This window comes from Cyprinodon tularosa, unplaced genomic scaffold, assembly GCF_016077235.1.
Source record: "Cyprinodon tularosa strain WSP-4 unplaced genomic scaffold, ASM1607723v1 ctg795, whole genome shotgun sequence".
In the NCBI taxonomy this organism is placed as follows: Eukaryota; Metazoa; Chordata; class Actinopteri; order Cyprinodontiformes; family Cyprinodontidae; genus Cyprinodon; species Cyprinodon tularosa.
Genome location: NW_024039557.1, coordinates 205,000 through 349,178, shown reverse-complemented (window position 1 = coordinate 349,178; position 144,179 = coordinate 205,000). Strand labels below are relative to the sequence as shown.

Genomic DNA, 144,179 nt, shown 5'->3' with positions numbered 1-144,179 from the left:
AGTCATTCGTCAAACTGATAAAATAAAATTTCATAACCTTTATCATCTCATTGCAAGCCTGAACTGGAAAGGCCCAAAGGCAGAGATCCGATGTCGACACACTGTTATTCTTTTAGACTTTATGCAAATAACCTCATGATCCGACCTACAGAGGTCCAAGGTTGACTCTTGAGCAACCTCACTAATGATTTCCATTCCTCTGTCTTCCAAGGCTCAGAAACAGGATTCCAATCCTCTTGGTAAAAGAGTCTCCTGCATTGCAGAAGCGGTTTTAGTTTGTCCGTCTGGCTTTTTCCGTTTGGTTTTGTTTCGTCTTGTTTCTATATGACTGGATTAGCGACGCAGAATCAAACATACTAGATACATAAGAGCAGCAAGCAGCTACATCTCCTCCATTTCTTCATTATCAGTAATACTGGGAACTCAGAGAGAACATAGATGCCAAATGAAACACAAAACCCTCAATATTCAGTCAGTTTTTAACTCATCATTTTACATTTTTATGCCTCACTGGAACAATTTGATGAAATGTAGTAAAATCGTCTATTTGTGCTGCTTAGATGTCATCCCAGCTCAGTTCTGCAACGGAAGAGGATTTGGGGCCCCCCAAAAAAAAAAAAGTTTACTAATTTTTTTAATTTTATTTCAGTTTAGTATTGGAAAAAAGTCAGAATTCTGACTTTAATCTCAGAATTCTGACTTTTTCTCAGAATTCCAACTTTAATCTCAGAATTCTGACCTTAATCTCAGAATTCCAACTTTTTTCGCAGAATTCTGACTTTTTTTCCCCAGAATTCCAACTTTAATCTCAGAATTCTGACTTTAATCTCAGAATTCTGACCTTAATCTCAGAATTCCAACTTTTTTTCCCAGAATTCTGACTTTAATCTCAGAATTCCAACTTTTTTCCCAGAATTCTGACTTTATTCTCAGATTTCTAACTTTAATCTCAGAATTCTGACTTTAATCTCAGAATTCTGACTTTTTTTCCCAGAATTCTGACTTTAATCTCAGAATTCTGACTTTTTCCCCAGAATTCTGACTTTTTCTCAGAATTCCAACTTTTTTCCAAGAATTCTGACTTTTTTCCCCAGAATTCCAACTTTAATCTCAGAATTCTGACTTTAATCTCAGAATTCTGACCTTAATCTCAGAATTCTGACTTTAATCTCAGAATTCTGACCTTAATCTCAGAATTCTGACTTTTTTCCCAGAATTCTGACTTTTTCCCCCCAGAATTCTAACTTTAATCTCAGAATTCTGACTTTTTTACCAGAATTCTGACTTTAATCTCAGAATTCTGACTTTAATCTCAGAATTCTGACTTTAATCTCAGAATTCTGACCTTAATCTCAGAATTCTGACTTTTTTCCCAGAATCCTGACTTTAATCTCAGAATTCTGACTTTTTCCCCAGAATTCTGACTTTAATCTCAGAATTCTAACTTTAATCTCAGAATTCTGACTTTAAGCTCAGAATTCTGACTTTAATCTCAGAATTCTGACTTTAATCTCAGAATTCTGACCTTAATCTCAGAATTCTGACTTTAATCTCAGAATTCTGACTTTTTTCCCAGAATTCTGACTTTAATCTCAGAATTCTGACTTTTATCCCAGAATTCTAACTTTAATCTCAGAATTCTGACTTTAATCTCAGAATTCTGACTTTTTCTCAGAATTCTGACTTTAATCTCAGAATTCTGACTTTTTTCCCAGAATTCTGACGGCTAACAAACATGTTAGCATCGAGCCATAGCCATGTCTGTTTTAGAGACTAGCTCTCTTGTTTTAATGATCTTCTGCTCCTCCATTAATGAGGGGACCCCTCAGGGACGTAAATAATTTCTGAGAAAAAAGTCAGAATTTTAAGATTGAAGTCCGAATTCTGAGAAAAAAGTCAGAATTCTGAGAAAAAAGTCACAATTCGGACTTTTTTCCCATGTTAAACTGAAATAAAATTTAAAAATCAGTTAACTTTTTAATTTTTTCAGTGGCCCTAATCCTCTTCAGTATTTCCACTGTGGAGCTGTGCTGCTCAAAAAGAGAAAAAACGTTTTAATCTACATGGTTTTACCCACCAACACTAAAGGCTGCAGCAATTAAAATATGAGTAAATTGAAATTTCTTGAAATTTTATTTTACACCGACTTTAAAAAAGTAAGCAATTTGAAATAGAATAAAATGATAAACCATTCCAAAATTGAAATTATTTTAACTGATTTCACCGACAGATTGTTTTAATTACCTGTTTAAATGAGTGGAAAACAGGTTGTTTTTCTTTTATTTTTCCTTTTCTTTCACTGTCATACGTGTATGTACTAATAATTTTATTTGTAACGCACTTTACATTTGAATTCAAATCTCAAAGTGCTACAGTTCAAAAAGGGAAAATTAAAACAAAGGTTAAAAGACCATAACATTAAAAACAGAGTAAAAGGCAATCATTAAAAGCAATACATTTGCAGGCATAAGTAGCCTATAAAAAAAAAAATCTAAAAATCAGCAATTGTAAGCATTTCTAAAAAGGAAAGTTTTCAATCCTTTACTGTATATAAGGTATATATTCTAATGCACCTTTTTCTTCCTTTGGCTCATTCTTCTTTGTTTATTTGAGCCGATGTAAAGAGTAAATTTCTCTACCGTCAGATCAATTCATTTTGGGACAGTTTTACTTATTTAGATCAATGAATGAATCAGTAAAATCGTTCTTTTTGCGCCAACAAACTCTTATTTTTATTAGCGTGAATTTAATGGGTCAGATAATTCCTCTTCAAATTTTACAGAGTTTCAAACACATTATTACAATTTATATGAAACTGTACAGTACAAAAAACAAATAATAAATTAAAGCATCCGGGCTTAAAAAAAAGTCTCTAACTGGAAGAGAAACTTCTTTAAAAAAAACAAAATACACATTATAAAGTTGGAAAAGAAATTCATGCAGCAACTTTAAAAAGAGCCTGAGGTTTAGATGCATACTGATGTGAAAAAAAAGGCCAAAATAAACAACCAAATAAACGTTTTGTACTCTGAGGGATTACAGATCCAGTTCCCTGCAGACGTACGGTTGGTTTGTTATATTTAACAGCATCAAGGCTGAATGTCTTTACTCAACATTTCCACGTGGTAAAAACCAAACGCTGCCCGACAACCTGCCTTCTGCAGAGGTAAAACACAACATGTGTCAGAGGAGAAGAACAGAGGTAACAGAGCAGCACGTTGTCCAGAACCGGACCTCCGGGTCACAGCAAGCAATAACTAATAGTATTTACATCATGGCCGCCCCGTCCTGAAGCTTTCAGATGCATCCTGCTCCAAACGGCTGAACTAGATTCACCCAGCTCTGCAGAGTCCCGGTCTGTTGGTTTGATTCAGGTGGTTGGAGGGATCCATCTGGAAGAAGATCTAAGGGACTGGACTCTGGGAGCCCTGCTTTACAATATTTATCAGAAAGGCTTTTCAGGCTTTAATGTCTGACAGTTTCTGGAGGATCTGAAACAAAGGCTCATCGTGGATCCTCACATCTGAGACGTTCCCAGTTGACATGATCTCCACGGTCTGCAGCCAAAGGGGGGACTTAGGTCCATACGAGTCTTTGGATTCATGCTCTCACTACAGGAAGGCCGTTTCTCAATTCACAAGAATGCGAGTACGGACTTGAGTCCTCGCCAAGTATGTTCTTCAGAAAAACACAGGACAGTGTGGACTCAGGGAGCACGCAGCATAAATATTGGTCGATTGGAACAGAAGCGTACTGATGACATCACCACACGCTCTGCTCGTCTGGAGCTGCATTTCATCTCATTATTAAGTCTCTAGATTATAGTAAATTATGACTTTTTTGATTTAGTAGGGGAATAATAATGAAGACAGTCAGATGAACACAAATACAAATTAATATTTTGCAAAATAAAACAAAAGAATTGCCATGACAGGCAGCGGTACTTCACACACGGCTATGCAGGGAGAGGGCTGCTGCAACGGGCTAACATTAGCCCTGGCTGCTGCAGACGGGCTAACATTAGCCCTGGCTGCTGCAGATGGGCTAACATTAGCCCTGGTTGCTGCAGACGGGCTAACATTAGCCCTGGCTGCTGCAGATGGGCTAACATTAGCCCTGGTTGCTGCAGACGGGCTAACATTAGCCCTGGCTGCTGCAACGGGCTAACGTTAGCCCTGGCTGCTTCAGACGGGCTAACGTTAGTCCTGGCTGCTGCAGCCGGGCTAACGTTAGCCCTGGCTTCTGCAGATGGGCTAACGTTAGCCCTGGCTGCTGCAGATGGGCTAACGTTAGCCCTGGCTTCTGCAGATGGGCTAACGTTAGCCCTGGTTGCTGCAGACGGGCTAACATTAGCCCTGGTTTGCTGCAGACGGGCTAACGTTAGCCCTGGTTGCTGCAGACGGGCTAACGTTAGCCCTGGTTGCTGCAGACGGGCTAACGTTAGCCCTGGCTGCTGCAGACGGGCTAACATTAGCCCTGGCTGCTGCAGACGGGCTAACATTAGCCCTGGCTGCTGCAGATGGGCTAACATTAGCCCTGGTTGCTGCAGACGGGCTAACATTAGCCCTGGCTGCTGCAGATGGGCTAACATTAGCCCTGGTTGCTGCAGACGGGCTAACATTAGCCCTGGCTGCTGCAACGGGCTAACGTTAGCCCTGGCTTCTGCAGATGGGCTAACGTTAGCCCTGGCTGCTGCAGATGGGCTAACGTTAGCCCTGGCTTCTGCAGATGGGCTAACGTTAGCCCTGGCTGCTGCAGACGGGCTAACGTTAGCCCTGGTTGCTGCAGACGGGCTAACATTAGCCCTGGTTTGCTGCAGACGGGCTAACGTTAGCCCTGGTTGCTGCAGACGGGCTAACGTTAGCCCTGGTTGCTGCAGACGGGCTAACGTTAGCCCTGGTTTGCTGCAGACGGGCTAACGTTAGCCCTGGTTTGCTGCAGACGGGCTAACGTTAGCCCTGGTTTGCTGCAGACGGGCTAACGTTAGCCCTGGTTGCTGCAGACGGGCTAACTTTTGCCCTGGCTGCTGCAGACGGGCTAACGTTAGCCCTGGCTGCTGCAGATGGGCTAACTTTAGCCCTGGTTTGCTGAAGACGGGCTAACGTTAGCCCTGGTTTGCTGCAGATGGGCTAACGTTAGCCCTGGTTTGCTGCAGACGGGCTAACGTTTGCCCTGGTTGCTGCAGACGGGCTAACGTTTGCCCTGGCTGCTGCAGACGGGCTAACGTTAGCCCTGGCTGCTGCAGATGGGCTAACTTTAGCCCTGGTTTGCTGCAGACGGGCTAACGTGAGCCCTGGTTTGCTGCAGACAGGCTAACATTAGCCCTGGCTGCTGCAGACAGGCTAACGTTAGCCCTGATTTGCTGGAGACGGGCAACGTCTTCATTAGCCCTTGCTAATGCAGACAGGCCAATGTTAGCCCTGGCTAATGCAGACGGGCTAACGTTAGCCTAACCTAGGGTTAGCCTCGGAGCTCCGCTGGTTGCCGCCGTCGTCTCAACATCGGATCTTTTTTCTAACTTATGCACTAAATCAGTTAATGGGCCATATAGTGACGCTTAAAGGATAATTTTATCACCTTAAATGATCTAAAAATGTATTTTTATTTAACAACGGCAACAGAAAAGATAACTTTTACCTTTATACTCTAAGCTCTGTAAGGGCTAACCTGAAAGCTGCTGCTGCCGCAGTGCATGCTGGGACAGCTGTCGGACAAGTCTGCTCTGATGCATGCTGGGTAAAGAGGGAGGGGCAAGAACAACATCCAGGGATTTTGTCCGTTCTCGGTCTTCTTGTTCTTTTGAATTGGAACAGGATGATGACGTTTCACGAGTACACGAGAACGCACAAGCACACATAGTGAGAAACGGCCTGAGTCATTCCTGAACAGCCTCCGCCTGACAGAACCAACAACGACACCAGTTTCCTTTCTTTATCATTACAGAAACTCAAATCTGAGCTCAGCTGACATTTTTCTATTTTCTACCTAAACTCTGGTTTTATTTTATAAAAAAGTCAGATATTTTCTACATTATGTTGCATAAAAATATTCCTGCACCATTAACAACCAAATAAATAAATAAAAAAGATAAATAGGGAATCGGTAAATTAAATAATCAAATTGAAATGAATAATAAATAAAAAGGCACTTCCAAAGCTTTCATCCTTCTGCGCTGATCCAGGATCAGCAGAATGTCAGAAGAACCACCATCCGCTCCGTCATTTAGAAGATCTCGTCTCCATGGCGGTGCTGCAGCACCTACACCCTGCGGTGGCCATCCTGCATCGCCGCGGCGGCGCTAGCTGCTGTCGTCGTGGTGATGCTGATGTCGAAGCAGGTCTCCATCATGACACGCGACTTGCAGAGGTTGACGCAGTATTCCAGATCTGCTGTTGCCTGTGCCAGAGCCTCCAGGTACTCCTGCGACTCCCGGTCCAGGTCCTGGTCTAAGTCAACTGTAGGGAGGATGTTTGGGTTGAAAAAAAAAACACAAGAGATATCATTAAATATGAAAACCATGGAAATAAAACGTGATCCTCATCGTGGGTCAACTTCTGCTCCTTAAAAGGGAGGAAATAGTTTATAAAACACTGATTTTAATGCAACAAAGGAAATAAGAAGGAATCTTAAAGAGACAGTGTAACTTATGGAAGCCTGTTTCTGCCACATGAAAGTAAAAAATGCCAAATAGGAAGTCATAATTATGAGATTTAAAGTTTGAAATTTAAATATCTCATAATTTAATGAGAGTTTAAATAATGACTTTGTATCTCAAAATTTGTATTTGGTATTTTTTTTTATTTTCATTTGGCGGAAACAGGCTTCCATAGTAACTAGTTGTTTTATTAGGAAAAACAATAGCATTTCTTTCTTAACTTCAAATTCTGCCAAACTCAAGCAACTAGTGTTTTATAGATACATGGGTGGCGGTGCACCCAGAAGACGCCATGTTGCGTCGCCATCTTTGATTGTGGTAACGGAGAGGGGACAGATTTGTTAGCTTTTTTTTTTACCTGCATAGGAAAAATGTTGATAGTCATTCTGTTTCTGTGAAAACAGATGATCTTCTCAGTCCTTGTTATTCTGAATAACATTCAGATGCTCTTGGATGTAATTTCTTTTTTTTTGTCTTAAGATAACAACCTTGCAAAAAAAGTTGTACACATTTCCATAAGTGGCTAAAATCATGTTAGCATCATGACATTGAACAAGAAAGTCTGGATGTCCTGCAAAAGAAACAATTAGAGCAGAAGTTTCAAAACAGCTCCCTCTGGTGGTCCTTTCAGATAAGATTCACCGCTGACCCTCTGAGAACCATAATCTTTACTCCAGGGTGGCTTATCAATAAGCAGAGCAAGGGCGGAGCTTAATGAGTGATGAATACGTGTGTCACCATTAAAAAGGCGCCTTTCAGCCAAAACCGGAAAGCGAAATGAAAATAAGAACAAAATGACAGAAATCAGAATTCTACTATAAGTGCTTACGAGGTATAAATACTGATCAGAGAATTCCAAAGAAGTTAAAAAACAATCCACTGGACTTTTATTTCCAAGTTTGACGACGTTTCTCTTTCCATCCAAGAAGCTTTTTCAATTCATCATAGTCGTCTGTTACAAAGTGCAGCTTATAGAATTATTTAGCTCCAACACTTGGCTAACTGCATGCAGCGAGGCTAACTGCACACAGGGAGGCTAACTGCACGCAGCGAGGCTAACTGCACACAGCAAGGCTATCTGAACACAGCAAGGCTAACTGCATGCAGAGAGGCTAACTAAACGCAGCAAGGCTAACTAAATGCAGTGAGGCTAACTGCATGCAGTGAGGCTAACTAAACGCAGCGAGACTAACTGCATGCAGCGAGGCTAACTAAACGCAGCGAGGCTAACTGCATGCAGCAAGGCTAACTAAACGCAGCGAGGCTAACTAAATGCAGCGAGGCTAACTGCATGCAGCGAGGTTAACTAAACGCAGCGAGACTAACTGCATGCAGCGAGGCTAATTAAACGCAGCGAGGCTAACTAATCCCAGCGAGGCTAACTAAACCCAGCGAGGCTAACTAAACGCAGCGAGACTAACTGCATGCAGTGAGGCTAACTAAACGCAGCGAGACTAACTGCATGCAGCGAGGCTAACTGCATGCAGCGAGGCTAACTAAACGCAGCGAGGCTAACTGCACGCAGCGAGGCTAACTGCACGCAGCGAGGCTAACTGCATGCAGCGAGGCTAACTGCATGCAGCGAGGCTAAGGCTTTATCCTGCTTTCCCTGCCTCCTTTTTCAAACGTCACGATCTAACCCAGCATGGATAAAGACAGCTATGACTGATTTAAAGCACTTTGCAGAACACTCCAGAATATTTTTTTGTTGTTGTTGGCATTAATATAAATATAATATTGTGATACCTTAGCATACATTTCATTGGTTTTTGGCATAAGTCTATTTTGAAGTTACAGATTGGAGAAAAGTCTACCAGCCGTCACCGAAAAGGATGCTGTGCTAACATTACTAGCATCAAGCAGGAAGAAAACAAAAGGTGGGATTTCCTGAAAGTTAGCCAATCACAAGGAGTCTATTTTCTCATGTTGGTTCCTCCATAAAAGTGGCAGAAGTTGATTTGAGCCACAGATACTGGTCCACAGAGGAGGAGATAGGACTCATGCTGTGATATGTTAGGAGCATCATGGTATTTATTCTGCATGTAGAATAAAAACACATGTAGTGTATTAGTGTGTTGTTGTTTTTGTTATGCTTGTATCATTATCTATTGGGTGTCTGGACTCTTGGAGGAATTTCGACTTCATATAAATGTCCCAATCTGCTCTCTGGACCCGAGGGTTTCATGCAGCCACAGGCTGTTGTTCCTACATGGCTAATGATAGCTCTCTGCTCCGGACGCCAAACCAACCCAGAGCATAATGTGCTGATCGAAGAGACAAGAGAGTACAACTCAAATCACATCCCGTTCTAAAGCAGGGATAGGGTTCATCTAGGGCAGAGGTTTCACACTAAAACTGGGCAGAGTCACCTAAAGTTATACTTGGGTAACAGCAGCAATACTTCATCCTATTTTACTCAAATAAAAGCAAAAAGTAGCCTTCAGAGAAAGTGCTCAAGTAAAAGTAAAAAAGTATTTCATAAACGGCTACATGATTAACTGATCTACTGTCTAGCAGTGGTCACAACTGATTTCATATTTTACAAAACGAAGAAAAATGGAACAAAATATAAAGTGATATTCAAATCATGGTGTTTCAATGAATAAGATAGAAACATTTCACAAAATAAAAAATCAGGTAGACTGAACATTATTCAAAATATACTTTTTAAGTCATAAAATCGATAGTAAGAAGAGGTTAAATTATGGTATAATGTTTGCTGCACTTTAACTCAACCTCCAAACGACAAAATCAGCAGATGGAAAAATAACATTTATCTTTATCTAAGCCTTCAACTTGTATGTTAGATCCAGTTCCAACCAAGTTGTTTAAGGAAGTATTTCCTCCCTTACAGTTAAAAATAGAGTGATGTGTGCTTAGACGCCGGGTAATTAGAGAAGAATGTGGAGGTAGAGCATTAAAAGCCCAGCAGGGGAGAATTTTAGTCCAGATGGACGTTTCTCCTTGGTTCTACCTTTCTTATACCTCATCCAAAATACTCAGGTTATCCTGAGCTATCTCTATAGTTCTGCTGCTAAAGGCTTAGACTGCTGGAGGACATAGGGACCCCTTTTTCATCATTCTGTTTCATTCTATCTCTATTCTCCCACTCTGCACAATCTGTTAGTTCAATCTCCAACGTTCTGCTCTCTCTGCTTTTTCTCATAGTAGCTTCATCTGGTCTGTTCCTGTTTGGCTGTGACTCCATCCTGGAGAGAAATATCAGCTGTGCTGCTGCCATCAACACCTTTGTTTCTAGATGTTGGAGCTTGGCCTGTTTTCCAGTGTAGTCCTGTTTCTCTGACTGTGACTAACTGGATGTGCTCTCTTCATCCTCTGACATGGGAGCTGGCTCGGAGCTCGTCTGCCTGGCTGTGTGTTTCCTGGACGGGGCCGCCTGTGGAGCTGGTTGACAGTTGCCTTTTGTATCTATAATTCTTTTTCTATGTCTGCTTCTGTCTCCTTGAACCCCAGTGGGCCTCAGCAGATGGCCGCTCACACTGAGCCTGGTTCTGCTGGAGGTTTCTTCGTGTTCAAAGGGAGTTTTTCCTCTCCACTGTCGCTACATGCATGCTTAGTGTGAGGGATTGCTGAAGAGTCAATTAATCGATGTGATCAACTGGTTTTCCTTCAATAGAAATGTCTGATCTGGTTGAATTAATTTAAATGAACCAAAACAAAGAAAGTGTCTCTCAATGGTGTATTTGGTGCTTTTTTTCTTTCATTGAAGTTAATTTTTATGTTTTGGTTCTTCCCATTTGTTGTGACTCTGAGTTTTGTTTTTATTTTCCATCATATTCAAGCATTCTTTAGGTACTCTCTGCTGCCCCCTTGTGTTTGTTTTCTTTCCCCTTGGATTCCCTCTTTCCAGTTCCACCCACACCTGCTCCATATTCAGCCCATTAGTCCATCCTTTGTTCTGTTCTCCTTAAATACTCCACCTCTGCAGTCACTCAGTGCTGGTTCCTTGTCATTGCTGTACTTGTCTACTCAGCTCGTTTCCCCCGATGTCTCCATGGTTTTAGGTTTGTTTAACATTTTATTTGGATTTCTGGATTTGTACCTCTGTTTCCTGTGTTATTCGATTAAATCTGTCAGAACTCATCTCTGTTTCACTCATCTCTGCATCTGGGTCCTCAAGCAACCTCACCACCCATTGCTGACACTCTAAAGATGGAGGCTAACATGTAGAGTAGCAGCACTTTATAATATTAACACTCAAGTAAAAGTAAAAAGTATGCTGCTGTAAAACTACTCCTAGAAGTAAATTGTTTTTAAAAGGTTACCATGGTAACATCCCTGTAGATCTTCCCCTTCATCATATCCTGCAGAGTCGGTCTTTCACCGATTATCAGTGAATCTTTAACGATGGGTTCACTTCTGAAACATTTACTAAACAGATTCAACCTCTAATTTGATTTATTCAGTAAAATCATCCATTTTTTTTAAAGAAAAGAGTTTTATATGAAGACAATAACAAAAGAGCAGCTGCCCTTCAAACAAAGGACTGATTCTAGAAGAACCTCCTTTATGTCTGGTGGAAGTAGAATAATGAAATCATAAACTCTGCATCAGAAAACACTGAACAGCCAACAGCTGCCTGTCAGATTGAAACGTCCGCCTGAAAGTGAAGAATATTTCTCTGAACTCTGAGGAGCTGCTGCACTTTTCTGGTTCTGAGATCAAAGCGCTTTTTCACTCAGTAGAAACTCCAATCTGGAGAGATGGATAAATGAAGTCTAACCGTCCTCCATCCAGTATGCAACTATTACAAACCCTGCCGTCATCTCCTCAAGGCTCCTCTGATCCCTTTGGTTCCTGGAGTCAATGAGGGGTCAGCCATCTGTCCCCGGGTGTCCCTCAGCTCTTCTTTAAAGGACAGAGGATTGGAATTCTGCAGAGTTTTGTGACTCTCTGTCCCCGGATGATGCTTAAAAGGCTGGTTATCCTCCTGCAGCAGTGAGCTTGATGCAGGTATTTCTGATTTATGTCCAATATCTACGGAGCCCCTCTGATGACATGGTCAAAAAAAATGTTTAATTGTGGCCACGAAGTAGTATTTCGCGGCAACGCAATAAGTTTACCGTGCGCACGAAATACTACTTTGTGGCCACGCAATAAGTTTAACGTGCGCACGAAATACTTATTAATAATATCAATAAATCCGCCCCTGTTTTCATGCTTATGTTAACTGTAATGACTTATCTTGGGCAGGCTGCTATGTAAACGGGCCTTTAGTCCTTCGTTTAGCTATGCTGCGGTTGATAACACTACGCCTTTTCCACCTAAAATAGCGTCTTAGCAACAAATGTCACGTGACTGGCGGAGACCGACTGGGTAAGCAAATCGAGCGCGCCTTAGACCTTAGAGAAGGCGCGCTTGATTTGCTTACCCAGTTGTCCAGGAATGATTTTAATATTATTAATAAGTATTTCGCACGCACGTAAAACTTATTGCGTGGCCACGAACTAGTATTTCGTGCGCACGTTATACTTATTGCATGGCCACGAACTAGTATTTCGTGCGCACGTTATACTTATTGCGTGGCCACGAAATAGTATTTCGTGCGTACGTTATACTTATTGCGTGGCCACGAAATAGTATTTCGTGCGTACGTTATACTTATTGCGTGGCCACGAACTAGTATTTCGTGCGTACGTTATACTTATTGCGTGGCCACGAAATAGTATTTCGTGCGTACGTTATACTTATTGCGTGGCCACGAACTAGTATTTCGTGCGCACGTTATACTTATTGCATGGCCACGAACTAGTATTTCGTGCGCACGTTATACTTATTGCGTGGCCACAAAATATATATATAATATATATATATAATATATATACATGCTTATTTTTCCTTCTTATCTTTTTTATTTATTTAACTCATTTTCCAATTGTGGGTTTTCTCCTGAGTACTTTACTTGTCTTTTATTCTTATTTGATTTCTGCTTAGTGTTCTATATATATAGATACATATATTTTCTATTTGTTTGTTTACCTGCATAAATATATTTGTGTAGAGATGTTGGACTGTTTAGCTTGTAGTGATGAAGAGCTTTGGTATGCATGTGTGACTGTGTGTATTGTTTGTCTCTGTTGTTCTTGGGACCCCCTCGAAAACGAGATGGATCATCTCAAGGGGCTATCCCTTAATAAAAGAATTGAATTGAATTGAAATAGTATTTCGTGCGTACGTTATACTTATTGCGTGGCCACGAAATAGTATTTCGTGCGCACGTTATACTTATTGCGTGGCCACGAAATAGTATTTCGTGCGTACGTTATACTTATTGCGTGGCCACGAAGTAGTATTTCGTGCACACGTTATACTTATTGCGTGGCCACGAACTAGTATTTCGTGCGCACGTTATACTTATTGCGTGGCCACGAACTAGTATTTCGTGCGCACATTATACTTATTGCATGGCCACGAACTAGTATTTCGTGCGCACGTTATACTTATTGCGTGGCCACGAAATAGTATTTCGTGCGTACGTTATACTTATTGCGTGGCCACGAAATAGTATTTCGTGCGTACGTTATACTTATTGCGTGGCCACGAACTAGTATTTCGTGCGTACGTTATACTTATTGCGTGGCCACGAAATAGTATTTCGTGCGTACGTTATACTTATTGCGTGGCCACGAACTAGTATTTCGTGCGCACGTTATACTTATTGCATGGCCACGAACTAGTATTTCGTGCGCACGTTATACTTATTGCGTGGCCACAAAATATATATATAATATATATATATAATATATATACATGCTTATTTTTCCTTCTTATCTTTTTTATTTATTTAACTCATTTTCCAATTGTGGGTTTTCTCCTGAGTACTTTACTTGTCTTTTATTCTTATTTGATTTCTGCTTAGTGTTCTATATATATAGATACATATATTTTCTATTTGTTTGTTTACCTGCATAAATATATTTGTGTAGAGATGTTGGACTGTTTAGCTTGTAGTGATGAAGAGCTTTGGTATGCATGTGTGACTGTGTGTATTGTTTGTCTCTGTTGTTCTTGGGACCCCCTCGAAAACGAGATGGATCATCTCAAGGGGCTATCCCTTAATAAAAGAATTGAATTGAATTGAAATAGTATTTCGTGCGTACGTTATACTTATTGCGTGGCCACGAAATAGTATTTCGTGCGCACGTTATACTTATTGCGTGGCCACGAAATAGTATTTCGTGCGTACGTTATACTTATTGCGTGGCCACGAAGTAGTATTTCGTGCACACGTTATACTTATTGCGTGGCCACGAACTAGTATTTCGTGCGCACATTATACTTATTGCGTGGCCACGAAATAGTATTTCGTGCGCACGTTATACTTATTGCGTGGCCACGAACTAGTATTTCGTGCGCACGTTATACTTATTGCGTGGCCACAATTAAACATTTTTTTGACCATGTCATCAGAGGGGCTCCGTAAATATCTAAGCGTGGACTGCGTTATGTTATTCCACGCCACAACGCATGAGCAGGGCTCGATGTTAACCATCGCCCGCTCTCCCGGGGCAATTAGTTTTTATTGTCGGGAGAGCACAAATTTCATTGCATTTGCCTGCCAGGCAAGTGCAATGATCGCAAAAAAAAAATTATTTATCACTGAAAATTACTTTAAAATCACCGACATTCGATGAAAACGACCCAGAAGCGTTGCCGGCGGCATTTTTGCTGTTTTGTACACATTCTCACGTGATTTGAAAAAGCCGCGTGATTTTCCGCCAGATGGCGCGATTTTTGTCCGGGAATTGGCGCGAATCAGACACATTTTTTTTGACTTGGCAGGCTAAAAAACAACAACAAGGCAAAAAAATGTAAGTACAGTAACACACCCACCACCCAGATAACCCTAGATTAAAAATTATCGGTCAGGGATTAGCTCGTGTTGCTGCATTTATTTAGTCAGGGAAAACTAATCCTGAGTCTGTTAAAAGTCAGGGAATTCTGAAATGATGTCAGACTGTGGAAACCCTGTAGAAAATAAAGCATCTTAAACAAGTGAAAGTTGTTTCGCTTAAACAGAAATCCAACCATAAATTAATGAGCGATTTAAAAAGAAACGAAGTTTAAAAAGTGAAACTGAAAAGCATTTAATGAGTAAATAAAGTATCGTCTGCATATAAGCGTTTTTTCCCGGTTTCTCTACTCACACTCTCCGCTCCACTTGCTGGGATGAAGCATCAGGCGGCTCTTGGCCTCCTCCAGCTCCACCTTCAGCCGCTCATGTTTGCTCCTCAGCTCTCGAATTTGCTGCTGTCGCCTCTCCAGCATCCTCAGCCGGGCGTTAAAGTAGAGCAGGCCCTTAGGAGCAAACAGAACCCGGGTCAGAACCAGAACCCTGCAGAGGCTCTACATACAGGAACAGAGGCAGCGGAGGGATGGAGCGGCAGGAGAGAACGAGGAGCCCCTAACCTGCTCCCTGAGCTCAATCTGTGCCCACAGATGGATTTAATTAGAAGTCAGTGAGAGATAAAATTAGCATTAATCTGCAGTTAATCTGCAGGACGGAGGCTGAGAGGAGGATTAAGGCCAGCTGAGGAGAGCAGGCGACACAGAGGTGGATCACATGCAGACTCTCTGAATCACAGCTGTTTAAAAAAATCACCACATTTTAGGAAGCTCCGTATTCTTCATGTTTTCCTCTAAACACTATTTCTGTTGAAATAGAAAAATTTAGATATCTAAAAAGTGTACTCAAGTACAGTAATGAACTTCTGCCATTATCTGAAAATAGATGTGAGCCTCTTCCTGTCTGCCATCCCTTCCCTGGATGTTCTCTCCCATCAGGACCACTCACAGCCAGTGAAATCATGACCTCAGTCATGAAAGGATGGATTATTTCAAACTAACCTTTTCCACGTCCTGGAAGGGTTGCTGAGGAAGGAAAGACAAACAAACAGTTCAGTATCATTGTCCATTATCTACGGAAGAGGATTAGGGCCACCGAAAAAAAAGAGGTGAAGTTAAATGATTTTTAAATTTTATTTCAGTTCAGTGTGGGAAAAAAGTCAGAATTCTGAGATTAAAAGTCAGATTTCTGAGATTAAAGTCAGAATTCTGAGATTAAAGTCAGAATTCTGAGGAAAAAAAGTCAGAATTTCAATTCAATTCAATTCAGTTTATTTATATAGCGCCATATTCACAACACATGTCATCTCAAGGCACTTTACAGTTCAACCAGATCACCCAGTCAAATTGATACAAAGTTTTCTATCTAAGGAAAACCAGTTGATTGCATTGACTCATTGACTCAAATACAATCCCCCACACTAAGCATGCTTGTAGCGACAGTGGAGAGGAAAAACTCCCTTTTAACAGGAAGAAACCTCCAGCAGAACCAGGCTCAGTGTGAGCGGCCATCTGCCGAGGCCGACTGGGGTTCAAGGAGACAGAAACAGAGATACAAAAAGCAGCTGTAAAAGGCGGCCCCGTCCAGGAAAACACACAGCCAGGCAGAGATTAAAGTCAGAATTCTGAGATTAAAGTCAGAATTCTGATAAAAAAGTCAGAATTCTGAGATTAAAGTCAAAATTCTGATAAAAAAGTCAGAATTCTGAGATTAAAAGTCAGATTTCTGAGAAAAAAGGTCAGAATTCTGAGATTAAAGTCAGAATTCTGAGATTAAAAGTCAGAATTCTGAGAAAAAAGGTAAGAATTCTGAGATTAAAGTCAGAATTCTGAGAAAAAAAGTCAGAATTCCGAGAAAAAAAAGTCAGAATTCTGAAATTAAAGTCAGAATTCTGAGATTAAAGTCAGAATTCTGATAAAAAAGTCAGAATTCTGAGATTAAAGTCAGAATTCTGAGAAAAAAGTCAGAATTCCGAGAAAAAAAAGTCAGAATTCTGAAATTAAAGTCAGAATTCTGAGATTAAAGTCAAAATTCTGATAAAAAAGTCAGAATTCTGAGATTAAAAGTCAGATTTCTGAGATTAAAAGTCAGAATTCTGAGAAAAAAGGTAAGAATTCTGAGATTAAAGTCAGAATTCTGAGATTAAAGTCAGAATTCTGAGAAAAAAGGTAAGAATTCTGAGATTAAAGTCAGAATTCTGATAAAAAAGTCAGAATTCCGAGAAAAAAAAGTCAGAATTCTGAAATTAAAGTCAGAATTCTGAGATTAAAGTCAAAATTCTGATAAAAAAGTCAGAATTCTGAGATTAAAAGTCAGATTTCTGAGATTAAAAGTCAGAATTCTGAGAAAAAAGGTAAGAATTCTGAGATTAAAGTCAGAATTCTGAGAAAAAAAGTCAGAATTCTGAGAAAAAAGGTCAGAATTCTGAGATTAAAGTCAGAATTCTGAGATTAAAGTCAGAATTCTGATAAAAAAAAGTCATAATTGTGATAAAATTAAAGTCAGAATTCTGAGATTAAAGTCAGAATTCTGAGATTAAAGTCAGAATTCTGATAAAAAAGTCAGAATTCTGAGATTAAAGTCAAAATTCTGATAAAAAAGTCAGAATTCTGCAGTGGCACGGGAAGGGGGGTGCTGCGGGGGCTGCAGCCTCCCTCGTCATAGCATCAGCCCCCCATGGTGGGGGGCTGTGGAGTAACATAATATTGTACTTAAAAACATGAAATTATTTATGTATTTATTTTTTAAAAGACTGTGTTTGATATGGGATTAAAATGATGGGCTGTGTATAAGATATAAACTAATGATTCATTATTTTAATATTTCATAAAAAACTAGGCTACTCCCCTGGAAGCTTCCGCCACCTCACATTCGTTTAGGCATGGCCAGCAATAGGCAGCAGAAACGTATTTCTGACTATTTCGAGGTAAGAAATGGTTTTAATTTCCCTATACTGCCGCCGAGCATTTATTTAGCGTTATTTATTTCTTATTTATTTATATATGCTGTGCCTATTCGTCGTAGTCCTGTGGCTGAAGAAGTCTACGCTAGAATAAGGCTGCATATCACTAAATATTATGTCTGTATTAAGCTATTTAGTGATAAAATTTGAAATTAGTAAATTTTTTTTGTGTGTGTTTTTTGTTTCAGAAATGAAATCATTTCCCATATCCATAGTCGAATGGACTTTCAAGACGTTCAATGCTCAGTTTAGGCGATATTTAGGCCATGTTTTATTCAAGTATTCCTGATCCTGTTGATTGGGAGCTGTTGTTTGTTTTGAATGATTAAAAGAGAAGAAATAAAGTTTAAAATGTTCATGCTTTGTTCCGATGCATTTTAAATGGCAGTTTTTTGCGAAAAATGTAGGCCTACAATATTCTGTTAAAAATGTCAGCAACAGCCCTCAACATAATGACGTCATGTGTTTTCCAACCCAGCCATCAGCCCCCCTCGCTTGAAACAGCTTCCAGCGCGCCTGGAATTCTGAGATTAAAAGTCAGATTTCTGAGAAAAAAGGTCAGAATTCTGAGATTAAAGTCAGAATTCTGAGATAAAAAGTCAGAATTCTGAGAAAAAAGGTAAGAATTCTGAGATTAAAGTCAGAATTCTGAGATTAAAGTCAGAATTCTGAGATTAAAGTCAGAATTCTGATAAAAAAGTCAGAATTCTGAGATTAAAGTCAAAATTCTGATAAAAAAGTCAGAATTCTGAGATTAAAAGTCAGATTTCTGAGATTAAAGTCAGAATTCTGATAAAAAAGTCAGAATTCTGAGATTAAAGTCAAAATTCTGATAAAAAAGTCAGAATTCTGAGATTAAAAGTCAGAATTCTGAGATTAAAGTCAGAATTCTGATAAAAAAAAGTCATAATTGTGATAAAATTAAAGTCAGAATTCTGAGATTAAAGGTAAGAATTCTGAGATTAAAGTCAGAATTCTGAGAAAAAAAGTCAGAATTCTGAGAAAAAAGGTCAGAATTCTGAGATTAAAGTCAGAATTCTGAGATTAAAGTCAGAATTCTGATAAAAAAGTCAGAATTCTGAGATTAAAGTCAGAATTCTGAGATTAAAGTCAGAATTCTGATAAAAAAGTCAGAATTCTGAGATTAAAGTCAAAATTCTGATAAAGTCAGAATTCTGAGATTAAAGTCAGAATTCTGATAAAAAAGTCAGAATTCTGAGATTAAAAGTCAGAATTCTGAGATTAAAGTCAGAATTCTGATAAAAAAGTCAGAATTCTGAGATTAAAGTCAAAATTCTGATAAAAAAGTCAGAATTCTGAGATTAAAGTCAAAATTCTGATAAAAAAGTCAGAATTCTGAGATTAAAAGTCAGATTTCTGAGAAAAAAGGTCAGAATTCTGAGATTAAAGTCAGAATTCTGAGATTAAAAGTCAGAATTCTGAGAAAAAAGGTAAGAATTCTGAGATTAAAGTCAGAATTCTGAGATTAAAGTCAGAATTCTGATAAAAAAGTCAGAATTCTGAGATTAAAGTCAAAATTCTGATAAAAAAGTCAGAATTCTGAGATTAAAAGTCAGATTTCTGAGAAAAAAGGTCAGAATTCTGAGATTAAAGTCAGAATTCTGAGATTAAAAGTCAGAATTCTGAGAAAAAAGGTAAGAATTCTGAGATTAAAGTCAGAATTCTGAGAAAAAAAGTCAGAATTCTGAGAAAAAAGGTCAGAATTCTGAGATTAAAGTCAGAATTCTGAGATTAAAGTCAGAATTCTGATAAAAAAAAGTCATAATTGTGATAAAATTAAAGTCAGAATTCTGAGATTAAAGGTAAGAATTCTGAGATTAAAGTCAGAATTCTGAGAAAAAAAGTCAGAATTCTGAGATTAAAGTCAGAATTCCAACTTTTTTCCCACACTGAACTGAAATAAAATTTAAATATCAGTTAACGTTTTTTTTTTTCAGAGGCCCTATTCCTCTTCTGTAATTATCAGTGGTGTCAAAAGTTCACACATTTGTTACTTAAGTAGAAGTATAAATGCTGCAGTTTAAAAACACTCTGGTAAAAGTTGAAGTATCAACTTGACCTCTTTACTCAAGTAAAAGTGAAAAAATATGTGCTCCAAAAACTACTTAAAGTATAAAAAACAAACAGATGCCACTATATGAACTGAAAGCTCAGTTTTTCTATAAATTCTGTGAGATAGGGCCAAGGATGAGGGAGGTCTTGTTGGTCTCCGTCTCCCGATACGCTCTCGCCTGTGTCCACCTTTCAGACATTTCAACATCTTTTTCTGAATCCCACATTGTAGCATGGCATAGACAATTCACGTTAGCAGTTTGAAGAACACCTGCTTGCTTCTGCTGATTTCCTTTAGCTAACCAATGAGTGTTTGCGTTCTATGACTCATCCAATCACACTAGTTTTCACTAGATGTGGGTGGAGCCAATGATCTGCATTGGATGGAGCACATGACGGGAAATAAATATTTAGAAACATTAAACCGAAGCCAAGAGTAAGGAATAACATTTGTTTTACAAATGTAAGGAATATAAAGTACAGATGAAAATGTAATGAGTAGAAGTCAGAAGTAGGAAGAAAAATAAGTAATGGAGTAAAGTATAGATATCTAAAAAGTGTACTCAAGTACAGTAATGAACTTCTGCCATTATCTGAAAATAGATGTGAGCCTCTTCCTGTCTGCCATCCCTTCCCTGGATGTTCTCTCCCATCAGGACCACTCACAGCCAGGAATAATCTGACAGGTTTAAGGGAACGTCCAGGTGGAGGCTCCATCAGCACCATGATGGAAGAGCTGGAGTTTCTCACCTCCGCTCCCCCCGCCGCCTCCTTCTTCCTCTGCAGGCGCTCCACATCATCGATCTCATACACCTTTATCTCAAACGGCTCCTTCAGCGGGGGCCGGTCCACCCACTGACCCCCGGCCTTCCGGCCCAGGGTGGAGGCGTCTGGCAGAGGAGCTGGGATCAGCCTCCGCCTCAGGAAACCTCCTGTAAGGAAGGAAAGGTAAGGGTTAAAGATGAGAACGGTGAAACTTGATTATTATTTTCCTGAAACAAATTCAAAACATTCAACTCTAATGAAATATTGATTCATTTAGTGATGGATTTTAGTGATAGATTTAATCATGATTGATTTAGTTTAAAACAGGATGAGATCTATCATAGAGAGAAGTGAGAAGATTGGTGAGAAACACAGAGAAGATTGTTGGAGCCCTTCTTCCCTCCAAACTGAAGAAAACATCTAGATATAAGTAAAAATGTCTTAAATTAATTGGATTTGCTCCGCATATCCATCTGGAAACCTTCCGTTTAAGTAATTTTGGGAAGGGGTGAAAATACTGTTTAGCTGATTGGCCTATGTTGGTGATAGACGGGCCAAATAAACCAATCAGATCAACGAAGCATATGACGTACTAACAGAGCGACGACGAAGAGGAGCCAATTGATAGATCAAACTCTTGCTGAAACCAGTCGGGAGAAGAGCAAAAACATCTTTTCCTCTGAGAAAAGCCTCCAGATCAGTGTTTTGCTCTTCTTTCAGTGAAGAAATACTCTGTAATTCCGATAAAACTTGCTCGATAGCCACGCTAACGCTAGTTTCATCGGCTGAAGCCGCCATGTTCTTTAGAGTGAACTGTCGCGCTTCTCGTTGCGTCACACCTCAACCCGCCTCAAAGCCAACGCTGATTGGATGTTCGTTTGGTGAACGGCTCCAAATTTTCTTTAACGGAGAGTCTCCAGACTGATTAGCGAGTGAAACCTTGAAAGCTCGCGAGATCAGGATGGTCTCACGAGGCTAGATCCTGGATGTGTTTTATGAGAAACTTGACAACAGAAAACTAAGGTTTTATAAAAATATTTCTCTTTTTCAAAAGGTAAACAGAAGCGTGAGACTTTAAACACACCAAATCCTTAAAACCCATCAGCTGTAATTCCAAAAACGTGAAAGAAAAACGATCCACTGGAGTTCGAGGCTATTGCAGAAGCCCAATAAAGCCTTATTTTTGTTTAGAAAACACGCAAACTGAAACGGACGAACGGGTACACCCCTTTGGAACGGGGGTCGTTTGGCTTTTTGGTTCGTTTGGTTCGTCCGTTTCAATTTGCTTATTTTCTAAACAAAAAGAAGGTTTTGTTGGTCCACTCTATAAATGCCTGGAACTAAACGCTATTTCTGACATTTTGAATTGAAAAATCTTCCTGGATGGGAAGAGAAACGTCATCAAACTTGGAAACTAAGTCCAGTGGATTGTTTTATTTTTTTTATTTTTTGGAATGACTGTGACCTGGATGGCTGAGAATCTTCACCATCATCTGTACTCTTATTCTCTCGTTCACCACTGTCTTCCTGCAGTTATTAGCTGATTGAAAGATGCCGACCCCCTGAAGACCTCAGTTATCATTTTAACTATTTAAAACAAGCAGCTGTCGCTTTGCTGCTGCATAAAAATTAGTTATAAGTGAATCCAAGGCAGCTTCTGTTACTGCTGATCATCTGCCTGCCTGTGAAAGACGACTGAGCCGGCGTCAGGATGAGGGGGTGAGTGTGAGGGTGAGGAAGGAGGGTGGGGGAGTGATAATGACTTTGAAGTGTACGCTGGGAATCCTCATGAAACCTTCATGATGCAGAACTGCTGCGATTCCCAGGCTGGCGCAGGTCAAGCATGCAGCCTTCTGCATGAATCACAATCACCTGCAGGAAGGTGAACGGCTGCGAGCTCCGACGCCGATAACAGGCGTGGATCTGTGCAACAGAGGATTCCACGCGCTCAAACGGCAGAGATGGATTTTACAGAAGCCGCAGCAGCAATCACACCTGTGCTGCTCATTGTGCTCGGCTGTCATCACAATGCTTTAAGCGAGCGGTGACTTTCATCGCCATCTTAACGCCCCGACGGATAGAAAAATCCATAAATATGGTAATTTCTCCATATTTCCTCAGAAGGAGATGAGTTTTATGGCTCTGTTACTTTCTGAGCCAACAAATGGAGTTTCTAAAAGAGGGATCTGACTCTGGCTGAGCATCAAACCTCATCGAAAAATAATTGCCTTATACAGAAATGTGAAATAGCTGCATTAAGGTTCAGTTTCATATCTTTTCCTTTAGAGCATAAAGATTTTCAGAAACATTTTAAATGTCAGTCAGGATTTAAACATTTCAATGAAACCAGTGAGATGCTGATATCTACTGGTTCCCAACTCTAGATATTTCAGAAATTTGAATAAATTATATTTCCATTTTTTTTTGTCCTCACATCCCAGAAATGCACACTAAAGATTCAGACACTATAATCACTTTTTATTATGAATTTCTACACTGGAAAAAAAAAAATCAAAATCTTTTTAAGTCATTTTTTCTAAAAATAAGTGCATTTGTTCTTGAATTGAGGAGATAAAAGAGACATTTTGCCAATGGAACAAGACAATTTAGATTTAAAATAAGAAAACCCAATTGCATTGTCTTATTTCAAACGCATATTATCTAATTATCTTATTTTAAGAGTAAAAATGCTCATTCCATTAGCAAACTATCTAATTTACCTACTCAGATTAAGGGTAAAAACACTTAATTTAAGACATTTTTCCATATTTCTAGATCGTTTTTCTAGTGTAGCATTTCTCTAATTCAGATTAGGTCAAATATTAAAGATATTTGTTTTAGATACAGATCCATAATCTAAACTAGTGTGAAAAAAAAAAAAAAATAATAAAAATAACTAACATTGAGGATGTGGAATGGTCTACTCAAGCCCTGACCAAATCCAGGTATGGAAAACCTGAATTCAGTTCAGTTTATTTCTAAACTGCAATAAATCAAAATCTAGATAAGTCATTTTGTCTTGAAATAAGTGATTTTTTTTCTTGAATTGAGGAAGTAAAAGATACATTTTTCCAATGGAACAAGACAATTTACATTTAAAATAAGAAAAAAACTATTTCATTGTCTTTTTTTCAAGTGTATATTATCTAATCATCTTATTTTAAGAGTAAAAATACTGATTCCATTGGCAATTTAACTTATTTACCTACCCAAATTAAGGGTAAATACACTTAATTGAAGACATTTTCACTCATTTCTAGATTGTTTTTGCAGTGTATTGCGCCAATTCACACCACATGTTATCTCAAGTGAATTTAGAGGTAATTCAATCAAATCATCCAGAGAGATTGGTTAAAAGTTTACTATGGAAAACCAGCTGATTGCATCCATTCGTTGACCTTCCAGGATTCGCTCCTAATACGTTTGCGGGGATTTAATGAATTTAGGGTTAATTATTAAAAAAGTAAAAACAGTAAAGGCCAAATAACCAATTTACTGGTTATCTTAATCATGCAAGAACGTTACTATAGCACAATGACCAAATCCTGGCGTTATCCAAGTCCAACTACAGAGCTGCTTTGCTCTGAAAATGTTCCCAGTGAAATAAGGTTCCTGGCAGGAAGCATGGATCAGCCGGACTATGCTGCAGCTGTACCATGATGCTTCTGCACTGCTTCCACATCAGTGGAACCCTACAATAATCAACCCAAAATCTGTTTCTAAGTCAACTTCAATGTTGCCTAACTCTAATTTTTAAGATTTTAATTTGGAGACACTCCATACAGTATCTCAGTGTCATAACAGACAGTGATAAGCCAGCAAAGGTGATCTCTCAACCAGCACACTGCAAAGAGTGATTTTTTTCTATGATATTGATGGAAAAGTGAATCATTCTTTATTGTAAAACATTGACACAGCTGGTTCTCTCATAGCTGGTTCTCCTCCTAAGTACTTAAAGGTATAGTGGAGGATTTAGCAAATTTTTGAAAAGACCCGCCTTCTCCACAAAAACAATGCACATGCACAACCCTGTACCTGCTCCCAAGAGGGAACGCCTATTAAATGCGTGCAAGGGCGTGCACAAGTTAAAAGTTGCTGTTTACGTCGCTTATACAAGCTTGCTTTCCAAAAGATTTGCAATTTTTCCTCTATGTCAGACTCACCATGGGTAAGTGAAAATGGGGACGAGCACATAGGACGGCCTTACGTAAACATATCACCAGAATGATTGACGATTAGGAGGACCACTTATTTTGATGATCCACGCTGAAAAGTAACATCCTCCACTATACATTTAAGACTGCTTATTTAAGGGTCGTTATATTTTTAGTTCATACTCACCGTTTCCTCTCTTTTTGGGAGATTTGGACACTTTGCCTCGGTTGGACAATGACACTCCACTCTCACTCATGGAGTCATGCGCTGACGAAGTGCTGCCGGTTGTCTCGCTGTCGCGGATCATGCTCTCATATCCACTGCTGCCCCCGCTGTGGTAAAACAAGGCGGTGCGGCCCATGGCAGGAGGAAGCTCTCCACTGAGGATGCTGCTGTTGTCACTGCCGTGTCCACTGCTGTAACGCTGTGGTCTCCGGGGCGGTGTAATCTTGCTATAAGGTGAGGGCAGAGGCTTGTTGACGCTACTCATCCCGCAGTCCGAACTTTCACTTTCTCCAGCCCCCCTGCTGAGCTGCTTTTGACCAGCAGCGAGTTCACTGACCCGGGAGTTAGCTGCCCTGCTGATGACCTGCTTTGTGCCCATGATGGTTCCTCTTCCTGTCTTAGCTCCATATCCAGCTCGGGCAAGAGACTTGCCAGTAGGAGGTAGGTTGGCATTGTGTACAGATGGATTTGGAGAAGAACTCAGACTTTTCGAGCTGCTCGTTGACAACGTTCGGACTTTCAATCCACCAGCACCACGAGAGTTACCATTGCCACGTAACTGCCCTAGTTTGCTGGCAGTTGAAGTGAAAGTAGAAGAAGCTTGCGGGCAGGTGGGGATATTTAAAGGTGGAAGGCCTAGTTTTGGCACAGATCTGTTGGATTTGCAGCTGATCCCATTACCAGCACCATTACTATCTCTGAACACCTCAGGTTTCAGAAGAGTGGACGTTGGACTGTCACACCTCTCAAGAGATCTCAAGCTGCCAGAGTAACTGTGAGGATCTGCTTTGGCCCCTCTTGTCTTCAGACTGGATGTTCTGGCAGAATCATGATCAACTTTTAAAGCAGACATTTTGTGACTGAATGAATCAGCTCTGCGTCTGACAGTGAATTCCTCTTCTGAGGCTGAGCTTTTAGGGAAAGGAAACTTTCCATTTTTGCTTGTTTTTAAGGCACTTGGAGACCTTGTTTTTTGTTCTTGGCTTGACTGTCTGGCAAATAGAGGAGCTGAAGAGATGCTTCCAGATCCAGACTTGGATATCATGCTGCTTTTCTGTCCATTTGCCTTTTTTCCTAGTGATGAATACCTTAACGTCCCTGTCACACCGGCAGATTCTAGATCCCATTGTACTTCAGAGCTCTGAGGAGTGGAAACAGTTCCCAAGGTTGTTGCACCTCTAGTAAGCTTTGGCAGCTTAACAAGAGTATCTCCCCTTCTGCTTGTAGACTTCTCGCAGCCATCAACAACTCTCTGAGCCGTGGAAGACCCTTGTACCTTTGGAGGGCGAGGGACACTGTTGCTGTTTCCTCCGGACCTCTTTGGGGAGATTGCAGCTATGCCACTTCTTGTTTGCTTACCTCCAGAGATGAATTCAACCTCTCTCTGATCTATAAAGTCACTTCCCTGAAACCAAAAGTCTTCCCGTCTGCTGCTGCCTAGAGCTGCAGATGAGGTAGGCTTGGTTTTCCTGGGAAGACTGGAGTGATGGCTGTGTTGGGATATTTGCGCTGAAGTTGAAGTGTTTAAGATATTAGCTCTTACCTTAGAGGGTCCTTTAGGTGTGGCTTTGGGATCAGAGAAAGGAGAAGCCTTAGTAAATGATGGTTTGTTTGGTGTGTTAGGGTCACTGTCCAGCTCTGAGAAACAGATACCGCTGTCATTCAATGAGCTCTTCAGGCCATGCTGCAGAAATGGCTGTCGATGGAATATGTTCGGTGACGTCAGAACAGACGCTCTATCCTCTGCTGTTCTCTCATCTCTCAAGAGAAGCCTGCTGACTGAATTGCTGTCTTGACTTGTTTGTTGTGACCCAGCAGATGAATGGCATTCTTGTCTGGTAACGTCATGCTGAGTTGTGTAAGCATCATACTCATCATTGATGCTACTGATGATGCTGACTGGACGAGAACCTGTAGCTAAGGACTGCAGGGAAGCCTCGGGATTGAAGCTGAGGAGGTTTGAAGGGCGGCCGTTGTCTGGGACAAGGCCAAGTGGAAGCTCCTCTATGACCGTGAACACAAGCTCGTCCTCTCCGTTCAGTTCCACAGGTTGCTGAAGTGTGATTGTGGTCCTGAGAAAGTCCCTATCCAGGCATCTACCTAACAAAGCTGCTCGAATGCCGCTGACCTCCATGGGGTAACTGGTGGTGTGATGGGGCCTCCCCATGTCCGGTAATTCCACAGGTTGACTTTGTTCTGGTGCTTGATAGCTCATACCCACAGGGGGAGTCCTGCTGAGAGCTTCCCCAGAGTCAGATTCTCTCATGGGTCTCTGGGGTAAGGACTGGGGTGACAGGGACTTGCTTACTCCTCCTCTAACTTTCTCTCTTACCACAGGCTCTGGATCAGAAGTATAAGGCTCGCTGGACGCCAACAAACATGGCTGAATGAGGGCACCAAGGAGTTTTTCCCCATCAGCACTTGTCCTTTTGGACGATTCCAATGGGGTTCCAGGTGACGAAAGTCCGCTCTCTCTGTGATCCGTTCCAGTTAAGTTCAGGAAGGAGTTCTTGTCAGGTCTGAGTCCAGTTTGATACTTCACTGCTTGTGTTGCTCTGCTCTCTGTGCTTTGTGGGTTTGGTGCTTCACTTCCATCAATGCAGTCCAGTCTCTCCTGCAGCTCTGCAAACGTGTTGCACTTAAAGTGATCTCCATCTGAACGGGGTGAATCTTTGGTTCGCTTCTTGTTCAATGAGGGAATGATGGGGACGAAAGAAGGCGGGCCCTCGTTGTCGCTCAATTCCCGGTCAGATATTGCTATTCCACCGGGTCCGACGTAAATAACAGTGTCGCATGACTGTTCACTGCTGGAGGAATAGTCAGGATCGTTGGAAAGCAGCAGCGGTGTTTCAGGGTCCAGAGCCACAATCCTGGGGTACAAAGGTTGAACATGTGGAGGTCGATGGGATGTGCCTTCCTCACACGAACTGTCACCCCCAGAGGAACTGGAGGCATACTGCAAATAATAAAACAAATGGTCAAAACAAAAGAATTGCAACCCGTGTTTAAAACAACTGGTTTGTACTCAGGTCAGCGTCCTGCACTGGGTCTGGTACCCATGGTTGTCCGGCGGGTACTCATGTACAGTTATACATAAACAAAATGCAGATACCATAGAGTTACAGCATGAATGGAACTTATTTGTATTTTCTTATTTAGTAAGTCTACATCTTGAAAAATTAGTCGATTCAAAAATATCCAGATAACAGTGGTTTTCAAGCAGCAAGGCAAACCTTCATATTTCAACCAATTTACAGCTCTTAATTTGTGAGCGCAGTGCACACTGGATGTGAGCTTTACTGCCTCTGTTATTGCAAATGGCTGTGTGTACACTTTATGATCACGGCTCAGGTCCTACTTTCCTATTGACGGGTCCATGTGGTCCTGGCTGGGTTTTAAATGGGGATAATGGCGGATACAGTTTTGAAAAATTAGATGAGTGCCAGACTCTGAAAGTATGGCTTGATAACAGAAGTTGGACCTGAGTGTTTCTGGATCTCACAGAAACACAGTTCTCATATTTTTGTGTCTCATATTGGGATGCATGAAGTTATAATACATATACAGAGGAGTCCCTCCAATGAAGAATTAATAACATTAATTAAAGCCAGGTACACACAGTGCGATATCTTTTATTGGTGCACGCAGCTACAGCTCAAACTGTGCGAAACCTCAGGGTTTAAAAGTTCACAGCTCACGATGTTTGTTCTCACACTGTGCGACCCGACACTCTGATGCGATCTACCTGCTCACACTGCACATCCAAAAACCACACGTCGCACTCAACACCGAGAGATGGCGCTGGTCAGACTCGTCAATTTGTAGGAAGAAGAACTCCCTTGTTTAAACATGCACAATGCTCGAGGTTCTGGTAAATCGGCTCGTAGCTCTGCTTCAACAGCAGGATTTGGCCATGAACACCTCAAGAGGGCCGACTGAATTTTAAACATTCTCCCGAACTTACGATTCCTGATCGGGAGGTGGACGAGGCTGAAGGTGATCACGGTTTCATTGCACAGTTTTACTCCGGGTATACTACACAGTGCGGGACACACGAGGAGGCTGAAACTCGGCCCGATCAAAAACATTCTTGCACGACTTGAGAATCGGCCCAAAAAGGGCAAAAAATCGTACAGTGTAAGCCCGGCTTAAGGCACACCTGGGTGTGTTTAGTCCTCTTCTACATTTTTTAAAGCAAACGCGAATAAATTAATGTGTTCCATTTAAATATGGAGGATATCTATTTGAAAAACAGTGATGATATCACGAAAATTATTTTTTAAAAGACCTTTTTACTTTAAACTGGACTTTCACCCCCCCCCCAACGTTTCATTATCACTTCACTGTCACAAGTACAGAGCACCGAAATGAACTCTCCGCATTCAACCCATCCCCTTGGGGATGCAGTGGGCTGCCATTTTCAGCGTCTGGGGAGCAGTGAGGGGTTAAGGGTCTTGCTCAGAGACCCAGAGTGGCAGTCTGTGGGAGTGGGGCTCAAACTCAGAACCTCAGTATTCCAAGCTCTATGCCCTAACCACTAGGCTGCCACTCCCTATTGTTCATGCTGTTGCTTTTCCTGATGAAAAGCTTTGGAAAAGATAAAAAATGTTGGTTAATACCCTGAAAAATAAAGATTTCTGCTTAGAGCTGCAGTCGCAGATTATTTATCTGAGTTAGAACATGTAATAAAGCACAGAGCTCCTAACCACATGATGACACCCATTATAAAGTAGATGAGATAAACATCCATGGCTAATTTCTGAGTAAAAAAAAAAGGACACAATACATTTTGACGAATAACTAAAATGAAGGTTATGTTGATTTTTATCAGCTATATTCTTAAAAGTACATTTAAAATGCTACTGGTTGCCTACAGAAGAATCGTCCTCTAAAACCTGAGTTCTGTCCTGTTGGGAAAATGGGGATTATAAAAAGCATTACAGCAGTGGGCGGGGCACCTCGCAATTTGACTATGGGTACCAACAAATTTGGTTGTTGATTAAACTCCCATGGGAGAAATTAGTATAGTTATTAGCGATTTATATACAAGTACAATTTAGGAAAGGATGTTTTTCCAAAGAGGGACTAAAAACAGGTCTTTAATTTGGGTAAGAGCTGGAAATTGGATTCAGTCTAAAAAATGTATTTTGTACAGGAGAGAAATAATTTCTATCTGCTTATTTAAAAGAAAAACAACATAATAATAATCAATATTAAACCAGGAGAAGGCACAGTAATAATAATTGAACGTTATTGATCACATTGGAGAAATTTTTCTCTGCATTTAACCCATCCCCTTGGGGAGTGGGCTGCCATTGTACGGCGCCCAGGGGCAACCACTTGGCCGCCACTCCCAAAGCGTGGTGTCACTGTGTTTATTAATATATAAGAGAATCAATTTCTCGTTATTGGTTGTCTTTTTTTAAATAAACCGACAGAAGAAAAGAAGCTGAATAAAAAATGAAGTACTTTGGATTTCTTCTTTCTCATGCGGTGGATGCGGGACGCCAGCTGCACCGTGGTCAGCGTCTCCATGTAGTTTGCCGGTAAGTCGGAGATGTGGGCGATCATGGTGGTTCTACAGTTGATGTTGCCCAGAGACTCGCTGAGCAGCATGGTGAGCTTGCTGTCCCTGAATAATAGATCAAGAAAAGCCTCGTTAGACCCAGGGAAAGGGGAAAAGACGCTTCGTGGGCCCCAGAAAACCCCACAGGACCCCAGAGACCGTTCATTACTCTGTGCAACGTTTGGAGTCAGTCGGGCAAAAAGAAGAACTCTCATCTGACATTCATAAAGCGCACTTTGAACTAAACGCCACATGCAATCTCTTACATGACATACAGTATGAAGCTCTGCCTTTGAAGAGACCTGGAGTAAAGCTGGATGAGATTTACATTCTACAGTCGATGCTTTTTATTTAACCCAGAGAACAAAGCTGGAAATGTCATGATTTTAGACGTATATATCTATTATTCTGTGCTATGATCAAATATTCACTTATTTCAGCTACAGGTACACTATATTACCACAATCCCATTTGAATTCTAGGAATCAGCGGTTCCAATCACTCCATGGTGTAAAAAATCAATCCCCTAAGCATGGAGACTGTGGGAAGGAATGGGTCGCTATCAGGAGCTCAGTCAATTCCAGCATAGAACTGTGATAGGAGCCAACTTAAATTAAATACTCCACAGTCAGCTGGTTCATTAGAAAATGGAAATGTTTGTGAACGACAGCAACTCTGCCAGGAAGTGACAGAGCAGGGTCAGCAATGCAATGGCTACAGACTTCCAAACTTCATGCACTGATTGCACACTTTGACAAGTAAAAAGTTTGGTGGAGGGGACGTCATGGTGTGGGGTTCTAATTAAGACATGTACAATCCCATGATCTCAGCCCCCCCCCCCCTTTAATGTGACTATGAAACACAGAATAAAGCGTTGTCCACAAATACGTAGATTTTGGTTCGAATGAACTGCACTGCGTCCTGACCTCAACCTGATAGAACACATTTGGAATTATGATGATGATGGATGGATTGATGGACGTTTATGTTTATGCATTATGTAGATATTTTTATTCAAAGCAACTTACAAAGTAGACATAATCTTACAATGAGATAGGCATTACGGTGAAGGATCTTGCATAAGGGCCAACACGGGCAGCTCTTCCCCTCACAGCGGGGATTCAAACCCGGGCTTTCTGTGTGGAAGTCAGAGGATGGATGGATGGATGGATGGATGGATGGATGGATGGATGGATGGACGGGTGATGGATGGATGGATGGATGGATGGATGGACGGGTGATGGATGGATGGTTGGATGGATGAGGGGTGGATGGATGGATGATGGATGGATGATGGATGGTTGGATGATGGATGGATGGATGGATGGATGGATGGATGGATGAATGGATGGATGGATGGATGGATGGATGGATGGATGGATGGATGGACGGGTGATGGATGGATGAATGGATGGATGGATGGATGGATGAGGGGTGGATGGATGGATGGATGGATGGATGAGGGGTGGATGGATGGATGGATGGATGGATGGATGGATGAATGGATGGATGGATGGATGGATGGATGGATGGATGAGGGGTGGATGGATGGATGATGGATGGATGATGGATGGTTGGATGATGGATGGATGGATGGATGGATGATGGATGGATGGATGATGGATGGTTGGATGATGGATGGATGGATGGATGATGGATGGATGGATGGATGGATGGATGATGGATGGATGGATGGATGATGGATGGATGATGGATGGATGGATGGATGGATGGATGATGGATGGATGGATGGATGGATGATGGATGGATGATGGATGGATGGATGGATGGATGGCTGATGGATGGAGGGATGGATAGATGGATGATGGATGGATGGATGATGGATGGATGGATGGATGGATGATGGATGGATGGATGGGTGGATGATGGATGGATGATGGATGGATGGATGGATGATGGATGGATGGATGGATGGATGGATGATGGATGGATGGATGGATGGATGATGGATGGAGGGATGGATGGATAGATGATGGATGGATGATGGATGGATGGATGATGGATGGATGGATGGATGATGGATGGATGGATGGATGGATGGATGATGGATGGATGGATGGATGGATGGATGGATGGATGGATGGATGATGGATGGATGGATGATGGATGGATGGATGATGGATGGATGATGGATGGATGGATGGATGATGGATGGATAAATGGATGGATGGATGGATGGATGATGGATGGAGGGATGGATGGATGGATGGATGATGGATGGATAAATGGATGGATGATGGATGGATAAATGGATGGGTGGATGGATGGATGGATGGATGGATGATGGATGGAGGGATGGATGGATGGATGGATGATGGATGGATGATGGATGGATGCTTGCATAATAATCCATAAATTAAAGTGTTTAAACATTTCTAAGTCTGTTCAGTAATTCAGTCACTGACTCCTTATAGATGCTCGTCCTTCAGTAACATGGAAGTGACTCTTTAATCAAGCTGAGACCCACATCGTCTTTAAAGCTTCATTATTTCATTCTCACCATTCAGGGAAATCTTCACCATGATTGAAAAAAAGAGACAAAATAAAAAAATGAATCAGCTTAAAAAAACCTCCATGATGGTGAAACAGAGAGAGAGAACAGTGAATCATTCAGCCAATGAGAGCGGAGCGATGAAGACGGAGCGGAACAACAAACACCCAGAGGACCGAAGTCACTTAGTTGAACAAAGTAATTAATTCTTCAGCTTAAAGCTCACCCCTCATTAAAAATACATGGGCTCCCACTGGTTCTGCCCCCCACTGCTCCGCAGGGGACAATCTGTTACTGGGTTTACTGGGACGCTCAGAGTGCGGCTGGTACCTGTAGGGAACGTGCTTTGCCCCGTTGGACAGCGCCAGGATGACGTTCCCCAGCGCAGACAGGGACAGACACTGACCCCCGCCCCCCTCCCTGGTCCTGCTGATGTCCGTCTCACAGCTGCCCAGGTCCAGGAGGTGAAGACGACTCCTGCCCGACACTGAGGAGCAGAAACAGCAACGTTTCTATGCGGTTAGCAGGCTAAGGCCAACATTTATTACCCAGTCAGCTGTAAGGAATTGTTCTGATTAATCAATGCCCACAATTAGATCTAATACCTGCTAACGGCTGCTAATCACATGGAAACACAAAGTTAGTCAGTTGTTTTATAAATTATATCGAATCACACTTTTAAAGCAGATTTCTAACAATAGAAACTGTTAGGGTATTTAAGTTATACTATAAAGAATGAAACAAAGACAGTGTAAGATTTTTCCTGACCCTGCTTTGCAAAGCGGAAGAGCAGTATCTTCCTCTGCATCTTCGTCTTGCTCAACACTTGCAGGCTTATTTATTGAGCAGTCAACATATTGCGATTACGCAATCTCTTAGACATAGCATGAACTTTTAAGATAGGGAACATGTCTGGTTTCAGTATACGCTTTTAAAAAAGGGGTAGGGGTCATGAACTTTTAACTTCTGTGATTCTTAAATGAAAAACAGGAAAGCATTCCTGCAAAACATTCGACCGTCTTATGACCTACACATTGATGACAGTAACATAGAAAAACACAAATGATTAAAAGCAATATAAAAGATATAAATGAATAAAATGATAAAAACAACAGAAATCATAAAACAACAGAAATCATAATAACTCCAACAGAAACAAGAAGGCTTAGATCAATATAGAAGCGAGATAGTATGTAGTAAAAGGTAAAAAAAATAAAAATAAATATGATCAATAATTATATGTATATAAGTTTACACTGTAAAAAATAAAATAAAAGTCATTTTTTTCTAATAATCTGTATTTTTCTCTTGTTCTGAGCCAAAGATCATAAGATCATTTAAAATTTAACACAAAAAATTAATTGTTTATTATTTCAAATGCATATCTTATTCTAATGGCAAAATACTCTTTCCATTGGCAGATCCGAGGGCAAACGCTTTTATTTCAATTTAATTTAGTTTATTTCTATAGTGCCAATTCATAACTCAAAGTTTTCTATCTAAGGAAAACCAGTTGATTGCATCGACTCTTCAGCAATCCCTCACACTAAGCATGCTTGTAGCGACAGTGGAGAGGAAAAACTTCCCTTAGGAAAAAAAAAGGAAAATTTCAATCAATCTTTGCTTATTTTTATATCAGCTTTTTGCATTTTAACCATACTAGTGCAACAAAATAACAGTAAAAACATTTTTAAACTTGAAAAAGCTGCATTTAAAAGGTGAAATACCTTAAAGGTAGCTTGTAGGCAACAAAAACATGTTTTGGATCAAATCATGTGTGATGAGTGCTGCCTTCTCTGAGCTAGAAGTGCTTCCAAACTAAGACGTATTTCTGCAGCTCTAATGTGGCATTAATGGATAGTTAATATTTCTAGCATTTCTTTTGGAACGTTGAAATATGTTGACATGAACACAGACCCTCTATTTTGTCATTAGTGCCTCCTTTTCTCCACGATGACGTCAAACATTTCTGCACAACAGTTTAAACCTAAATTTTCAATGTGCTCCATTTAGAAGCAGAACCTGTAGCAGCAATCTGTTTAAGTTGGGTAAAGCCGGGGATACACTGACCGTATGATTATTTCAATCGTAGCACAAAGATGAAGTTTGAAAGTGTTTTTAAACCTTCATAGGATCAGAATCAAAGTGATAAGCGATGAACCAATCCAGCTTTTTAAACAGGGATACCAGAGCTGAGTGTATCAGCAAAAAACGAACCAATATTACTGTGAAGAAATGAACCGAATATTTCACTGCATTAGTAAAGTCCTCAGACTTCCTCAGACATAAATCATCAGCAGCTGCTTTCTACTATGTGTGATGTCATAACTGCAAACGTAGACGTAAAATGAATAGACTGAATGGGAATGCTGGATCCGTGTAATTCATCACAGAGCCGATCCAGCTAATTAGTCAGTATTGGAGCAGATATTCGATCAGGGAAACGGATTGGTGCTTTTCTAGTCTTTATTTTATATCAGAAGTCAAAACACAAAAGGTTTTGATTCGAATCGGCTCTACAAAAATTGTACTTAAGATATTAGATCAAGCCAAAAGGTCCTTTTGATGTTTTTTTAGATTGATATCAGGAGCAGACTTAAGACAATTAGTGATTGGAAAAAGATATTTTACTTTTAGAATAAGAAAATACAACTTTCTATTTCAAACGCATAATATTTCATGAGCTTATGACCTCATTTAAATACAGGGTTTATACATGAATGAGTAATTCTTTAATGCCTTTTAATGCTCTTAGAAATAATCTTAATGCCATTAACAAGTACCCATTACTTATGTATATATATATATATATATATATATATATATATATATATATATATATATATATATATATAACCTGTCCAGGGTGTACCCCGCCTCTCGCCCATTGACTGCTGGAGATAGGCACCAGCACCCCTCGCGACCCCAATTGGGACAAGCGTGTAAGATAATGGATGGATGGATATATATATATATATACAGTGTTGGGAAAGTTCTCTTTCTACGTGAACTAGTTCAAAGTTCAGTTCACACATTTTAAAATGAACTAGTTCAGTTCATATTTCACAATTCCAAAAAACGAACTATTTCATAGTTCTTTTTTTTTTTTTTTTTTTTTTCATATATTGCTCAATTACACCATAGCCTACTGTAGAACCACAGACAGCAATTATTTGATCAGTTGTAACTCTGAAACTGTGCGTCAGATTTCATCTTCATATCCAGTTTTGAATCCTTATCCAACCAGGGTTTACATTAGCATTGAGGGGACAGCATTTCCCCATTGTTGCTTTAACGCTTTGTTGCTGTCCATTCACTTCACACTAGTAGCAGCTGCAGCTTTCACCCCTACAGTATATTCTCAAAAACATCAGGAACAATGTGCTGCTTGAATGGTCTTTTTTATGAGGAATTATTAAAAGAAAAATAGAAAAGTAGTCTTTAAGGTGCAAATGTTTTTTTTTTATTTTAATAATTTTTTCCATTTGAAATTCCATTTCAATACATACTAAAAAGGAATCCTGGAAAATTATACCAGGCAGGTTTAACAAACAAGTTACATGGATAGTAAAACCATCAAGAACAGGGGTCTTCTTTTCCAGACCAAGGACCCCCAAACTGATGGCGAGATGGAGCGGGGACCCCCTATTTATATATATTGTATGAAATTGTGTCCTACAGTCACTCTATTACAGATGGAGTAATGTAAAGAAATTAATTTCTCCCTGGGATTATTAAAGTTTTTCTGATTCTGATTCCTGGTTGTTGTGAAGGAAATGGTGCCCAGCTTGAAAGAGCTCCTGTGTGTCGCTGAATGTGTGCATTGATGACTGAAAGACATCTTCTGCCTCCATTTATCTGTTTACTACAGTGTGTTGATTTCATGTTAATGAGTATTTAAAGACATTTCAATTAGTGGGGGGAAAAAATGCAGGGGGGGAATATAAAAATATCAACTAACCATGCAGACCCTCATGCAGTACCTCCGTAGACCCACTAGGGGTTGCGGATCCCCTGTTGAAGACCTCCGCTCAAGAAGATTTTACTAACACAAACTGAGGGACCAGGCTGAGGTAGGAATTTAAGGTTACTGAAGTGCGGATTTTTTTACTGAAAGCCGGCGGGCAAACTTGTTGCCATCATCCTCACCGACCACCTGGTCATAAAACTGTTTTAAGTGATCATACTGCTGCTTTGTCGCCTCCACGGTCGCCTCCATGCTGCTGTGGCTTCCAGGCTGCATTTTGTTTTGATGACGCACGCGGCTGTAGGCTACGACGCTGGTAGCTGCTGTTGCCAGATTGGGTGTTTTTCCCGCTACATATTAAGGCCTGTTTACGGTGTGATTTAGCCGGGGTTTTTGCCTGGAGGGCTTTATAGAAATCTGGCAACCTATTGAACGGAGTTGAACTGAGAGAGCGTGCCGTTCACAGACACCAGAATGAACGAGTTCACAATAACGTTCATCAGGCAAGAATGCAGTACGTTCAGTTCACGTTCGCCCATGAACGAGTTCATGAACTTTCGTTCAATGAACGCGTTCAGGCACAACACTATATATATATATATATATATATATATATATATATATATATATATATATATATATATATATATATATATATATATATACAGGTGCTGGTCATAAAATTAGAATATCATGAAAAAGTAGATTGATTTCAGTAATTCCATTTAAAAAGTGAAACTTGTATATTATATTCATACATTACATACAAACTCATATATTTCAGATGTTCATTTTGTTTAATTTTGATGATTACAAATGACAACAAATGAAAATCTCAAATTCATCATATCAGAAAATTAGAATATTACTGAAGACCAATAAAAACAAAGGATTTATAGAAATGTTGGCCAACTGAAAAGTATGAACATGAAAAGTATGAGCATGTACAGCACTCAGTATTTAGTTGGGCCTCCTTTGGCCTGTATTACTGCAGCAATGCGGCGTGGCATGGAGTCGATCAGTCTGTGGCACTGCTCAGGTGTTATGATAGCCCAGGTTGCTCTAATAGTGGCTTTTAGCTCTTCTGAATTGTTGGGTCTGGTGTATTGCATATTCTTCTTCACAATACCCCATAGATTTTCTATGGGGTTAAGGTCAGGAGAGTTTGCTGGCCAATTAAGAACAGGGATACCATGGTCCTTCAACCAGGTACTGGTAGCTTTGGCACTGTGTGCAGGTGCCAAGTCCTGTTGGAAAATGAAATCTGCATCTCCAAAAAGTTGGTCAGCTGCAGGAAGCATGAAGTGCTCTAAAACTTCCTGGTATGTGGCTGCGTTGACCCTGGACCTCAGAAAACACAATGGACCAACACCAGCAGATGACATGGCACCCCAAACCATCACTGACTGTGGAAACTTTACACTGGACTTCAAGCAACGTGGATGAAGTGCCTCTCTTCTTTTCCTCCAGACTCTGGGACCTTGATTTCCAAAGGAAATGCAAAATTTACTTTCATCAGAGAACATGACTTTGGACCACTCACCAGCAGTCCAGTCCTGTTTCTCTTTAGCCCAGGCAAGACGCTTCTGACGCTGTCTGTGGTTCAAGAGTGGCTTGACACAAGGAATGCGACAGCAGAAACCCATGTCTTTCATACGTCTGTGTGTGGTGGTTCTTGAAGCACTCACTCCAGCTGCAGTCCACTCTTTGTGAATCTCCCCCACATTTTTGAAGGGGTTTTGTTTCACAATCCTCTCCAGGGTGCGGTTATCTCTCTTGCTTGTACACTTTTTTCGACCACATCTTTTCCTTCCCTTCGCCTCTCTATTAATGTGCTTGGACACTGAGCTCTGTGAACAGCCAGCCTCTTTAGCGATGACCTTTTGTGTCTTGCCCTCCTTGTGCAAGGTGTCGATGGTCGTCTTTTGGACAACTGTCAAGTCAGCAGTCTTCCCCATGATTGTGTAGCCTATAGAACTAGACTGAAAGACCATTTAAAGGCTTTTGCAGGTGGTTTGAGTTAATTAGCTGATTAGAGTGTGGCACCAGGGGCCATCAATTTTGAACCTTTTCACAATATTCTAATTTTCTGATATGATGAATTTGAGATTTTCATTTGTTGTCATTTGTAATCATCAAAATTAAACAAAATAAACATCTGAAATATATGAGTTTGTATGTAATGTATGAATATAATATACAAGTTTCACTTTTTAAATGGAATTACTGAAATCAATCTACTTTTTCATGATATTCTAATTTTATGACCAGCACCTGTATATATATATATACACGGCAAAATAGTTCGTCATCTTCACCGTGCACAGGCTGCAGCCATGTCCCAATTTCCTCGTTTTCCCGCCACTTTGGTTCGAATTTGAATTTTTCCCCATTCTTTAGCCTTTTCTCCGCCTCAAATTTAACAAATGTTAATGCCAATTAAGGCCTCAATTTAAAAAAAAATAACTTCATAACTTTTAATGATTTTTAATGACCAGCAGAAACCCTGAAAGAGTTTTCTTTAGAACTATAGGTATCTTTTCAGATAAAATAAGGTGTTTATCTTGTTTAAACACCAACAGAAGGTCTCTTGTCTCTTTTAATCAAAACAAAGAAACAATAGATCACACATTGTTTATCAGAATACATAAAAATATAGATTTTGTTCTGTCAAATCAGCATACCCATAGTCAATATGCATGTGCAAGACGTCAGATTTGCATATGTGTATGCTAGTCTCATTTATCTCTTATCCTCTCAAAATCCACTGGTTCGCCAGTGACCCGTTTTAAAGCTTTTACAAATTATAACTCACAAAAAAATTACACTGGTAAAATGTTTACCAATATAGATATGTTAGACTTCGTTGGAAAGCTTAGATTCTCCACAAGTTAATTTTATCGACATAGCGAGCGCCAAAGCACAATTAACACAGAAAATGTAAACATGACAAAGCAGCCATAACAACCAAACATGTTCTTATTACTGCTGTTCGAAAAAGAAGTATTTTTTTCAAGAATAAAAAAAAAACTTTGAGTCAAGTTTGAACTGATGCAGCTTGGACTGTGTTGTACTCACCCGATTTTACTGTATATATTCAGAAACTAAAAGATGTTAGCTTTCAAATAACTTACCACACATGTAATTTGGACTCACAGTTCCTAAGTTATTTGCTTTTCCATTTGGGTATGCAGAACAGAAGAGAATTTCGCAAAATGAGGTGGAGGTTAAGCGATTATCCCTTTTTATCCCTTTAATTTTGTGAGAAAAATACACTTTAAACTACCTCAGCGGGCGTTTATCCCTTTAGTCATGATAAAAAAAACAAAAACAAATTAAGGTCAAATCGCAATACTCTTCAAAAAACACCAAAAAGGAAGCAACTAAATTATTTTTTTTACATGACTAAAGTATGCACGCCTGTTCAGGTAGTTTAAAGTGTATTTTTCATCCAAAACTAAAGGGATAAACGGGTATTGAATGGGTATCCAGATCGGACAGAACACCGGTGTCTATCTCTAGGAGTCTATTGAGGAGAGGCGGGTTCCATTCTGGACGGTTCGCCAAGCTGTCGCAGGGCAACACAGACACACACAACCATTCACACTCACACCTAAGGACAATAAGAGAAGCAAGTTAACCTAACAGTGATGTTTTTGGACTGTGGGAGGAAGCCGGAGTACCCAGAGTGAACCCATGCATGCTTAGGGAGAACATGCAAACATGCAAAACTTTTATTGATATTGATAGAAAGTTGTTTGGTTGACAGACAGAGAGAAACTGGTGGTGAAATTTCACTTAATGCTCCTTTTCCTGTATTTTAATCATGTAAAGCACTTTGCATTGTCTTTCTACTGAATTGTGCTATACAAATAAATTTGCCTTGCCTTGCCTTTAAAAATGTGTGCAGCTCTCTTGTGCAGTCCGACGCTATAAGAACCCGTTTGGACCACTAACGTCTACTGCAAAAACGTTCTGAAATTTAGTAAAAATGTCTTTAAACAAGTGTATTTACCTTAAATTTGAGTAGGAAAATAAGATGATCTGCCAATGGAATGAGCATTTTTACCCTTAAAATAAGATAAATTAGATATTTTGCGCTTGAAGTAAGAGACTATAGTCTTTTTTTTCTTATTTTAAATGTAAATTGTCTTATTCCATTGGCAAATAGTCTTACTTACCCGCTCAATTCAAGAAGAAATGCACTTGTTTTAAGAAAAATTTGCTTACTTAGATTTACATTTTTTGCAGGTCCAGAAGTTCAACACAATCAAAGCAACACACCCGCATTTTATCCCCAATAGATTACAATAAAATCATCTTCAGAGCTGCTCCTCTGGATGAAAACTGCTTGTTTTCATGTCTCTAATCAGCTCTGATAAATATTCAGCAGCGTTTTTAACCGCCTGCTTATTTCAGTAATTCAAAGTAATGAGGGTATAGAGTTCAGCTGCTCGCATCAGCAGGATTCTAAAAAACTGCTGAGAGCAGCTGAGCGCTGGTCGCTCCATAAACACGGCAGGACGCGAGTCATCAGGCCTCATTAGCCGGGCTGATGTGCTCCAGGAGAGACACAGAGGCAGTAAAACACTGATAACTGGAAACGTCTCTGCCAGGTGGACAGCGGGACGATCCTCGGATCTTGTTGGAGCAACGTGAAGCTAATTAGCAGCTACATGTTAGGAAAGCAGACAGAAGAGGAGCTTAAAGGCTGCTGAATAACAGGAGTTTATTTCTGCTTAGAATCTGGGTCTGCTGTTTCTCACGAATCTCGTTTTTTAGTCCCTGTGAACCAAAAGATCTGATTTATTTTACTTTCATCTGCAGTTTTCTGACTTTATTCCCACTTCTAAGGTCTCAGATTAAATCTTATCGTTTATCAAAGTCTCAACATAAGCTTTGTGAGGGGCTTTCAAAGAGACATTCTGCTTGTTTTAACTGATTATATGCAAAGGTGTTTAGATTTAGATTCAGAGAACAGATTCCTATAAAAAAAGGTTTATGCTCTAAAAGCTGAAGGAATAAAGGCTTTAATTTGCCATGAAGCCTACAGTGAAATGTAGGATTTATTAGAAGATTGATCTCCCCAACAGGCTGAATAATTAGCATGAATAGCTAAAACATGTGGGTGATCATCAATCAACAATGTTCTATACAATCTCTACACATACACTCACCGGCCACTTTAATAGGTACACCTGTCCAAGTGCTCGGTAACACTTAATTTCTAAGCAGCCAATCACATGGCGGCAACTCAGTGCATTTAGGCATGTAGACATGGTCACGACAATCTCCTGCAGTTCAAAGCGAGCATCAGTATGGGGAAGAAAGGTGATTTGAGTGACTTTGAACGTGGCATGATTGTTGGTGCCAGAAGGGCTGGTCTGAGTATTTCAGAAACTGCTGATCTACTGGGATTTTCACGCACAACCATCTCTAGGGTTTACAGAGAATGGTCCGAAAAAGAAAAAACATCCAGTGAGCGGCAGTTCTGTGGGCGGAAATGCCTTGTTGATGCCAGAGGTCAGAGGAGAATGGCCAGACTGGTTGGAGCTGATAGAAGGGCAACAGTGACTCAAATAACCACCCGTTACAACCAAGGTGGGCAGAAGAGCATCTCTGAACGCACAGTACGTCGAACTTTGAGGCAGATGGGCTACAGCAGCAGAAGACCACACCGGGTGCCACTCCTTTCAGCTAAGAACAGGAAACTGAGGCTACAATTTGCACAAGCTCATGGAAATTGGACAATAGAAGATTGGAAAAACGTTGCCTGGTCTGATGAGTCTCGATTTCTGCTGCAACATTCGGATGGTAGGGTCAGAATTTGGCGTCTACAACATGAAAGCATGGATCCATCCTGCCTTGTATCAACGGTTCAGGCTGGTGGTGGTGGTGTCATGGTGTGGGGAATATTTTCTTGGCACTCTTTGGGCCCCTTGGTACCAATTGAGCATCATTGTAACGCCACAGCCTACCTGAGTATTGTTGCTGACCATGTCCATCCCTTTATGACCACAATGTACCCAACTTCTGATGGCTACTTTCAGCAGGATAATGCGCCATGTCATAAAGCTGGAATCATCTCAGACTGGTTTCTTGAACATGACAATGAGTTCACTGTACTCAAATGGCCTCCACAGTCACCAGATCTCAATCCAATAGAGCATCTTTGGGATGTGGTGGAACGGGAGATTCGCATCATGGATGTGCAGCCGACAAATCTGCGGCAACTGTGTGATGCCATCATGTTAATATGGACCAAACTCCCTGAGGAATGCTTCCAGCACCTTGTTGAATCTATGCCACCAAGAATTGAGGCAGTTCTGGAGGCAAAAGGGGGTCCAACCCGTTACTAGCATGGGGTACCTAATAAAGTGGCCGGTGAGTGTATATTTATACATAAGGCCTAATAAAACCTATTTTCTGAATCTGCTTAAATACTAGAAAACCTTTGGATGTTTTTTGTTTTCTTTAAATTTCTAACTTAAAATAAATTTGATATTTATGTTAACAACAGGGATTAGATTGAACTCTCTCTCAGACTTTAAGGCCAATCAGCAATGAAGAAGCCATTATTGGAAAAAACAACAACTAAAGTCAGATTTACAGTTTGGATCTACAGTCAGTTAAAAAGGCCTCAAATCTGTGAATTAAATATATATTTTTTTTCATCCAAGGCTGTTAAAACATTTTTCTACACTTAAAAAAAATGGAAATCTAGATGAGTAATTTTTTCTTAAAATAAGTGCATTTGTTCTTGGATTGAGGAGATAAAAGAGACATTTTGCCAATGGAACAAGATCATTTAGATTTAAAATAAGAAAACACAATTACATTCTCTTATTTAAAGTGCATATTTTCTATTAATCTTATTTAAGAGTAAAAAATTCTCATTCCATTGGCATATCATCTAATTACACTTAATTTAAGACATTTTTACTTATATCTACATGTTTTTTTCAGTGCAATTCTTAAGTAAGGAGGTCGAAGCATCATGTGTGGAGTAAGTTTGACACATTAGAACGTTGTGCAATAACTGTTAAAGAAAAATGATTATTTTTAGTTTTTAATACAGTTAATCTTATGGCATGTGTAAAAGGTATGTTGAGCACTCTCATGTTGAACATATTTCTTAATTTTGAACAAGTTTGTGAAGATAACCTTTCCTTGAACCAAATTATAGAATTTAAATTTGTTCCTGAGAATTTATGGCAGGAAGAGGCCCCGCATTCCACAGCTATTCTGTGAAATCTTATCTTATGTTTTCCTTAGCCAGATGATCTTAGAATTCCTGGACGCCAGGCCGTAAATTAGGGGAAGTTTTAAGTTTTTCTGAGTGTCAGAGATAGCTCCTGGTTGGAGGAGCAAAAGCCAGCCTTATTTGAATAAATTAAATACAAGAGGATAAAACTTTTTACACAGAAGTAACAAATCGGATTTGCTCTTGCAACTCTCCAAAGATGTCTTTGTATGTCTTTGCTTTCTTTCCTTCTCTCCATTTATGTCAGGTAAATGAATGTATGTCTCCGTTGTTCTGCAGTTTCTGGTGTAAGTTTGTGCATTGTCTTATTTCTAAGTTTATGCATTGTCTTATAATAGATTAAACTCTGTAATTCTATGACGTCAACACGCATTGCAGGTTTCCCTGAGGCCACACGCAACTCGCCGAGAGGACCTGGGATACAGAGGAAGAGAGAGAGCCAAACTTTTTTCCAAAGGTAACTATTTTAGAATATTTTCTTCCTTAACATAACCTAAGAAAACTAAAGGAAATGATCGTAACTAGTTCTGAAAAAGTTGCCACCCTGATTTGAAGAGCAAAAAAACAGCAGATTAAAAAAAAAAAAAAAAAAACCTGGTCAAAAAGAAATAATATGGAATCAGCGAAGACTTGATCCAAGTATCGCTATGCATCCAGTAGTAAAAGAAAGATCCTGTTTTTTAAATAGAAATTCCTGATATTTTAGATCATTTATGCAGGAGTTGTGATTCTGACGCTCAGATAAATAGATCATCGACTGATTTTTGACACGAACCTGTTGCCTTGTTGCTCTTGTCCGCCCTCTCCTGGTAGAGGTGAAGCGTAAACAGGAAGTGTGAGTTTCTTCGGGCGTCTTGGTCGTCGGGGGTCCGGCTGCTCCTCCTCTCTGCCAGAGCAGCGTCCAAAAAGAACGCCGCTCGCTCGGCGCTGGAGGCCCGGAGCTCCGTCTGGTTCTGAAGCTGATGGAAAGACGAAGAAATTAAAACACAGAGAGCTTTAAAATGCAGATTTAGAATATTCCTTATATTAATAGAGTATAAAACTGTGGAATAAGGATGTTAAAACATAGAATTCAGGTTAAACATTTCTTCTTTCTGCTCTGATTCCTCCATCTTTAAACAACACCTGACTTTAACTGAACTCTGGATGAAATTAAGTTTTAAAACTTCACGTCTGAATCTTCCAGCCATCTACGACTCGATGCCGAATGCCCTCCCCCACCTCTGAGAGATAAAAGACCAAATGAGACAGAATGGGGTTTGATAAAATAAGGACGCCTCTACGAGTGGAGAAAAGAGCGCGGTGACAGAAGAAGAAGAAAATTAAAGTGAACGGAGATAAAATGTGGCAGACTGAAGGAACCCGGGGAGATAAAAGAGGGTGAAACTGTAAAAAGGAAGATCAAAACTAATTGGACAGTTTCAGAAAGAGATGGAGTCCCAGGAGGTGAAGAGGAGGTCAAAGAGAAAAGTGGAGGGAGGAGAAAGAAAAGCAGAACCCAGTAAGTTTAAAGGCGACTCCACACAAAATGTCCTTGAGGTCTCAGTGAAACACAATGTCACCATGAGTTTTAGACATTTTATGTTTTTTTATTGTTTTTTTGTCTGTCATGACAGCGATACTGTTAGAGTGATAACTATCCTGTGTTTCAACCAGAAGGGTCATAAACTTTTATGACCTCCTGTAGGTCATGAGGCAGAATCACACGGATGTGTGACTTCCATCCAGCCAGTTGGTCAATTCACACTATCTTGTTACCTGCATCCTCCCAGACAATGATTACTGGCTCTTCTGTTTTAGGCCCGCCTGTTTGATGTTGTAAACTGTTAATAAAAGGCTTGGCCATGAAGGGATCTGTGGGAGAAGGTGATGGCTTTCCAAGCCAGGATCTTCTCTCCACCCGGCACACACTGACGTCACAAAACCCTGTCTCTGTGTTGATCTTTTCCTTTTAATCTTTTAAACTCACATTTCTCTGGATTAAAAACCCAACATTTTTGGTGCCGAAACTCCGGGAGTCAAGATCCAATTGTCCAGGACCGTGCGGGACCAAGGCCAAGAAACTATCGACAGCCGTCCACCCTTTGCCGGACAGAGCCAATAGGTTGGTCCAGCCCTGCCCTGGACATCCTGGTGACGACTCAAGCTGAGGACTGATCTGCACAGAAACGGTACGCCTAAGGTTTTTTATTAAAAGCTGGTCTGGGACCATGTGAAAGCTATAACTAGTTGTAGTTGCAAGAATATTTGACGAAACCAAGTTTTGTTTACAAGTCTGGGACCTGGGTATTCTGTGCATTCGAGTCTGGGACTCTATGTTGGTTAAAAAATAAAAAATATTAGGCCTTAGGTGTGTGTGACTGTGTGAAAGTGTGTGAGGAAACAATCGAACCGCTGTGTACTGGACTAAATTCTTTAAAAATGGGACAAGGTAGTAGTAAGAAGGAAATGCCAGATGATGTTAGATGGATGGTGGCGTGTTGTGGTGGTGACCCAGAGTTTGCCAGAAAGTGGATTGAGAAGGAGGGCTGGGATGGAAAGTTGAGAGTTGAGCCGCTGACAAAGATTCAGCAGAAGGTGGAGATGAAGTTGGTGTATAAATCAAAAAGAAAACAAGCTAAATACAGAAAAGAATTAGAAGAGTTAAATAAGTGGATTATGCAAGCAAAAAATAGGGAAAGCCAAATACAACAGAAGAAGGATAGAAAGACAGCTACAATTGCTGCTGTAAAAGTTAAAGCTGATGAAGAAACTGCTGTATCCTGTATGCTTCCTCAATATCCTGACCCTAATCAAATTCAAGGGGGTGATGGGGTTCAAGCAGCGCCATCAGCTGCGCAGGAAGGTGGAGATAAACCCCATCACGGTGAATATGAACACAGCCATGCCGCTGTTCCTCCTCCAGTAGCCCCACCATCGTGTGGTGATATTGGAGGAGCAGGAGCAGGCCCCCTGTCCGTGTCGTCCTCTGTGGATGGTATGGAACTCAGTGCCCCTGACCCTTGTGAGCATGAATTAAGAAAATCAGGGGGGGATGTGAAGCTTGATTCGAAGTGTTACAGGGATGATTATCAAGTGGAGGCTTGTGGAAGGGGCCCATCTGCCCCTATTTATCCAAGATTGGCTGAATTAAAAAAACAAGAACAGGACCAAGATCCTGGGGGGGTGCATGTGCTTTTCCGGTGTTGGAGGTGGCCAACCCTCATTGTGGTCAGCGCACGGGACCCCAAGATGGTGACCCACTGGATTGTGGACCCACTGTTCTTGTGTGTGGGCCATGGACAGATGCAGAGATGCAGACTGCCTGTCGAGGTTTACCTCCAGCCAGACAGAACCCAGTTAAATGGTTCGAGGATGTTAAAAATAGATTGAGAAAATTCATGGCAGAAACAGGAAAGCCATGGGCAGAAAACGAACAAGATGACATTGACCCGCTAACTAAGTGGATGCTGAAGCTTTTCAGCGACAAAACTGTTCGGAAAACATGTAATCTGCCTAGTGCTCCTTTTGTTTCCCCACAGGAAGGCCTGAAGCCTGGAGACCGAGTGCTGATTAAAATCATCAAAAGGAAAACTTGGAAAGCTCCGAGGTGGGAAGGACCCTACATAGTGCAACTAACAACCCCCACTGCCGTGAAAATCCAGGAGAGAGACACTTGGATCCACCAGAGTCATTGTAAACTGATTAAAAACTTTCCACAGCAAAAAAGCCCAGTTACTTTCACAGGGACCCCACGACTAAGGTATAGATCTGTGGTGAAGTCCAGCTTCAAAGGGGTTTTTTTTTTTTTAGGACCACTCGTCTCAACGCTGGTGAAGTGAACAACCTAACCCAGTCTTTTAGAGTCCGGTTAGTGGGTGTTTCCTTGGACGGACTGGCAAAGATCTGAAAAACCAAAGTGGTTTTGCTGCCCGGTGATGACTGTTGGACCGGTGTTCCTAGGAACTCAAACTGACTGTCTGAAACAAAGGAAGAGCAGGATGATTTTTGATGGATCCACAGCAAGTCATCCTACAGTGCCAAGATGTGGTGGCAACATGCAAAACATGTTGCTGAAGATTTGAACAAAACAGACTGTTATGTTTATACTCATATTCCTACTTCTATGAATACAATATGAATTGAAAGATCTAAAGAGGTATGTTAACCGTCACACTTCCGGTGCAGTTCCAGCACCATGGACAGTTTGGTTCACCATGGGATCATGGTGGCAGGTACTGATGAAGATAGCTTTACCATTTATAGGATTGTTAATCATATTTTTCCTTTTTATTTGTTGCTTAATACCATGCCTGCAATCAATGTTTCAGAAAATGATAGGAACCACTCTAATCCAATATTCAGCTATCAATTATGCTCAACTCCGCCGAGATGCTGATGAAGATAATGATGATGATGAAGTTATGTAATCTTTTACAGGGATAATGGTCGCCTCCTCGGGAGGGGCTGGGTAGGAATTTTTTCTCTATTGGAGAGTTTTTGCCTACTCAAGGGACAGATTATTTTTAAAGTTTTTACATTCTTTTTTACCTTTGTGCTTGAATTTTCCTTTTAATATTGTTGTGTTTTGCATATTAAACTTTGATTACTGAATTCCCTATCTGCAATGCATTCATGATGTATGTAGTGAAAATCTTTTTAGAAGTGCTATATGCTGATGTTTTTATGCATAAGAGGAGGGAAATGTTAGAGTGATCACTATCCTGTGTTTCAACCAGAAGGGTCATAAACTTTTATGACCTCCTGTAGGTCATGAGGCAGAATCACACGGATGTGTGACTTCCATCCAGCCAGTTGGTCAATTCACACTATCTTGTTACCTGCATCCTCCCAGACAATGATTACTGGCTCTTCTGTTTTAGGCCCGCCTGTTTGATGTTGTAAACTGTTAATAAAAGGCTTGGCCATGAAGGGATCTGTGGGAGAAGGTGATGGCTTTCCAAGCCAGGATCTTCTCTCCACCCGGCACACACTGACGTCACAAAACCCTGTCTCTGTGTTGATCTTTTCCTTTTAATCTTTTAAACTCACATTTCTCTGGATTAAAAACCCAACAGATACATTCAATGGATCGGTCAGAAACTGCGCATTGTTAGCTTTCATATTTAAGAGGAGTTTAGACTGATTTAAAGCGTCGCTTTGGGTCACATGCAGGCTCAGACTGCTAATCTGTGATACCGGGCGTTTGCCTGGTGGGCCGGTCCTAATTTCAGCCAATTTCGGCCCTCCCTAAATCATACCCGGCTGAAACTCCTACCTGTGGCAGTAAATAACTCAGTCTACATGTTCATAGATGCATCGGTGCTGAACCGGGGTGTCAGTCTGCTCATCAAACGGTGTTTTAACTTTATCAACTTAAATAAAATCTTAAAATCATAAAGCCGTGTGAAGCTTCTTAAAGGTATTTTAGAGACTGCTACATCCCTCCTAAATTAAAAAGGTTCCTCCCTCCTTTTATCTGTACCTGGGAACCACAAACAGGATCTTCCCTCAAGGACACGGCTGGCCCCGGGGCCTCCTGCTGGGCCCCTCCCGAGGAAGAGAGCTCAGTCAGGAGATCAGTGAGCGTTTCCTCCCGACCGGAGATCTCCACCGCCGACACTCTGACAGAGAACCGGGCCCCGGATTTCTCTCTGCGCTCCTCGATCACCTTGAAGAGCCAGGAGATGGCTGTGGGGGCCACGCCCAGACTCTGTGTGGAGCAGTCCCGTCCAATCATGGTGTACGTCTTCCCTGCAGGGGGCGGAGTCAATGCAGAAATTACCTGAGATGTTCTGTGTTTGTGTGAAAGAACGGAGGGCAGTACCCACCCAGGTTGGCGTGTCCGTAGCAGAAGATGCAGCCATCGGCTCCATTCACCACCGACTGGATGACCTCAGCCACCGTCCCCGAACACACCTCAGCCTATCAGGAGCCAGAGACAGGTGACGCCCCAGGAGGCTATTTCACTCACATTCAAACAGACATGTTCACACGTCATTTTTTGCAAGTCCAAGTCTTGAGAAGGCCTGTCGCAATTATCAATTGATCGCACAATAAATTCTAATCACTTGATTAATTAAAATAAGTGCAATAATTTTCGTGCTTGCTTGTTTCTCCTTGTGTTTTCATCTCCGTCACTGAGACGGTGTAGCTTAAAGGTCACTATTATATCTATGGAATGATCATTATCTTAAACTGGTAAATGAAAAATACAATTAAAAAAAGCACACGCTAATTTTTTTCCAGTTAAATTTTGCATATTTATTCTTTTTTCTTTCAAAAACAACAATTTTCTTACAGTATTTACCTGACATTTGTGGTTACACTGGAAAAAAATCTAGATAAGTCATTTTTTCTTAAAATAAGTGCAATTGTTCTTAAATTAAGGAGATTAAAGAGACATTTTGCCAATGGAACAAGACAATGTAGGTTTAAAATAAGAAAACACAATTTTATTGTCTTATTTCAAGTGCATATTATCTAATTATCTTATTTTAAGGGTAAAAATACTCATTCCATTGACAAATTATCAAATTAACCTATTTAAATCAAGGGTAGTTTTAGGAGTAAATGTCTGCTCTTTTATTTTTAAGTGAAAATGAGGGCTGTGGAAAAAAAAAAACAATCACAATCCTGCTTTTTATTAATACATATGAAGTTAGCAACTACAACAGATAAAGAAAAAGCCTAAATAAATACCAGGATGATAAACATTCTTTCATAAAAGAAACATTGTGGCAATAACTTTTTGTGACTTAATGCCCTGGAACAGACAGAACCGACTTGGCGGGCAGTATTTTAAATTCAATTCAGTTTATTTATTTAGCGCCAATTCACAACATTATTCACAACATATTTCTCCTCTACGACTGCCATGAAGTTTTTAAAGCGTGGCTTGTTAATCATGCATGCATGCGCACGGGCGCGCGGGCATATTTTTTTATTTTTTTATTTTTTTTATTATTTTATTCAGGACTTTGACAATACTAGGAAAATGATACATTAAAACATAAAGGAAGTACAAGATAAAAAACAACACAGGCAAAGCAAATAACAAGCGTACGGAAGAGGATTAGGGCCAGTGGAAAAAAAAAAAAAAAAGTTAACTGATTTTTACATTTTATTTCAGTTTAGTATGGGAAAATAAGCAGAATTCTGAGATTAAAGTCAGAATTCTGAGAAAAAAAGTTAGAATTCTGACTTTAATCTCAGAATTCTGACTTTAATCTCAGAATTCTGACAGTTTTTATTGTCAGAATTCAGTCAGAATTATGACTTTAATCTCAGAATTCTGAGAAAAAAAGTCAGAATTATGAGAAAAAAGTCAGAATTATGAGAAAAAAGTCAGAATTCTGACTTTAATCTCAGAATTCTGAGGAAAAAAAGTCAGAATTCTGACTTTAATCTCAGAATTCTGACTTTTTTTCTCAGAATTCTGAGATTAAAGTCAGAATTCTGAGAAAAAAGTCAGAATTCTGAGAAAAAAGGTCAGAATTCTGAGATTAAAGTCAGAATTCTGAGAAAAAAGTCAGAATTCTGACTTTTTCCCATGTTAAACTGATATAAAATGTAAAAATCAGTTAACTTTTAGTTTTTTTTTTCAGTGGCCCTAATCCTCTTCCGTACAAGCGGCATATTTCTTTTCTTTGTCTTTTTTTTTTCTAATAAACTTTTTTAGAAAACGTTTAACAATACAGAAAAATAAACAATTTGCAATGAACAATCACCAGGGGTTAGAGCAAAATAAAAAAATAAAAAGTAAATAAATAAAAGTACAAATAGTAATAATAAATAGAAGCATATAAAGGGATTATATAAATACTTTAAATTTAGAGCATAAAGTTATAGTTTTAGCAGCGGGCGCGCGGGCGTATATGTCACGTAGCGATGTCAGTTTGACAGCCCCTCTGCCGTTTTTTTTTTTTTTTTTTACCTCTGCTGTGATCAGTCAAGTTAATAAAACAAAAAACACTTAGAAATAAAATATTGTTCACAAGTCGGAATCACGAGTCTCAGTCGAATCTGAAGTCATTAAATATGCAACTTAAGTGCGACTCGAGTACGAGTCACAAACTCGAGTCCTGATACGTTTTCTTAGGATAAATTCTGTTTTATAATAACGTTGTTTTGCAGCTGAAATAACCCGACTAGGAATTCAGGTTGAATTTTAAACATCAAATCCTATCAAAATAAGGCGTACATGTGCCCTGGAGCAAGGCACCTTCAGAATCCAACTGTCATTCTTTCATTTGTCCTTTTTTTTATTTTGAAACCAACAAAATAGAGTCAGGTTCGGTCGCTCCGTCCCTCACTGGCTCCCTGTTTCGACTACGTGTTGCTCTGTAGTCGACCAAAATCCTGAACGATTTTTAAATTCCCCCAGGACATTTTTTTAGGTCTGAAAAGTAGGACATGTCCAGGAAAAAGAGGACATCTAGTCACCCTAGACTGTGTTCTGAATTGGCGCTATAGAAATAAACTGAATTGAATTCACCAAAGTTAATGAAATCCAGAGTTTCTTTGGATAAACTTGTTTTTTTTGGGTTTTCCGAGGTGGTTTTGAGTTCAGATTGTGAAACATCATGATGTTTGACATGTTGCATGCTGGGAATCAGAGCTTCAGCTGAGCTCTATTGGATTATTTAGCTTTCTCGTTTAGTTTATGTCATCATTCAATGCAGCGCTTGTGTTTTTTATGCCTGTCTAATATGCATGGATCTTGTCGCCGGGAGGAAAGGTGAAAAAGTCACAATGTTCAACAGCATGAAAGGTATGATAAATTTATCTGCTGCTTCCTGACGGCTCCTCACAGCAGCTTCACATCAGACGTCACATCAGTCAGGCCTCGATCTGCATCTTCTGCTGTCGTCTGTCTCTGAGGGATAAACAGGCTGCTGTAGCCATGATGAAGAGCTCAAACTGCAGCTCTGTGCCCTACATTTAGATTTCCACTTCCTGTTTTCAACATTCAGATACTCTAGAGCATCCTTAAAAGTTTCCCACACCAAAAACAAAAACATCTAAATGTTAACAAATCAATCAAGTCATGCTCAGATTCTTACGGAAGAGGATTAGGACTATTGAAAAAAACAAACAAACTGATTTTTATATATTATTTCAGTTTAATATGGGAAAAAAGTCGGAATTCTGACTTTAATCTCAGAATTTTGGATCTTAATCTTAAAGGGCATCCCGAAGGGAAGAGATGTGAGAGCACTCACTGACAAAGATTTTAATTGTTTTGGAGGAATTGGTGGAAAATGATGGAATAAGACGACTTTTTATGTGTTCAAAGGGTCCCCAGTGATGCAATTTCATTAATGGAAGAGCAGAAGGTGATTAAAACAAGAGAGCTGGTTTCAAGGGCGTAGGTTTGATTTCCACTTTGGTATGGACACTATGGGTCCTAAGTTTCATTAATATAATTTTACCTATGCAAAAATATGCATGCTTTTTTAATGCTTGGCGTGAGCATCAGGGGGCATTTCGTTTAAAGAGAAAAGCAGCATTTCTTGCTACATTTTGTAGAAGCAGTTTTATTGTCTTATATCAGATCAGAATCAGAATATATCCGTACACATGGCCCTACACTTACTTAGCAACAAAACAGTACATGTTGAAGTTCAAGTACAGTATGAGTCTTAGCAATAATAAAGTCCCTAATGCCTTATTCATACGCAATTAGATGATGTATGAGGAGGTTTGGCAAAACAGAGAACATCTGTATAAACATTCTTTGAGGGTCGGAGTGACTTTGACGCAGACCAGCCCACGTGAATTACAGTAAGCTTTCGACATGATATCCTGTGCATGTGCAGTTACCTAATGCGATGTGGAAACTATAAATGCAGCTTGAGATCGACTGAAGGTTGGGGGACAACAGGATTTTTGACAATGCGTTGCTGGATGTATGAAGTGTTTAAGACAGCTGTATGAATTCGGTTTGTAATTAAAAGTGTCCCCCCTCCGGATGATAAAATGGTGTGAATCGTGGCCTTCTTTCTGTCATAAGGAAATTCTACCAATGAGCTTCCATAAATGGTGCATTGGCCGGGAAATGAACCCGGCCTCATAACAAACAGAAAAGGTTAGGTTAATCAATATAGGTCCATACCAAGACCGGGATTTGAACCCACATCAAATTTTTTCAGCCTGTCAGCGTTTTACACATTTACGCGACTGGCCCCCGCGTGGCAGGCGAGAATTCTACCACTGAACCACCAATGAAAAAAAACGAGTTCCTAAACACAGAGTTCCTACTGTTAAAGCCATGGCAAATAGTTTCATGTGCACAACAGGTTTCCTGCATATACTAATTTTATAAGCACTACACACACTAGATGTTGTTTATCAATGACTGAAGCTCACCTGGTCTGATCAATGTGGAATTAGGACTTTTTTTTCACTTCGAAAAGGTTTGCATTTAAACTTACCGGTGACTAAGAAGTAGGCAAATATGTGCCAGTTTAACCAGGTCTAAATATGCCCGTTATATGTGAATTTATCCTGTATTTTCTTTTGAAGATACAAAACTGTGCAAAGGTAAACAGGTGAAACACACCTGATTAAATACTCTCTCTGTATCATGTATGGAGGATAAAAAGTGCCAAAATTAGATAAATAAATACAGCATTAAATAAATAATTAAATGTGTCAATAATTAATTAAATGTGGAATTAAATAAATAAATGTGTCATTCATTAATTAAAACCACGTCACTAATATAAAGTGCCACAATTAAATAAATAAATCCAGCGATAAACAATTAGTTAAATGTGTAATTCATTAAATAAATAAGGAATTAAATATATAAATGTGTCATTAATTTAATAAAATACGTCTTCATTTTATTAAAAAAATATATATAATTATTTCAGTATGCATTTAATTATTTCATGGTCCTGTGTCGCAGTGCATCGAAACCATTAAAAGAATCTGTCAAACTGACCCATCAAAGTTAGGGGGCGGGGTTAACGCGAATCGAGTCTCTGTAATCAATTTGCTTCGCCTTAAAGTGCAGGGTGACCAATCAGGTGTTAGATACCCGCCCCCTAACTTTGATGGGTGAGTTTGACAGATTCTTTTATATTTTTTAAATAAAATGAAGACGTATTTTATTAAATTAATGACACATTTATATATTTAATTCTATATTTATTTAATGAATTACACATTCAATTAATTGTTTATCGCTGTATTTATTTATTTAATTGTGGCACTTTATATTAGTGACATGGTTTTAATTAATGAATGACACATTTATTTATTTAATTCCACATTTAATTAATTATTGACACATTTAATAATTTATTTAATGCTGTATTTATTTATTTAACTTTGGCACTTTTTATCCTCCATAATCACGAACCAACGCAGAATTAACACATTGAAGGGACTGCAAATACATTTATTTTATTTACATTTAGTGGCATCACCTACAAAACACGACACTGATAATGGGACTAAATTTATTCCAATATAAAATTACTTTTAACAATTATTAAAAGAAAATATTACACCATCTCGTGTTGTAACAGATGCTATTTATAGCTGAACTGCCTCAAAGGGTATTTTCATAAAATGAAAACAGTAATTGCAATGAATTATTGTTAAAAGAGAAACCCTCACATTTTCTAAGAATCAGCAATCAGCAGCTTTCACCTGTTTTAGTGTAGATAGAATTAAGTTTTTTTTGTTTTCATTAGGACTAGTTTCATAGCCTAATATAAATTGAAGAAACTAGGTGAATAAAATTCTTATTTCGTGCTTCAAGCACGCACACAGGCATACAGACTAGAAAACAGCCAATCAGGAAGAAAGAAAGGCGGAACTTGAGGCAGAACAACCAATGAGAGTGGAGCTGGGACAGGAAAGACCGGGCAGTACTCAGAAAGAACGCTAAATTGTAAATTGTAAACATTTTATTCAAATCGAATTATTGGTGGGGACAAATAGGTCGGTCCAAAATTTTGGTAGGGACATGTCCCTATGATCCCTATGCAAACCTACGCCCATGGCTGGTTTAGTCTCTAAAACAGACATGGCTACAGCTTGATGCTAACATGTCTGTTAGCTGTCAGAATTCAGTCAGAATTCTAAGAAAAAAAATCTGAATTCTGAGAAAAAGTTATAATATTTAAAACTTTTTAGTGGCCCTAATCTTCTTCCGTAGATTCTGTTGTTTGGAAATGAAGGGAAGTTTTAGAGGTTTCCCCCACCTGTGAGGCATCCTGAGTAAAGACGGCGTCAAAGGTGAAGGTCTTTGGTGCCGAGGCAGACGATCGTCTCTGACAGGACGCTGAGTTCCCGCCGTTGGAGGTTTCGATCAGAGTCAGCTGCTTTTTCCTGCCGTCCACCTTCAGGAAGGACATGGACTCGGAGGACTCGCAGCTGTCGGACGAGCAGATTCGCACCATCACCCGGACCTGAGGACGGAGAGGAGGAACCAGATATAGGTAGGTAAGATTAAGGAAAGAACTTTGATTTATCCTAAAACATTTAGAATACAACAAATCTACTGAAGATTTAGTGATTTATATGAATCTAGAACGAATCTGGATCAATAAAATTCCAAAAGGACGACAGTAAAGGTGTCTTAGCGAAGGTAGCCGACCATCAGCAGACCTCAAACTTTCTTTATGAGGTGAGAAAAGGGATGATGATGAGTCAGCATCAAAGACGCTGATAGATAAACTGAAGGTATAATCAAGCACATATCAGGTCGGTTCTGATAATTCAACATTTAGAAATAGATGATCTTTTAAAAAACACAATAAGAATTTAGAAAAAAAAAAAAAAAACTTTTCTTCTTTAAAGTCGTAGGGAAGGGGCCGTTCCAACCGTTGCATTTCCGAATTCTCCCGAGTGGTGCCCGACTTTACGCGAGTAAATAAAATGAATGTGATTAGTCGATTATCAAGGGGGCGGGGTTGTTATGGAGGATGGTTCGCAAGCAAGTTTGGTTGTGGCCGGTTTGTCGGAAGCATGTTGCTAACCAGTGAGCATCTTAGTGCTAGCAGGTTCCCAATGGGAAATTCCATTGGGACCAAGTAGCACTAAATTGGTGACTTAGGCTACGTTCACACTGCAGGCCTTAATGCTCAATTCCGATTTTTTTGTGAAATCGGATTTTTTTGCGTGTCCGTTCATACTTCCAAGTATATGCGACCTGTATGTGATCTACTGTGTGAACTGAAAGCGTTCAACCGACGTCACATGTAGCAAGTGTTTGCGGAAGTAAACATGACTCGTAATACCGCAGCGTATATTGCGTTCTTTTAGTTCTTCTCCAACAGGAGCAGGCACAATACGAACAAAATCTTTTTAAGAAGATCAAAAAGAAAGAGAGCCAGGTTCCGGTTTGGTCTGAATCGAGCTATCTTTCCAAATATGAATTAAGTCAGCAACGTCACTTTCTCTCCATTGACTGCTCTCTGTGTTATCTTCCGCCATGGTGGTTAGTTTTTCTCGCCTCCGCTTAGTAGGACGCAGATTAGTAACGTTTAGTAACATTTGTCAAGTATCAATGACGTGTAGGTTGGATGAATGCCACCTGGCCGTACACAGGTCGCATTTGAAAATATCAGATACGTATCGGATTCAGGACCACATATCCAAGTGGCCTGGGTCGCATTTGAAAAAATCCGATCTGTGTTGTTCAGACTGTCATAAAAAGATCAGATACAGGTCACATATGGGCAAAAAAATCGGAATTGGTCACTTTAGGCTGCAGTGTGAATGTAGCCTTAGAAACGGCTCTGTCAAGGAACGCTATGGACAGAGGAAACATGCAAGAGGAGGAGAGTTTAGTGTCGGAGGTCGTGGATGAGTCTCCTCCGTCATCCATTTTTTATTTAGAGGAGGAAAGCGGGGACGAAGATGTTGTGGAAGAGGACGCCAGGGCGGCAGAAGCTTGGTTTGGTGTAGAAGGCTTCCAGCCGTACGTGTTTGAGCCCTTGCCTCGCAACGCTGCCAGTTCTGTTAGCTCTACGCCTGCTGAAGACACAGACGTCCATCCCCGTGAACACTGGGACGCAACTCAATGGGAAAGGAAAGGATTCTGATTTCAACCGTTGCGTATATTAGCTGCGACACATGAATCAAGATGCTATGACCGAAAACATTTGATTGACAGATGACCGTTGATACATGATTGGCCGAATTTAGGTGTTCAGGCTGACGTAGAACTAACTGGCCTGCAGAAGATAACGGAAAGAAAAAAAAAACAGATTTTAAGACTGGATAAAAAAAAAAGAAATTGTCTGATAAAGAGTACATTTATTTACATGTTTAAGCCAGAATGATTTGAACTCTGAATATGACTTCCCTACGACTTTAAAAGCTTCTCAAAGTTACGGTCTTGGTTCGGTTAAGTTTTCGGTGAGTTTTCAGTTTAACGTTGATCCATGTTTTTCTTTGTTTTCTAGCTTTATTGGTGTTTTCAGGCTATATTTGAGTTTTTCGGTATTTCTTGCTTGCCCTCTTGTGTTGGTCTGTTTCTCTCTAGCTCCTTTCTAGACTCCTCTCTTCTCACCTGCTCCCAATTAGCTCATTATTCCTGTCTTTGTTCAGTCTCCCATATATACTCTCCCTGTGGAGTTCCTCAGTGCTGCTTCCTCGTTATTCCTCGGATCCTTGTGCTCGTTTTCCCAGATGTCTCCATGGTTCTGGATTGTTTTGCATTTTCATGTTTTATTTCTGGAATCCTGACTCTGTTACCTGTGATAACTCCATTAAAACTACAAGAACTCACCTCTGCATTTGGGTCCTGAAAACCTCAACCAAACCCTGAAAAAAGTTAAATTTGTTTTATTTATTGTCCCTTTTGGATTAATAAGAAAAAATTGAATTGATCTGAATTTAATATTTTTTGTTTTTTACATTTATTTTAAAGTGTTCTGCTTTGCGTCTAACTTCCTTGCATGTGACCCAGATATTTTAGTTTATTTCAGCTTAATATTTAAAGGAGAATGTTTTCATCTATTTGAATGTTTTCTGTTTATGGGATCATGAAAAAAATATCTTCCATTGATTCTGAAAGGTCTGTTTGGAAATAATATATTAGAAATAAGATACTTTTCATTAAAAAACTAATCTGTTTTTAGTAAGATTATTGGCCTTTTACTTTTCAAAATAATAAATTATTTACACAGAAACAAAACTGTTCCTGTTTGAATGTTTTTCAGCTGAAATAAAATCCTTGGAATATAAATTTTTCAGAAAAGAAATGATGAATCGTTTGCTCATTGACTCCAGATAAATTCACAGTTTGAAAAAATTCTGGGATGAGTGAAAATCTGAGGACTATTTCCATTAAACACTTTAACTCTTCAAAAAGGATGATTATCTTACTTGTTTTTTTAGCTAAAGACAAAGATGATATTAGTTGAATGGTCATATTTTTTGCGGGTTGATAAGAGGAATGCCTGAGCTTTTGAGCTGCAGCCCGGCTGTCAGGTGGTGGCTTCCTGCCTGGTTTTATTGGCCTGTCATGGAGCTGCTGAGTCGGCGGTCAGGAGGTCAAGTTTAAACCAGAACGATCTGAGACACGACGCTTGCCTTAAACGAGTCGCCGCGAGCCGGCGGAGCGAATCATCAGCCTGTCAGTCAGGAAACAGCTAAACTCTGAGGGTCAACAGACAGAATCAGGAGCTGCTGCTGCTTCAGCTCTGACCTGATCCTGTTTTTGAAAAAGCTTCTGCAAAACCCGACGGCCTTGATTTAGAGGATGCTGCTGTTACCATGGTAACTACAGGTGAGAAGGACTGAGGCGAGATGAAGGAAGGGGGGAACTCAGTCTGATGATAAGCAAAGTGACAGAGGCAGCATGTTTTAATTAGTGAAGCTCGTTAAGGACTGTAGTGAAGAAAAGGAGCAGCAGACATTAATTAAGAAGGAGAGGAGGTCAGAGGTCATCCAGATGTTACATCATCAACCCTTAAGGGTCCCTTTCCAGATTAGTACAAAGAAAGACCTTATTAGGATTTATAGAGAAGGAAGGAAGGAAGGAAGGAAGGAAGGAAGGAAGGAAGGAAGGAAGGAAGGAAGGAAGGAAGGAAGGAAGGGAATGAATGAGTGAATGAATGAAGGAAGGAATGAATGAATAAATGGATGAAGGAAAGAAGGAAGGACGGACGGAAGGAAGGACGGAAGGAAGGAGGAAAGGAATAAAGGAAAGAAGGAAGGGAATGAGAATGAATGAATGAATAAATTAAGGAAGGAATGAATGAATGAATAAATGGAGGAAGGAAGGAAGGAAGGAAGGAAGGAAGGAAGGAAGGAAGGGAATGAATAAATGAATGCATGAATGAACGAAGAACGGAATGAATGAATGAAGGAATGAAGGAAGGAAGGAAATGAATGAAGGAAGGAAGGAAGGAAGGAAGGAAGGAAGGAAGGAAGGAAGGAAGAAAGGAAGGGAATGAATGAGTGAATGAATGAAGGAAGGAATGAATAAATAAATGATTAAATGGATGAAGGAAAGAAGGAAGGACAGACGGAAGGAAGGACGGAAGGAAGGAGGAAAGGAATAAAGGAAAGAAGGAAGGGAATGAGAATGAATGAATGAATGAATAAATTAAGGAAGGAATGAATGAATGAATAAATGGAGGAAGGAAGGAAGGAAGGAAGGAAGGAAGGAAGGAAGGAAGGAAGGAAGGAAGGAAGGAAGGAAGGAAGGGAATGAATAAATTAATGCATGAATGAACGAAGAAGGGAATGAATGAATGAAGGAAGAAGGGAATGAATGAATGAATGAATGAATGAAGGAAGGGAATGAATGCATGAATGAACGAAGGGAATGAATAAATGAATGCATGAATGAACGAAGGGAATGAATAAATGAATGCATGAATGAACGAAGGAAGGAAGGAAGGAAATGAAGGAATGAATGAATGAATGAATGAATGAATGAAGGAATGAATGAATGAAGGAATGAATGAACGAAGGAAGGAAGGAAGGAAATGAAGGAATGAATGAATGAATGAATGAAGGAATGAATGAACGAAGGAAGGAAGGAAGGAAATGAAGGAATGAATGAATGAATGAATGAATGAATGAATGAAGGAATGAAGGAAGGAAGGAAGGAAGGAAGGGAATGAATAAATTAATGCATGAATGAACGAAGAAGGGAATGAATGAATGAAGGAAGAAGGGAATGAATGAATGAATGAATGAAGGAAGGAAGGAAATGAATGAATGAATGAAGGAAGGGAATGAATGCATGAATGAACGAAGGGAATGAATAAATGAATGCATGAATGAACGAAGGAAGGAAGGAGGGAAATGAAGGAATGAATGAATGAATGAATGAAGGAATGAATGAATGAAGGAATGAATGAACGAAGGAAGGAAGGAAGGAAATGAAGGAATGAATGAATGAATGAATGAATGAATGAATGAATGAATGAATGAATGAAGGAATGAATGAACGAAGGAAGGAAGGAAGGAAATGAAGGAATGAATGAATGAATGAATGAATGAATGAAGGAATGAAGGAAGGAAGGAAGGAAGGAAGGAAGGAAGGAAGGAAGGAAGGAAGGAAGGAAGGAAGGAAGGAAGGAAGGAAATGGAATTTTAACCCTTCAGCCTCTCTGACTTCTTCCCCCCAAAGATCTGATGGATCTTCCGTTTCTGGGAACAGAACCTTCTCAGGTTCTCAGGAACGGCTGATTTTATCACCGTCGCCTGTTTTATGGAGTCACTGAGGAAACGAGGAGCTCGTTCCTCACTAAGCAGGTTCTTCCTCCTGGCTGCAGCGGGAGCAGCATGGAGCTCAGTACATCAGCGGGTTTATGAGCGATTCACACGGGGACGTTTGTCTGCTGTAAATACAAACAGCTCCACAGTTTATGACCAAGGAGTTCCAATAAAGGAGGCGGAGGCTGCAGGCGGGTCTCTGTTAGTCAGCTTTAAACCGTCCCAGGATGCAGACTTTACTAAAGATCTCTGCAGAAACGAGGAGCAGAGAAGAAAGTCTGTATTAATGGAGGATGGTGGAGGAAGCAGGTTAAGGTGTGATCTGGATTACTGACTCCATCTGGCCTCACGTCGCTGCTTAATCACTCCAAACTCATCCGACTGAAGCCCATCTTCCCTCAGTGTCTGATCTGCAGCTAAAAACAAAAAAAAGGAAAAAAAGGGGGGAAGGGGGGGGGTTTTTTTTTAAAAATTTTTTTTAAAAGGAAAAAAAAAAGGGGGAAAGGGAAGAAAAAAGGGGTTTTTTTTTTAAAAGGGAAGGGGGGGGGGGGGGGGGGGAAAAAAAAAAAGGGGGGGGGGGGTTTTTTTTTTAAAAAAAATGAATTTTAAAAAAAAAAGGGGGGGAAAAAAAAAGGGGGGGGGGGAAAAAAAAGGGGGGAAAAATTTTTCCCCCCCCCCCCCCCAAAAAAAAAAGGGTTGGGGCCCAAAAAACCCCTTTTTTAAATTTGTTTTTTCCCCGGGTTTTTTTTTTGGGGGGGGGGGGGTTTTTTGTTCCCCCCAAAAAAAGGGGGCCCCCGGCCCCCTTTTCCGGGGGGGCCCCCAGAAAATTTTTTCCGGGGGGGGGGAAAACCCCCGGGGGGGGTTTTTTAAAAAAACCCCCTTTTTCCCCCCCAAAAAAAGGGGGGGGTTTTTTTTTCCCCCCCCGGAAAATTTTTGGGTTCCCCCCAAAAGGGGCCAGGGAAAAAAAATTTTTTTTGGGGGGGGGTTTTTTCCCCGAAAAAGGGGGGCCCCCCCCCTTTTCCCAAAACCCCTAACCCCCCCCCCAATTTTTTAAAAACCCCATTTTAAAAACCCCCCTTTCCCCCCCGGGCCAAAAAACCAAATTTTTTGGGGCCCCCCCCCCCCTTTTAAAAAAAGGGGTTTTTTTTCCCCCCCCCCTTTTTAAAAAAGGGGCAGTTTTTGGGGGGTTTCCCCCCCCTTTTTTTTTAAAAAAAGGGCCCTTTTTTCCCCCCCCCCCGGGGCCCGGGACCCCGGGGGGCCCCCCCCCCGGAAAAGGAAAACCCCTCCCCCCCCCCCCGGGCCCCGGGGCCCCCCCCCCGGGGCCAACCCCCGGGGGGGTTTTTTTTTCCCCCCCCGGGGGGCCCCCTTTGGCCCCCCCGGGGTTTTCCCCCCGGGCCCCTTTTTCCCCCCCGGAACCCAAAAGGGGGCCCCCCCCCCCCCCCTTTTCCCCCCCTTTTTTCCCCGGGGTTTTTTTCCCCCCCCCAAAAAAACCCCCCTTTTCCCGGGCCCCCCCCTTCCCGGGGTTTTAAAAAAGGGGGAACCCCCCTTTCCTCCCCCCCCCCCCCAAAAACCCCGGGGTTTTTTCCCCCAAAAAGGGCCGGGGGCCCCGGGGCCCCCCGGGCCCCCCCCTTTTCCCCGGGCCCCCCCCGGGCCCCCCGGGGTTTTTCCCCCCCCCGGGGGGGCCCCCCGCCCCTTTTTTCCCCAAAGGGGTTTTTTTCCCCCCCCCCTTTTTTTCCCCCCCGGGCACCCCCGGGGGGCCCCCCCAAAACCCTTTTTTAAAACCCCCCGGGGGGTTTTTTCCCCCCCCGGGGGGGCCCCCGGGGCCCCCCCGGGGCCCCCTTTTCCCCCGGGGAAAGGGCCACCCCCCCCTTTTTGCCCCCAAAAAAAAACCCCCCCCTTTTTAAAGGGGTTTTTTTGGGGCCCCCCCCCCGGGGGAAAAACCCCTTTTAAAACCCCCCTTCCCCCCCCCCCCCCCCCAAAAAAAATTTGGGGGGCCCCTGCGGGGGCCCCCTTTTTTTTTGGGGGGGGCCCCCCGGGGGGGGGCCCGGGGGGGGGGGGGGCCCCCCCCGGGGGCCCCGGGGGGGCCATTTTAATTTTTTTTTTGGGGGTTTTTTTAAAAAACCCGGGGGGGGGGGGGTTTTTTAAAAAAAAAAAAGGGGGGGCCCCCCAAAAAAGGCCGGGGGAAAAAAATTTGGGGGCCCCCCTTAAAAAAAAGGGGGGGGGGGGGGCCCCCCCCCAAAAGGGGAAAAAAAACCCCAAAATTGGGGGGGGAAAAAAATTTTGGGTTTAAAAATTTTTTCCCCCCAAAAAAAAAAGGGGGGAAAGGGGGAAAAAGGGGGGGGGGGGGGAAAAACCCGGAAAAAGGGGGCCCCGGGCCCCCCGGGGGGGGGAAAAAAAGGGGGCCCGGGGAAAAAAAAAAGGAAAAAAAAAGGAAAAAAAGGAAAAAAAAAAAAATTTTTTTTTTTAAAAAAAAAAATTTTTAAAACCCCCCCTTTTTTTTAAAAAAATTAAAAAAAAACCAAAAAAAAAAAAAAAAAAAAAAAAGGGGCCCCATTTAATAAAAAATTTTTTAAAAAGAAAACCTTTCCCCAAAAATTTTCCCCTTTAAAAAAAAAAAAAAAAAAAAAACCCCCCCCCATAAAAAAAAAATTTTTTTTTGGGTTTAAAAAAAAACCCCAAAATCCCCACCCAAAAATTATTTTTAATAATAATTTTTTTTTCCCCCCCCCCAAAAAAAAAAATTTTTAAAAACCCCCCTTTTAAAAAAAAAAATTTTTTAAAAAAAAAAAAAATTTTTTTAAAAAAAAAATTTTTGGGGGGAAAAAAAAAAAAAAAAAAAAATTTTTAAAAAAAAAAAAAAAAAACCCCAAAACCCCCCCAAATTTTAAAAATTTTAAAAAAACCCCCCCCCCCCAAAAAAAAAAAATTAAAAAAAAAAAAAAATTTTTGTTTTTTTTCCCCCCTCCAATAAAAATAAAAAAAAAAAAAACCCCAAAAATTTTTTTTTAAAAAAAAAACCCAAAAAACCCCAAAAAAATCCAAAATTAAACCCCTTTTAATAAAAAAAAAAAACCCCCCCCAAAAATTTAAAAAAAATTTTTAAAAAAAATTTTTTAAAATAAATTTTTTTTTAAAAAAAAAAAAATTTTTTTTTTTCCCCCCCCCCCCTTTTTTTTAAAATTTTAATTAAAAATTTTAAATTTTAATTTTTAAATTTTTAAAAAAAAATTTTTTTTTTTAAAAAAAAAAACCCCCCTTTTAAAAAAAAAAAAAATTTTTTAAAAAAATCCATTTTTTTTCCCCCCAAAAAAATTTTTTTTTTCCCCCCCCCCAATTTTATAAAAAAAAACCCCAAAAATTTTTTTTTAAAAAAAAAAAAAAACCCCCCCAAAAATTTAAAATAAAATTTTAAAACCCATAAAAAAACCCCCCCCCCCCCCCCCTTTTTTTTTTTTAAAAATTTCCCCCCCCCCTTTTTTTTTTCCCAAATAAATTAATTTTAAAAATAAAAAAAAAATTTTAAATTTTAAAAACCCTTTTTTCCCCCCCCCAAAAAAAAAAAATTTTTTAAAAACCCCCCCCCCCAAAACCCCCAAAAAAAAAAGGTTTAAATAAAAAAAACCCCAAAAAAAAAAAACCCCCAAAAAAAAAAAAAGGGGAAAAAAAAAAAAATTTTTAAAAAAAAATTTTTTTTTAAAAAAACCCCCCTTTTTTTTTTGGGTTTTTTTCCCCCCCAAAAATTTAACCCCCCCATTAATTCCCCCCCCTTTTAAAAAAAAAAAATTTTTTTTCCCCCCCAAAAAAAAAAAATTTTCCCAAAATTTTTTTTAAAAAAAAAAAAAAAAAAAAAAAAAAAAAAAAACCCAAAAAAAAAAAAAAATTTAAAAAAAAAAATTTTAAAAAAAAACCCCTTTAAAAAAAAAAAATAATTTTTTTAAAAAAATTTCCATAAAAAAAAAAAAAAACCCCCTTTTTGGGCCCCCCCCAAAAAACCCTTAATAATAAAAAAAAAAAACCCCCAATCCCCCCCTTTTAAAATAACCCCCCCCCCCCCAAAAAAAAAAAAAAACCCCCCCAAAAAAACCCCCCAAAAAAAAAAAATAAAAAAAAAAAAAAAAACCCCCCCAAATGGGGGAAAATAACCCCCCCTTTAAATAATAAAAAAAATTATTTTAAAAAAAAATCCAAAAATCCTTTTCCCAAAAAAAAATTTTTAAAAAAATTTTTTAATATAATTTTTTAAATTTTTTTTTAAAAATAAAAAAAATTTTTTAAATTTTTAAGGGGAAAAATAAACCCAATAATAAAAAATAAAAAAAAAACCCCCCCTTTTTAAAACCCCTTTTATTTTAAAGGTTTTTTTCCCCCCCCCCCCCCCAAAAAAAAAAAATTAAAAAAAATTTTTCCCCCCCAAAAAAAAAACCCCCTTTTTTTTTTTAAAAAAAACCAGGGTTTTAATTTTTAAAAAACCCCCATTTTAAAAACCAAAAAACCCCCCCAAAAAAAACCCCTTAATCCATAAAAATAAAAAAAAACCCCCTTTTTTAAAAAAATAAAAAAAAAAAACCCCCATAAATATAAAAAAAAAAAAAAAACCCCCCCCCAAAAATTTTTAAATTTTTTTTTTAAAAAAAAAAAAAAAAAAAATTTTTTAAAATTTTTTTTTTAAAAAAAAAATTAATTAATTTTTTTTTAAAAAACCCCAATTTTTTTTAAAAAAAAAAATTTTTTTTTTCCCCCCCATTTTAAAAAAAAAACCCCTTTTTTTAAAAATTTTTTTTTTAAAAAAAAAAACCCCCCCTTTTTTTTTTTTTTAAAAAAAAAACCCCCCCAAAATTTTTTTTTTTTTTTAAAAAAAAAAAAAAAAAAAACCCGGGGGGGAAAAAAAAAAAAAAAAAAAAAAAAAAAAATTTTTTCCCCCTTTAACCTAAAAAAGTTCCCCCCCAAAAAATTTTTTAAAAAAAAAAACCCCCCCTAAAAATTTTTTAAAAATAACCCCTTTAAAAAAAAAAAAAAAAAAATTTTTTTTTTCCCCCACCCAAAAAAAAAACCCCCCCAAATAATTTTTTTTTCCCCCCCTTTTTTTTTAAAAAAAAAAAATAATAAAAAAAAAAAAAAAATTTTTTTTTTAAAAAAATTTTTTTTTTAAAAAAAAAACCCTTTTTCCCCAAAAAAAATTTTCCCCCCTTTTTTTCCCCCCCCAAAAAAATTTTTTCCCAAAAAATTTTTTTTTCCCCCCCCAAAAAAAAAAAATTTTTTTCCCCCCAAATAAAAAAAAAAAATTTTTTTTTCCCCCCCTTTTTTAAAAAAATTTAAAAATTTTTAAAAATCCCTAAAAAAAAAATTTTTAATAATAATCCCAAAAAAAAAAAAAATTTTTTTCCTTTTTCCCCCAATAAAAACCCCCAAAATTTTTTTTTTAAAAAAAAAAAAATTTAAACCAAAAATAAATTTTTTTAAAAATAATAACCTTTTAAAATAAAAAAACCCCATAAAAAAAACCCCAAATAATTAAAAAAATTAAAAAATTTAATAAAAAAAAACCCCCCCCCCCTTTTAAAAAAAATAGAAAAAAAAAATTAAAAATTTTAAATCCAAAAAAAAAACCCCCTAAAAAAATTTAATAATTTAAACCCTTTTAATAATAATATAAAAAAATAATAAAAATTTTTTCCCCCCCCCCCTTTTCCCCAAAATAATAACCATCCAAAAAAAAAAAACCCCCCCTAATAACCCCCCCCCCCCCAAAAAAAAAAAAAAAAAACCCCCCCCCAAATAACCAAATATTTTAAATTTTCCCCCTTTCCTTTCCCCCCCCAAAAAATTTATCCATAATAAAAAAAAAATTTTAAAAAAATTAAAAAAAATTTTTTTTTTTTAAAAAAAACCCCCCCCCCCCCAAAAAAAAAAATAATTTTTTTTTTTTAAAAAAAAAAAAATTTTAATAATCCAAAAAAAAAAAAAAAAAACCCCCCCCCCCCCCTTTTTAATCCTTTCCCCCCCAAAAAAAAAAAACCCCCCCCCCCCCTTTTTTTTAAAAAAAAAAAAAAAAAAAAAAATTTTTTTTTTAATTCCCAAAAAATAAAAAATTTTTTTTTTTAAAAAAAAAAAAACCCCCCCCCCAAAATCCATAAAAAAACCCCCCCAAAAAAAAAAAAAAAAAAAAAAAAACCCCCCCCCAAAAATTAAAACCATAAAAATAAAAAAAAAAAACCCCCAAAAAAAAAAATTTTTTTTAAAATAAAAAAAACCCCAATTTAAAAAAAACCCCCCCCCCCCCTTCCATAATAATTTTAAAACCCCCCCCTTTAACCCCCCCCAAAAAAAAATAAAAAAAAAAAAACCCCCCCAAATTAATTTAATAAACCTTTTCCCCCCCCAAAAAAAACCCCCCCCTAAAAAATTTTCCTCCCCAAACCCCACCCCCCCCAAAACCCAATCCCCCCCCCCCCCCCCCATCCCCCCTTTTTCCCCCCCCCCTTTCCTTTTCCCCCATCCACCCCCCCCCCAAAACCCCCCCCCCCCCCCCAAAAACCCTTAAACCCCCCCCCCCCCCCCCCTTTTTTTTTTTTTTTAAAAACCATCCCCCCCAATCCATCCACCCCCCTTTTCCCCCCCCCCCCCCCCCCCCCCCCCCCCCAACCCCTCCCCCCCCCCCCCCCTTCCTTTCCTCCCCCCCCCCCCCAAACCAATCCCCCTCCATCCCCCACCCAAACCAATCCATCCCCTTTTTCCCCCTTCCCCTCCCCCCCCACCCCCCCAAAAACCCCAATCCATCCATCCACCCTTCCCCCCTTTTTAATTTTTAAAAATTTTTTTTTAAAAAAAAAGGGGTGGGGGGGAAAAAGGGGGGGGGGGGCCCCCGGGTTTTAAAAAAAAACCCCCAAAATTTTAAAAAACCCCCCCCCCAAAAAAACCCCCCCTTTTTTTCCCCAAAAAAAGGGGGGAACCTTTGGGGGGGGGGTTTTTTTGGGGGAAAACCCGGGGGGGGTTTTTTTGGGGGGGGGGGGCCCGGGTTTTGGGGGTTATTTTTGGGAATTCCCCTTTTTTTTTTTGGGGAAAAATTTGGGGGAAAAAAAAAAAAAAAACCAAAAAAAAAAAAGGGGGGGGGGGGGGAAATTCCCGGGAAAACATTTTTCCCCCCTTTTTTGGGGAAAAGTTTTTTTTAAAACCCCCAAAAAAAAAAAGGGGGAAAAAAAAAAAAGGGGGGGTTAAAAAAAAGGGGGGGGGAAACAGGGGAAAGGAAGGGGGGAAGAGGGGAAAAAAAGGGAACCCCGGGGGGGCCCAAAAAAGGGGAAATTTTGGGGAAAAGGCCCCGGGGGGGAAAAAAAAACCCCCCCAAAAAAAAAATTTTCCCCAAAAAACTTTTCCCCCCCCCGGGGCCGGGGGAAAAAAGGGGGGTTTTAAAAAAAAAAAAGGGGTTTTTTAAAAAAAATTTTTTTTAAAAATAAAAGGTTTTTTTTTAAAAAAAAAAAAAAAAGGGGTTTTAAACCGGGAAAAAAAAAAAAAAATTGGGTAAAAGGGGGGGAAAAAAAAAGGTTTAAAAGGGGGTTTTTTTTTTTCCCCCGGGGGGGTTTTTTTTTGGGAAAATTTCCCCCGGGGAAAAATTTTTTCAAAAAAATTTTTTTTTTAAAAGGAAAAATTTTGGGGGGGGGGGAAAATTTTTTTTTGGGTTTTTTGGGGAAACCCCCCCCCGGGGGGGGTTTTGGGCCTTTTTTTTTAAAACCCCCCCCCCCAAAAAAAAAAACCCCCTTTTTTTCCCCAAAAATTTAAAACCCCCCCCCCCCAAAAAAAACCAAAAAAAAAAAAAATTAAACTTTGGGGTTTAAAAAAAAAAAAAAAAAGGAGGGGGGTTTTTTTTCCCCCAAAAAAAAAAAATTTTTAAAAAAAAAAGGGGGGGGAAAAGGCCCTTTTCCCCCAAAAAAAAACCCAAACCCAAAAAAAAAAAGGGGGGGGGGAAACCCCCCAAAAAAATTTTTTGGGGGGGGGTTTTTTTTTAAAAAAGGGGAAAAATTTTAAAAAACCCCCCCCTTTTTTTTTTTTCCCCTAAAAAAGGAAGGTTTTGGGATTTAAAAAATTTTTTTTGGGGGGGGAAAAAAAAACCCCCCCCCTTTTTTTTTTTGGGGGGAAAAGGGGAAAAGGAAAAAGGGGGAAAAATAAAACCCCTTTTCCCCGGGGGTTTAAAAAAAAAAGGGGGGGGGCCCAAACCCAAAAAAAAACACCTTAAAAGGGGGGGTTTTTTTGGGAAAAAAAAAAAAAAAAACCCGGGGTAAAAAATTTTTCCCTTAAATTTTAAAAGGGGGGAAAAATTTTTTTTTCCCCCCCCAAAAAAAATTTTTTTTTTAAAAACCCTTTTTTTTAAAAAAAAAAAATAAAAAAAATTTTTAAAAAAAATTTTTAAAAAAAAAAACGGAATTTTGGGGGTTTAAAAAAATTCCCTTTTTTAAAAAAAATTTTTTTTTTTTTTGGTTTTTTTAAAAACAAAAAAAAAAAAGGTTTTTTTTTTTTAAATTTAAATTTTTTTTTTTTTAAAAAAAAAAATTAATTTTTTTTTTTAACATTTAAAAAAATTTTTTTTTTTAAAAAATTTAAAAAAAAAAAATTTTTTTCCCAAAAAAAAACCCTTTTTTTTTTTTCCCCCCAAAAAAAAAAAAAATTTTTTTTTTCCCCCAAAAAAAATTTTTTTTTTTTAAAATTTCCCTTTAAAGGGGGGAAAAAAAAAAAAATTTTTTTCCCCTAAAGACCAGCTGTTTGGGAGACGAGATACTTCTTTCCTACCGTTACAACTGTTAGCATGGAGTTAGTTGGACTTTAACCAAACCTTTGAGCTTTGGTTGGAGACGACTGAGATTTTAACCTGAACTGATGTTCAGATGCTCCAGAGAGAAGATGCTTTAAAGGTCAGGAGGTAAACCAAGACATCCTGGATCCACCTCACCATCTCATCCCATTAGAGACACAGAGGAGACCAGGAAACGTCCTGATCAGCCTGAGGCATCTAGAACTGTTCCTTTAGGTCTCATCAGCTGCTTCTAACATAAACCCATGAACATGGAGTCCTGCAGAGATCCATGACGAATCAGCCAAAAAAACAACCAGTTACATCCTGAAACGTGGAAAAAGTCTCTTCAGTTGACATATTTCCACAGAATCAAGACAATGAGAGCTGCTCCATCCGCCTTCCAATGAGCTCTGATCAGGGCCGGACCTGGAGCTGTTTAACTCTAGAAAAGCTCATTCATAAAATAACTTAACTTAGTTTTTACAGAGACTTAGTTTTTGTTAAGGAAAAAAACAGACCTATATGCTACTCATACACTTGGAATTCCTGCTAAGCTGTGCATCTATGGAAGTAAATCTGTGTCGCTGGGATTTGAATTAAAAATGCGACTGAAATTTAAATGTTGTATGTTTGTACTTACTGTTTCAGTGTTAAAATATATTCAGAACACATTTTTGACCTAAAAAAAAAAGTCATTGTTATTATTTCTACACAGCTGAAATTTCATTTGTTATTTTCTCTTCAAGCTAAAAATTCACATTACTATTTCAAAGTGATTACATTTTCAATTTCAGTTAAATTTTTCAGTGTTAAAAAAAAATCTGCATATAAAAAATTTCAACCTTTCAAAATTCAAACTCAATATTTTCAGCCTCCTGAGATTCAACTGGCTCTATTTCACTGTCTTAAATTCGGTGTCTAAATTCAGTGTAAAAAGGGAGGGGTTACTTCAGGTCACAGACATTAGCAATGGATTGTGGCGTCCAACACCCAGCCAATCCCGTTACGTTTTCTTAGTCACGTGACGTGACGCTTGTGGCGCTCATACGGAAGGAAAACTAGCATCATGGACCCGGTCATGCAAGCTAACGCTAACTCTACTACAGAAAAATGAAAGTAATAAACTCACCGTTGAGTTAGCGCTAGCTTGCATGACTCCGTCATGCTGGTTTTCCTTCAGTATGAGCGCCACATGCGTCACGTAACGTGACTAAGAAAACGTAACGGGATTGGCTGGGTGTTGGAAGATGATTAAATTCAAAGCAGCAAAACATGCGGAAATGATCCAGGGTTTCTGCGGATCATTAAAAATAATTACAATTCAATAATTTTTTCGGATTTTTTCATTAATTTCATTAATTTTTATGGGATTTCGGTGTAACAATCAACATATACCGAACCGAACCGGAAACCGTGACCACGAAACCGTGAATCGAACCGAACCTTGGATTTTGTGAACCGTTCCACCCCTAGTATAAATGTGTGTACTGGGCTTGCCCCAGTGAGAGCTTTTCTCTCCATCTAAGGACGTAAAATAAATTAGAACCTTTTCCTGCAAGAAATGCCTCTATTGTTTCGCCACAACTTCACGACGTCATCAGCATAACAGAGAAACGTCTCATTAAAAGAAGGTAAAGAAGGCCAAGCAGCAGCAGATAAACGGAAAAGAGGAGGGGACTGAGTACAGAACCCTGTGGGACTCCATGACCCACAGCTCTGGTCTCAAAGAGATCATTTAAAAGTTTCTATTCCAGACACAAGATTTCAGCCAATTTTGCCCCGACTCCAACCAAGTCTTTAGGTTTATCTTACCTTTATAAAGGTGACTTTTTTTATTTAATCACTTTTTTTTCTGTATTAAACACTGAGGAGAAAGTAGACCTACTCACAGTTCATTCCAATCCATTATCTTCTCAGAGCTCCTGAACGTCCAAACTGGTTTTCTTTCTCACACAGCATCATAAAAAAGCAGAATTACTCCAAGTCAGAGAAGATAATCCATTCTGCGAGAAAGAGGAACATCTCCGTGCTTCACTGGTCAAACTGGGTGAGAAGCAAATCCCCGCCTGTCTTAAGAAGAGAATGTAACATGGTCCTTTGGAAAGAACAGCCAGGAAAACATGATGAAACCCCGTAGATAAAGATGAACACATCCAGGTTATTTAGCTTTTCCATTTAAAATCTGATTGATTTCCAAAGAGTTTTTCTGATGTGATTCATGCACAGATCCACATTCATGCAGAATTCTTATCAAGCTTTCGAGCATAAAGGGAGCAAAATGGAAGATTTTGCCCTGATGTCTGGTTCCATCTGTGACTTCTTTGCACAGTTGACCGTCTCATTGGTTAAACCTCCTCCCGTCCAGAACCAGAGAGTCCAGCTGTTCTGGCTGCAGACGCCTCCGTCCATCCGCTGGTTTGATGCCGGGCTGCAGGTTCAGGTCTGCAGAACTGAAAACAGCATCTAATGGCCTAAATTAGCAGAAAACAGGATCTTAGTCCCTCCGATTTAGAGGAAGCAATCAATGGATGTTTTATTTTCTTTAATTTTTGACTGGCTCCAACAGTTCCAGCTGGGTCCTTCCAGCTTCCTTCAGTTTATCATTTTATTCCACAGAAAATTTGGGAAAATCTTCCAAAGAAATCCAGTCAAAAGACAAACATTCCTGATTTGTTCCTCAGAAAGTTCTCAGCTGGTTCCACCTGTCCCTCCGTCCATCCCTGACCTCCCGTCTCCTCCCGGTCCTGCAGCGGGGGGCGGATCAAAGGGAACTTTTTCAGGGAGTTTTTAACAACCAGGACCTGCTGCAGAGATTTCCCCTCCTTCCACTGCTCCACTCCTCCACCTGTGAACCTCTGATGGAGATTTCTTCATCTGCTCCTTCAACTCCTCTCGTCGGTCTTTTCTCCTCTCAGTCCACCATCCTCTTCATCCAACTCTGCGCTGGTCTTTCTACCTCCACCTTCCCGGTGTTTCCACTCTTCTCTCTGCTTCGTTTCGCCTCATCTCCCTCAGACCATCTCCTCCTCTTGCCCTCTTTTCCCCCTTCCTGTGGTCCAGATTTTCCTCCTTCACCCTCTTCTCTCCTGTAGCTCCTCAGTCTGTTCCTGCGGTCTGCATCGCAATGCTGCTCCACTCAACCCCTCCTGCCTTCACCCTCCTCCTCCTCCTCCTCTAACTCCAGGAGAGACGGATGAAAGGAAGCGAAAGAAGCAAAGAGGGGATGAAGGACTAAATAAGAGGTGGAAATAAAGCGGGTGGATTCTTGCTCCTAGTTGCTGTTGTTGCTGGGAAACGCAGGAGAAGCTGCAGCTCTCCTCCTCCTCCTCTGTCCGTCTGCGTCTCTCACCTCCTCTCCCTCCTTTTACAGCTCCGCCCTCCTGAGGAAACCCCATCCACACACACTCCACACGCTGCATGAATACTTCATGAGACGACTGACGGCCGCTTTGCTCTGGATTCCTGCGTGTTTGTTTAAACCTCACAGAGTTGGAGAACAGTTAGTGACCAACAGATGTTAAAACTAGAGAGCATCTCCTCTCCTCACACTCCACGAATATAAATCACTTAGTAAACAGAACCAAACTCTGACACAGCTCAACTCTGAGGAAAACAGAATAGATAATGAGGCTCCATTCAAAAGAAACAGCTAAAGATTCAATTCTATTCCGTTTATATCTATACCACCAATTCACATCATGTCATCTCAAGGAACATTCCAGTTCACCAGATCATCCGGTCAGATTGATTCAAAGTTTTCTATCTAAGGAAAACCAGCTGATTGCATCGACTCATTGACTCTTCAGCAATCCCTCACACTAAGCATGCCTGTAGCGACAGTGGAGAGGAAAAACTCCCTTTGAACAGGAAGAAACCTCCAGCAGAACCAGGCTCAGTGTGAGCGGCCATCTGCTGAGGCCCACTGGGGTTCAAGGAGACAGAAGCAGACGTAGAAAAAGAAGCATAGATACGAAAGGCAACTGTCAACCAGCTCCACAGGCGGCCCCGTCCAGAAAACACACAGCCAGGCAGACGAGCTCCGAGCCAGCTCCCATGTCAGAGGATGAAGAGAGCACATCCAGTTAGTCACAGTCAGAGAAACAGGACTACACTGGAAAACAGGCCAAGCTCCAACATCTAGAAACAAAGGTGTTGATGGCAGCAGCACAGCTGATATTTCTCTCCAGGATGGAGTCACAGCCAAACAGGAACAGACCAGATGAAGCTACTATGAGAAAAAGCAGAGAGAGCAGAACGTTAGAGATTGAACTAACAGATTCTGCAGAGTGGGAGAATAGAGATAGAATGAAGCAGAATGATGAAAAAGGGGTCCCTATGTCCTCCAGCAGTCTAAGCCTATAGCAGCAGAACTATAGAGATAGCTCAGGATAACCTGAGCCACTCTAACTAGAAGCTTTATCAAAAAGGAAAGTTTTAAGCCTAGCCTTAAAGTAGACAGGGTGTCTGCCTCACGGACTAAAACTGGTAGTTGGTTCCACAGGAGAGGAGCCTAATAACTAAAAGATCTGCCTCCCATTCTACGCCATCGGAGGGTGGAGCTTTGTTAGGACAGAGAACAAGAGTTTGCTGATGATGAAGTTATCTTTTGGGGTAACAAAAGAGAAGACCAAAGCTTTCAAACTCTTCTTCCCGAAGCAAAGTTACAGTTTTTTCTGAATGCTTAAGCGCTAATCATGATTCTTGCAGCACAATTTCTAAAACTATTAATACGTATAGCAAAACCACTCACTGAGTTTGCAAAACTAAAAGCACAAACACTGCATTGCACTCAGTTTGCAATTTTGTAACACAGATTTTGCAAAACTGTAGGCACAATTCACTGCACAACACTCTATTACCACATTTCCAACACACTCCTAGCATAATTATACACATGTATGGCTATCATTAACACTATTTTGCCAACTGTCTGGCACACTTTCACATGTGAAAACTGTTTTAGAGAATTAGTTCACTTTGCAATCAGCCTAAGCACTATAAATAATAATAATTGATAATGACACCATCTTTCAAAATAGGCAATAAGCATTTCTTCACTAAGTCGTGTACTTGCACACCACAGAATCAGAATGCAACAAATTTACAGAGTTCCTTTCCAGAGAAACACAGAACATGTAAAGCAACTGCGATATGACTATGTGCAGGTAAGCTATAGTGTCATTGGTTCTGAATTTGGAAGTGCATACTGTAGTGCTGTGCATGGGCCTGATGTGATGCATTTGTTTTTTCTTGTTCAGAGAGTGATGGAACTAGAAGCAGATGCCATGGGACATGAGCTACTTCTTCTAGATGAAGCTGGTTTTACAGTTTTTTACAGTCGCTAGGACACATTTCTCAATACTTAGGTCACTTTTTCAAAACTCTTCACACAGTGAGCACAACAGAAGTATATGTGGGCTAAACTGTGGATCATTTATCATTGCTTTGGCACAAAATGCATTCAATGACTACATCTTTCAAATTACATTAATTCTTTTCTCACTTCGACACAACAACCGCCAAAACTCTGTGTACCTACAGGACAATTTGCACATGCTTACATACTGTTTTCAAAACTGTTAAACTTATGTTCAAAACAATAACATAATACAAAACTGAATAAGACAGCAATTTGCTACATTTCTACAGGAATATTTTAATGAAATATATTTTACATCTCAAAATTAAATGCTATAAAAATAAGTGGACAATTGGACCAACCACAGCTGATTCTCATTGTAGATGAACATCTACACAGGTGTTACTCTTTCAATTTCATTACAAAAGGAGACAACTGCTGAATAGTTTTGTATTGTGATGTAAACATGGACCCAGCCAGAAACAGAGAAGTGGCTGAAAGAGGAAGAAGAGGGGCTGGGAGGGGGCGAGGAATACGTATGCGTGGTGGAAGAAGAATAAGAGGAAGACCAAGAGCTGTAGTTTCAGATGAGATCAGAGCTACTGTAATTGATCATGTAGTAAATCATGGTCTCTCAATGAGAGAGGCTGGTCAGAGAGTGCAGCCAAATCTGCAACGCTCAACAGTGGCATCTATTGTTAGAGTTTTCCGGCAAACCAAAATGGTGTTGTTCAACATCATGCAACCATAGGCCCATACAACATTGCACACATTATTGCATTCCTGGACACCTTCCATGACATGCTCACTGTTCATAGACCAGAGCATACCTGATATGTCATCATATGGGACAATGTTAGTTTCCATAGGGCTGCTTTGGTCCGCAACTGGTTTACAGACCACCCATTCTTCATGGCACTCAACCTGCCTCCATACTCTCCATTCTTAAATCCCATCGAGGAGTTCTTCTCTGCCTGGCGCTGGAAGTGTACGACCGTCATCCTCATCAACAGGCAGCCCTTTTACAGGCAATGGAGGAGGCATGTGGAGATATTGACCAGGCATCATGTCAGGCCTGCATACGGCATTCACAGAGATATTTTCCCCGGTGCCTTGGACTGGAGGATATCGCATGCGATGTGGACGAAATTTTGTAGCTGGACCCAGAAAGACGACATGATGTAGGCTGATTGTTTTTTGTGAAATTACTATTTTGTGTTCTGACTTTGTCTTGGTTTTGATGAGTGTGAATAAACAGCAATACTTGAAATTTGGATCCTTGTATGTTTACATGACACTATGACAAAAGTATGACCTCAAATTGACATCTGTACACAGAGAAAGAGAAAGCCAGATGTGTTTTGTATTCATACCATCAATGTGTAGTTGGCACATTGTGTGCTTAGTAGATGATGGCTTGTGTTTACTGTTTGATACGAAAACACCATTTTTACAAAGGTGTGCAGAGTTAATCTAGCTGTGTTCGCTTTTGCAAGAGAACTGCAATGTTCTGATAATTGGGTGAAAGGTTTTATTTATTTTTGTGTAGAGTTTTGCAAAAATAGCCAATAGTTACAAAAAATGTGCTTAAGCAATCAGAAAAAAACTGTAAGCTCACTACATGGATTTGAATCCGAATGCGGCTTCAAGTGTATAAACATAACTTTTTAAAAATAGGTTCTGGATTAGAGCCGCAGAGCTGCTGCTGTAATCAAAGTTGATTACAGTTTTTTCTGAATGCTTAAGCGCTAATCGTGATTCTTGCAGCACAATTTCTAAAACTATTAATACCTATAGCAAAACCACTCACTGAGTTTGCAAAACTAAAAGCACAAACACTGCATTGCACTCAGTTTGCAATTTTGTAACACAGATTTTGCAAAACTGTAGGCACAATTCACTGCACAACACTCTATTACCACATTTCCAACACACTCCTAGCAAAAGTATACACATGTATGGCTATCATTAACACTATTTTGCCAACTGTCTGGCACACTTTCACATGTGAAAACTGTTTTAGAGAATTAGTTCACTTTGCAATCAGCCTAAGCACTATAAATAATAATAATTGGATAATGACACCATCTTTCAAAATAGGCAATAAGCATTTCTTCACTAAGTCGTGTACTTGCACACCACAGAATAAGAATGCAACAAATTTACAGAGTTCCTTTCCAGAGAAACACAGAACATGTAAAGCAACTGCGATATGACTATGTGCAGGTAAGCTATAGTGTCATTGGTTCTGAATTTGGAAGTGCATACTGTAGTGCTGTGCATGGGCCTGATGTGATGCATTTGTTTTGTCTTGTCCAGAGAGTGATGGAACTAGAAGCAGATGCCATGGGACATGAGCTACTTCTTCTAGATGAAGCTGGTTTTAACCTCAGTAAAACCAGGAGACGTGGCAGGAACATTATTGGACATAACCAATACATAACATAACCATGTGTGCAGCTATAAGCCAAAATGGTGTTGTTCACCATCATGCAACCATAGGCCCATACAACACTGCACACATTATTGCATTCCTGGACACCTTCCATGACATGCTCACTGTTCAGAGACCAGAGCATACCCGATATTTCATCATGTGTTTTGTATTCATACCATCAGTGTGTAGTTGGCACATTGTGTGCTTAGTAGATGATGGCTTGTGTTTACTGCTTGATACGAAAACACCATTTTTACAAAGGTGTGAAGAGTTAATCTAGCTGTGTTCGCTTTTGCAAGAGAACTACAATGTTTTGATAATTGGGTGAAAGGTTTTCTTATTTGTGTGTAGAGTTTTGCAAAAATAGCCAATAGTTACAAAAAAAGTGCTTAAGCAATCAGAAAAAACTGTAAAGAGGAATGTTCCTCATTCCAGGAGCCTCAATGAATAAAGAGGAGGTCTGTAAGGTACCAGGTGGGATGTTTTACTCTTTAACTGAAATAAAGATACTTTGTTACAATTTTTTTAATTGTTTTTTTTTAGTTTAATTGATGCAGTATTTATGCAGTTTGTTTGCTGTTTAATGGTTGCAATTTTTATGCAAAATGTAATTTTACTAAAAAAAGAAAAACAGCAGAAAAATAAACTACTTGCCTTAAATGATTTTAATCTGTTTTTAATTAACATTAAAATAAATTATTTTTTATTTAAATTCAATTAAAGAAAACATTAAAGAAAGTCAATAAAAAAAACTATAAATTATAATTTCCAGTTATTATAAAGTAGAAATCTTTCAGCAGATTAAGATTCTTGCATGAATTGTTTTTCCAACCATAATATTCTGGATTCATTGTTATTTTTCCTTAAACTCTGCAGATCAGACTCTATTATTACTGTCTGGAGCGTTTTAGCCAGAGTCAGACCAACTGGTCCCAGTTCAGCTGATTAAACTGGCAGCAGGAGGCTGTGATTGATCACCAGCTGCTGATCTGAGGAGTCGATCGATGGCGCCTGAATAAAATTCATCATCTCTGCAGATTAAGGAAAGAAATGAACGAAAGTGTAAGAGCATCTGAGCGGATCCACGGATCCAAATCCAGGTCAGTCTGAATCGATACCCAGATAGAGACCCGGATCAATGTGAGGTCACCTGCCTGAGGCGATCGCTCAGTAAAACGGCGCCGTTTCGGATCCGGTTCAGTTCCACATGGTTCTACATCTTTAATATTTGTAGGTTTATGAACTAAAACCAATTTAAATGTTTTCTTTCCAGATTCTGTAGTTCAGCTGATGGTTACGGTTCAGGGCCTCTAACAAAATGGCATCAGTCTGCATAGAGACGGGCTTTTCTCTTCTGAAGCCAGGCTGAGCGTCTGAAGGCTTCTGTTCTGTCAGAACATCAAACCTCAGAGAAGCCTAAACTCATCAGCAGCTCCACCGTCACCCTTCATCCTCCTGCTAATTATCCTGCCACATTCCTGACTGTCGTCCACAGAGACCTGTCCTCCTCCGCCTCCTGCTGCCGCTGCAGGCAGGCAGCTCTGATGGATGGAGTCCGGTTCCCCTCCGAGAATCTGAGCGTCAGAGCGGGAAACATTTGTCAGAGAGAAATTCTCTGTAATGGGTCAAAAGGGAAACGGAGACGGAGCTTTAATCTGTCAGAAGAAAAAAGAAATGGATGGTTTCCTACCAGATCGGTTAGAGTTTGTTTAAAGAACTCATAAAGGAACAACTGGTACAAAATCTAAGAGCAGAAAGGTTCAGGTCCTTAGTCCTTAATCTGCAGCAGACTGTGAACAACAAGAGGAACAAAATAAGATCAAAGGAAGGACGGAGACCAGTAAGAGACACCAGAACACCTTCAGATCAATGAGGTCAGTTAGAGAGATTTAAAAAACATTAAAATCAGTAAAGAAAGCATCACTGACACCAAAAAAGACCTTTAGATTAGAACTGAGGCCAGTTTAGGACACCATGAAATTAAGACCGGGACCAAGGAGAAGTTCCGTTATATTCAGAATACAAACTTCTGAAAGTACTTTAAATATCAAATTAATACAAACTGTTCATAAATAAGTTTCTTAAAATTATTATAAATATAATTTTCATTGTCAAAGAACACTACTGCCACCTACTGGTTAGTGACGTCACGGTGCGGTATCGGCTGTTGATCAAGTCCCAGTGCTGTATCTGGTGTTTGTCACAACGCGCTATTATCCAAGTCATCTTGAAAACATTCTTCTTCCAAATGTCGGCTACATATTACGTGTTTTTTCTCTGGCCAGAAGTTCGATGGCTCCTCCCTCTTTAGGCTACGTTACTGCAGGCCTTGATGCTCAATTCCGATTTTTTGGTGAAATCTGTTTGTTTTTTTTTGGTGCGTTGCTGTTCACATTTCCAAATATATGCGACTTGTATGTGATCTCCTGTGTGAACTGCATTCATACAGATTAAGTGTCTTGCATGCGCAGTAGAGGACGCAATGACGTCACAAGCCAGCTTGCTCTGTGTTTACAGAAGTAAACATGGATGTAGCGCTGGAGCGCATCTAGCGATCTTTCCCAACCTTAAAACCTCAATCTTTTTAAGATGGTAAAAAAAAAAAAAACTAATCAATACTAATTAAAATAATCATCGTCCGCCATGTTGTTTGTTTTTCTTGCTGCTTCTGTGTAGCAAGATATAGAAGAGTTAGCTTTGTCGGCTACTAATGGCGTTCAGGTCGGATGACTGCGACTTGGCTGTTCAGTCCAGGTCGCATTTAAAAAGATTGGATCTGTATCGGATTGAAGACCACAGAGCCAAGTGGCCTGGGTCGCATTGGGGAAAAACAGATCTGTGTTGTTCAGACTGTTATGAAAAGATCGGATTTGGGTCACTTCAGGCTGCAGTGTGAACGAAGCCCAAGTTGGCGATCCAACGACCAACCCGTCCGTGGAGGATCAGGAATCAGAAAGGTGGAATAACTCTTTTTTTCACTTTTACCCGATGTATTCCAGCATCCAGCTGCCATGCAAGTGGGCATTGTCAGTTTCACTATAGCTCTGGTGAATTTCAATGGTGAAGTCCTCTGGAAATCTTCAATAATTGTTGTTGATTGCAGATGTGTCTAGTAGTTCCCATTGATTTAGCTTGTAAAGCGGGGAGAATGGCGCTAGGCTTACCGCACCGTGACGTCACTGCTGGAAGATGGCAGGAGGGAGGGGTTACTATATTTGGGCAAAAATGGCCGCTCCCAGACTCAGTATTTTTATTTTGTCACTGATTAACGCTAAATTAAATCACTGCTAACGTATTAGTTTTAGGTATAAATAATGATGATTATTCCTTGTTGACCAGACTTTTCCTTTAACAGAGACCACAACCACAGATGGCAAAGTACTCACTTTCCGTACTTGAGTAAAAGTACAGATACTTGTGTTAAAAAATACTCTGGTAAAAGTGGAAGTACTGGTTAAACTTCTTTACTCAAGTAAAAGTAACAAAGTACAGGCTTGTAAATGTACTTAAAGTATAAAAGTGTCAAATGCAACGTAGATTCCCATCCAGTTAGATTGAATTTGGTATTGATGACGTGAAAAATAATAACGGTAACTCCATTGAAATGATTCAAAACTAAAGTAACGAGCCAATTTTTTAAAATGTAAGGAGTAGAAAGTACAGATATTTGTGTAAAAATGTAAGGAGTAGAAGTAAAAAGTCGCCATAAAAATAAGTAGTGAAGTAAAGAAAAAATATCAGAAAAATCTACTTGAGTACAGTATCGAAGTATTTGTAGGTCGTTACTTCCCATCTCTGACCACAACACATTAGGATCGGTACTGAAACTAGTTCCTAAAAGAGCAAAAACTTCAGATCAGGACTGAGACCATTTTTAAATACCAGAACACCCTAAATGCTCCACACATGTTCCTGCTCCTCATTCTAACGACGCTAACGCTCTCTGGGTGGAGCATAGCTGCTGTTGTTCCAATTAGCAATCCTCCAGCCGAGTAGAAAGGTTACCGATACTGGACTCTCCTGGTTCCAGTTCCTGGAAATCCACGTGCTTTTTACTTTTTTATTTGTTTTTTAATATAAATAGTTCAGAGAAAGTCTGAAAAATTAGAGAATTAAACTTTAATGTCCAAACAGGCACATATTGGACATATTCAGCATCGTGTTTCAGCCAATCACCTAAACAGAGTCTGAAATAAGCCAATCAGAATCTGTGACTGATAAAAGCACCATATTCCACAAAAAAAAACAAAAAACACTTATTTCTTATAGAATATTGTAATTAAAAGGAAATAAAGTGTTTTATCATCATGACTTCAATGGTTTTTCTAAACACAGTACAGGTGGATTAATGGGAATAAATGACACTACTCTGGCTGAGTAATTTACTGAAATTATTGTTTTGTATTGTTCTGCAGTAAAAATAACCGAGGAATAAAAACAGAGCAGCAGCAAGAAGCTCCAGTCTGACAGGTAGAGAGATCCATGTTTCCTGCTCTGTGATCAGACAGGTGAAGATCTGAAGCGTCTTCCTCCAGGCAGGAAGCCGCCTCGGCGCCTCCAGGGCTTTTAGCGGCTAAAAGCCGAACCGTCCAGGTGCGTCTCAGCAGGATGACCTCTTTATGGCAAAGTGGGTCACATTATTCCTCTGTCTCCTCTGGATGACCCACTCTGTCTTTCTCTGCCTTATTTATGTCTAGTTCGGTGGAGGTTTGACTGGATCCAAATGCAGAGACTGAAGCCGAAGGTGGTTACTTGCAGATTCAATAACAGAAAAGGGAAACAGAAGCAAAAATCCAATAAAGTAAATCCACAAAAACTGAGAACCAGGAATGCTCACAACAAGGGGGCAAAGAATCAATGACAAAGCAGCAACAGTGACCGAGCAAGAGGTGCACAGATGGGAGAGAGAAACAACGACCAGGCTAATTAGCAGATTGGGAGAAGGTGTGAACAGAGGAGTCTAGAAGGGAGCCAGGAGAAAAGGAGACTGAGGCCACATTTACACATAGCGGGTATTTAGAGAAACTAATACCCCCCCTACCTCCATTGTGCACATAAGAGGGCAAACAAGAAACATCTCAGAATTCAAACACAATCATAAATAACTAGAATAACAATGTAAATAAAACCAACAAAAACTCATAGATAAAACTTAAACAGAATCAAAACCATGACAATTTATCCGCTTCCCTCTCTGCTCCATTTCACAACATTTTCATCAGAGCATACGGCCCTCTGTCCTTAAAAAAAGGTTGATTTTCCCTTTAGGATGTTTCAATGTGAGGTGTGGTGTGATTCCTCTCTAAGCTTCTCTTCATGTGATGCTTTAACAGGGGTTGACGTTAAGGATTTTTACCACTTCAGGGTTCGTATGGGTGCTGGAAATCCTTGAAAATGCTTGAATTTTGACATTGTGTTTTCAAGGTTTGAAAAGTGCTTATATTTTGGATGAAATGCTTGAAAATGCTTGAAATTGTAACTATTTCTTTCGCAACAAATATCTATCTAACTGAATCGTGTGTTTATTAAATGGAGAAATAAAATATTGGAGAGCCCGAAAATTAAACCTGCTCGCTTATGTGTGACTGCGATCTGCCAGTCTATTTCCATGTGTGACTCCGCCCCCATGACACCCCTAATGCACCATGCCGGGAGGTTGTCGTTTCAATGAACGTTGGCTGGAAGATGAAAAATACAAATTATGGATTAAACGGGGACAAACTCCACGAGTTGCCTCATGTAAAGTCTGCAAAAAAGATGTGCAGCTTTTCACAATGGGCGAGTCTGCGCTGTCGAGTCACATGAAGGGTGAGTCAAACTTTTTAAGTAAGCCAACTGAAGTAGCCTATTACACGTTAACGTTAGCGCCTATTTGTTTACGCTAGTAACTGCTAGCTAGGAATTCACAGGCTAAGTTACTGAGTGACTGAGTGTACGGTGCGATAATGTAATGTTAGTATTGCAGTGTTTCCCGCGGCACTATCTTGGCGAGGCGACCGCCTCGCCGAACTCACGCTACCGCCATGCCAACGTTCCAAAAAAAACAACAAAAAAACCCCCGAAGTTTTAATTCATTGCCAGGCCCAGACCTTAAAACAGCATTGATAACTCTACGGCTTATATTACTACGCCAAGGCAGAGGAGTAATTTTCTTTGATCATCCGAGGAGACGTGTGGGCGGAAAAAAACGTGTTCGTCGTCTTCATCATCGGTGAACTATATGTAGTTAATTAAAACTGGTAATAGAAAATAAATATCTGCCTCGTTTTTAGTTTTATGTATTCATTTCGACCCCCCCCCCCCCCCAACCCCGGCTGCCATCCGCACAAAACTGGTTCCGTAAGGTGCTGGAAAAAGTTTTAAAATGGATCTTGAAAGTGCTTGAAAAGTGCTTGATTTTGACTTTGGAAAAGGGCAAGTGACTTTCACATTTCATTTGCCCAGAAACAATTTTTAGTAATGTAAATACGACAGGCAGAAATGTAAAAAAGGGCAGGCAGAAATAAATAGCGGCGAAGAAATAACTAGGGTAAAAAAATACAAAGGAAGAATAAAACAGACAAAAATATTATAACATGCAGATAAATAAATGCTTAAAAATATAAGTAATTAAAAAATAAAGTTGAAGACTATAAAGGACAAAGAAATAAATTAGGTGAATATTACAAAGGCAAATAAATAAAGAAGCTAATTAAGAGTTATATACATTTATGTCTCACTGTATAATTTAATTTCTACTTAAATTTATTTGTTGATTGTATTTTTGGTGGCAATTAATTGTACGCTTATTTAGTTATTGAGCATTTATTTATTTTTTAATATGGCAGAGTTAGTCCTCCATAAAAGCCCACTGCTTTCATTAAGACAGAAAATAACAAACGGTCAGTTCAGGTGTTTTATAAAATATGGGAATCAGAAAATTGTCTATAAAACAAACTGAATAATTGTTGTTCTGTACTTCAAAAAACAATTTGTTTTTATATTTTTTATTTAAACATTCAAAGTATAACATGAATGCATAAACACCTCATTTATTTCAGTGTTAAATTCTGTTTAAAGTAACAGGTTATAATTAAAAACGTCTCCAGACCTTTACTGGTTGATGATTTTCTTTATTGGGACCCTAAGCTAACTCGCTCAGATTGGCTTTCTTTGTCCTCTTCTTCAGCCTCTTGTTCTCCTGCAGGACAGATTCTAGCTGAGAGCTGAAACCAAAGCAGCAGCTCCGTCTGCTGCTCAGATAGATTTAGAAAATATCTCTCTGCTGCCCTGGAAGTCGATAGAAAGACTCGGGCCAAATGCCAGAAAGCCACTCTGGGAAACCTGACCCTCCTCAGAGGACCTGCACTATTCATCCCCTTTATTTTTGGTACTTTTACCTGCAGAAAAACTTTTCCACTCGAGTATCAAATCTCTGGGTCATAACAAAGTAAACCGACTGATCTTTATTGCTCAGATATAGAAACAGGTGCAGAACCTGATGGAAAAGCACCTGTTTGATCTGCAGAAACAGATCAATTAGAATCAGCCACAGCATGAGAGCAGGAACAGACTGATGCATGGAAGCAGCAGAAACACAGAATAAAGCTGCAGCTCAGCAGCAGGGCGGTTTCAGGCTCAGTTCCAACAGAAGGTGATGGGGGGGGGGCGACCGCATTAGCCTAGCAACAGGAAAACAAGCAGAGGAGCAGCCAGAGGTTGCAGCTCTGCAGCTTTTCATCTCTCATCATCCTGCAATCAGTGCTGAAACAGGCATGAGGAGGAGCTGCAGCCCAGGTTCAGATGTTCCTCTAAAAAATGCAGAGAAAAACATGCACTGCTTCAGTTTCTGCTCTGATCCAATGTTGGATGGTTAAACATCTCAACATGGACCCTCAGCTGCAGGCAGGATGACTGCAGCTCTGAGGGGAGCTCAGTCTGGACTCTGGTTTTACTGGGACTCTATCTGGTCTCTGCCTGGAAGCTGTGTGGCCCTAAAGGTCCAAACCAGCGCTAAAGCAGGCAGAGAAGATCTGATGAAGCTGCAGCAGCTGCTCCTGAGATCGGAGGACAGAGAGAATAAAACATCAGAGCCTCCTTTGCTCCTCGGTGACAGAAAGCAGCTCTGAGTCTGAAACATAATGAAAATATTAAGGCTGAAGCTCAGATCCTCAGGAGGCGGAGAGAGACACACGTCAGGCTGAAGCACAGAGCGGGAATATGGCTCTGTTATTGTTAGGCTTGTAAATGGAAATAAAAATAAAATGAAATCCAGAAAAAGATAATTAAACAAACAAAAAAAAAAAAATATATATATATATATATATATATATAGTTTGAGAGGAACGTTTTTTCTCAGATTTAATAATTTCCTATTTTATTTTTTAAATGTGTCTTTTTCAGATTGATCTTTATGCATTAGGTAATTTTGAAATAGCATTTTACAATTTCCTCTGGACGCATTTCTGATAGTCAGCATGAATTATACAACATTGGTTTTGGGGATTATAGATAATGGGATTTGTAAAATGCAATTTGTAAAGAATGCAATTCGTAAGACTTAATCTAAAATGAGAAAAAAAAAAATCTAAATCTAAAAACATAAAACTTGAAACAAAAGAATTCTGTAAAAGAATTGTGAAAAAAAAATTACATAAAACATAAATCGGCAAAAATAAAATTGAAATTAACAGCAAAAATCCACTAAAAGCTTTTTTAAAATACAATATTGTTCACCAATAGTGAGCTTAAGGTCACTATAAGAAATCTGGGCTTCCAGAACCCATCAGTAGAACCAGGAGAGAACTTTCAGCTGGAACCGAGACAAACAGGCTGGACCAGAACCAGAGTTTATCTTCAACAGGTCACTGTAGTAAAAATCTGTTGGATTCTGCATAGAATCTAAAACAGGTTCTAAACGTTGGCCGAAACAGAACCACAGAAATGGTTCATCAAACCCAGAACCAGCCTCTCTTTGGAGAAAAAATCCTGCAGGCTGATGAAGAACCTCTGAAAGATCCAAAGAACCCAGAAAGCTGTGCTGTCGTTATAAACCTTTATTTCCAGATGACAGAGGACGTGCGTCAACCATTGACTTTGCATGTAAACTAGCTGCTCCTGCTGCGTTTGGTATGAACGCAGAATCACACCTGTTAACACGGGCAAAAAGCTTGCTGGCCAGTGGCGACCATGACTTCTTGGTCAGAAAGATGTCTTTGGTGTAGACACTTGTCAATCAAACATGTCTGACCAATAGAGAAGCACCCGCCCACTGCGGAACATTTGTGTCAAAATTATTCAATCCAAAAAATTTGAACTTCAAAACTTTTTGCACTTCAAACAAAATTTAAATTTAAATAAAACAAATTGTACTTCAATTTTTTTTTCACTTCAAAAAAACAAAAACAAACAAAAAACAAAAAAAACAAAAAAAAATTTTCATGGGGTATTTATTTTTATTTTTTTTGCATTTGCACAGTTTTTTCTTTGATTGATTATTTTTTTTTTGTATTGAAACACCTTTTTGGGAATTGAATGAATAAGACACAAATGTCCTACCCATACGGAAGAGGAATAGGGACACTGAAAAAACAAAAACAAAAAAAGTTAAGTGATGTTTAAATTTTATTTAAAGTCAGAATTCTGAGAAAAAAATTCAGAATTCTGAGAAAAAATTCAGAATTCTGAGAAAAAAATCAGAATTCTGAGATTAAAGTCAGAATTCTGAGATTAAAGTCAGAATTCTGACTTTGCGCCGGGCGGCCTTTCTGCTCTCGGGCTGATTCTGTGCGCGGTGTGTTTCGTTGCGCGCTGTTGGCATCGGTCTCGGTGGGGTGGGGCTTCGCTTTTGGCCGGGGGGGCGTTTTGGAGGGGTCCCACGGCGCTCGCGGCCGGTTCGCGGCGGATGCGCGTGGGCCCCGGCCGGGGGCGGGGCCGCCTGAGTGTTTTTCCTGGGTGTTGCGGCCGGTCGCCGGGGCTTGGTGCCGGGGGGCGGGGCGTGTTTCGGTGCTCTGTGGGGCTGGGGCGCTTCGGTCGGCGCCGTGGGGGGGGCTGGTGTTCGGTGCCCGGCCCTACTTCGGGGTGGCCGGCGGCCGGCGGGGCCCGCTGACTCGTCCCCGCGGCTCCCCGGGGCGCCGGCATGGCGGTGGCTGGGGGGCTTCTTCGTGGCTGTCTCTCCTCCTGCCTTGGTGGGGGTCTGATTTCCGGGGGTGGCCCCGCCTTGGTGCCTTCGCTTCTGGGGTCCCCTTGGGCGCCTGGGGCTTTGGGTCTCCCGGCGCTGGACTCAGTGCTCTGGGGGGTGTGCCTCTCCGGCTCTCCACAACCACTATTGAGCATTTTTTTCTATGGTTAAACTTTACATGCACAAGTTCACCCTCACAAACAACTACAGGTGCTAGGCTTCAGGTACTTAGAGATTCACTTCCAAACAGAAACCCCACATTCATATCTTCAGGTAACACAGAGTACATGTCAGACTTAATAATATTACTTTAGCGATAGTTTCAAGGTGTTTGCTTTATTGTATATCTCGTACCATGTCTTTTGGTTGTGCTTTTCTTTTTTTTCTTTTTTTTTTTTTCCATCTCATTACAGGTGTTGAAGCAGACTGAAAATGTTTTGTCATTGTCTCCTTCCTATCTCCTCTTTCTTTCATCTTTTGTCCTGTTTTCTTTTCTTTTTCTTTTTCCTTCTTCTTCTTCTGTTTTTCTGCTCTACTTACATTGCAGTGTCCATATGAACTGTAGAACTCCCTGCATAATTATAATAAAGCAATTTATATACATGAAACAAGTGGAGCGGTATGGCAATTGCGATACCGCTACACTTGTGAAAGTAAAATCTGTTGGGCTCCTTTTGGCATCAAGACAATTATTCTTATTGCCACCTTGCCAGACAGGACACTGTTAAAAAAAAAAAAAAAAAAAAAGAATTCTGACTTTTTTCCCATACTAAACTGAAATTTTTTTTTTTAAATCAGTTAACTTTTTTTTTTTTTTCAGTGGCCCTAATCCTCTTCCGTATACCCATGTATGGCCCAAACAGAAAATTGATCCCTTCAACCAAAGAAAACATTTTCAACAATAAAAAAAAGTGTTCAAATGCAATTTTTTGAGTCTCAAATATTTTATTTACATTCAAAAACTATTTTCTATGATTAAAAATGTTTATCTTTTCATTGAAGTTACTTTTTTATTGATTCTGTTGTTTGTTTGTTTAAACAAACTTCTTTTTTGACTTAATAATAAAGACACAAATGTACTACCCATTATAAGGTCCAATCAAAAAACAATGTTACTTCAATTAAAAAAGTTGCTTTAAACAAAAAAGATTGGACTTCTATCAAATAAAACATTTTTGATCACAGAAAAGCAGTGTTCAAATGTATTTTTTTTAGTCTCAAATATATTTTTGCATTCAAATACTTTTTTTCTTTGATTGAAAAGTTTTTTTTTCATTGAATTGAAGATTTTTTAAATTGAAAATACATATATTTTTTATAGAACAATAAAGAAACAAATCTACCTCCATAGAACCAGATTTTCCTCCTTGCTGTTCTGTAAAAATCGTCTCTGTGATCAGAAACCAGTCTGTCTGTCATGGAGGTTTGAGGAACATGAAGGTCTGATCATCGGACTGCTGGTTCTGAAGGCGTCACCTGCTGTGAAGCTTTCTGACGAGCACCGAGGAAACTCTGCGGGGAGCTGCAGACTAATCGAGCCTCCAAAGATCTGCAGATGAAAGCGCAGCGGCTCCTCTCAGCCTGAAGAACTGTGACAGATGCATGCTGGGAATTCTGCCGATTAATGCAAACCCTGAGATTCATCTGAGGGGCTTTATGGAGGCCCAGCAGCTGGAGGAAAAAAACCCAAACAGGATCGGAGTCTCTGTGTTTGCTGAAGCTCGTCTGGTTTACATAACAGAGGAAATGTTTGATTTTTATGTTTTCACCGCAGAAAAATAAACCTTTAGCGATAAAAAACAACAGGCTGCTATTAGCTTCCTGTTGCTACCTGATGAAAAACATTTTTAGATGTTATACTGTTTTTATATATTATTGACCTTCTCTAAGTTCCAGACATTAAATCCTGGAATCCAAACATCTGAAGCCTGATGATGAAATCAGATCTTTCTGATCTGAATCTGAATCTTAAAGGAATAGTACACCCAAAACATGATTAGCCTTCATTTTCTACTCACCCCCAAGCTGAACAACACTCTGGAGTACTTTTTTGATATCTCAAATGCACGAGTCACGAGTCTACGGAAACCGCGGCAGACCAAACCAGATGAAAGTGCGCATTCAGCGTCTGCTCTGCCGATAATGCAAGCATAGAAGAAGAAATGTGCTGTTTACCTGTGCAAAGAAAGAAACAACGAAAGAAAAATGTCTGAGGACTTCAGTGTTGAGGAAGAGCATGAGTTCTTTGCCGAGCTGAATGCGCACTTTCATCTGGTTTGGTCTGCCGCGGTTTCCGTAGACTCGTGAACGCGCTTTCAGGAAATCCTATACACTACTGTTTATGCTCTAAAAACATTCTAAATGACTTCGTTTCGAGTAAATTCTGGATGCTACCCACTCAGGACACTTGGAATACATTGGACGAGCAGTATGGAGGAATATTGACGCGTTTTTTGTGGACTTTTATGGACCTTTCTGCCTCGGGCGCCATAGACCTCCATTATTTGAATGTCAGCAGACAGCAAGAAGCCTCCCAGATCTCCAGATGCATTTGAGATATCAAAAAGTACTCCAGAGTGTTGTTCAGCATGGGGGTGAGTAGAAAATGAAGGCTAATCATGTTTTGGGTGTACTTTTCCTTTAATCCTCAAACTGGTCAGAATTCTGGTCTTTTGAAGATCCTCTCTGGAGGAGTGTCTGTTTGAGAAGGAACACATTGGTGTCAGGGGCGTATTTACCATAAGGCAATACTAGGGAGTTGCCTAGGGCCCCAAGTTCCTGGGGGCCCCATGAAATTCTGTTTCCATGTATAGTTAATACAACTATTCCTTATTTCTGCACATTAATTATGTTTTTGATAAAAATCCTTTCGCTAAAATGCCGTCAGAACGCTGATAATATTAAGTGTGTCTCAGCCCCCCCCTTCAGTGTCCACCATATTGGATCAGTCCATTTGCTGCACATGTTCAGAAAGGTCCAAACAGACAGCAGCAAACCATTTGAAAACAAACCATGCAAAGAGCAGTGTTGCCAACTTAGCGCTTTAGTCGCTATATTTAGCCACTTTTCAGACCCCTCTAGCACTTTGATTTCTAAAAAGCTCCTAGCGCCAAATCTAGAGGCTTTTTTCTGCTACTGGAGACTTTGGAGACAACATCTAAAAGCAGCGAACTCTGCTCTCCAGAGCAAGCAGATTGTAACCCCGCCTCCTGCTCTCCTCTATCTTGTCTGCTGTCATGATTCATGCAGCTATTATTTCATCCAAATGAAAAATGGAGAACAGATAAGAACCCAACGGGATCCGCCAGAGAAGATGGGAGACGAAGCAAAGCAAGGAAGCTCTGACATTTGTTTCCACATCAAGCGGTAACTTCAGAATCTAGGTTCTGGTGATCCGGTTACTGGTAGGAAATTAAATCTGTATCCATATCGTGATCAGCCTCAGAGGGATAAGGAGCTGATCTTATGATGATCCGAACCGTTTCACTGGTTTCCCATCCTCCAAATTCTCCCAGTGCTGTTCGGATCCATGGTGCTGTTTGTTGCTGACCAGATTTCTCTGTTCTCATATATTTAGTTATGTTAACCTGACTCCGCCAGATGGATTTGCTCCGCATATCCATCTCGAAACCTTCCGTTGAAGTAATTTTGGGAAGGGGCGAAAATACTGGTTAGCTGATTGGCCTATGTTGGTGATAGACGGGCCAAATAAACCAATCAGATCAACGAAGCATATGACGTACTAACCGAGCGACGACGAAGAGGAGCCAATTGATAGATCAAACTCTTGCCGAAACCAGTCGGGAGAAGAGCAAAAACATCTTTTCCTCTGAGAAAAGCCTCCAGATCAGTGTTTTGCTCTTCTTTCAGTGAAGAAATACTCTGTAATTCCGATAAAACTTGCTCGATAGCCACGCTAACGCTAGTTTGATCGGCTGAAGCCGCCATGTTCTTTAGACTGAACTGTCGCGCTTCTCGTTGCGTCACACCTCAACCCGCCTCAAAGCCAACGCTGATTGGACGTTCGTTTGGTGAACGGCTCCAAATTTTTTTTAACGGAGAGTCTCCAGACTGATTAGCGAGATCAGGATGGTCTCACGAGGCTAGGGGGTTTAGAGAAAACCTACTTATTCCTACAACGAGCCAAATAGTTTCTGAAGGTTTGTTAAAGTGTGAGTAATTTGTTTTAACTCTAACTCAACCTTCACAGTTTTCCAACATAAGCAAGGAAGACAAACTCTGTCTAGTCAGAACAGGGCTGAATACAGAGCAGTACGGGCTGCAGGATGGACTGTTCTCTCTTTGCAAAGATAAGAAAATAAAGCGCCTACTGAGTGAAATCTATAGAATAGAATAGTTGAATACTTTTTTCCCACTAAACTGCCTCTGTTGTTTCTTCTTTTCCAGCCTTCCTCTGCAGCAGAACCAGGATTCTGGTCCTGATCCGTCTTCTGTTTTTGACTTTCTACGTTTTTTGTTATTTTTTAACCAAACTTTAACTTGTTTTTTGAGGAAAATCTCAAAGTTTTGCAGTTTTTCCAGAGTTTTCCTTTTCCAGCTCAGCAGCAGCAGCAGGAAATGTCATCCTGCTCGTCACGGTACCAACAGGACGCCTAACGTGACCCGATCACTGAGAGTCACCACTGAGCAGAAAAGGTCCGCTTGTTTATCAGGCTGTGACATCACACACACACACACCTGCATCAGGTATGCAGCACCAGTGGGCTGATTATCAGGCAGATGCAGCAGAACCTCCTGAACTCAGCAGAGCCTCGCTGACAGCTCCAACCTCACCCAGGATAAAAATAGTAAATCTGTCAATTAGATTCTTCTCGCAGCGACACGAGCCGGGCTTTGACTTCTGAACCGAAGCCTTCATGGTTCTGAATCTGAATCAGGACAGACGGATTTAAATACGGGAACACTTCTCCTCCATGAAGGAGACTGGAAAACACTGTTCCAGTCACTGCACAAAGCAAATATGTCTGGATTTTACCGCCTAAAGCAGGAAGACCTTCATCATCGTCACTGGTCAGAGCAACAAGGCTACAAATGGATTCTGTCACATTAAAATTTATTTATCCTGCAGGAAACCAAACAAAAAAATGCACTGAAAGCTAAAAACAACTGAGACGTTTTTTGGAACACGGTCTTAATGAAGTCATAGAGGAAACATTGAATTAAATTTTTCTTTTGAGGATAATTGTTGGAGTTATTATGATTTCTGTTGTTTTTATCATTTTATTCATTTATATCTTTTATATTACTTTTAATCATTTGTTTTTTCTATGATACTGTCATCAGTGGAAACAGCGTATGCAGGTCATAAGACGGTCAAATGTTTTGCGAGAAGGCTTCCCTGTTTTTCATTTGAGAAACACAGAAGTTAAAGATAATAACCCCCCGACACCTTTTTTAAAAGCGTACCCTGAAACCAGACATGTTCCCTATCTTAAAAGTTCATGCTATGTCTAAGAGATTGTCAAAACTAACGCCTGCTGTTGTAATGTGTTGACTGCTCAATAAAAAGGCCTGCAAGCGTGGAGCAAGACGAAGATGCACAGAGAGATCCCGAAGCTCTGTATATTTTCCCTTTGCAAAGCACGGTCAGGAAAAATCTTACACTGTCTTTGTTTCATTCCTTATAGGTTAAAGTTGGAAACTTAACAAGGATCCAAATGGATTCTGTTACATTAAAATGTATTTATCCTGCAGGAAACCAAACAAAAAAATGTACTGAAAGCTAAAAACAAACTGAGACGTTTCTTGGAACTCGGTCTTCATAAAGTCATAGAGGAAACATTGAATTCAATTTTTCTTTTGAGGATAATAATGTCTCAACATAATTTAAGCTTTAAAGTCGTCGTGAAGCGGCTGTTCCAACCGTTGCATTTCCAAATTATCCCGAGTGGTGCCTGACTTTACCCGAGTGAATAAAGTGAATGTGATTGGTCGATTATCAAGGGGGCGGGATTGTTGTGGCGGAAGGTTCGCAAGCAAGTTTGGTTGTGGCCGGTTTGTTGGAAGCATCTTGCTAACCAGTTAGCATCTTAGTGCTAGCAGGTTCCCAATGGGAAATTCCATTGGGACCAAGTAGCACTAAATTGGTGACTTAGAAACGACGCTGTCAAGGAACGCTATGGACAGAGGAAACATGCAACAGGAGGAGAGTTTAGTGTCGGAGGTCGTGGATGAGTCTCCTCCGTCATCCATTTTTTATTTAGAGGAGGAAAGCGGGGACGAAGATGTTGTGGAAGAGGACGCCAGGGCGGCAGAAGCTTGGTTTGGTGTAGAAGGCTTCCAGCCGTACATGTTTGAGCCCTTGCCTCGCAACGCTGCCAGTTCTGTTAGCTCTACGCCTGCCGAAGACGCAGACGTCCATCCCCGTGAACACTGGGACGCAACTCAATGGGAAAGGAAAGGATTCTGGTTTCAACCGTTGCGTATATTAGCTGCGACATATGAATCAAGATGCTATGACCGAAAATAATTGATTGACAGATGACCGTTGATATATGATTGGCTGAATTTAGAAGTTCAGGCTGACGTAGAACTAACATATACATGTTTAAACCAGAATGATTTGATATTTAAATATGACTTTGCTACGACTTTAAATTAAATGCTGTTTATTTAGAGTCAGACCTACGATCTTTCTGCTTCTGGCCCTTTTTCTCATCTTTGTTTATTGGTCTGATCTGTAATTGTGATCCATTATTTGTGTTTTCTGAAAAAAAAAAACTCAACATCCAAACCAAACAACAAACATGTTTTTAAATGTTTTTCTTTTTCCAAGAGAGAAAAATTTCTCACATAAATTTGTCTCTTCGTTTTGATAAACGAGAGAAAAATACCTGAAGCTTCATGGAGCTGCAGCCAACAGGAACGGCTTCCTTTGACCTGCAGATGAACCAAGATCTACCAAAGTCCTCAAAGGACAGAAGTTCTGCATGTTCTCTTTTTAGGCACTATTGGGTTTTATTTTTTTAAAACTAGAGAGTTGCGAAACGGAGAAGAGATGTTGCAAAGGTCAACAGGTCAGGACTCAAACCTGTGATACCGTGTCAACTAAAGACCACAAAGTTTCTGCAGAATCCTAGAACTTTATGGATCTCCGTCAACGACAGCGGCTAATTGTGCACCAATGGAACCAGTCTGCTCCTCAACTGGCTTGAAGGTAGATGGTTGAAGGAATGGTGCGTTCACTGACCTGATGAAGAAGGCAGCAGGACCAGAGGGAGCCTGGCTGGTCTGGGTTGCGATGCTTTGGGCCACTGGTTTAACTGGGACATCTGGGGTCCTGATGGTGACAGAACCCCGGCTTGAAGGCGAACCCTGGCAGACGAGAAGAAAACATTTTGTTGAACTAGCAGACCTCACCCAGATCTAACTCTGAACCCTCACAGCAGAGGAGCTGTTGGATGGAGTTTGCTTCTCTGAAGGCTGCAGGTGTGTGCTGATACAAAAACCCTAGAGCTCCATCTCAGACCATGCAGCAGGTCAAAGGTCATGACCCTGAATGAGTCTGGTTGCTTGGTTGCATGGCAGTATACCAGCTGTCAAGCACGGTGGTGGAGGTATGATAATCTGTTTTTAGCTACCTTAAGGTGTTAAAGTAAAAAGCTTTTTCTAAATAAAAACAAACTGGTGGCAAGACTCTGGTTAGTATTCATTACAGAGTGGAAACTTGTAGAAACAAGGTTCTTAAAAATAGATGAGACCAACATATAGATGCTTTATTGACAACAGAACCATGATAAACGAAAAACAAAGTTTAAGCACGGTGCTGGAGGTGTCATGCTTTGGATTACTGTTGTTGAGCCAACCATGATCCAGTGCTAACGTTAGCCCGTCTGCGGCAGCCAGCGCTAACGTTAGCCCTTCTGCAGCAGCCAGCGCTAACGTTAGCCCGTCTGCAGCAGCCAGCGCTAATGTTAGAGCGTCTGCAGCAGCCAGCGCTAACGTTAGAGCGTCTGCAGCAGTCAGCGCTAATGTTAGCCCGTCTACAGCAGCCAGCGCTAACGTTATCCCGTCTGCGACAGCCAGTGCTAATGTTAGCCCGTCTGCGGCAGCCAGTGCTAATGTTAGCCCGTCTGCAGCGGCCAGTGCTAATGTTAGCCCGTCTGCAGCAGCCAGCGCTAACGTTATCCCGCCTGCAGCAGCCAGCGCTAATGTTAGCCCTTCTGCAGCAGCCAGCGCTAACGTTAGCCCGTCTGCAGCAGCCAGTGCTAATGTTAGCCCGTCTGCAGCAGCCAGCACTAACGTTAGCCCGTCTGCAGCAGCCAGCACTAACGTTAGCCCTTCTGGAGCAGCCAGCGCTAACGTTAGCTCGTCTGCAGCAGCCCTCTGTCTGCATAGCCATGTGTGAAGTATCGATGGCTCTGATCTCCATTTTTTTTTTGCTTTATTTGGAAAATGTTCATTTCCTTTGTGTTTATCTGACTGTGTTCATTATTATTCCCCCTCTAAATGAAAAAAGTCATAAATTATTATTATCTAGAGCAGCGGTCGGCAACCCAAACTGCTCCAAGAGCCATATTGGACCAAAAAACAAAGAATAAATCTGTCTAAAAACGCAAAAATGTAGAAGTCTTTTACATGTCTCATATGGAAACACGGGCTCTAAGTATATTATCCCACTATAATATGCATTCATGATTAAATCTTTATCCTCGAGCAAACGTCACATAGCAGCATGAGGTGAGGGAGGAGCAGTGAACGCTCTCACTGCGCTGCTTCACCGCCCTTCACTGCGTGGTTTAAGTTTTGTTGCATTGATGAAATTATAGAAACAGGATAAAGGAATCTTTCTATGGTGGACGTGTTTCTGTTGGAAGGAGTTGATTGAGTCATGAAGAACCAAAAAGTGTTAGGTTTCGGTTTCTGTTATGATTTTCTTTTTAGTATTCAGTCGTCTTGGTTTTCCATTTGTTGTCCTCTGCTGCCCTCTTGTGTCCTCTTTCCCTTGCTCTGTTTTCTGTTCTGCCCTCACCTGTTTTCAATCCCCTCTCTTTGTCTCTGTCCCCTTTAAAAGCCCTCCCTCTTCAGTTCCTGTTTCGTCAAAATGTCTGTTTGTTTACCTCGTCTTTCCCTGGCTCCTAGAGTTTGGTTTCCCCTGATGTCTCCTTGGCTCTGGTTAGTGTTATTTTGTTGGATCTTTGATTCCTGCCTCCGTATCTGTAAACTTCAATAAACCCACCAAAATTCACCTCTGCCAACTTGCCTCTGCTTTTGGGTCCTCAACCCAACACCGCTTCATGACAAGCAGGAACTGACACCCATCAGAGCAGAGCTCTCTAACCCTGAAATCCCACATCCTCCGTCACCAGCATTCCTTGGTGTGATTTATAGTTTTAGGATTTGGGGGAAAAATGGAAGAACGTTCGCATCCCTGCATCAGAGCTCTACCTCTTGGTTCTGTGGACGGTTTTCCATCCTTGCAACAAAACTAGCAGCAGTAGTGGAGTTTGGAGATGTAATCCACTTCTTAAATCTACATTTGCTCTCCTCTAATTTATCCAGAAGTTCTTCAATGCACCTTTGATAATGAAAGAAAATTATTCCTTTGAATCCTCTTTTCTCATCAGCTATCTTCCTTTTTTCACCTTTGGGATCCATGGTCCACGCTAAAGAGCCGCGGGTTGCCGACCCCTGATCTAGAGACTATTAATAACAGAATCTACAGAGACATGCATTTCCAGCCGGGCGTGTGGTGATGTCAGGATTACACTTGTGTTCCAATTGACCCAGATATACTCTGTGTGCTCCGGTTCTCCCAGAGTCCAGACTTTCCTGGGTTCATACTTGGCGTGGACACGAATCCGTACTCATGTTTTTGTGAATTAATAAAACGGCCTCTGTCTCCCCCTGAGCTGCTTCTTCTAAATAAACATCAAAACTATTTGGGTTCTGAGGCTTAAAATGCTCTTATTTAGTCTTCTTTTTTTTCTGTTGTTGTTGTTCCTCTAGGAGCTCACAGCAGTGCCCCGTTATGGTGGATTATCACGGTAGCAGGAAGCAGGCAGCAGGCAGGGCCGTTATTCAACTGTTTGACTGCGACACGCTCGGCCGGCTAACAGGATTACCCAGAGAGCCGGCGGCGGGCGAGCCCGCTGCCAGAACCCAAACCTGAGCTCAGATCTTCTCACGACCAACATTTAGCAGCAGAAACAGCAGCTGCCTGCCTGCTCCGAAGGATCATTAGGATTTGTCGTGTCTTTCTGGGTGATTTGTTCTCCATATTTAAGGGTGAGCATCTTCAGATGTTCTGATTGGTCACTTGCAGCGCTGCCATGACAGCTCCCTGTTGGCTGCTGGTGAAATAATCAGCTTAGCGCCACCTGTTCCTCTTTCCTGTTTCACTTTCTCTTCCCTGCGGGTTCATTTTCATCTCTGGGCTCCAAACCTGTAGCTCATCCAGGGCTTCTTTTCACGAACCGGCACTGAGACGCGCAGATAAGGAAGCAGCGGCGTCTAACATGGAAAAACATGAAGGCTGCTGGGAGAATGAATGACAGATGCTGGAGCAGCACAGAGCCCAGCTCTCAGCGCCGGGGCCAACTCCAATAAAAACAGCTAAAAAAAAATCCTCGTTTTTTTTTTTCCTTTCAGTTTCTATCGTTAAATAGGAAAATAGAAATTCAAAGTGTCTCTTGCATCTGTTTTTAAAGAACGGGTGGACGCTGCTTATCTCACAGTGGACACTCTGATGGTGGCATTTAGAGTTTTCATTCCTATTAAGGCGGAAAACAGATCATTTTTCCTCATTTAAATATCAGGCTGCAGCAGGCAGTGATGGCAGAGGATCTATTTATGATGCAGCTGGAGGAGGATAACGAGGCCGTTTTTAGATGCTCCTGCTTTTAAACACAAACTTAACTTTACAGGAAACAATAACGACAGTTTGCTACAGAAGAACGACATTATTTCACTGACTGCTGAGAGTGAGCACATGTAGATATTTAACGTCTAAATGAACATCTCTGTTGGATAATATCTCCCACTCCATGCATGAAGCTGGTGCTGAACTGGACAGCTCCTTCAGTGACAGACTGCTGCACCCTAAACCAGTGGTTCCCAAAGTGTGGGGCGCGCCCCCTAGGGGGGGCGCAATGCCATTGCAGGGGGGGGCGCGGAAAGCGGTATGGATGAATGAAGAAAAAAAAAAAAAAAAAAAAAACAGCGCTTGGTTGACTGAGCATGGACAGTTGTGACACTGCAACCCAGATTTGAGAAGATCTACAGCAAAAAGCAGGCTCACTACAGCCACTGAAAAGATGGGAGGATTAAAGTACAAAGAAAAAACTCTCAGGGAGCTGTTCAATGTTTTCACTCCATTTTGCACAGAGGCTTTTTTTAATGTATAGATTATAGCAAAGTTAAATATTGTTACAAATAAAAAAAAAGAAATATGTTTAAAATAACACAGACAGCAAAGAATCCTCTTCTAATCTACATTATAGAACTATGAAAAAAATACAGTTACACAAAAGTGTTCCACTGTAAAGATGGCGTAGTTTGTTTTGTTGCAACCTGAAGTGTGAAATAAACTTCAGTGGAGTTTGAAAACAAAATATGTGTATAGATTTATTATATCTGGTTGAACGATGTCTGTGCCCAGTTTATTCTTTTTTTTTTTTTCTTTTTTTTTGGGGGTCGTGGGGGTTGGCGGGGGGGGGGGGGGGGGGGGGGGGGGGGGGGGAAATTTTATAGTAATCCAAAGGGGGGCCCAGAAGAAAATCTTTGGGAACCACTGCCCTAAACGAACCAGGGAGGGTTATCACAGATCCTTCCTCCCAGCAGCTGGAAGACTCTAGAACCACCACTGTTCCCAACAACCTCAATAGGTTTTTTTAGATTCGTGCTGATTTTTGCACACTTTAAGTCTTAATGAATTGAATAACATGCTACAGTCATTTAATTTTTTTTACACATCTCTAGTGTTGCTACTATTTTCCATATATCCATTTCTGTAAAAGCTTCCACAGCTGTTATTGTTTTTTTTATCCTCCACATACAGAGTATTATATTGTAAAGTACAATAATCTATTTCTTTTATTTCCTATCTCTGATTTTTATACACTTTTTTAAGGTGCACATTGTGTGACCTCTTCTACTGTAACCTTTGCTGCTGTAAAAACCACCATTTCCCCATTGTGGGACAATAAAGGGATTTCGATTCTATTTATGTCAACATTGGAATAGTGCTAAAACTAACCTGAGTTGCTAGTACCATGCTAACCTTAGTTCTACTGCTATCAGTACGATAACATTAGCCCACCTTGCTATTGCTACGCTAACATTAACCCGCCTTGCTATCACGATGCTAATATTAACCCGCCTTGCTATCACTATGCTAACATTAACCCACGTTGCTATCACTACGCTAACATAAGCCCACCTTGCTATCATAATGTGAAAATTAGCCCACCTTGCTACCACTATGCTAACATTCACCCACCTTGCTATCACTATGCTAACATAAGCCCACCTTGCTATCATAATGGGAAAATTAGCCCACTTTGCTACCACTATGCTAACATTTACCCACCTTGCTATCGCTACGCTAACATGAGCCCACCTTGCTATCACTATGCTAACATTAACCCGCCTTGCTATCACTATACTAGCATTAACCCACCTTGCTATCACGATGCTAACATTTACCCGCCTTGCTATCACTATGCTAACATTAACCCACCTTGCTATGACTATGCTAACATAAGCCCACCTTGCTATCATAATGTGAAAATTAGCCCACTTTGCTACCACTATGCTAACATTTACCCACCTTGCTATCGCTACGCTAACATGAGCCCACCTTGCTATCACTATGCTAACATTAACCCGCCTTGCTATCACTATACTAGCATTAACTCACCTTGCTATCACGATGCTAACATTTACCCGCCTTGCTATCACTATGCTAACATTAACCCACCTTGCTATGACTATGCTAACATAAGCCCACCTTGCTATCATAATGTGAAAATTAGCCCACTTTGCTACCACTATGCTAACATTTACCCACCTTGCTATCGCTATGCTAACATAAGCCCGTTTTTCTATCACTATGCTAACATTAACCCGCCTTGCTATCCCTATACTAGCATTAACCCACCTTGCTATCACGATGCTAACATTTACCCGCCTTGCTATCACTATGCTAACATTAACCCACCTTGCTATGACTATGCTAACATAAGCCCACCTTGCTATCATAATGTGAAAATTAGCCCACCTTGCTACCACTATGCTAACATTTACCCACCTTGCTATCGCTATGCTAACATAAGCCCGTTTTTCTATCACTATGCTAACATTAACCCGCCTTGCTATCACTATACTAGCATTAACCCACCTTGCTATCACGATGCTAACATTTACCCGCCTTGCTATCACTATGCTAACATTAACCCACCTTGCTATCACTACGCTAACATAAGCCCACCTTGCTATCATAATGTGAAAATTAGCCCACCTTGCTACCACTATGCTAACATTTACCCACCTTGCTATCGCTACGCTAACATAAGCCCATCTTGCTATCACTATGCTAACATTAACCCGCCTTGCTATCACTATACTAGCATTAACCCACCTTGCTATCACGATGCTAACATTAACCCGCCTTGCTATCACTATACTAGCATTAACTCACCTTGCTATCACTATGCTAACATTAACCCACGTTGCAATCACTACGCTAACATAAGCCCACCTTGCTATCATAATGTGAAAATTAGCCCACCTTGCTACCACTATGCTAACATTCACCCACCTTGCTATCACTATGCTAACATAAGCCGACCTTGCTATCATAATGTGAAAATTAGCCCACTTTGCTACCACTATGCTAACATTTACCCACCTTGCTATCGCTATGCTAACATAAGCCCGTTTTTCTATCACTATGCTAACATTAACCCGCCTTGCTATCCCTATACTAGCATTAACCCACCTTGCTATCACGATGCTAACATTTACCCGCCTTGCTATCACTATGCTAACATTAACCCACCTTGCTATGACTATGCTAACATAAGCCCACCTTGCTATCATAATGTGAAAATTAGCCCACCTTGCTACCACTATGCTAACATTTACCCACCTTGCTATCGCTATGCTAACATAAGCCCGTTTTTCTATCACTATGCTAACATTAACCCGCCTTGCTATCACTATACTAGCATTAACCCACCTTGCTATCACGATGCTAACATTTACCCGCCTTGCTATCACTATGCTAACATTAACCCACCTTGCTATCACTACGCTAACATAAGCCCACCTTGCTATCATAATGTGAAAATTAGCCCACCTTGCTACCACTATGCTAACATTTACCCACCTTGCTATCGCTACGCTAACATAAGCCCATCTTGCTATCACTATGCTAACATTAACCCGCCTTGCTATCACTATACTAGCATTAACCCACCTTGCTATCACGATGCTAACATTAACCCGCCTTGCTATCACTATACTAGCATTAACTCACCTTGCTATCACTATGCTAACATTAACCCACGTTGCAATCACTACGCTAACATAAGCCCACCTTGCTATCATAATGTGAAAATTAGCCCACCTTGCTACCACTATGCTAACATTCACCCACCTTGCTATCACTATGCTAACATAAGCCGACCTTGCTATCATAATGTGAAAATTAGCCCACTTTGCTACCACTATGCTAACATTTACCCACCTTGCTATCGCTATGCTAACATAAGCCCGTTTTTCTATCACTATGCTAACATTAACCCGCCTTGCTATCACTATACTAGCATTAACCCACCTTGCTATCACGATGCTAACATTTACCCGCCTTGCTATCACTATGCTAACATTAACCCACCTTGCTATGACTATGCTAAAATAAGCCCACCTTGCTATCATAATGTGAAAATTAGCCCACCTTGCTACCACTATGCTAACATTTACCCACCTTGCTATCGCTACGCTAACATAAGCCCATCTTGCTATCACTATGCTAACATTAACCCGCCTTGCTATCACTATACTAGCATTAACCCACCTTGCTATCACGATGCTAACATTAACCCGCCTTGCTATCACTATACTAGCATTAACTCACCTTGCTATCACTATGCTAACATTAACCCACGTTGCAATCACTACGCTAACATAAGCCCACCTTGCTATCATAATGTGAAAATTAGCCCACCTTGCTACCACTATGCTAACATTCACCCACCTTGCTATCACTATGCTAACATAAGCCCACCTTGCTATCATAATGTGAAAATTAGCCCACCTTGATACCACTATGCTAACATTTATCCACCTTGCTATCGCTACGCTAACATAAGCCCACCTTGCTATCCCTATGTTTACATTAACTTGAATGATAACTGAGAGGAACAGGATGACACAAGGAAAAAAAAAATAACTGTGAGATCCAAACTGTCTAATGATAATGAAACAGAAAATATCTGAGATTGTTTTGGGCCCAGAAGCATCCCAGAAGCTCAAAGTCAGTTTAAAACAGTTCCCGTATTCCTCATGGCATTTTTTAAAACTTTGAACCTTAACCAACTGTTAAGCACAGCGGTGGTTACATAGTGCTGAGGGATTGTTTTGCATCTATTCTAAAAGAGTTGATATAAGAAACAGATATTTTCATAGAAATTCACCTCCATGTTAAACTTAACTTAATGTTTTGTAATGGAAAATTCAGATTTTTTTCGGTGATTCATTGTTTTAAAGATCAGTGCTTGTTGGATGTTTGTTCAAAGGTTTGTGTCCCCGTTCCCAGATCTAAACTTGTCTCCTGATCGTGTCCTGGCTCCCACAGTACATGGAGACCAGTTTAAAGTTCTGCAGTTATGCTGGTACCATGTCTTGTCTCCGTCCCTCAACTGCTGAGCCTGCCTGTCTGCATCTGTATGTTTTTGTCTGAGTTTTTGCTCGATGCATGGAACTTTGAACCCGCCTTCACGCTCTGTGGATTCCTGGAACCCTGGATTTGTCTGTTTCTATGTGGATCGGAACCCCTGACCGGGCTTCGGACACCTGGATTCCAGAAATGTTCCTGTCTGATCTCTTTTCCCTGACCTGGATCGGATTCCTGCCAGCTCACTGAGGTTACTGTGTCGGGGACACTCTGGGCAGCTCCTTGAGCCGCAGCTCGTTTGGCTGTCCTTCGGCTGGATCCTGCCTTCCTTGGAAAGGAAGGACTCTTAAACTGTTAAACCAGGTAAGTGACTCACATGGATAATCATCTCCTGTCTGATGATCGTGGTCACTTACCTGTGTTTCCCCTCCAGAGTGTCAGTGATTGGGTGTTGCCTCTGTTATGTTTTGTTTTCATAAACGTTTTGCACTTTCCCACTGTCTGTCTCACCTTGAATACTTGGTCCATCTGTCCCGTTTCATGACAGTCTCCCTGTAATTGCATTATTTTTTTTTCACATCGATCTGAAACAGACCAGCAGGTGACATGAATAATCCGACTGGAGTAACGCTATGAACGGCGGAGCTCCTGCTGCAGGTTCCAGAAACCCAACAATCAGCAAACGTTGTGAGATCCCATCAGTGTGATCAGCTTGATGGGAAGCGACGCCTGCAGGTGACCTCATCACTCTGATGGTGAACCTTTAGAGACCATTTCCATCAGTAACAAGGAGTCATTGATCTCTGTTCCTCATGGCTGCTGCTCAGCATCTATAACTGCAGGATGGGGGGGGGATAAATTGACCTGACAACTCATTTAATTCTAACGATGAGTTAATTGTGATTTTGGGGCCACAGAGAGCTGATTTATCCTCAGAGGAACAGAACCCGTTGATGTTTCTCCTAAGTCAGCTGACGGATGCTAGAAAAGCATAGATGTGCAACAAAAAGACTGATTAGTCTCAGTGTGAGCGGCCATCTGCTGAGGCCGACTGGGGTTCAAGGAGACAGAAGCAGAGATACAGATATAAATAATAAAAATTAAACTTTCACTTCAGCTGAATGTACGTTTTTCTAGATACAGAGGTCAGGAGAGTCGCTCTCTGCCTGTTAATACTGAATCATCTCCTTAATACTTCAACGATAGTAACAAGGTGTTACTTTATTATATCTCTTATACCATATCCATTGGTTGTGCTGTTCTTTTTCCATCTCTTTGCAGGTGATGAAGCAGACTGAAGACGTTTTATCATAATCTCCATTTTATCTTCTCTTTCTTTCATCTATTCTCCTTATTTTTCCTATTTTTCCTTTCTCGTTCTATTTACATTGCAGTGTCCATATAATCTATAAAACTCCCTGCATAAATTATAATAAAGCAATTTATATGCATAAATCAAGCCGAACACTGTGGCGATAGCCGCACCGCTCCACTTGTGAAAGTAAAACCTGTTGGGCTCTTTTTGGCATCAAGACAATTATTCTAACCCTAACCCTAACTCCTCTGTGAGGAAAGTAGCTATTGGCTGTGCTGTAAGTCGCTGGAAGTCGCTGAATGACGTCATTGTCTAATTTGCATAATATATATATATTTTTTCAACTTTTTTTTTTACTTTTTCTTTTCCCCTTCCCCTTGTGGTCCACTAAGGAGCTTAAAAATCGTGGTAAAACATTAACATTTTGAACAACAACACTTAACAATCTAAATGGAACAAATAAAGGCTACAAATAATCAATGACAATGTGAGCAAATAATGGTAATTATTGTTAATTTCTTTTCAAACTAATAAGATTTCCCTCCACACACGCAGGCTGTGCTTGAGTGGATCCTCGTCGTGTTGGTCAAGTGTTCTCTATGGCAGGTTCAGCAACTGAGGGAGCTGACTTCAGCGTGATCAACCTGCGCTGTCAATCCCTGCACATGCGAGAGGTTCATTTGCAGTCTGGACGCTGAGGGTAAACATGCTGTGGCTCTGACTGCAGCGCTAAGAGGGACTCCTGCGGAAGCGGGACAACGGGGTTGGGACGCTGGAGGCGCCCCACGGCAGACACCAAGAAAGTCGCTAGATTTGTCGCTAGTCGCTGTTTTGAAAAAGAGTCGCTGCAGGGGTCTGAAAAGTCGCTAAATATAGCGACAAAGTCGTTGAGTTGGCAACACTGGTGTTGCAGAGGAGCTGCTGCTCATTTACAACTTTTAATGAAAGTCAATGGGCAAAGATTTTTGCGCCCTATGGCGGAAATACGTCACCAATCTGACAAAAAATGGAATGACGCTTTACTCTTCATTAAAGATTAAATATTAATCTTGCACATGTAAAAACTATATATATATATATATTTTGAAATATTATACATTTCAATTTAAAATGAAATAATAAAAAAATTATTCTTTTATTATTATTTTATGTCTTAATCAGGGTCATTGGTTCTGGGGAGGGAGCCTTGGCGCCCTCTATTGGCCAGCCGACACTGGATTTGGGTTGCCTGGCTGCTGTTTAAATATAGTCAAAGTGCTCTAATCTTTGATTTACTTTGCAAAAAACTCAGATCTGTTCAAAGAAAAATCCAGATCTGTTTTTCCTGATGTGGATTTAATATATTTATATATATATATATATTTTTTTTTTCATTTTTTTATTTTTTATTTATTTTACGGTAGCTGATATGGAAGTCCCAAAATCTCATCGTATCCGTTGCAGAATATAATGACAATAAAGGCTTTTTGACTTTTTGACTTTGACTACTGAATAAGAAACTAAGGAAATTATTCTGGATCAAACTAGCGTCCATAAGTGACTTTATCTCAGAAAAAACTGAAGTAAAAAGTCACTGATCATCTAACTATTAGTTATTGATTATTAACAATCAAACTGACCGTAAGGAGATAATTTTGTCCCTCAGTGCTCACCGTAGTCTGCTGAACTTCCGGTCTGTAGCAAGACACCCTCCACACACCCTCCAGGTAGTTATGGGCGTTCAGGGGTGTGACCGTGGCGAGCCCCTTGGCTCCGCCCCCTCCCAGGTAGGTGCTGCGTACGCCGCCCCAGCCCCATGGAGCTCCTCCCCCATGGAGCGGTGGCTCCTCCTCATGCATCCATCTCTGCTGCTTCACCGGTAGCCTGTCGACCTCCCAGGGGGCCTCTGATGGGGGGGTTGTAGCGGTGAGTGGGGCGGCGTTGGGTGTGGCCGGGCGAGGGGTCATCTCTCTGCTGGCGCCCAGAGCCCGACGCAGAGCCAGACGCCTCAGCTGCTGGTAGGGGGCGCCACAGACATTACAGTGCGAGTCGGAGGAAGCATGGCGGCCTCTGTGAGGCCACTGCAGGCGGCGGAGCTTATCGTAGACGAAGGAGGCGTAGGCTGGGTCCTGGGGGAGGAGGGGGAGGGGGAGATACAGGTCAATGTGTGAAAAAACCTAAAGCCTGATATCTGATCCACAGACAGGATCTACAATGTAATCAGTTTATTCAGTCCAGCAGGTTTTTCCAGCTCTTCTTCCTATTAAAGGAAAAGTTTGGTGATATTTAGAATTCAAACTTCTGTTCAATAAATGATCAGTGTTTTTAATTCAGAGTAATTTAACTTGAATGTGCTTTACTGGAGGCATCCATGTTTGTCAAAGAACACTACTGCCGCCTACTGGTTAGTGACGTCACGGTGCGGTATCGGCTGTTGATCAAGTCCCAGTGCTGTATCTGCTGTTTGTCACAACGCGCTATTATCCAAGTCATCTTGAAAACATTCTTCTTCCAAATGTTGGCTACATATTACGGGTTTTTTCTCTGGCCAGAAGTTCGATGGCAAATCCTCCCTCTTCAAGTTGGCGATCCAACGACCAACCCGTCCGTGGAGGATCAGGAATCAGAAAGGTGGAATAACTCTTTTTTCCACTTTTACCCGATGTATTCCAGCATCCAGCTGCCATGCACGTGGGCATTGTCAGTTTCACTATAGCTCTGGTGAATTTCAATGGTGAAGTCCTCTGGAAATCTTCAATAATTGTTGTTGATTGCAGATGTGTCTAGTAGTTCCCATTGATTTAGCTTGGAAAGCGGGGAGAATGGCGCTAGGCTTACCGCACCGTGACGTCACTGCTGGAAGATGGCAGGAGGGAGGGGCTACTATATTTGGGCAAAAATGGCCGCTCCCAGACTCAGTGATCGTGACGAAAATTATTATTTTTATTAGTTTTAGGTATAAATAATGATCCATTAATTGTTCCTTGCTGAACGGACTTTTCCTTTAAAAGGAAGTTTTTACTTTTCACTGTCGCCACATGCTTGCCCAGGAGGAAACTTTAGTAAACCTTATCCTTAAATTAAAAACACCTTCAAGCTGATCTTTGTATTTATTTTGGGTTTTTCTTTAGCTGATTTTAAAATGTATTTAACCTTTTTATCTGTAAATTCTGGGGGGGGGTTTCTTCAGTTTTGCTCTAAATGGATTTCTGGCTTCACTCTGATGCAGCAGCTGGTTTACTTTTTTATTCAGCTTTATGTTTTTCCTGACAAAAACTCTGCCGGGGTCTGACCCCGCAGCAGACGGGCATCTCCCGAAACGCCGAGCCCGGGCTTGCCTGAGAGGAGCTTCTTCCTGGGTCCAAAACCCGCAGGTTTTAAACCCGTAAACGTCTGTAGAGGGCCCTTTCAGATTTAAAGCTGGGCGTTGTGTTTCTCGGGGTTTGACCTTCCCCCGTCGACTTTAGTCGGCCTTTTACCAGGCCCAGGGTCAAAAACAAAATTTGGGGAAAAGCTTTTTGCCCCAGCGGACGGCTGGCCAAAAGGCAGCAGAAAGGTGGGCCGGCTGCCCCGTTTTAGCACACGCCCGCCCAGAAATTGTTTTATATCCAAAACTGCCCCCTGCAGCAATTTTAATCCGGGTTTTCTTTCTTTATTTCTGATTTTTGCCTTTTGAAAGGCTGAAAAAAGAAAATTTTGGTTTGTTTTAAAAGAAGAAAGTAATTGCAATGTTTCTGGGCTCAGGTTCTGTTCCCCCAACCCCTTTCCAGATCTTTTTGGCTCCTCCTTTTTAAAAACAAAAAAAAAAAAGGGTCAATATAAAAGGGGGAAAAACACTATTTTTCCAATTTTAGGTTAAAAATTTTTTGTTAGTTTCTTTTTCCTAAGGGGTTTTAGGGTTTTTGGGGGTTGAAGCCATCCCAAATTTCCCCTTTCCTTTTTAAAAAAACCCTATCTGTGGTTGGCGGTGCTGTCAGCGGGGGGATCGGTCCCGGGGAAGGGGGTTTTGGGCTTTTGGGTTTTTCTTTGGAAAAGTAGGAGGGGTTGGGGGTCGGGTTTTAACAAATTTTGATTCTTAAAGGGGGGGTCGGTAATTTTGGGTTGTTGTGGGTTAGAATTTTTCCACCGGGTTTTTGGCGGGGAAATTAAATTTTTAAATGGGGCGGGAGCGGTATTTTAATGACTGAATGCCCCCTTAATGAATGAAAATGGGGAAAGAAAGTTTAAGAATGAATGATGAATGTGAAAAGGATGTAGTGTTTTGAATGAAAAGAAAAGAATGAAATTTATGAGGGGGAATGGGAATTTAATGATGAATTTAAATGATTTAATGATGAATGAAATGAATGAATGAATTTAAAGACTTTAAAAATTAAAGGAAAGAATTTAATGAATTTAATGAATGAATGAATGAATGATGAATTGGGAAAGAATGAATGATGAATGAATGAAAAGAAAGAATTTAATGAAAATTTAATGAATTTACAAGAATGATGAATGAAAAGAATGAAATGAAAGAATGAAAAATTAATGGGAAAAGAATGGGAAAAGAAAGAATGAATGATGAATGATGAAAAACTGAAAAGATGAAGAATGAAAGAAAAAAGCCAAAAGAAAAGATTTAATGAAAGAATGAATGAATGAATGAACCCATAAAAGAATTAAAGAATGAATTGAATGAATGAATGAAGAAAAAGAATGTGAAAGAAAATTTTAATGAATGAAAAGGGTGAATGACTGAAATGGTTGACTGAAAAGATGAATGATGAAAATGAATGAATGTACTGAATGAATGAATGGTAATGAATTGAAAGAATGAGAAGAAAAAAATGGGGAAAGAATGAAATACTGAATGAATGAATGATTTATTGAATTTAAAGAATGATGAAAATGAATGAATGAATGATGGGAAAGAACAAAAACAATTTTGGGTTTTGGGGAAAGGAAAGATGGGGAAATTTCCCTAAATAGATGACATAATGCAAAGAAAAGGTGATTAATGGAAAAGAAAACATTTTGCCCTTGGCCCCCAATAATTTGCCAAATGCAATAAACCCTTTTTTAAAACCCTGCAAGCCTAATGAATTTAAAAATGAACGAATGAATTACAAGAAAAATGAATGAAAGAACTAGCCCTAATCCCATTCAAGAAATTCCAATCATTTTGGTTTAAATCCCTGAGAATATTAATTACCCTTTTAAATTAATTAAGCCTTCTAAGGGTGAATAATTTTACTGCCAAGCCTTTTTAGAAAGAACCCTTAAAGCATAATGCCGAATTTGTTTAAAACACCAATTGGGAAAGAATGCTAAAGTGAATGATTCCTGCACTGAATGAATCTTAAACCAATTAAGAATTAAAAAGATGAATTAATGAATTAAGGGAAAGAACCTTTAAGAATGTTAAGAAGGAAAAAGAAGCCAAAGGGGGAAAGAAAGCCATAAAAACCTTTACTGATTTAAACTCTAAAGAAAAAACTGCCCGAAACCCGAATGTTTGGGAGTTTGAACATGAGTGAAAAATTAAAAATGCCTGAATGAATGCTGAAAAATGATCCCTGCCTGAAAATTGAATTCTTAATGATTAAAGTAATGTCAGAATTAATTGATGCATGAATGAAAGGGAATGACATGGATTCCCCCATATCCTGAAACCAAAATAAACCAAAAATAAAAAATATAAAACATAACAAAATTCCCTAATTATTTTAAAACTAAACCACATAAAATCCTCCATCCCCCATCCTAATCCCTAAAAACCCAAAATCATTCCCTCCCAATTAAAAATCCAAAATGAAAAATCCCCTTCCATACCAAAAACCCTCAAACCATCCAAAATCACTATCCTATATGATATAATCCAAACCATAAAATCCCTTAAAACCCCATCCCTAAAATTAAAAATTAAACATATCCAACCCTCCCTCAAACCCCCAAATTAAACCCTCCCTCCCTAAACCCTTCCATCCAATCCTCAAACACCATATCCATCACCAAACCTCTTTATCCTACCCTTATCCCTCCTTCAATATCCCAACCCCACCTTACCCCTCCAATTTCCTCAAATCCTCATTATTAAAACTCCTCCTCACTAATACAATCCACAAAACCATCCAACCCATCCCTTCCCCCCAATCCCTATCCTTTATTCCTTTCCTTTCCCTCCCTCCATCCAAATTTTCCTTTTCCCTCCATCAAACCATCATCCCAAACCCACCATCCATCCATCCATCAACCAAACCATCCATCCCATCCAATCCATCCCTCCATCCCCAAAAACCCCCTCCATCCATCCCTTTCCCATCCCTCCAAACCAAACCATCCATCCACCATTTTTTCCCCTCCATCCATACACAAACCCCTCATCCCCCTCCATCCCCAAACCCATCCATATTCCATCCCCTCCTTCCCAATCCATCCCTCCATCCCTCCTTTCCCCCATCCATCCATCCATATCCATCCATCAAACCCTCATCCATCCCTCTACAAACCATCCATCCATCCCCTCCAAAATCCACCATCCTACCATCCACCCCCATCCTTTCCCTCATCCCTTTCCAAAAATTTTTCCCTCCATCCACCAAACCCTTTTCCCAAACCCTCCCCTCCATCTTCCACTTTATTTCCCTCTTTCCCTCATCCCTCCCATTCCTCCTCCCCTTTATTCCATCCAAACCATCCCAATCCATTTCCCTCATTTTTCCCTCCAAAACCCCCCAAAACCCCCCATCCTTTTTTATCCAAACCAACCCATCCCTTCCATTTATCCTTTCCCCCATCCATTCCATCCATCCATCCATCCTTTCCCTCCCCATCCATCCATCATTTTCCCCATCCATCCATCCATCCATCCCAAACCCCTCCAAATCCATTTCCCTCCATTTTTCCCCTCCCATTTCCAAACCAAACCCCTTCCCTCCAATTTCCCTCCAACCATCCCTCCATCCCCCATCCATCATCCATCCATCCTTCCCCTTCCCCCCATCCATCCCCCTTCCCTCCACCCCTCCAAACCATCCATCATCCTATCCTTTCCATCCCCTCCATCCAACTCCCCTCCATCCATCCATCCATCCAACCCCTCCATCCATCAAACCTCCCCTCATCCCTCCCATCCATCCCTCCATCCAACTCCAACCTTTCCCTCCATCCAATCCCTCCTTTCCCTCCATCCCTCCCATCCCCCATCCCCATCCATCCCACCCTTCCCTCCAAACATCCCTCCCCTCCATCCCCCATCCTTTTATCCCCATCCTTCCCTATCCTCCCCTCGCTCAATCCTCTTCCCTCCCTCATCCATCCATCTCCATCCCATCCATCCATCCAACCTTTACTTTATCCTTCCATCCATCCCATCCAAACCACCTTTCCCTCAAACATCCCCTCCAAACCAACCATCCATCCCTCCATCCATCCATCCCTTTCCATTTCCATCCTCCCTCCACCCCCATCCATCCATCCTTTCCCTTTCCATCCATCCATCCCTCCAAACCCTCCAAACCCTCCCCTCCAAAACCCTCCTCCTCATCCATCCCTCCATCCATCCCTCAAACCTTCCCCCTCCATCCATTTCCCTCCAAACCAGTCCCCTTTCCCCCCATCCTCCATCCTCCATTTCCCTTTAAACCATTTCCTTTTCCCTCCCCTCATCCCTCCATTTCCCTCCCTCCTCCTTTCCCTCCATCCCCTCATCCATCCATCCAAACCCTCCATCCATCCATCCTTCCATCCATCCGGCCCTCCTTCCATCCCATCCATCCCCAAACCTCCAAACCAATCCCCAATTTCCCTCCCTTATCCATCCAATTTTTTCCTCCTTCAAACCCTTCCCTCCACGGCCATCCCTCCTCCATCCATCTTTTTAAACCAAACCAATACCCTCAAAAGCATCCATCCCATCCAAACCATCCCCCCATAATCCCCTTTCCCTCCCCTCCATCCATCCCTCCTATTCCCTCCATTAAACCCCCATTCAAACCATCCATCCCCTTCCATCCATCCTTTCCCTCCATCCATCCCATCCCTCAATGCATTTAGCCCTCCCTCCCCTTCCATCAAACCATCCATCCATCCAAACCATTTCCCATCCAAAACATCCATCCATCCATCCTTTCCCCCATCCAAAAAAACCATCCCTCCTCCATCCCACATCCATCCATCCATTTCCCCCCCATCATCCCTCCAAACCTTTCCCTTAAACTATCCCTCCATCCCCCCATCCAATTTAATTTAAACCATCCATCCTCATCCCTCCATCCATCCACTCCCTCAAACCCTCCCTTCCATCCCCCTCCATCCATCAAACCATTTCCTCTCTTTCCCTCCATCCCTCCCTCATCCATCCATCCAAACCCTTTCCCTCATAATCCATCCCCCCCATCAAACCCAAACCATCCATCCATCCTTCCCCTTTATTTCCCTCCAAACCCCCTTTCCCTCATTTTCCCTCCATCCAATTCATCTTTTCCCCTCCAAACCATCCATCCTCAATTTTACCCTTTCCCTCCCTCATCCATCCATCCATCCATCCTTCCATTCCCCCACATCCATTTCCCTCCATCCACTCCATCCATCCATCCCCTTTCCCTCAATGCATCCATCCAAACCATCCAAAACCATCCATCCATTCCATCCATCCATCCCTCCACCAAACCATCCAAACCCCCCATTCCCTCCCTCCATCCATCCCTCATCCATCCCCTCCATCCATCCATCCCCCATTCCTCCTTTCCCTTCCCTTACTTTTCCTCCATCATCTCATCCCTCCCCCATCCATCCCCTCCCCTCCACACTCCATCCATCCTTTTATCCATCCATCCAACCCTCCCTTTCCTCCCTCCATCATTTTATCCCTCCCTCACCATTTAATCCATCCATCCATCATCCATCTTTTCCCTCCATCCACCCCCAACCCATCCACAACCCTCCAAACCCTCCAATCCCTCCATCCATCCCTCCCTCCATCCCTTTCCCTCCACCAAACCATCCCTTTCCCTCCATCCACCATCTATCCCTTTCCCCTTTCCCTCATCCCATCCATCCATCCAAACCATCCATCCATCCACACATCATCCATCCATCCATTTCCCTTCATCTATCCCCAAAATCCAACCATCCATCCATCCATTTCCCTCCATCCATTTACTTATTTCCCAAACCCTCCTCCATCCCTCCAAACCCATCCATCCATCCCTTTCCCCCATCCACCATCCAAACCATCCACACTTTCCCTTCCATCTATCCCAAACCATCCATCCTCATCCATTTAAACTATCTTTTCCAAACCCTTTCCCTCCATCCATCCATCCATCCATCCAAACCATCCATCAACCCTCCATTCCCCTTCATCTATCCATTCCATCCAAACCCAATTTCCCCCCCTCTATCCAAACCATCCATTTTTTAAACCTCCCTCTCCAAACCATCCATCCAATCCATCCATCCCTTAAACCTTTTCCATCCATCCATCTATCCCCTCCTCCATCCATCCATTTCCCTCCCTCCTTTTCCCTCCATCCCCCATCCAATTTCCCTCCATCCCTCTTCCCTCCATCCATTTCCAAAACCATCCATCCATATCATCCAACCCACCCCATCCCCTCCATCCATCCATCCATCCATCCCCCCAAATTTATCTTAAACCATTCCCTCCCCCATCCATCCCCCCCATTCATAAACTATTTCCCTCCATCCATCCATCCCTCCATCTCCAAACCATCCCTTCATCTATCCATCCATCCATCATCCCTCCATCCCTCCATCCATTTTATCCCTTCCCTCCCTCCCTCCCAAACCCATCCTTTCCCTCCCTCCATCCCTCCATTCATCCCTCCATCCATTATCTATCCATCCAAACCACCATCCATCCCTCCATTTCCCTCTATACCCTCCATCCATCCATCCCCTCCAACCATCATCTATCCTTCCATTGCAGCACATCCCGTAAAATTTTTTTCTTCTCCCTTCCTTTAATTTTTACACTGGGTGGCTAAAAATCCTCAAAACCTGCCCTTTCCCCGCTTTAGTCCAGCAAGCCCCCTACTGGGGGAAATTTCTGCTGAACTTTCTCATCTTTTCTTTTTTTTTATGAAAAGCAGCTTCATTGATTTTTGTGCAACCAGTGATGAAGAACAGATCAAAAAGAACCTGAATCTTTTACTTTAGAGAAGCAGGAAAGTCTGTCTGTGATAAAAACCTTCAAAGCTGCTGAATGATCACAGGATGAACACAAACAAAGTAAAAAAGTTTTCCTCTAACCTCTGAGTTCCTCCGTCTGTTTGGTCCTGAAGCTTCTGCAGCTCTGAGCAGAATCCTCAGACCAGCAGACTGTTCCTCCTCCTCAGCTTTAAATCTCTTCTATTCACTGCCATGACAGAGAGGAGGAGGGGGAGCACTGACCAGCTGTGACCCTGCACCTCTCTGACATCACTTCCTGTCACTTCTCCACAGAGTTTAGCTCTGCTCGCAGGCTGAGCCTGCAGGTTTCAGTAAATAGAAAGAAGCTGCTCAGCTACAGCTGTGCTCTTTGATTGTTTCAGCCTCATTTTCCAGAGAAAAACCCTGAGATTCCTCCAACTCTGATGGCACCAAAACCGGGTTTATGGATTGAGAAGCTACAGACACAGAGAGGAGAAGGTGCTCACTGCAAAGACGATTGAAAAATAAGCATATATATATTTGCCTTATTTGCTTAAACGGAAGAAAAGCTTATTAAAATTGCAAGCTTGGTTTTATTTTACACTCCATTGTGATTAAAAACATAAGAAAACACAATTGTGACCCAGAACTGTCTTATTTCCTTTACAAAAATAAAGGTTAAAGTTACTGGAAGTAGGGCTGAACAATTAATCGCATTTTCAATATAATTGCGATTGAAAAAAATGCAATTTCCAAATCGCGGACGTCTGCAATTTTTGGCTATGTAACACTTAGTGAATCAGACGCGTTCTTTAGGTGTCAGTAAAATGTTTAAAGTGGATTTGCCTCCATGGAAGGGAAGACAGTTGCAGCAGTGAGATAATCTAATTTTATTACTTGTTTTAGAGTTTATATAGTCATACATAGCAGTTTAATACATAGACTGGTTTGTTGGTTGGATGTTCAACAAGGACTGATGTCCAAATCAGTTAAAAGCTGTTCTCTTGAATAATATTCTGATTAATAAAAACATTAAAAGTTCTTGATTTAAATAGTCCTTGTTTACAATTGTCTTTATTTAGAGGCAATTTTTGTTGCTTGTGGTTATGTAGAGAAAAGTCAAAATTAAATTGCAATTTTGGTTGAAATATATCGCAGGCAGAACGCGATCGTGAATTAGGACACAGCGTGTCTTTTAGCACCTAATTTGTTTTTTGTATATGTTTAAAAAAAAGACATGATCAATTAAACTGGGGGAAAAAAATTGCATTAAATCGCAATATAAAGAAAAAAAATTGCAATTAGATTATTTTCTAAAATCGTTCAGCCCTAACTGGAAGTCATGCAAAGAGGGAAATCTGGGTCATTCGCTGCACTAAAGTCATTTATAAAGAGTTCAGGCAAACATTACGTTGGTAATAAGAGAATTAAAGTGGTAAAATGTTGCATTGCTGCTTTGTTTCAGGAAACTGTGACACCAGACGTCCTACAGCTGGACCGGCCTGACTGAGCACAGCCTGTTTCTTCATATAAAACGCCTGAATTTATTGGAGAAGTTATTGTTAAAGCACCTGATATTCAACAGATGAAAGAGGACTTCATTCTAGCTTTATATGATTTAGTGACGAATGTGAGAAGATTCCCAAAGAAAAGGTTTTCCTGCGATGGATCGAAGCTCAGCAGGTTAGAACCGGTCAAACACAGATAAGTTTTAAAGGCAAATCATAGAAAACATAGAAGCTCCAACAGGAAGCAACTCTGCTCATAGACTCTTTTATACAGACGACATTCATTGTTTGGATCATTGCATTTTATAAGCATCAAGATTTATTTTTTTAATAAAAAACTGCACTTTGACTCACTTTTCTTTGAATATTCACACATTTCAATTCTATTTAGTTTATTTCTATAGCTCCAATTCACATCATGTCACTTTCCAGTTCACCAGATCATCCAGTCAGATTGATTCAAAGTTTTCTATCTAAGGAAAACCAGCTGATTGCATCGACTCATTGACTCTTCAGCAATCCCTCACACTAAGCATGCTTGTAGCGACAGTGGAGAGGAAAAACTCCCTTTGAACAGGAAGAAACCTCCAGCAGAACCAGGCTCAGTGTGAGCGGCCATCTGCTGAGGCCCACTGGGGTTCAAGGAGACAGAAGCAGACATAGAAAAAGAAGCATAGATACAAAAGGCAACTGTCAACCAGCTCCACAGGCGGCCCCGTCCAGGAAACACACAGCCAGGCAGACGAGCTCCGAGCCAGCTCCCATGTCAGAGGATGAAGAGAGCACATCCAGTTTGTCAATTTTATGGGTTTATAATTGATTAAATTAATAAAAACACATTATAAAACTGACATTTAGGACTGTAATGTTGAAATAAAATCATCGGTTGTTTCTGCCGCTCTTCTGCTTCATCAGTGGCTCCAACATACGGAGCTGATCCTCTATCTGCTGATGTTCTTCCTCTGACTCTGCTTCGCCGCTCTGGTAGCGACTGAAATATATCTGTGAAAACATCCGACTGGAGAAGCAGTCAGTTTATTTAGCAATTTTCTCTTTTTATGATACCAAATAGCCCAAAGAAAATGGCTAAATAATGATCAGAAGTTCTTTATTTTTGATATTTTTGTGATTTTAACCATATTTCTCAAAAATTGCTCATCACACTGCAAAAAATGTAAATTAAAGTAAGTAAATTTTTCTTAAATCGAGCAGATAAGGGAGTCACTTTCCCAATGAAACAAGATAATTTACATTTAAAATAAGAAAAAAAAGCAACTGCAGTCTCTTCTTTTAAGTGCATAAAAACTAATTATCTTATTTTAATGGTAAAAATGCTCATTCTATTGGCATGTAATCTTATTTTCCTACTCAAATTAAGGTTAAATACACTTATTTTAAGAAATTTTTGCTCATTTTCAGAATGTTTTTGCAGTGTACAGCGCCATGACATTTATTACATCAGTGTTATTTTTACATATGGATAGGGGATTGGAAATATCTTTAATCTGAGCCGGTAAATGAGATAATCTGTTAGTGGAATTAATATTTTTACCACAAAAAAAAAAAATTTAGATATTATGAGCTGGAAATCTGATAATAGAGCCATTTTTTCATATTTTAATCATATATATTCTTATTCCATTGTCAAATTGTCTGATTTACTTGCTGAAAAGACACTTTTGTCTATAAGAAATTGCTTATATTTCATGTTTTTGCAGTGTAAGTAGGTTATTCTTTATTAGAATATATTTATTCCCTATTTATTTGAACAGAAAAGAAAATATGCCAATGGAATTAGATGATTTACATTTAAAATTAGAATAATTCCATCTAGTCTCATTTTAATATCATTTTTTTTATAGTTTAAAGTCAATCAGACATTCCTGGTAATCCAGATCACTGCAGGTTCCTTCCTGCATCTGTCAGCCAATGACTGAGCAGAACCAGTCTGACCTCTGCTGACTGACAGGAAGAGAAATGAAAGTGAACACGGACACTAATGAAGAGTCCTGCAGCCTCCATCAGACCAAATTAAACCGTAACGAGCTTCAGCTCTGATCTGTCTCTGCAGGATGAAGACAGAACCAGCAGCTTCTCACATTCTGACAACATTCTGGACAGGTTTGACCTGACAGGATGATAATTCATCAGCAAGAACAGAAACAGACGGATTAAGATCTGAAACTGAACAAAAAACATGATTCTGAAACAAAGATGTTAAATTCCTGAAGATGTTCCAGTTTTCTATAAAACTAGAGAAATCAGACAGAAATAATCAAACCAAATGGGAATAAAGTCCATATTCAGTTTGTTCTGATTCTGCTTCAGGACCACATCTAGTGGAACCTTTAAGGTCAGTTTCTGTTATCAACTCTCCAAAATGGGGGGGGACGAATAATGCTAGACTGATTGTTTTGTTTTTGTTGATAAAAGCTGCTGGATTCGTTTATATCTACAGTCAGAAAAATGTGCCGGACCTGCGCTTCAACACATTGCAAACTATTGATACTGTGTGACTCAGTACTGCCACCTGCTGGACCTTTAAAATGCAGGCAGCCTGTTTGACAATAACATGATTAAAGTCATCCTATGTTGTATTACCTCTTAATTTTGCCTAAATTTAAAATATCTTTGATATTTTCAGATGCAGCAACAAATAATGTGAATTTATAGCATAACATGAAAATTATGCTGATGAAGATTCTCAGTCATTCAGGTCATAGTCATTCCGTAAAAGGTTAAAAAACAATCCACTGGACTTTATATAGACAAGGCCCCTTTATTGCTTCGCAACATTTAAATTGAAACTGACGAGCAGGTTGTTTGGTTCCATTGTTTGCCTGTAATACCTGAAACCTGTCTATGATTGTATGATTGTCTATGTCTATAGAAAGGTTTAAAGTCTCTGCGGATCCAGACATTTGAACTGAGCAGTAATACCGCAGATCGTCACTAGGAGGCGAGGAGTCGAGGAACCGAGATAACGTGATGAGTAAACGGTCGTCAGAACCGAGCTCGGCCTTATGGAAGAGGATTAGGGCCAGTGGAAAAACAAAAGAAAGTTAATTGATTTTTACATTTTATTTCAGTTTAGTATGGAGAAAAAGGCAGAATTCTGACTTAAATGTCAGAATTCTGAGAAAAAAGTGAGAATTCTGAGATTAAAGTCAAAATTCTGAGAAAAAAAGTCAGAATTCTGAGAAAAAAGTCAGAATTCTGAGAAAAAAGTCAGAATTCTGAGATTAAACTCAGAATTCTGAGATTAAAGTCAGAATTCTGAGAAAAAAGTCAGAATTCTGAGAAAAAAGTCAGAATTCTGAGAAAAAAGTCAGAATTCTGACTTAAATGTCAGAATTCTGAGAAAAAATGAGAATTCTGAGATTAAACTCAGAATTCTGAGATTAAAGTGAGAATTCTGAGATTAAAGTCAAAATTCTGAGAAAAAAAGTCAGAATTCTGAGATTAAAGTCAGAATTCTGAGATAAAAATCAGAATTCTGAGAAAAAAGTCAGAATTCTGAGAAAAAAGTCAGAATTCTGACTTAAATGTCAGAATTCTGAGAAAAAATGAGAATTCTGAGATTAAACTCAGAATTCTGAGAAAAAAGTCAGAATTCTGACTTAAATCTCAGAATTCTGAGAAAAAAGTGAGATTAAAGTCAGAATTCTGAGATTAAAGTCAAAATTCTGAGAAAAAAAGTCAGAATTCTGAGATTAAAATCAGAATTCTGAGAAAAAAGTCAGAATTCTGACTTAAATCTCAGAATTCTGAGAAAAAAGTGAGATTAAAGTCAGAATTCTGAGATTAAAGTCAAAATTCTGAGAAAAAAAGTCAGAATTCTGAGATTAAAATCAGAATTCTGAGAAAAAAGTCAGAATTCTGAGATTAAAATCAGAATTCTAAGAAAAAAGTCAGAATTCTGAGATTAAAGTCAGAATTCTGACTTTTTTCCCATGTTAAACTGAAATAAAATTTTAAAATAGCTTTTTTTTTTTTTCAGGGGCGCTAATCCTCTTCCGTACGGCCTGGTTAACTGTCTCAGCATGTATCGTTTTTTTAAGGGTAGTGTAAATGGGGTATTTGCTTGTTGCCCTGTGATGGACTGGTGACCCGTCCAAGGCGACCCGTTGGTAACTGGTGTGAACCAATAACCCCATCAGGATCTGACAGCGAAGACCAAGTCAGGATGAAACTCTCCTTTATCAGGAATAATCTGAATTCATCCCCGTTTTCCCAGGATGTAAAACCAGTTTGATTAATCCTTAATTTCCTTAACATTGTTCTCAAACTGGAACATCAACAGTTAGTCCCACGTCTACTCACTTTATACAGGAATAAAACTAATTCTTAAAAAAGGGGCATTTTTTTACTCCTCTGCTTCAAATGAGGAAAGAAAAGAATAAAAAGCTCAGTTTGTTGATGGATCATGATGTCTACTGACATTTATTGTTTATTCTTACAAATAAATGATCCCCTGAATCCCTCAATCCATCATTTCTATTCTAAAGAGGCGTCTTATTTAAAAAGTAATGCAGTGAATAGAAACTTTGTCATAACAACAGGAAAAAAAGCATCTCCAGTCAGTGAAAATCATCTCCATTCAGCTGAGATGCTGCAGTGAACGCCTCATCTGTCAGCACATTAATCCTCCTGTGTGGATATGAGCGAGAGCGCCCCATGCTAACGACTCTTTTTAAGGCATTTGAAGGAGCTGAACTCCCTCCCTGAGCTCTAATTATCTCATTAATCACCACAGAGCGGCGAGCCGTCGCTGCTCTGGGCTTTATTTAGAGGAACATGACGACGCCTTTCATCCGGAGGCTCAGAACAACCAAATCACCGAAATGAAAACTAATTATTAGGATGCAGACTCACTGTTCTTTCACCAATAACAGCAGGAGGACTTCTTCATGGTAAAAAAGGTTGAAAACAAGCAAAAAACAATAAAACTAATGAAACTAAACTGAACTAAATCATCTTAAATAAACTAAAATCATGAAAAAACTCTGAATGTTGCTGATATGTTTTCCATATATCTTTGCTTTTATCTTTTAACCTTTTCTGACACAAAAGTCTGTTTTATTTTCTGCTAAAGATTTAAATAATAATTCTGTGTTGAGAAGCAAACAGAATTTAGGGATCATAGTTCGAGTCACAAACATCCAAACTGTTTTTATTGAGGAGAAAAGATAAATTATGTGGAAACATCTTATTGAAGGCAGAGAAACGTTAATTCGTCTTTATCTTCCATCCCCACGGCTTCTTCTTCGTTCCTTTTTTCATCTCCTGTCTGTTTCAGGACTTTGACTAGACCACAGCAGTTGAGACCAACCTTCAGCTGTCAGACAGACGGCTTCATGATCATCACACTGCCGCTACCGTGTCTGCAGGTTGAAATTAAGGGTTATTTTGTGGTTCTTTTTCTTCTGATGTGGTTCCTCTAAATCAGGGGTAACCAATAAAAAATCAGTGATGTCCAAATAAAGAAAATCATCAACCAGTAAAGGTCCGGAGACATTTTTAATTATAATCTGTTACTTTAAAAATAATTTAACACTGAAATAAAATTATTTTTTTTATGCATCCGTGTTATACAAACTAAACTGACTAAAATTCCATTATAAAATCTAAAGGGTTTTTTGAAGTAGAGAACAACAATCATTCAGTTTGGTATATAGATAATTTCCTGATTCCAATCTTTTATAAAACAGTGGGCTTTAGGCTGCCCTGCGAGGCTTTAAACCTGGGTTTAACCGGAGACTAAGCCATTCTCAAGCACATATCAAGGAGCTCATTTTGAGCCTGGATCCAGATTTATTGTTGATTCTGTTCATGGTGGAGAATCCTGCTTCACAGCAGCAGGTTGAACCTAGGGTTGTCAACCGTCCCTTGAAAAACGGAATCGTTGCGTATTTAGAAATAGAAGTACCTGTCCCGTATTTAGTGGAAAAGGAACGCACTTTGTCCTGTTTTACTGTGAGAGTAAAAATACAGTCAGTGTAACAATTAGCCATTGTTACCTGTATATTAGCCTAAGTAGCAGCTAAACACAGCATCTGGTTTTCTACTTTGCTTTATTTTTGTCGTTTTGGGTGGATTTGCTTGGGTTGTGGTTCTTTGTTTGGCCACATTTTGTTGTCATTTTTGTAAAAAGGTAAATTGATTTCACTTTAGAATATTTAGTTTTTGCTTAACTCTTCATAAAACGGACATTCATGGATTAAAGAGTTAAAATACTGTGAAATACTCGCCTCTGCTGTTTCACTCTCCAAGCAGGTGTGTATAGGACTGTACCATTAGATAATTGAAGTGGGGGGTGTTGATCTGATGTATGGTGTTTTCTATATTGAGTTTGAGTTTTTGTTTGGATTGAATTAAAATATTTGTTTTCTGTATTTATTGGTAAACGTGTTTCTTAATTAGTTGTTTGTTTAAACCAAATTTTCCTTTTCTTCTTGTTGTGAAGCTGAACATCCTTTTAAAAATGGTTTCTTCCAATTTAGTTCCTCCTCTATATAAGAAACATGTCTCCCATCGTTCTTGGTTGGTGGGGTTTGGTTGATGTCCTGCACAAGAGAAAATTCAAGTTTTGTCTGCTGAAAACTCTTCAAAGAATGTTCTTTTTCAACCAGTTTGAGTCCCGCCTCCAAGACTGCTTGGCCTCCTGACAAGCATGTGACAGTCAGTAAAAAGCTAATGGAAAATGAAGAACATGTTAACTCATATAATTCCACTGGTCATTGGAAACCTTAGATTCTCCAAAATTCAACAACCAAGATCATTTTATGGACACAGCGAGCATTAAAACACAATTAACACAGACGTAGCAGCATGTCAAACTGTAGACAAACAAAGCAGCCACAGCTACATCCCTTTGAAGGCGTCCAGAAGCTGTTTTATAAATCCAGTCTTCAATTGTTTATACTTCATTCGTCCATAAGAATCCACAGATTAAAAGTAATCCACCATGTTAGTAATAAATATATTCCATGATGAGAAAATCGACCATAATGTTGTTGACATCAGAAAGGTTAGCTGGTCAAAGCTAATGCTTAGCATCTGCTAATATTTACTTCTAATACTTATTTCTTCGGTTGTTAGCCTGCGATGTTTGGTATGGTTCTTTACATCGTCTTCTTATGTACAAGAAACAAGTGTCTGCATATGTTTATGACGTGATTTAAGCGAGATATAGTCCCTGAAATCTCATCTCAGGTTCACTTTCTGTCAGCCGGCAATGCTGGTTATAATGACCTTATATCCTCTGGTGTTATTGGTTAAGACCACGTGGAGTGTTGGGCTTTGCAGCCAATGGAAAAAGGTTTCTAATGAGCCCAAATGTGTGTAGTTTATTTAAAGGGGTACCGCATTACAGGCTTGTTAGAGAGAAACACAGAGACCAGCAGGTGGAGCCATTGAGCGCCGCTCCGAGCTGACACCAAAAGTTCCAAACCACACAGCTCTGGAACTGTTATAGCTAGAGGTCTGAAATGTTCTGCATTTGTGGTTGACATGATGTAGAACAAATTTAATACAATAAAACCTGCTTTTTCTCAAGAATGTCTTTATTACTGCTGTTCAAAAAAGACTTATCATTTCCATGAATTTAAAAAACAACTTTAAGTCATGTTTGAACTGATGCAGCTTGGTCCGTGTTCTACTAATTTATATATTCAGAAACTAGAGGATGTTAGCTTTCAAATGATGTATTGCACATGTAATTTGAGCTTACAGTTCCTAAGTTATTTGATTTTCCATTTGGGTATGCAAAATAGGCGAGAATTACCCAAAATGAGGTGGATTTTAGGAGGATTGATTTTAAGCAGGCTTTCCAAATTTTGATGTTATCAACATACAACCTTTAGAGTGTGACTTGGAGCTTCTGGTCCATCTAGGGTTCTTCTTTTGTGGTAATCTGGACATTGAAGAATATTATTCTAAAAGCAAATTGCTGATATACACTCACCGGCCACTTTATTAGGTACCCCATGCTAGTAACGGGTTGGACCCCCTTTTGCCTTCAGAACTGCCTCAATTCTTGGTGGCATAGATTCAACAAGGTGCTGGAAGCATTCCTCAGGGAGTTTGGTCCATATTGACATGATGGCATCACACAGTTGCCGCAGATTTGTCGGCTGCACATCCATGATGCGAATCTCCCGTTCCACCACATCCCAAAGATGCTCTATTGGATTGAGATCTGGTGACTGTGGAGGCCATTTGAGTACAGTGAACTCATTGTCATGTTCAAGAAACCAGTCTGAGATGATTCCAGCTTTATGACATGGCGCATTATCCTGCTGAAAGTAGCCATCAGAAGTTGGGTACATTGTGGTCATAAAGGGACATGGTCAGCAACAATACTCAGGTAGGCTGTGGCGTTGCAACGATGCTCAATTGGTACCAAGGGGCCCAAAGAGTGCCAAGAAAATATTCCCCACACCATGACACCACCACCACCAGCCTGAACCGTTGATACAAGGCAGGATGGATCCATGCTTTCATGTTGTAGACGCCAAATTCTGACCCTACCATCCGAATGTCACAGCAGAAATCGAGACTCATCAGACCAGGCACCGTTTTTCCAATCTTCTATTGTCCAATTTCCATGAGCTTGTGCAAATTGTAGCCTCAGTTTCCTGTTCTTAGCTGAAAGGAGTGGCACCTGGTGTGGTCTTCTGCTGCTGTAGCCCATCTGCCTCAAAGTTGGACGTACTGTGCGTTCAGAGATGCTCTTCTGCCCACCTTGGTTGTAACGGGTGGTTATTTGAGTCACTGTTGCCCTTCTATCAGCTCCAACCAGTCTGGCCATTCTCCTCTGACCTCTGGCATCAACAAGGCATTTCCGCCCACAGAACTGCCGCTCACTGGATGTTTTTTCTTTTTCGGACCATTCTCTGTAAACCCTAGAGATGGTTGTGCGTGAAAATCCCAGTAGATCAGCAGTTTCTGAAATACTCAGACCAGCCCTTCTGGCACCAACAATCATGCCACGTTCAAAGTCACTCAAATCACCTTTCTTCCCCATACTGATGCTCGCTTTGAACTGCAGGAGATTGTCTTGACCATGTCTACATGCCTAAATGCACTGAGTTGCCGCCATGTGATTGGCTGCTTAGAAATGAAGTGTTAACGAGCAGTTGGACACGTGTACCTAATAAAGTGGCCGGTGAGTGTATTTTCAGCTCAACGAATAGCGTCCCCGTATAGTGAGAGAGAATTAAAAGGACAGATTAACCTGCAGATCATATGTTCATTATTGTTATTAAAAGGTTTCCGAATGAAGCAGTGTCTGAAAGCTGAAGAACAGAACAACAGGACAACAGGAAGGAGGAAAGTCCAGTAAAAAGGAGAAAAAAAGGAGAAAGTTGTTGGTCGAGGAGGATGAAATAAATCTTTTTATTCCTTTGGGGGGCTAATGGTGTTTATTCTGTCCTCTGCAGGCTGCTCTTCTGACCTGGAAACACCTAATGCACCATTTCCAGAGGTCATCCTTGAATAAAAGGGGACTGAGAGATCTGTGGAATCATTTTAGAATGATTAATGTCCCCCAAAAAATCCAGATTCCTGAAAATGTTCTGCACAGTTCAGCACAGAGAAAAGAACAAAAAAAGGTTATTTCTAGGTTCCACTGCTGCTTATCTTCACTGAGGACGTCACAGGGTGACAGTAACTACTGCAAATAAGATCAGTAGGTGAAATTAATCAGAGATATGATGGGAATCTACCCTGGGTTTGGGGCCCGGAGCCGTTTGGAGCGATGATCCGGCCTCAGATCCTCGTTACAGCAGTGAGGACAGACTAAGCACTGATTGGTCCTCCTGTCCTGAGCTGCTAAGAGCTCATGTTGAGGGTAATGCATCCAGTCAGAGAGAGGAGGGGAGGAGCTGCAAGGTCAAAGCAGGTCATTACATCTTTAAATCTTGAAATTGTTGGAAAAGTGGAGAAAATTTTCAACATTTTTATCCCTAAATGTGTAAAAAGTCAGTCCAGGTCAGACAGAACACCTCTGATGTCATCGGTCTAAGCACAGGCTCCCCTCAGGGCTGCGTCCTGAGCCCCCTGCTGTTCACCCAGACAACTGCGTCCCCAGGTCCATCACCAATCACATGGTGAAGTTTGCAGATGATACCACGGTAACCAGGACTACAGAGAGGAGGTGGCGGCCTAATGTTTAAGGCGTTGCACTTGGAATCCAGAGGTTCTAAACACAAGCCCCACTCCCACAGCCTCCACTCTGGGTCCCTGACCAAAAGACCTTTAACCCCACACTGCTCCCCAGGCGCCGCACAATGGCAGCCCACTGCTCCCTAAGGGGAGGGGTTAAAGGAATAGTACACCCAAAACATGATTAGCCTTCATTTTCTACTCACCCCCATGCTGAACAACACTCTGGAGTACTTTTTTGATATCTCAAATGCATCTGGAGATCTGGGAGGCTTCTTGCTGTCTGCTGACATTCAAATAATGGAGGTCTATGGCGCCCGAGACAGAAAGGTCCATAAAAGTCCACAAAAAACGTGTCAATATTCCTCCATACTGCTCGTCCAATGTATTCCAAGTGTCCTGAGTGGGTAGCGTCCAGAATTTACTCGAAACAAAGTCATTTAGAATGTTTTTAGAGCATAAACAGTAGTGTATAGGGTTTCCTGAAAGCACGTTCACGAGTCTACGGAAACCGCGGCAGACCAAACCAGATGAAAGTGCGCATTCAGCTCGGCAAAGAACTTATGCTCTTCCTCAACACTGAAGTCCTCGGACATTTTTCTTTCGTTGTTTCTTTCTTTGCACAGGTAAACAGCACATTTCTTCTTCTACGCTTGCATTATCGGCAGAGCAGACGCTGAATGCGCACTTTCGTCTGGTTTGGTCTGCCGCGGTTTCCGTAGACTCGTGAACGCGCTTTTAGGAAACCCTATACACTACTGTTTATGCTCTAAAAACATTCTAAATGACTTTGTTTCGAGTAAATTCTGGATGCTACCCACTCAGGACACTTGGAATACATTGGAAGAGCAGTATGGAGGAATATTGACACGTTTTTTGTGGACTTTTATGGACCTTTCTGCCTCGGGCGCCATATTCAACGTCCTCTAGTAGGCCGACACTGCAGGTCTGGTTTGGTGAGTTTCTGTGTGAAGGCAGATCCCTGTGATGATGAGACCATGGTGTTACTGATATTCAAAACTGACCTTTAAGCTTCGTTCCTGAGGCAGTGTACACTGAGGCAGTGTACAGCCATGCAACAAGTCTATATAAGGCAAATAGCCTGCTTCAACAAGCTCATCATCACTCTTCGCCTGCAAGGAGTGAATGTAAACATTGGACTGACCGGTTTTTCTCACTCTCAGAATCACAACCAGAATCCTCTGGATCTGAGCCTTTAAAACCAAACTTAGGACGATTTTAACCTCAGAGCTGCAGAACCAAGATGACAAACTTAACTATAAAAAAACTTTGGATGTTTGTTTGTTTGTTTCAAATGTATACATAAGTCGAATAACAGAAAAATAATCCTGCATAAAAGTGTAAAAAAGAGTCCTTCACAAGCTCTGGTAATTGGAACCGAGAATGAATGAATTAGTGAATGAATTAATAAATGAAGGAACAATCTAAACATACTCAACCTCTATGGAAATGTCTCCCTTTAATGCTTGGTGTTAGAAAATGAGCAGGTGAGCCGCAGTGAGAGAGACAGATAAACGTGCACGCTTTCATGCAGCCTTCAGAGAACCTGCAGATTCACATTTCAAAAAATTTGAATCTCAATGAGTCATTTTTTCTTAAAATACGTGCATTTTTTCTTGAATTAATGAGGTAAGACAATTTACATTTTAAATAAGAAAAACCGATTACATTGTCTTATTTCAAGTGCATATTATCTAATTATCTAATTTTAAAAGTAAAAGTAAAAATTCCATTGGCAAATCATCTTATTTTCCTGCTCAAATTAAGAGTTAATGTACTTAATTTAAGACTTTTTTTTTACTCATTTCTAGATTGTTTTTGCAGTGCAACATTGTTGAAGTTTTTTAGGGTCAGTTTTTGATCATCCTTGAAATCCCAGATTCATCCATCAACTCCGCTTGGTTCAATAAGACATCCTACTATTAACCTTTGAGCTTTACTTTGATCAGAGCACCATCTAGTGGAGTATAAAGGAACTGGTGAAGATTCTCAGTCATCCAGGCCAAAGTCACTCCAATAAAGTAAAAAAGGAAACAATCCTCTGGACTTAGTTTCCGATTTTTCAAGACGTTTCTCTTTCATCCAGGAAGCTTTTTCAATTCAAAATGTCAGAAATAGTGTTGAGTTCTAGGTTTTATAGAGTGGACCAACAAAACCTTGTTTTTGCTTAGAAAACATGCAAATTAAAGCAAATAAACGGGTCCCCCCCTTTGGAATGGGGGTCATTTGGCTTCTTTATTAGCCTGCAATGCCCCATACCTGTCTATGTCTCTGAAAGGGGGGCGTTTAGAGGGAATTGTTGACCTGGCTGAATAGGCGAGGGCTTCTGTTCTCCTTTAAAGGGGTTGGGTTTGCGATGATAGTGGGAAGGGATCAACTCAATTGTTGGATTGTTTAAGGTTGCTTTTTCTTTCTTAACTTAGATGGTGGTGCATCTTAACCTGACTGCGCCATTTGCTCCGCATATCCATCTGGAAACCTTCCGTTGAAGTAATTTTGGGAAGAGGCGAAAATACTGGTTAGCTGATTGGCCTATGTTGGTGATAGACGGGCCAAATAAACCAATCAGATCAACGAAGCATATGACGTACTAACAGAGCGACGACGAAGAGGAGCCAATTGATCGATCAAACTCTTGCCGAAACCAGTCGGGAGGAGAGCAAAAACATCTTTTCCTCTGAGTAAAGCCTCCAGAGCAGTGTTTTGCTCTTCTTTCAGTGAAGAAATACTCTGTAATTCCGATCAAACTTGCTCGATAGCCTTGCTAACGCTAGTTTCATCGGCTGAAGCCGCCATGTTCTTTAGACTGAACTGTCGCGCTTCTCGTTGCGTCACACCTCAACCCGCCTCAAAGCCAATGCTGATTGGACGTTCGTTTGGTGAACGGCTCCAAATTTTCTTTAACGGAGAGTCTCCAGACTGATCTGCGAGTGAAACCTTGAAAGCTCGCAAGATCAGGATGGTCTCACGAGGCTAGGCGCATCTACATCTTATGGACAAAGGACATTCTTTTGAGGACCAGAATGTTCATGTTTTGGATAAAGAAAATAGTTGGTTCGAGAGGGGCATGAAGGAAGCCATTCGTCTGTTTCAATTTGCATATTGTCTAAGCAAAAACAAGGCTTTGTTGGACTTCTGTATAAAGCAACTTAATGCTATTCCTGACATTTGAATTTAAAAAAGCTTCCTGGAGAGGAAGCAAAACGTCTTCAAACTTGGAAGCATAGAGGATGGGTTTAATGGGTTTAAAGACGCTCAGGATCAAAATCTCTAAGATGCTTTTAACATTTCCCTCTTAATACAGTTCAGTCAAACAAATCACCACAAAAAGACACGAGGCATTACAGAGACGGCTCTGCAGAGAGACGGGGCTGACATTTTCAGCCAGGATTGGATATTTTAATGAGTCAGTTGACATTTAGACAGTTTCTTTGCTCACTTTAACCTGAATCCAAGCCCTGATGATGGAAACGACTGAAAGAATCCAGCAAATCCAGTAAAATGTTGACGCTAAATTGTGACGCTGACAAAAGTGTGTGGCCCAGTGAGCAGCTCAGTGGGCGAGCGAGCACCACATAGAACAGGGAGAGTGAGCAAGCGAGGTCAAATCACTTAGAGAGATAAAACAGCAGAGAGTGAAGCTCGCTGGGCCCAGCAGAGGCGCGGGCTGCTCTGATGTTCTCGCTTCGACTCGATGATCCGACAGAGGAGCTCAGCATCAAACACACTTCACCGACACTCCGAGTCCGACTCAAAGGCACTCTTTGTGTTTTTTACATTTTTCTAATCCTAATTCTTTGTTTTTCTTTGAGTGTTTTTATTTCACGTCTGCATTTTCTGTGTTAATTCTGAGTCAGTTCTGCACTTTTGGTTTATTAAATCTTGATCTCTGGTTTAATGGAGATAGAACTGTGGGAGGACTGATGTAATCATTCAACTGTATCAATCGACTCTGTTGGAGCGGTAAAAAAACTCTGCGGGAAACCCATTAATGGCAGCCATTGTTCTAATGGTTCTAAATGTTCTTCTCCTGACCTTCATGGACGCTGTGTCAGCCAGGGCGGCCGCCTGCCTGTTCAGCTGCGACGCCATGATGTGACATCGCTGGCACAGTCTCTGCTGCTTCTCCTCCTCCCTCTCCTCCGGCTTGCCGTAGCTGCTCAGCTCGCCGGCTGACAGCGAGCCTTCCGGGTTGGGCCGCCGGGCGCAGCTCCTCCGGGCCTCCTCCTCTCCTGATGAACGGAGGCGTTTCCTGCGACATGTGGAGCCCAGAGGCAGAGGAGTCTCCCCCTCCAGCTGTTGCCACAGAGATGAAGATGCAGTCATTCACTGTGATGCTCGTTGAGTTAGTTCAACTCTAATAACAAATGTTTGTCATGTTTCCTGCATAATTCCCTTAAAAACTGCTGACTGAAGAAAATGTAATCAACCGACACAAACAGAACAATCTAGAATTTGATGCTATACCTGTTTTATTTCCCCAATAAATGACAAATTCTGTCAATAATCATGATTTGAGAAAAATGAAAATGTGCCACTAGGTCTTCAGGTCAATATTTAAGACAATTACCCTCCCAGACTGAAATATTAGACACTTTTAAGTGGCCTTTTTTTGACTGCTGAAATGATTGAACTTAAATTGTAAAGCATGGCCTCTAAATCATCAGCCTTTAATGCAGAAAATTGTTCTTTCTAATTTTCCATAGCATAAACAAATTGTGAAGAGAAAGTTAGCAACTTTATTGACAATAAATCATTGAAGATTGGGGAATATTCTTGAATAACCAAAAATTATATCCAGCTGTTACGATATTTTTGGATCTGAAACAGGCGTCTTCAACGTTTTCCAGGCTAAGGACCCCCAAACTGATGGCGAGATGGAGCGGGGACCCCTAATTTTATATATTGTATGAAATTCTGTTATATTAAACTGGTTCTATAGTCACTCTATTACAGATGGAGTAATGTAATGGAACTAATTTTGCCCTGGGATTATTAAAGGAAAATTCCGGTTTTTAACACTTTTAGCCCATTTTCTGTAGTGTCCAGGATGAAATCGAATGATCGACACCAAAATTTTGACGATTGGTCCTGTCTCTGCTATTTGGCTCATGCAGAATCCCCCCCCTGGCTGCTTCAGAATGGCTTCCATAGTGCATGTCCGATGATGTCCTTAAAACAACCTTAAACGTTCTTTTTTTAAAATATGCTACTCACCGGGTCGTCAGCGTTGTTCAATGACGTTCCAAAAAAGTTTCGTGAAGAAAATCCGTTCCTGTCTTGTTTTATTTAGCATTTTGTAAATCCCAGAACTATTTTTTCCGATACATCACAACCGCTTATAAACTTCCGCTTCGAATCTGAAGCGTTGCACACTCCAGACCACTAGTTGGCGACAATGTCTCTATACTTTGGGAATGTATATGAATATGTCCTCCTCAAGAATCCACCTTTCGTATTCCATTTTCAGAGTTTTTTAAAGTGTTTAACAGAGACGTTAGCACCTCGACGTCGGAGTACACAGAGTGAAGCAGAAAGACTACAACTAAGCGTAAACAGGCCCCATTTCCGTTTCCGGTGGCGGAGGGATATTGACTATTCCAACAGAACTCAATGGGATTTACAAAATGCTAAATAAAACACTACAGGAACGTTTTTTCTTTACGAAACTTTTTTTGGAACGTCATTGAACTGCGCTGACCAGGCACGTGCAGAGGGGGGGGCTAAGGGGGCTTGAGCACCTGCCCCTTTTGCTCCATGATCCCAATGTGCCCTTTTTTTTTTCTTTTTTCTTTTTTTTTTAAATCTTTTTTTTTGGCAAGAAAAACAATACAATAAGCCCTCCGGTCACATTGTTACCTTTGACCTTTTGCCGGTGACGACGCACTTGCCTCTCGCACAGTCAGATAAGGCGGCTAACTGCGGAGCTAAAGGTAGCGAATATTCCACCTTACACTGTGGCCGCTGCTCATTTGGCCCTAAGCAAGATCAACCATGATCGGACGGATGGCTATGTCTTCAGTCTGCACCGCCTCTCCAATGTCAACCTGAATAGACATGTAAGTGAAACCAAATGAGCCCCATGGATGATGCAGTATTGTTTGATCTAAAACACTGTTTACTCTGTGCTTTTAGTATTTTACATTGAAAATTATGTTTTTTAATTCAAAAAAACTGTTCTGTAATGATTACAGAACAGTTTTTTTGTGAATTAAAAAACATAATTTTTGGTGAAAATACTGGAGTAGGCTTGCTACTTGTCAGACAACGGAAAACTTTGAACGTTGTATAATTTCTCTACTTTAGCAAAGAGTAGCGGTATAAACGGAGGAAAGTATAGGACGCGGCGCGCCTTTCTCTGAAGAACTACTGAGCGGGAGGAGACAGCCAGGTGAGGAAAAGCTGTTCTTATCTATCGATTCAGTATTTTTATCATACAGACATTAGGCTGTTGTTCTTGTGCTATGAGCTAGCTGCTAGCTAATGACTTTGCTAGCAAAGCAAGATAACTAAAAAGCCTCCCTGTGTCGTTAATGATAGTAGGACATTCTTCAGTATTACTTATGCAATAGGGGCACATCGCCCGTCAAAAACCTATCATCTCCATTAAGGATATATGTCTGATTTTCTCATTTCCTTTGCTGCATGATGTACATTGCATTTATTCTAGCGTTAGGTAAATGTATCTTGAAGGAGAACTCATCCAGAACTACCATGATAGATATATGATAGATATAATGTATGAAGCTGGTGAAAACAAAACTGCGCAGCTTATGCAAGGAGGATCGGTTGTTAGACCTTCTTTTGTTGGCAATCGAGAAGAATGTGCCAATCATTCACAGTGAGGTTATTAACATTTTTAAAGACATGGCTAACAGAAAACTGCTGCTGTGAACAAAAGAGAACAAAAATAGCAAAAATGCTTAAAAGATGTAAATTTGTTTTTAAACAGTTAAATCACCATGACGGAAAATAAGTTTTTGGATCATAATCTTGGATTTAGTTTGGGGGAAAAAGAAAGGCAAGAGACTGAAATAAATAAGACATTGACCTTCACTCAACACAGAAAAGATGAGACAATGAGGAAAAAAAGAAAAGAGAAACTGACAAGAAAAAACGAAGAGGAAAGATTGAAGAAAATGTATATAGGTACTTACAAAATACACTAAGACACAAACAGAGTAGGCTTTTCTCATGGTGACATTCATTAATAAAATGTTTGCTTTTGTTCTTTTTTTTCTGCAGTTCCACGTTAAAGTTTGATGCAGCAGCTCTGCTTTTCTGAATGGACCGTCTCCATCTCCACTGTCAGTACAGCAAACCAGGCAGACATTCTTTTTTATAGATTACAGTACACTAAAAGGTTGCATTGTGCCCTTGTATGCATTTTTAACAGTTTAATTCTGTAAAGACAAAATATGTCTGGTGGTCCAGCTCTGATTTACATCTTTGGCTAAACTGCAGGTTTGAATATTGTAATACTTTCCTATAAGAAAATAGACCTGCAGAAAGAAATTACTAATAAAATAGCCTATTTTACATATACATAGTTCTATGTTCTATGTAGAGTTTCTCTTAGCTTTGATTGTATGTCTCACAATTTTGTAATTTATCATTGTTCATTAAACTCTGAAAGCTATGAGACTTTGTTAATATTCTGTCCTAAAATGCGATAAAATGTGCCCTTTTTTTTTTGAGCACCTGCCCCTTTAGTGGTCTCTGCACGGCCCTGGCGCTGACGACCCGGTGAGTAGCATATAAAAAAAAAAAGAATGTTTAAGGTTGTTTTAAGGACATCATCGGACATGCACTATGGAAGCCATTCTGAAGCAGCCAGGGGGGGACTCTGCATGAGCCAAATAGCAGAGACAGGACCAATCGTCAAAATTTTGGTGTCAATCATTCGATTTCATCCTGGACACTACAGAAAATGGGCTAAAAGTGTTAAAAACCGGAATTTTCCTTTAAGTATTTCTGATTCTGATTCCTGGTTGATGGGACAGGTGTTGTGAATGAAACGGTGGCCACCTTAAAAGAGCTCCTGTGTGTCGCTGAATGTGAGCATTGATGACTGAAAGACATCTTCTGCCTCCATTTATCTGTTTACTACAGTCTGTTGAAGACATCTTAATGTTGATTTGAAGATATTTCAATTAGTGGAAAAAACTGCAGGGGGGAATATAAAAAAAAAGGTTTAGGTTACAGCTATCCTATACCTGTTTCACCTCTTTTCTCTGGTTCATTTGTCATTTATGTTGAAGACTATCTAAAAATATAAGTCATGTTTTTAGATATTTTATGCGTCAAATCTTGATATTCTTTCTCTGACTTTTTGAAGAACTAAAAAAATCTAGAGTCTATGTTTCTGTTCTTACTATTAAACATCTTTTATATAATCTTCTAATTTCCACTCTTTTGTCAGATATTTGACTTATTTTTACTCAGAAATGCAGATCTGCATTGATGACTGAAAGACATCTTCTGCCTTCATTTATCTGTTTACTACAGTCTGTTGAATTCATGTTAATGTGGATTTAAAGACATTTCAATTAGTGGAAAATATTGCAGGGGGGAATATGAGTCTAATTAACCAAAACTTCGCGACCCCCATGCAGTACCTCTGCGGACCCCCTAGGGGTCGCGGACCCCCTGTTGAAGACCTCTGATCTAAAAGGTAACTTGGTTTGCTATCGCTCAAATCGGCTTCTGTACTGGTTGGATCTTTTCTTTAAGTTAAACTAAACTGATTTTATACCAACATAATGAATTTTTCTATGGATTTATGACCTTAAAGAAGTTCTGTCTATAAACTCAAACTGTAAAGGTTTCTGACTCATCACTGTTTTAATAGACAGCTGAAGGTTTGCCTTGCTTATAGTACTTACTGTGTACCTCCTGTAGTCTGGCCTGCGTTCCTGAGCTGCGTACCTGGAGCTCATCTCTGATCTCTGCTGAGTAAAAAAAAACCTTCTCTCTGATGCAGCTTCAGCTCCTTTGGGACTCGGATGAAATCTCTCCTCCTGAAAAGGCAGAGATGAAGAGTGAAAGGCCTGGATGGCTGGAGGGTGATGATGTCACTGAGGCGTGAGCCTTCAGACGGTTGCATGGGAAGGACTCGGATGAAACTGACACTGAGTTACACAACCAGAGCCAGGACTGCGCACAGCTAATTGGCTGATATCAGACAGGCTGGCTGCCTCTGATCAGCCCCTCTGAAGGCTAGTTAACCAGTTAACTAAATAGGGGACTACTGGTTTGTTAAACCAGAATTAGATAAGAAACAATCTGTGATGGTCCTGAATAAACCCTAAATCTGTTAAGTCAAAGCTTTCCAAAAAAACATCTTTAGAAAGTACCAGATTATTCCCCATTTATTGTTTGAAAGACTTTGTTGAGCCAAGCATCAAATTAATTAGTTAATTAGGAGTTCCTGCCTAATTACTCTTTGCTTCCTTGGTTATTACACATTAGTTTCTTATTAGTTACGCTTTGTTGCCTTGGTAATGTCACTTCAGTCTCCGCTGGGTTATTCTGTTTCCTTGGTAACTACCCATTCCTTCCTGATTAGTTTATTTGTGTTTCCTTGGTAACTAAGCAGTAGTCCCATAATCAGACTGGACTGGATGTGATGGTTAACTACCCATTGGTAAGTTCACTAGGAGCTCTCTAGTAATTAATTAAATATTGTGCACCTTATTGTAAAGTTACTAAACCAACATAGTATAGCATTATCAGTCCAAGTTCTTAAAGGAATAGTACACCCAAAACATGATTAGCCTTCATTTTCTACTCACCCCCATGCTGAACAACACTCTGGAGTACTTTTTTGATATCTCAAATGCATCTGGAGATCTGGGAGGCTTCTTGCTGTCTGCTGACATTCAAATAATGGAGGTCTATGGCGCCCCAGGCAGAAAGGTCCATAAAAGTCCACAAAAAACGTGTCAATATTCCTCCATACTGCTCGTCCAATGTATTCCAAGTGTCCTGAGTGGGTAGCGTCCAGAATTTACTCGAAACGAAGTCATTTAGAATGTTTTTAGAGCATAAACAGACCCGGCTACGCTTTAGGAGAGCAGAGAAAGTGTGGACTGCTGGAAGAACTGCGGTGAACTGGTGAAAGAAAAGTGAAATGGCGTGCTCAAAGATGACCCTGCACATTTAGAGGATGTTTGGCTCAACCTGCTGCTGTGAAGCAGGATTCTCCACCATGAACAGAATCAACAATAAATCTGGATCCAGGCTCAAAATGAGCTCCTTGATATGTGCTTGAGAATGGCTTAGTCTCCGGTTAAACCCAGGTTTAAAGCCTTGCAGGGCAGCCTAAAGCCCACTGCCAACATTAAGACAGAAAAAAGAAAGAAAATAACAAACGCTCAGTTCAGGGGTTTGAGAAAATATGGGAATCAGAAAATTATCCACAAATTAAACTGAATGATTGTTGTTCTCTACTTTAAAAACACTTTAGATTACACTTATAAATGTTTTTATTCAAACATTCAATATATAACATGGATGCAATAAAACCTGTTAAATTCTGTTTAAAGTAACAGATTAGAATTAAAAATGTCTTCGGACCTTTACTGGTTGATGATTTTCTTTATTCAGACCCCGCTGATTTTTAATTGGTTAATTGCCCTAAGCTAACGCTGCATAGACACACTCTCCCCAATATCTCGAGACAAATAATCTAGCCCTGATGACTGGTAGCAAGCAGCTTAAGCAGAGGCCGGATCAGGAGGGTCAGATGAGTGATAACGAGAAACTGTCCGACAAACAAGTCCCGCCCACTGAATTTAACAGTTTAAATCATTTTATGTCACCATGAAATAAATAGAGACTGAAATAATGAAATATTTTACCGAAAATTTATTTTACAATAATGACATTTGTCAATTTATGATAATATAAAGGTATATTTAATTATTTAATTACACATTTAGTAATTTAGTTTTACGTTTCATGATTTAATGAACATTTCATGATACATCCAATAATTAAAAATGTATAAGATTAATTAATTTTACATTTATCTATTTTTATTCTTTGGTACATTTCATTACACATACAGACCTAATGTACGCAGAACTAGAAATATAATCAAAACCTGAGATTATATCTCTGATCTGTTTTAAATATCCCTAAATGACCCGATCATATAATTGTGCTTTTCTAAATTGTTTGCAGTCAGTTTTCTTGAAAGGACTTAGCTCCATCTAGTGGACAGTCTTTAGAACTGGATCTAGATTTCCTGTCCAACTGGTTCTAGTTTCATTGAATAAACTCTGCAGTTATAAAAATATGAATTCATTCTCAGTTGAAATGTGATTAAATGATGACTAAATCTTAATATTCACTTTTTTAACCTTCCTGTAATCAGTAAATGTGTTGAAAACAGTCAAATATTCAAATATATTTTTCTTTCTATTTGAGTAATTATGATCACTAAATGTTTTCCATCATGTTTCCTCAGTCTTTTGGTTGCCAGGTTACTTATCTGTCCCCTCCTCTGAGCTCCAGGCTGTCCTCAGAGAGCAGAGCTGCCAGAACTGAATGATCCAGACCACAGGCTGCAGCTCTGACAACGAACTATGAGAACCAACTGGTAGGATTTTACAGGTGAACTAAAGAAAACTGCAGCTTTTTCCCCAATAGGAAGCGATTTTATGAAGCTAAAAACAAACCAGGAAGTCTGACCCTCGGTTTAGATGAGTCAGGGATTTAAACTAGTCAAAGTATTTAAAAATTAAATTAGAACGCTGTTTTTTTTTTACATTGGTCCCTTGATTTTAGGTTATTCCATCATGTTCTACTATATGAGTTTAGTGTCATTTGGAGCCGTTCTTAAGATATTCCGTTAGGTTATATCCAAGGAACGTCTTGAAGGCACAAACTAAACTGTTAATAATTGATTCTTTATGGTACGCCAGCATTCAGAACATGGAGGCCAATCACAGTCCCCCAGACATCCACCGTTAGATTTTTTATATTTATATTTCTTAAAACAAAGCGGCGTGTGTATGACTTCATCCGCACGCCCGAACGCTTTCATTAGGTTTTTGTATTTTCCAAAAATGAGCTCAAACATCTATTTTTTGAATGCTTTCCTATTTTTGAGAACAAAAGAAAACCATAACACACTGATATTTATATTTATAGATGTTAGAGAGATGCCTTTTAATACATTACATACATATATATATATACATATAGGGCCAAAAAACATTAGTGCATTAAAAAAATAAGAACTATCAGCTGATTCTGATGCCAAAATCGACGAATCATGCATCCCTAGAAGTACGAATTCAATTCCATCCAGAAAAATATGGACATGCTGCACTTTAAATATAGCATAGCAGATATTTTCTTGTAATTTTTCTGGTAAACTTGGAGATATATTTTATTGCATGGTGCATTTCCCAGTAAATGTTTCCCCTTTAAATCTGCAGCTCTCCCTGCTTCTTTCTGTTCTCTTTTTAAAAAGATTTATAAACTCTTTACTAATATAATGATCCCAAAAACAACATTTCTAGATCTGTAGAAGCTCTGCAGCCTGATTCTGTCTGTTTAATAAGAAAATGTGTTCATTTTAACCTGTAACTGATGGTCGTCTGAGCAGCCAAGCTTTTTTTAAATAGCAAAGAAGAACATTTAAACTATGTGTTCTTTCTGCATTATATTATTAACTTGTATAAACTTACAATCTGTTGCCATTTTTAGCTGAAAAAGCTCCGTATTGCTAACGGTTGCATCTCTAAATAAAAGAGAGAAAAAAAAATTCCTTTAACTTAAAATGTGATGGTAAATCAGACGCCTCAAAGCGACAGATCCGATGATGTTTTACTGAAAGGCAGAATACGGGATCGGAGCGAGAGAGGAATAAAACCACAGATTTACCCCCTTCACTCCCCTTTTTATTAACTAATTTCCTCCAAACCAAAAAAAAACTAACAAAAAAAAAACTGCATTTTAATGTCTAACATCAGTTTTAACCAGTGGAGTTTCTAATGAAATAATAACTGTTCTACCAAACAGTTTGTTATCTGTACACTTTAATGTACTTCTACAAGAAAAGAAAATAACATACTGGTTATGTAACAAAGTATTAAAAATAATTAGAACAAAAAATAATATAATGAATTAAATTAAAGCCTTAATAAAAACAGAAATCCAATACAGTTTTATCTTGGTTTGTTAAGCAATTAAAAATTAGGAGCAATATTTTTTTCCAATTCTTTTTTTCACTATGTCAATCATTCTTTTAAAAAAAAATCTTACTTTGTTAAAGAAATATTTTGTTTAGAGCTAAATATTTAGTTTGAAAATTAGATATTTCGTTTTTTAAAATAAATATTTAGCTCTAAATTAATATATGTATTTAACAAACTAATAATTTTGTTTGAAATTTAAATGAATCAGCTAATATGCAAATTGACCTGCCGGAAAGCGGAAGTGAACTACCAAAATAAAAGCCTGGGAATCTCCTCCTGCGGCTTTCTTCACACTGACAGGAAGTCACAAGTTAATTAATGAGTTTAATTCCAAAAAAAAAGCTCCTCTTTGAAATAGTTTTATTTGACCATAAACACTTGTTCTAGGAAATGGGGAAAAGTTTAATGTTATGTTAACCTGCGCCACAGAGCTACATGCACATGACGTGTAACAGTGTTGCCATAGCAACGACAGCATTCCAGATAGCATTCCAGGATAGCTAGCACCAGGCTAGCTAAATATTTTGTATGTTTAATAAATATTTAATTTGGAGCTAAATATTTATTTAACAAAATAATTATTTAATTTACAAACTAAATATTTTATTTGGAGCTAAATATTTATTTAACAAACTAAATATTTAATTTGGAGCAAAATACAAAATAATTATTTAATTTACAAACTAAATACTTTATTTGGAGCTAAATATTTATGTAACAAAATAATGATTTAATTCACAAAATAGATATTTTATTTGGAGCTAAATATTTACTTAACAAACTAAATATTTAATTTGCAGACTTGATATTTATTTAACAAAGTACGACTTTTATAAATGAATATGTGATAAAGTGAAAAAATGACCCGGAAAAAAATAAAGCCCTTATTTTTCTCTTAAAACATGCTAAACAACCATAAATATTGCTCCTAATTTTTGACTGCTTAACTTTTCAAACAGAGCCCCATAATGCAGAGTCTAATGGGCTGTTAATGTTATACTAAATTATATTACAAGAAAATAAAGTAATACATTTTTTCTACTTTTTATTTATTTTCATAAAGCTAAAGATTAAATATTAAATGACTCTGTTCAGGATCCAAACTTGTTTAGTTTTCTTTTCTTCATGAAAGTCGCCTCTGAGGAAACGGAGGAATTAAAGTTGTTCTTCCTCCTTCCTTCTTCTTTCCAGTAATTATTCTGGAGGAGCCGGTTGGACATGTGTTACCATGGTGATCAGGAGACACAGGTAAACCAGCTTTAAAGAAAAACCCTGAGCTTACTTCCAGGATAAAAACCTGATCAGTGAGCAGGAAGTTCTGCCTGTCAGGATGAAATCTGGTTCATTTAAAGGGACCAAATAAATAAATATCCTTAAAGAAAAAAAATCAGCTGAGGGAAAAAAAATGAAGCGCAGCGATGAGTTTGAAGGGAAACGTTTTATTGTTTCAAACATTTCAGGAGTTAAATATACAATATATATATAAAAAAAAAAACAATCTATAATTATCTGCAGCCTGAAACAATAAAAACAGAAACTCAGAACATTCCTGGTCTAAACTAACCGAGTCAAAGAACCAGGATGGAAGATAAAGCTGTTTACATCAGTAAGAAGAAAAAAAAGACTTTATTTTCTTTACTCTTCAGACAGTTTCACTACTGGTCACTTTCTCTGACTTTCTCTGATTGTTAATAAAACAGAAATGTTTTGATTTAGCAGCAGATTGAGAAAAAAAATTCTTACTAATAAAATAAAAACATAAAAATCTTCAAAAACACTTCATATATATTTGACTGCTTCCCATTTTAAAAAAAGATCTATTTTATGTTTTAGGAAAATTTTCTGAAGTTTTCCAGTTAGTAACAAATCAAAGTGATCAAAAAGTTTAACAAAAACATTCAATAAAACCTTAAAACTTTTTCTGCAACAATAAATAATCAGAAACACTTAAGAAGTCTAAAAAATAAAAGAAGAAGACAGAAGATCCACCTGATGTCCTGGAAGCTCCAGACGTTTGCTCCTTGACCCGGATCAAGTGGTCCTAAACATTTCACAAACGAACTGACTGCTGTTGAACTATCTAGAACCACTGGACCAGGGAGGAAATGCAGGCTGGGTCCGGTCCGGTCCGGTCCGAGTCGGGTCGGGTCGGGTCGGGTCGAGCTCCGATGTGACGCTCTGATGCCAGGGCCTCCTGACTTTATAGCTGCAGCTCCTCACAGAGCCTGGAATGAAGCTCCGACCGGTCCGGCCTGATGGAGGGAGGGGTTACCTGTCGGTCCAGGTGGTGACATGGCCACCTGCTCCACCTGTCAGTTCACCTGGTTCCAGTCTGACTCCACTCTTACTGTCTGAGTTTCATCCAAAATGAAAACCACATCTTTAGTTTCAGGTTAAAACTCTTAGACAAGCTTTATCACGGCTTTATCTTCTATACAAAGAGTGTATGGACAATGAAATTTTGATGCATAGAGCTTTTCAACAGTGAATAAGCAGCTTACATGAACATTACCTTTTATAAAGTGCAGCAGTGATCAGGAGTTGAGTGAGTTGAGTTATTTGGAGCTTAAAGTGAAAATAAATAATTTAAAAATTCAGTTTTTTCTCAGGTTGATGAAACTGAAGCTGCTGGATTCATGTTTCTGTTGCATCCGACCTCAAACTGTTCAGACAAACACATAAAAAATGGACTCCAGCTTATTTTCTTTCTGCTTAAACATTAAAAAAACATTTAAATCTAACTTTAATGTGTGTTTGTAGAATTCAGCTGAGTTCTGGGTCCAATATGGCTGCCGTGAACAGAAATGGTTTTAAAGTTTAAAGAGACTTCCTCATTTTTCTCTTCATTCTTCATCTATTCATGTTGTTCAGGAGGAGGCAGGTTTTCCCACATGCAGCTGGAATTCCATTAAAACTGATTCTGGAATCATTGAATTAAAACAACCAATCATTATCATCCAGCTCTAAAGGTTCTGGAACAAACCGGTCCAATGATGGTCTCTATGAACCATGTGCCCCCCTTTAACTCAGCTCCTGCAGGATGTAGGTTTTCACATGTTTCAAATTTATTTTTTTAGTGTAGTCCTGTTTCTCTGACTGTGACTAACTGGATGTGCTCTCTTCATCCTCTGACATGGGAGCTGGCTCGGAGCTCGTCTGCCTGGCTGTGTGTTTCCTGGACGGGGCCGCCTGTGGAGCTGGTTGACAGCTACCTTTAGTATCTATGCTTCTTTTTCTACGTCTGCTTCTGTCTCCTTGAACCCCAGTGGGCCTCAGCAGATGGCCGCTCACACTGAGCCTGGTTCTGCTGGAGGTTTCTTCCTGTTCAAAGGGAGTTTTTCCTCTCCACTGTCGCTACAAGCATGCTTAGTGTGAGGGATTGCTGAAGAGTCAATGAGTCGATGCAATCAGCTGGTTTTCCTTAGAAAACTTTGAATCAATCTGACTGTTGTGAATTGGAGCTATATAAATAAAATGAAATGAAAACATTTGGGATTAATGATGAAAAATCTTCTTTGCTGATTGTAAAGGAGAAAAAACAAGAAATGCTTCTTC

General features: G+C 40.1%; 2 protein-coding genes across 2 annotated transcripts; both read right to left on the bottom strand.

The window, feature by feature from the left end:
• Window positions 1–5,595: 5,595 nt before the first annotated feature.
• LOC119773971 (kinesin-like protein KIF26A) lies at window positions 5,596–71,625 on the bottom strand. Its single transcript, XM_038271213.1, has 12 exons — window positions 71,602–71,625; window positions 56,212–56,418; window positions 49,822–49,915; window positions 49,476–49,744; window positions 44,787–44,970; window positions 33,111–33,267; window positions 30,172–30,334; window positions 24,664–27,658; window positions 20,308–20,489; window positions 15,524–15,547; window positions 14,824–14,974; window positions 5,596–6,455 (listed from the first exon to the last, which is right to left on the bottom strand). Exons 1-12 carry the CDS (start codon window positions 71,623–71,625, stop codon window positions 6,259–6,261), a joined length of 4,647 nt encoding a protein of 1,548 aa, XP_038127141.1. The 3' UTR covers window positions 5,596–6,258.
• A 21,534-nt stretch (window positions 71,626–93,159) lies between these two features.
• LOC119773970 lies at window positions 93,160–131,739 on the bottom strand. Its single transcript, XM_038271212.1, has 4 exons — window positions 131,449–131,739; window positions 107,254–107,709; window positions 95,638–95,762; window positions 93,160–93,316 (listed from the first exon to the last, which is right to left on the bottom strand). The coding sequence occupies exons 1-4, from the start codon at window positions 131,737–131,739 to the stop codon at window positions 93,160–93,162; spliced, it is 1,029 nt and encodes a 342-aa protein (XP_038127140.1).
• Between the last annotated feature and the right edge of the window lie 12,440 nt (window positions 131,740–144,179).

What these genes read in the sequence shown, in the direction of transcription:
- LOC119773971 (XM_038271213.1), bottom strand. Translation starts at nt 71,625, where the DNA reads ATGCAAGCTAGCGCTAACTCAACG. An exon ending in CCTTCCAGGACGTGGAAAAG is followed by an intron (nt 14,975 to 15,523) that starts GTTAGTTTGAAA and finishes TTTGCTCCTAAG; the next exon opens with GGCCTGCTCTACTTTAACGC. An exon ending in CAGCAAGTGGAGCGGAGAGT is followed by an intron (nt 6,456 to 14,823) that starts GTGAGTAGAGAA and finishes TCCTCCCTACAG; the next exon opens with TTGACTTAGACCAGGACCTG.
- LOC119773970 (XM_038271212.1), bottom strand. Translation starts at nt 131,739, where the DNA reads ATGACTGCATCTTCATCTCTGTGGCAACAGCTGGAGGGGGAGACTCCT. An exon ending in CTGACACAGCGTCCATGAAG is followed by an intron (nt 107,710 to 131,448) that starts GTCAGGAGAAGA and finishes CTCCTCCCCCAG; the next exon opens with GACCCAGCCTACGCCTCCTT. An exon ending in CCTGCTGCCTTCTTCATCAG is followed by an intron (nt 93,317 to 95,637) that starts GTCAGTGAACGC and finishes GTCCTGATTCAG; the next exon opens with ATTCAGAACCATGAAGGCTT.